General features: G+C 36.6%; 1 protein-coding gene and 1 pseudogene across 1 annotated transcript; one reads left to right on the forward strand and one right to left on the reverse strand.

The window, feature by feature from the left end:
- Nucleotides 1-6192: 6192 nt before the first annotated feature.
- On the reverse strand, nucleotides 6193-6728 carry Mtrfr-ps2 (mitochondrial translation release factor in rescue, pseudogene 2; annotated as a pseudogene).
- Nucleotides 6729-53444: 46716 nt separating this feature from the next.
- LOC102554937 (transmembrane protein 182-like) lies at nucleotides 53445-120404 on the forward strand. Its single transcript, XM_008773359.4, has 5 exons — nucleotides 53445-53694; nucleotides 62560-62680; nucleotides 77011-77109; nucleotides 90677-90814; nucleotides 117244-120404. The coding sequence occupies exons 1-5, from the start codon at nucleotides 53539-53541 to the stop codon at nucleotides 117474-117476; spliced, it is 747 nt and encodes a 248-aa protein (XP_008771581.2). The 5' UTR covers nucleotides 53445-53538; the 3' UTR covers nucleotides 117477-120404.
- Nucleotides 120405-144179: the final 23775 nt, after the last annotated feature.

Genomic DNA, 144179 nt, shown 5'->3' on the forward strand with positions numbered 1-144179 from the left:
AGAAAAGAAACACCTCCCGTCACATAATTGTCAAAACACCAAACGCACAAAATAAAGAAAGAATATTAAAAGCAGTAAGGGAAAAAGGTCAAGTAACATATAAAGGGAGACCTATCAGAATCACACCAGACTTCTCGCCAGAAACTATGAAGGCCAGAAGATCCTGGACTGATGTCATACAGACCCGAAGAGAACACAAATGCCAGCCCAGGTTACTGTATCCTGCAAAACTCTCAATTAAAATAGATGGAGAAACCAAGATATTCCATGACAAAACCAAATTTACACAATATCTTTCTACAAGTCCAGCACTAAAAAGGATAATAAATGGGAAAGCCCAACATAAGGAGGCAAGCTATACCCTAGAAAAAGCAAGAAACTAATCGTCTTGGCAACAAAACAAAGAGAATGAAAGCACACAAACATAACCTCACATCCAAATATGAATAAAACGGGAAGCAATAATCACTATTCCTTAATATCTCTCAACATCAATGGCCTCAACTCCCCAATAAAAAGACATAGATTAACAAACTGGATACGCAACGAGGACCCTGCATTCTGCTGCTTACAGGAAACACACCTCAGAGACAAAGACAGACATTACCTCAGAGTGAAAGGCTGGAAAACAATTTTCCAAGCAAATGGTCAGAAGAAGCAAGCTGGAGTAGCCATTCTAATATCAAATAAAATCAATTTTCAACTAAAATTCATCAAAAAAGATAAGGAAGGACACTTCATATTCATCAAAGGAAAAATCCACCAAGATGAACTCTCAATGCTAAATATCTATGCCCCAAATACAAGGGCACCTACATATGTAAAAGAAACCTTACTAAAGCTCAAAACACACATTGCACCTCACACAATAATAGAGGGAGATTTCAACACCCCACTCTCATCAATGGACAGATCATGGAAACAGAAATTAAACAGAGACGTAGACAGACTAAGAGAAGTCATGAGCCAAATGGACTTAACAGATATTTATAGAACATTCTATCCTAAAGCAAAAGGATATACCTTCTTCTCAGCTCCTCATGGTACTTTCTCCAAAATTGACCATCTAATTGGTCAAAAAACGGGCCTCAACAGGTACAGAAAGATAGAAATAATCCCATGTTTGCTCTCGGACCACCACGTCCTAAAACTGGTCTTCAATAACAATCAAGGAAGAATGCCCACATATACTTGGAAATTGAACAATGCTCTACTCAATGATAAACTGGTCAAGGAAGAAATAAAGAAAGAAATTAAAAACTTTTTAGAATTTAATGAAAATGAAGGTACAACATACCCAAACTTATGGGACACAATGAAAGCTGTGCTAAGAGGAAAACTCATAGCGCTGAGTGCCTGCAGAAAGAAACAGGAAAGAGCATATGTCAGCAGCTTGACAGCACACCTAAAAGCTCTAGAACAAAAAGAAGCAAATACACCCAGGAGGAGTAGAAGGCAGGAAATAATCAAACTCAGAGCTGAAATCAACCAAGTAGAAACAAAAAGGACCATAGAAAGAATCAACAGAACCAAAAGTTGGTTCTTTGAGAAAATCAACAAGATAGATAAACCCTTAGCCAGACTAACGAGAGGACACAGAGAGTGCGTCCAAATTAACAAAATCAGAAATGAAAAGGGAGACATAACAACAGATTCAGAGGAAATTCAAAAAATCATCAGATCTTATTATAAAAACCTATATTCAACAAAACTTGAAAATCTTCAGGAAATGGACAATTTCCTAGACAGATACCAGGTACCGAAGTTAAATCAGGAACAGATAAACCAGTTAAACAACCCCATAACTCCTAAGGAAATAGAAGCAGTCATTAAAGGTCTCCCAACCAAAAAGAGCCCAGGTCCAGACGGGTTTAGTGCAGAATTCTATCAAACCTTCATAGAAGACCTCATACCAATATTATCCAAACTATTCCACAAAATTGAAAGAGATAGATCACTACCCAATACCTTCTACGAGGCCACAATTACTCTTATACCTAAACCACACAAAGACCCAACAAAGAAAGAGAACTTCAGACCAAATTCCCTTATGAATATCGACGCAAAAATACTCAACAAAATTCTGGCAAACCGAATCCAAGAGCACATCAAAACAATCATCCACCATGACCAAGTAGGCTTCATCCCAGGCATGCAGGGATGGTTTAATATACGGAAAACTATCAACGTGATCCATTATATAAACAAACTGAAAGAACAAAACCACATGATCATTTCATTAGACGCTGAGAAAGCATTTGACAAAATTCAACACCCCTTCATGATAAAAGTCCTGGAAAGAATAGGAATTCAAGGCCCATACCTGAACATAGTAAAAGCCATATACAGCAAACCAGTTGCTAACATTAAACTAAATGGAGAGAAACTTGAAGCAATCCCACTAAATTCAGGGACTAGACAAGACTGCCCACTCTCTCCCTACTTATTCAATATAGTTCTTGAAGTTCTAGCCAGAGCAATCAGACAACAAAAGGAGGTCAAGGGGATACAGATCGGAAAAGAAGAAGTCAAAATATCACTACTTGCAGATGATATGATAGTATATTTAAGTGATCCCAAAAGTTCCACCAGAGAACTACTAAAGCTGATAAACAACTTCAGCAAAGTGGCTGGGTATAAAATTAACTCAAATAAATCAATTGCCTTCCTCTATACAAAAGAGAAACAAGCCGAGAAAGAAATTAGGGAAACGACACCCTTCATAATAGGCCCAAATAATATAAAGTACCTCGGTGTGACTTTAACAAAGCAAGTAAAAGATCTGTACAATAAGAACTTCAAGACACTGAAGAAGGAAATTGAAGAAGACCTCAGAAGATGGAAAGATCTCCCATGCTCATGGATTGGAAGGATTAATATAATAAAAATGGCCATTTTACCAAAAGCAATCTACATATTCAATGCAATCCCCATCAAAATACCAATCCAATTCTTCAAAGAGTTAGACAGAACAATTTGCAAATTCATCTGGAATAACAAAAAACCCAGGATAGCTAAAGCTATCCTCAACAATAAAAGGACTTCAGGGGGAATCACTATCCCTGAACTCAAGCAGTATTACAGAGCAATAGTGATAAAAACTGCATGGTATTGGTACAGAGACAGGCAGATAGACCAATGGAATAGAATTGAAGACCCAGAAATGAACCCACTCACCTATGGGCACTTGATTTTTGACAAAGGAGCCAAAACCATCCAATGGAAAAAAGATAGCATTTTCAGCAAATGGTGCTGGTTCAACTGGAGGTTAACATGTAGAAGAATGCAGATCGATCCATGCTTATCACCCTGTACAAAGCTTAAGTCCAAGTGGATCAAGGACCTCCACATCAAACCAGACACACTCAAACTAATAGAAGAAAAACTAGGGAAGCATCTGCAACACATGGGCACTGGAAAAAATTTCCTAAAGAAAACACCAATGACTTACGCTCTAAGATCAAGAATCGACAAATGGGATCTCATAAAACTGCAAAGCTTCTGTAAGGCAAAGGACACTGTGGTTAGGACAAAATGGCAACCAACAGATTGGGAAAAGATCTTTACCAATCCTACAACAGATAGAGGCCTTATATCCAAAATATACAAAGAACTCAAGAAGGTAGACCGCAGGGAAACAAATAACCCTATTAAAAAATGGGGTTCAGATCTAAACAAAGAATTCACAGCTGAGGAATGCCGAATGTCTCAGAAACACCTAAAGAAATGTTCAACATCTTTAGTCATGAGGGAAATGCAAATCAAAACAACCCTGAGATTTCACCTCACACCAGTGAGAATGGCTAAGATCAAAAACTCAGGTGACAGCAGATGCTGGCGAGGATGCGGAGAAAGAGGAACACTCCTCCATTGTTGGTGGGATTGCAGACTGGTACAACCATTCTGGAAATCAGTCTGGAGGATCCTCAGAAAATTGGACATTGAACTGCCTGAGGATCCAGCTATACCTCTCTTGGGCATATACCCAAAAGATGCCCCAACATATAAAAAAGACACGTGCTCCACTATGTTCATTGCAGCCTTATTTATAATAGCCAGAAGCTGGAAAGAACCCAGATGCCCTTCAACAGAGGAATGGATACAGAAAATGTGGTACATCTACACAATGGAATATTACTCAGCTATCAAAAACAACGACTTTATGAAATTCGTAGGCAAATGGTTGGAACTGGAAAACATCATCCTGAGTGAGCTAACCCAATCACAGAAAGACATACATGGTATGCACTCATTGATAAGTGGCTATTAGCTCAAATGCTTGAATTACCCTAGATGCCTAGAACAAATGAAACTCAAGACGGATGATCAAAATGTGAATGCTTCACTCCTTCTTTAAAAGGGGAACAAGAATACCCTTGGCAGGGAAGAGAGAAGCAAAGATTAAAACAGAGACTGAAGGAACACCCATTCAGAGCCTGCCCCACAAGTGGCCCATACATATACAGCCACCCAATTAGACAAGATGGATGAAGCAAAGAAGTGCAGGCCGACAGGAGCCGGATGTAGATCTCTCCTGAGAGACACAGCCAGAATACAGCAAATACAGAGGCGAATGACAGCAGCAAACCACTGAACTGAGAATAGGACCCCCGTTGAAGGAATCAGAGAAAGAACTGGAAGAGCTTGAAGGGGCTCGAAACCCCATATGTACAACAATGCCAAGCAACCAGAGCTTCCAGGGACTAAGCCACTACCTAAAGACTATACATGGACTAACCCTGGACTCTGACCTCATAGGTAGCAATGAATATCCTAGTAAGAGCACCAGTGGAAGGGGAAGCCCTGCTAAGACTGAACCCCCAGTGAACTAGACTGGTGTGGGGAGGGTGGCAATGTGGGGAGGATGGGGAGGGGAACACCCATAAGGAAGGGGAGGGGGGAGGGGGATGTTTGCCCGGATACCGGGAAAGGGAATAACACTCGAAATGTATATAAGAAATACTCAAGTTAATAAAAAAAATAAATAAAATGTAAAAAAAAAAAAAGAAAAGATATCATCTGCTCATCAAAACCTTTTGGAAATCATTGAAGAAAATAAAGGACAATGGAAGTATGAAAAAAAAAATGACACTGTACTACTAGGTCAGAGGTACATGCAATCCTAACATTTTGGGATTTGTCTAAAAGAAAAACAAACAAAACCAGACATATTGCATAAGCCTGTACAATCCTAGAATATGGGAGGGAAGCATGAAGGTCAGAAATTCAAGATCATCCTTGACTCCATAACAAGTTCAAGGCCAGCCCCGGGCACATGAGATTCTGTCTTAAAAACAAAGAAGCGTAAAAGGGGATATTTTTATAACCACTGCCAAAGTCAAGAAAGAACTGTCAGCTGTCCATCAAACAGTGGCAACCCAAACTGGCCACTGCTCTTAATGTAATGGCTTTATGTGTGCCACACAGCATTCTTTACATTTATCTTCGTGTATGTTCATATGTGTACACACAGCACAGTACATGTAGGCGTCAGAGGACAGACAACTCTGAGTCAGGCTCAAGAGCAACTGCCTGATGGTTTTATTCTTGGAAGTGTGTATTACTATTTGCTGTTGCCTACCAATTTAAAAAAAAAAGTGATGGTTGGAGGCTGGAGCGATTGCTCAGTGGTTAAGAGCACTGACTGCTCTTGCAGAGGTCCTGAGTTCAATTCCCAGCAACCACATGGTGGCTCACATCATCTGTAACTGGATCTGATGCCCTCTTCTGCCATGCGGTTGTACATGCAGATAAAAACTTCATTACATCCATCAGCATGATATTTAGTTTTAAAAGGTTCTTACAATTATTTATGTTGTGTATGTGAGTGTATGTTGTCCTGTGGAGCCCAAAAGGTGGCACTGGATCTCTTAGAGCTGCAACTACAAGGAAGTAGGTTGTGAGCAACCCCGTGTAAGTACTAGGAACTGAACCTGAGACTTCTGCAAGTGTAGCAAGCTCTCTTAACTGCTAAACCAACCAACCCTGTGGCTCCGACTTATTTTAAGACAGTCTCACCGCGTAGGAAAGGCTGCCATAGAACTAGCTATGTAGATGAGGTTGTTCGGAACCTTGCAACAATCCTCCTGTCTTATCTCTCCCAAGTGCTCAGATTGCAGGTGTACACCACATTGCCGAGCTCCAGAATGTTCTCTTTAGATGTTTCGGTGCTGTAGCCAGGCGTTGTCACCATTATTCCTGGAAGTCTTTTGGTATGCATCAGCCTTTTCCTCAGTGATGTTTTGACTTGGTTCCCATAGTTCTTTCAATAACGTCTTCTTTTCTAGAGTCTCCTTTGCTCTTTTCTTCTTCTCTCGCTTTCTCCTCTCACCCTCGAGCTTCTCTTTGTGAACAGGGCTGTTTTCACCATTGTAGAAAACATTCACTTTCTCCTGGAGGATTTTCCGAGCTATCTGTTTTGATCCACAGACCATGTTTGGTGGCAATTGACCACAGTGCCAGAGGATACGTGTTTGAGCACTACACAGTTGCTGGTTTTGTTGGTGGCCAGGCCCCCTGGACCATATCCTTTTACGCACTGTTCTTCGAGCTGACTCTCATTCAGGGAAAGCAGAGCAGGGTAGTCCCTTCCTGCCTGCCACCTGCACAGCAGTGGCAACCATTCCTGGGAAGAGCAATGCTGGCTTCTCTTGAAGCCTGAGCCCCCAGTTCCCAGAGCATATCCTGATCAATGGTGCAGGGAGACGGAGCAAAGCCCAGGTGCTCATGTAAGATGTGGCTTGGTGTGGCAGGACCTGTTTCTGCACCAGTCCCCAGCCGGAAGCATTCAGTGAGAAAATAAACTACGGTGGATCGAGGATGTCTGAGTTTTCCAGGTCTGCTTCTAATATTTGTTATAGTCCAAATATATACCCCTTGACTAAACCTCTCTGTTCATATATCCATACTTTACAAAATTACTTAACTTTGCCCCTGTTAGTTATAGATTTCATGGGATAAAGAAACTATTTCAGCCACCTATGGAAGAAGAAAAATTCTTAACTCTTTTACTGTATATTTTATAAGCAAAAAAAGACAATAAAATAAATAAAACCACAAAATGCACAGAACCTATTCTGATTTTCACCACAAGATGGAACCGTTAGAATTTGGATTATAAAGAGAAAGAATAATTTGAAACTGAGTGAAAACTGCACGATTTTCAAATCTACTCAATTAAATATGTCTTAAATAATCACTTATTGCTTATTGTGTAAAGCAGAAAAATGATATCTATATTTTATACATTCAAGGTGCAAGTTAGTTCCTTGTCTTTTCAAGGAAACTTCTTAGAAGAGATTGCCATGATTTTGTATAAGGTAAGCATTCAGTTCTTAAAAAAGGAAAGCATATCTCTAAGTGGTGCTTTATGTTTTATTTTTATAACATAGAAATCTAAAAGAATAAAGCTTATTATTTGTCCTTTTAGCATAAGAATGCACATGAAAGCTAAAACGCTTCCTCTTCTCGAAGCCTTGATAAACACATTATTTTATTACATGATCAAATATTATAACAATTTATTTTACTTTTATGTTTAATATTAGACAAATACTCATTACCTACTACTTGCAATGTGCTTAAAATGACACAAGTAAGGGTTGGAGAAATGTCAAATATGTATCTATGCGTTCTTCCAGAGGATCGGGTTTCATTTCCCAGCTCACTAACATTTGTAACCTCAGGACCAGGGGTTCTCATACCATCCTCTGACCTCCGTGGTTTCCTGAATGCATGTGGTGGAAAAATCAAGCAAGAAGACACATGCAACACAAATTAAATAAACAATAATATGTTTTAAAAAGCATATATACATAACTTTCCACCATTTAACCTCTATTTTCACTGATGTTATTTATCCTGTGATAGTATTTTCTTGTTTTTATTAGCATATTCTAGTGTTTTTAATTTTTAAATTAATATTATGAATCTCTATGGAAAAACTTGAGTATTACATATGTTACCTTGGTGAATGTGTATGTTGTATGTTGCTCAAATTAGAACCAACTTATGATCTCAAATATTTATCTTTCCTGTAGTGAAAATATAGTAAATTACTTTTAGAAATATTAAGAGTTATAGTCAATATATTATGTAATGATAATGAAAGTTATTTTTATTATCCAACAATAACTAAGGACTCATAGTCAGCTTTTCTCAATTGCCCTCCAGTATAGGGTAACCGGTATTCTACATTCAACTTTTATAAGATGAACACGTTTAAATCTCAAATTTTAATGAAATCATGTAGTACTTGTTCATTTCACTAGTCATAATGATCCTTGCTTCAGGTCATGTTCTAACAAATGAGATAATCTCATACTTCTTCCTGGTGAATACAATTTCATTGTGTATCAGTAATGGTTTGTTTGTTTGTTTGTTTGTTTGTTTGTTTGTTTTGTTCTTGGCTGTGTATACCCAACAGTGAAATTGATAGGTCATATAGTAACTTTAAAAACTTTAATTGCCCTGGCAATGGGCAAACAGACATCTTGTGTGTTTGTTTGTTGTTTGTTTGTTGTTCTTTTTATACTAATCATGGGCAGAGCAGATGACAGTCATCATTGTATATCCTAGCTTGATGCCTGGCTTGGTAACCAGAGCTGTCTTATGCCTAAGACTCATAGAAATCAAATCAAATCAAATCAAATCCTGGCAGTACAGTGTAGGAGGAAGAAGGCAGACTGCCATACCACACACAGACTTGCCCTCCAGTACAAGCAGGTCATAGACAGTCTTGTGCCACAATGCCATGCACCATGGATAGAAGATGTTACCATAGGGTCTACCAGTTGCATAGCTAGCCTACAATAGAGATATTATAATGTGCGAATTTGTGATTCTCACATCATACTGGGCAGCAGTAGAGCTGGCTCCGGATGGGTGGGTAGAGGAGATTAGCCCAGAGGAAGTAAGAGCAGGAGCGATTGCCCTGCCTCCTGCTGCTGGTGGCTGCCCTGGCTGGCCTAGCTGGAGCAGTACTGGAGAAATCCCACCCAGGCACACATCCAGGGCTCTGAATTGGCCCACTCCAAACTCTATATCATCTGAGAATGATTAGGGTGTGTAAAAGGGCCAGTCTTGCTGTTCTAAAGCTGCAAGGTCTCCATGAAACAGGGCAGTAACAGGATAACCTGGAGGAGTCCTGATGAGGATCCAATATTGATGGTCACAGAAGCTAGAGATCTTGAACCAGACCAATGAATCATCGCAATGAACATTTGCAGGTGAAGATATGTGGACAGAGGGATATACTTTGGGACACACTGTGAATTGCTACAGCTTCAACAATGAAATGTTTTCTATGCTTTGTGTTATTTTTGTTGTCTGTTTTATTTTGTGAGGGAAGTTTGTAAGGGTGAAGGGGACAGGGAGATGAGGAGAAGTGTGGTATATCATGTGAAACTCACAAAGAATCAATAAAAGTTTTTAAAACCTTAAATGTCTTTATCTCTTCCCTCCCTCCCTCTGCTTGCTCTTTCTTTCTCTTTCCTTCCTTCCTTCCTTCCTTCCTTCTTCCTTTCTTCTTTCTTTCTTTTTCTTTCTTTCTTTTCTTTCTTTCTTTCTTTCTTTCTTTCTTTCTTTCTTTCTTTCTTTCTTCCTTCCTTCCTTCCTTCCTTCCTTCCTTCCTTCCTCCCTCCCTCCCTCCCTCCCTCCCTTTTTCTTTCTTTCTTTCTTTCTTTCTTTCTATCTTTCTTTCTTTCCTGTTTACATCCTGACTATCGTTTCCTTCCTCTCCTCCCAGTTCCTCCCTCTCACCTCCAAACAGGGGGCGCAGGACTGTTCTGGGTCCTCTGCATATACCTTACAGTTGTGTAGCTTGGTCTTCTTATGTAACTGCTACCAGTCCACAGGGCCTGTCTCTGACTCTGTTGCCTGTGCTTGGGGGACTTTTTCCTATGATCAGGTTGCTTCATGTAGAATTAATAGGGAAGTATCTAGTCTTACTGCAACTTGATAAAAATCTTATTTATTTATTTATCTATTTGTTTATTTATCTATTTATAGGAACTCTTGCAATATTTTTCAGAATTTCTGTACTATTTTTTATTCCTGTTACTAATGTATCACTATTTCATTTTTCTCTGTAATCTTGCTAGAACTTGGTATCTTTAGTTATTTCAGTAATGGTCACTTAACATGATAGCACACTGTGATTTGCATCTACCTGATGATAGTGAATGTTGAGTTTTTTTCATATACCTCTTGACCAGTTGTTTTTACCTATTAAATAAGCATTTATTTGTGATTATTACCTGTCGTGGTTTGAATGAGAATTGTCTCTCTATAGGTTCATGAATTTGAACACTTGGCAGTGCAATTTTGGGAAGGTTGTAGAATGTTTAGGAGGTGGATCACTGCTGTATATCATTAGCTATGGGGGAACTTTAGGTATTTAGAACCTCATGCCATTTCCAGGTCACACTCTCTGCTTTGTGTTTGTAATTGAAGTTTTCCCTTCTCAACCCCTGGAATCTACTGCAATGTCTGCATCTTTCCCCCATAACTGCTTCTTGCTGCTATGCTTCCCTGCCTTGATGTACTGACTCTTATCCATCTGGTATAGAAAGCCAAATAAACTCTTCCATAAGTTACATTTTAAATAGTATTCTATCACAGCAACAAGAACGTAGCTAATATATTGCCCTATGGTTACTTCCAGTCATTTCATACACTGATATCTTTAAAATAAATGTTTAGTTTGTTTGTATATTTAATAACAAAAGAGGTCTGGTATTCTTTATGTATAAGTGTCTGAAAATCGCTGACGGAAGACTCCAGACTCAGATAGTATGCAAAACCAAAGAGGATTTATTCTCCGGAAACAAAGAGCATGAGGGAGTCAACCATTCTTTGAAATGTTGACCCCAGATAAAGGCAAGCAGACCTTCTTACAGGGAACCAGGGGAACTCTCTAGAACAATTAGGTAACTAAAATTTCATTGGTGGGTTCTAGGAGGTCACAGGTGACCGTGGTGTACATTTCTATATCATGAGCATTCAATCATGTGATGAAACACAGATGGCCCCCCTTTAGGAGATAAGATATATACCCATTTTTGTGGTTATCTCCAGGCTGCTCTTTGGGAGAGGGTTTTATGATCTTGTTCTGGATTTTATGGTCTGTTCCTAAAGCTGGTGTCTTATGACCTAGTTTCTACTTATTCCTGAAGCTGGTGCCTTACAGCTATTATTGAAAGCAAGCCTGGTTCTCAAAATGGAGACAAATGTGGTCTTTAGAGGGGGACAAATGGTGTTTATGTTGTCCTTTCATATGTATCTTTACTATCAGCACATACCATATATTGGAAAGACATTCATTCCTCCAGATTACTTTCTAAGTGACTTTACTAAAACCAAAACAAAACAAATCAGTTCTTTGTAGACACATGCATTTAGTTCTAAGCTCTATATTCTGTTCTACTGTCCTGAATCTTTGTTCTCTCAGCAGCATACCATTTGATTATACCAACTTTGTAGCGTACTTTGATATAGAGTATTCTATTCTTTTGATTTTTTTTCTTTTTTAAAATTAAGATGACTTTGGCTATTCATGGTTGTTTTGTGATTCTGCATAAGTTTTGGAATGTATTCGCTTTCATTAAATATGGTACACATGCTTTTTAGACAGGAATGACAATTTATGTTTAGATCATATTGCTCAGCGTGGGCATTTTTGACAACATTAATATTTCAACATGTAGACTCAGGAGGTCTTTTCATTATTTTCTATACTTTAATTTTGTTCAATGATATTTTATTTTGTTTTCATTTAGAGGTCCATAATATATATTGGATATCTATTTATCTATTAAAATTTGTGTGGAACACAAGAGACTTCACATAGCCAAAAACAAAAATCTAAGCAGAAATAACATAGGTAAAGTTAATCACATTATCTGACTTCAAATTATACTATACCATTATAAAAAGAGAAGAATTTTGACAAGATATTGGCACAATAATACAAGACACAAAGAAAAATATATCTATGGAACCCAATTTTTGACATCATTTACTTTCAGGATCTCTCTGTTTAGTTTTTTATCTGGATTATGTGTCTATTGGAGAGAATGAGATATTAAGCCACCCATTATTACTGTCTGAGTATCTATATGTGACTTTTATCTATATTAGTGTAGCTTTTAGGAACTTTGGAACTCTTGTGTTTAGTGCATAGATGTTTAGAATAGCAATTCCTTTAGTGGATTTTTTTTCCTTTGATGAATATGTAGTGTCCTTCCCTACCTCTTCTATTAGCTTTGGTTCGAAGTCTCTTTTTTCAGTTATTAAAATGACTGTATGATTTGCTTCTTGGGTCTGTTTCATGAAATATATTTTTCCAATCTTTTACTCTATAGCAATGTCTATTTTCTCTATACAGCAGAAAATCCTGTTTTCAGATCCAATCTGTTAGTATGTGTCTTTTTTATTGGGGAAGTAAAACAATTGATCTTCAGAGTTACCAATGAACGGTGTTTATTGATTTCTGTTATTTTGTTATGGTGGCACAATTCCTGCCCTCCTTTTGATTTGCTTGTCTAAAATTACTTATTTCTTGTGTATTCTTGGGTATAGTTAAACCAATTAGGTTAGAGTTTTCCTTCTAGTATCTTCTGTAGGACTGGACTTTTAGGCAGACAGTGCTTAAATTTGGGTTTATTGTGGAATGTCTTATTCTTTCTATTTTTTTCTGAACTCTGGGTGGGTGGTTCAACTCAGGTATTCTGGCCACAAAACTGCACTCTAAGCTGACTGATTCAAACTGGCTTATCTTTCTTTTCCCTGAAATTATCATTTTGGAAAAACTGCCTCTGAATTCTATGAACTGAACTGCACTGAATGCACTGACTGTACAAACTGAATGGAACTGCAGGAACTCAACTTCAGTGAACCACTCCAAACTGAACTCAACTAAACTTTATTGCATTGCTGGAACTCAACTGAACCGCACTCACTGAATTGCTTTTTCCACCTGACTCACTCTGCTGCTCTTCTAAGTCACCTCTCTTTCTTATCTGTTCTTGTGTGATCTGGGCGTATTATTTTACTCAGTCTGTCTAATCTTTGATTAATTATTTTGTCTGCCTCTCAATTAAATGTCACTTTAAACATGGCTGCTTCCTTCTGTAAACTAACTTTACCTTGTTTGGGATTAAAGTGTGAACTAAGAGTGTGTCTGCATTCCAGCCTAGAGAGATTAAAGGTGTGTGGCATGTCTGAATTCCAACTGATTACTAGAAGGTCTTTGAATGTGATCCTTTGCCAGAGCAGCCATGTTGTTTGTTGCTAGATTAAATTTCCTCTACAAGTTTTCTGCTGTCCTCTCTGGATCTTTAAGAGTATGGTGGTCATTCTTTGCCTAGTAGGGAATCCTTCTGAGATCCTGCCAGTTTTGACCACTAGGTGTGCCGGTAGAAGGGTGTTTCTAGGTGTTAGAGATGACACTAAAGAACTTTGAGGGCCTAGATAGATAGGGTCTGCAGGAAAAAAGAATGGCAATGTGCTACTAGGAACTGAATAGACTCCTGGGAATGGGAGCAGAGAGGAAGGAAAGTTGACAGCAAGTTGTCTGCTACAGAACTGTAAAGAAACTTTCTGGGTTTGAATTAAAGCATAGGAGGGATTGCTTACCTCGTTTCCTGGCCCACACGTCTAGCAGGTTTCCAGGGAGAGTCTGAATTTTGGTGTCTGAGATGTATATATGCTTAGAAATACAATATTTTCTTGATTAGCTGATGCCTTTGGTTAATATGAAGGGCCCTTCTTTGTCTCTCTGATTAGTTTTACCCTAAAATCTATTTTGGCAACTACTAGTATTCCAACACCTTTCTGATTGTGAATCTTAATTTAGTACCTATAACTGAGTTTCTATCTTTTGACTAAATGAGACCATTGTTATTTAAGGTTATTATTGAAAGTTGTATGCAGATTATAGTGAGGGGTTTTTGCTGGTTTGTGTTTTTAGTTGTGCTTTTCATTTCATTTAGTTGTGCATTCATTTTTTTTATAATCTCTTATCTGTGCATATTTTTCTACAGTTTTAAATATTTTTTGCTTATTATAATTTTTAGGCTATTGTGTTATAAATTTTTCTTCTCATTCAACTATGACAGATAGATTTTCTGGGTACAGTCATGTAAGTTGACAGCTGTAGCCTTTTAGAACTTGGAGTATATTGCTCTAGGCTCCACTGGCTCTCAGAAGAATACAATGAGCTGTTATCATAGGTTTTCCTTTATATATGGCTTATGTTTTTCTCTCTTACAGATTTCAATGTTTACTCTTTGTTCTATTTATTTAGTGTTTTAACTATGCTGTCTACAGGGTGTTTCTCTTCTGGTCTTGTCTATTTTTGGTTCTGTATGTTTCTTGTGTTTAGATGGCTTGTCTCTTGTTTGGAAAAGTTTTCTTCTATTATCTTGATACAGGACTGATTTATGCCATTTCCTTGGGTTTTCTTCCTTTTGACCTATAGCTATAATTTGTACCTTGTTTAAACAGTTCTCTTTTTAAAATGTTTTATATTAATTATTTCTTTGGGTTAGATTTTCTAATTTATTTCTGAGTCCTGATATTCTTTCTTCTGTTTGATTAATTTTACTTTCTCTCAAATTTTATAATTTTGATATTGGGTTTTAAAATCTCATCTTTATTTCAGTGTATGTCTTCTTTAATGTGTCTATTTCTTTATTCACCTTTAAAATCCTGGATTTTCTTCACTTTACTCAGCTGCCATTTTTATTTGCTTGTATACCAATCATTGTTATCCTCTTGAAATTCAGTGAAATGTTTTTGTATTTTCATTAAATTTCTTATATTTTTGATAAAGTTTATGATTTTTCTTTGAAATTCTGTCTGAGGTTTCATCTAAGTTTTTCTTGTTAGACATGAGTTCTATAGGACTAGTGGACTTAATTTGAGACATGCTGTTTTAACCATTCTTGTCCTGTTTTTCCATTTGACCTAGCCATGTGGACATTTTCCTTTAGTTGTATATCTGATGTAATCCTCTGACTTTCTTTATCCTGGGACTGTGTAGGAGCTTCACAACTTGAACTAGGCAAAGTAAATGAGGTGGTTGAGTTTTAAACTGGATCAGGCAAATATGGTTCACAAACCATTGGTTTTGAGCTAGACTTTTGGGTTCAGAGATGGTAGTGGGCAAAAAGAGGGATGGAAGAGGAAAATGGTGTTTTACCATGTAGAGGTGGTTCTTGAACAAACCAACATTAAAGGCCATAGATATTATGATCCTAGGCCTGTGTGTATAGAGATTGCCACAGGTAGAAAGAAGGAATGGGAGAAGTGGTAGGAAAAGAAGAAACAACATATCTTACAAATGGGCTTTACAAACAAAGGGTGGTTCTAGACCAAGTCTGAAAGCAGTCTGTGGTTGTGCAAATGTCAAGATATGGTATTTTGGGATCTTACTATAGAGTACCATTCAGTGAGAGACTTCAATCACCAGTACTAATCAACAAGGAAAAAAACGTATTATTACAGCAACATGAATTCTAGAAGAGATAGAAGTACACTTTAAATGGATTAAATTATTCCTAATATATTATCAGTGACTATAAGCTCCAAACAAAGGAAACTATTGTAGAATGTAGTATGGAGCTAAAATTATGTAGAATAAATCCAGATATAACAAATGAACAAGATAAATGAAGGAATTAGAGACAGGTTTAAAAAATATGGGAGAAAGTGGGTTAAAAATGAAAACAAAAACCTAACAAAATGGTGGAGCCTGTTTACCCATCCAGTCTGTTAGTCTATGATTTTTTTAATTGGGGAATTGAGTCCATTGATGCTAAGAGATATTATGGACATTGATTGTTACTTCCTGTTATTTTTGTTGTTAGAAGTGGAATTTTGTTTGTGTGGATCTCTTCTTTTGGGTTTGTTGAAAGAAGATTCATTTCTTGCTTTTACTTGGGTGTAATTTCCCTCCTTTTGTTGGAGTTTTCAATCTATTATCCTTTGTAGGGTTGTGGAAATATATTGTGTAAATTTAGTTTTGTCATGGAATATCTTGGTTTTTCCACCTATGGTAATTGAGAGTTTTGTTGGGTATAGTAGCCTGGGCTGTCATTTTTGTTCTCACGGTTTGTATGACTCTGCCCAAAATCTCCTAGCTTTTTAAGTCTCTGTTGAGAAGTCTGGTGTAATTCTGCTAGGTCTACCTTTATATGTTACTTAACCATTTTCCCTTACTTTTTTTTAATATTCTTTCTTTGTATTGTGCATTTGGTGTTTTGGTTATAATGTGACAGGAGAAATTTCTCTGCTGGTTCAATCTATTTGGGGTTCTCTAGGCTTCTTACATATTGGTGGGCTTCTCTTTCTTTAGGTTAGGGAAGTTTTCTTCTATAATTTTGTTGAAGATATTTATGGCCCTTTGATTTGGGAATCTTTGTTTTCTTCTATAACTATTGTCCTTAGGTTTGGTCTTTTCAGTGTGTCCTGGGGTTCCTGGATGTTTAGGCCTAGGAGCTTTTTTCATTTTTCATTTTCTTTGACTTTTGTGTCAATGTGTTCTATGGTATCATCTGCCCCTGAGATTCTCTCTTCTATTTCTTGTATTCTGTTGGTGATGCTTGCATTATGATTCCCAATCTCTTTCTTAGTTTTTCTGTCTCCAGGCTTGGCTCCCTTTGTGATTTCTTTACTGTTTTTATTTCCATTTCTAGATCCTGGATGGTTTTGTTCAATTGCTTTGTTGTTTAGTTGTTTTCCTTTATTTCTTTAAGGGACTCATGTGTTTCCTCTTTAAGGGTGTCTACCTATTTACCTGTGTTCTCCTGTATTTCTTAATGTCCTCTCATCATGAGATGTTATTTTAAATCAGAATTTTGTTATTCAGGTGTGCTAGGGTATCTAGGACTTGCTGTGATGGGAGAGCAGGGTTCTGATGCTGCAAATAGCCTTGGTTTCTGTAGCTTATTTTCTTGTGCTTGCCTCTTACCATCTTGTTATCTCCGATGTTAGCTGGTCTTCCTCTCTCTGACTTGAGCTTGTCTTTCCTGTGAGCCGGTTGACCTGTGATCATGGATGTTTTCAGCATTCCCGGGGGACAAATTATCACCAGACAGGATTGGGGTACAGAGAGCTGTAGCACAGGCTCAGTTCTGGGGCATAGATCAAAACTGGAAGGATCCTGTCCCCAGCTTCTCCATGGTTCCTGGGTCCTGTGGGCCATGTGTGAACCAGCTATCGGCAGTAGTGGTGGTCTCTCCTCTGAGCTTAAGTGGGTCAGCATTCCTGGGAGACAAGCTATCACTAGGAAGCTATCACTACTGGGGTGTGTAGAGCTAAAATGAAAAGGGAAACACAACAACAGAATCTGATGAAATTAAAAAAAATATTATCAGATCCATATAAGTCCTAAAGAAACAGAAGCAGTTATTAAAAGTCTCCCAACCAAAACAAGCCCAGGACTAGATGGTTTTAGTGCAGAATTCTATCAGAACTTTCAAAGAAGACTTAACACTATTACTTTTCAAACTATTCCACAAAATAGAAATGGAAGGAACACTATCCAATTCTTCCTATGAAGCCACAGTTATACTGATACCTAAACCACATAAAGACCCAACAAAAGAGAACCAATTTCTGCCTCTGGCATTAAAGATGTGGACCACAATGCCTGCCCATAACCTTCTTAAAATTCCTGTTCACTTTTCTTTAATTCCTTTTCATAAGTTGGAGTCTTGCTATACGGTCACCACTCCCTTCATTCTATATAACATCAGGCTTTTCTTTGATCTGTTTACATTTCCAGTGTTTGTTTTTTCATCTAAGTGTACATTTTATATTTTTCCTTGATCATGTTGTTCCCTTTTCATTACAGATCTGCATATGCATATCCACTAATGTCATACAACACAGTCAATGCTAGTCTGTTTGAAAATGTCCTCTCCCAAAGCTGTTAATATATAACTCCATAATTTGGCTTCAGGGACATATTTTTTCATTTGGACCATGGCAGAAAGCAGCCAATGCCTTCACCAAAATACTACTAAAGTGACATCTATGCCACATGTTAATATTCTTTTCCTCTGAAGCTTCTTGAAATGGGCCCCGCACTGTCTTCCATAATACTATCCTTATGGCTCACTAAGTTTCTCTTAAAGTGTTCAATTGCTTTTCTAGGAAAATGTCCCAAAGTGTCAGTATTCTTCCAAACAAAAGCATATTACACATGTATCCCCTTCCTGGTACCAAATTCTGTCTTAGTTAGGGTTTCTATTGTTGTAAAGAGATAGAATGGTTATTGCAACTCTGATAGAAAATTAACTCATGCTGTCTTATAGTTCAGAAGTTCAGTCCATTATTGTAATGGTGGAGAACATTGTGGCATGCAGGCAGACTTGGTGCTAGAGAAGTAGATTAGAATTCTATGCCTAGATTCACAGGTAGCAGGGAGAGATAGTGAGACACTGGGCTGGGCTTGAGCTTTCAAAACCTTAAAGTCTACATCACAAAGGCATACATCCTCCAAATATAACTACTCTGACAAGAACATACCTCTAATAGTGCCATTTTCATTCAAACAACTATTCTGGGGAACTCTGCTTGCCAGAATAAGCCCCGCTGTCATTAATTTGTCAGAATATCTTATTACCTGAGATTCCTTGGATGGATCCCCTGGTATGGCTAATATTGTGTAAAGTTGGGCTGTCCTCTAAGTATTCTTAGAGTGTGGGGAGCAATAACTTTACTGAGATCTGTCCAGGCAAATTATCTGTCACATTCTGAAGATATTTTGATTGTTAATTTTTCTACTTAAGAGGTATGACTGTGAGTCTCAGGTAGCCCACTGGAGATTCAAAGATTTCAGGTTCTACAGCATTCCAGAATCATTCCACAGGTTGATCTTACTTTGATATTGGGATTAATACTATCAAAATACAGAGTGATTCTCAATTGTCCAACTCAGCTGTTGGTGACCAAGGAAGGGCAGCACTGCATTCCCATAAGCATTTTATTACTTGAATATATTCTGTTGTCATCTTAACTTTCTAGTTTGTCTGAGTCATGCCTTCTCACTATCCACAATTGCCTCTCAGTTGTGCTGTCTCTACTGGGGAGCTGTAGCAGATGAAATCTAGGATGTGCCTGGTTGTTCCTTGTTGTATTATCAGGATCACTAAATCACTGATAATTTCTCTCTCATGAAGGCACCTGACCTCTGTCCTAGAACTAATATATAGTAACAAAATGATACTCATTTTTACTGATGACCTATTTAACATGAGAATCATTGTCTTGCCAAAATCTGAAACAGATTTTTTACTCTGATAAGCACTGAAAGGTTGACTTGAAGGTTGGCTTCAAGTCTCTCTCTCTCTCTCTTTTTTCCCTCCATCTTTATTAACTTGGGTATTTCTTATTTACATTTCAATTGTTATTCCCTTTCCAGGTTTCCAGGCCAACATCCCCCTAACCCCTCCCGGTCCCCTTCTGTATGGGTGTTCCCCTCCCCATCCTCCCCCATTACTGCCCTCCCCCTACAATCACCTTCACTGGGGGGTTCAGTCTTGGCAGGACTAAGGGCTTCTCCTTTCTACTGGTGCTCTTACTAGGCTATTCATTGCTACCTATGCAGCTGGAGCCCAGAGTCAGTCCACGTATAGTCTTTGGGTAGTGACTTAGTCCCTGGAAGCTCTGGTTGGTTGGCATTGTTGTTCATATGGGGTCTCGAGCCCCTTCAAGCAATTACAGTCCTTTCTCTGATTCCTTCAACAGGAGTCCCGTTCTCAGTTCAGTGGTTTGCTGCTGGCATTTGCCTATGTATTTGCTGTATTCTGGCTATGTCTCTCAGGAGAGATCTACATCCCGTTCCTGTCACTTCATCCATCTTTTCTAGTTTGCTGGCTGTATATGTATGGGCCACATGTGGGGTTTTTTAAACAAGGCTGCCTGACATGTTTTGAATAAAGATACAGGTTTCTATACCTCCACTGGCGAGCTGCACTATTGGACTTATGTTTTGCTTGGATTCGTTTTTGTGTGTTATTTGTCTCTTTCTCTACAGTTTTTGGTGAAAAAAGTCACTGCTTTTTCTCTTCCTGTGTTTTCAATAGAAATTTTTCCTCCCTTTAGGACCTTCTTTGGATAAAACTGATGCCATTTTTTGTCTACAACTACACAACATTTTAAAGGAGAAAATAATGATGAAACAGGATGAGAAAATAAAGGGGACTCAGAGAAAACAAATACTATAATTATACATGTAAATGAATAATGTTAATATTCATATTAAATGCTGATAGTGTAAGCACTCCAAAGGCACAACTGAGAATAGAAAATAGCAGAACTCAACTCTACATGAAAGAGACATCATCATGAACATAGACAAATTTAAGTAAATAGCAGAAAATGTTGTCCTAGAAGTGTTATATCTGTAGTTGTAGAGTAGATGTTTACTATTAAATAAAATATGTTTCACGACAAAGCATAGTACCAGAAAGAAAAAAGAGTGATGCTTTATATTGACAAATGTGGTTTTATAACAAAATGATAAATGTATCTATTTATAAAATAAGAAAAGCTATTAAAATATTGCAACTCAAAATATTAACACAAGACTCAAGAAGTTATCTCAAAAATATGGACAATATACTTTATTTAAATTTTGAGTAGTAGGCTTCCTTGAAAGTTCCAATGTAACAGAAACTGGCCTCAAAATTCTTAGTCTTTTATGTTAACCAGGTAAGTAATGGGAATGCAGGAACATGTCACCATTTGTAACATGGAAATATCTTTTTTCCATTAGATATTTTTTATTTACATTTCAAATGTTATTCCCTTTTTCCTGGCCATAAGCACCCTATCCCATTCCCCTCCCTTTCTTCTATGAGGGTGTTACCCTTCCTCAAACACCTCCCTTCCCACCCCCTGACATTCCCCTGCACTGGTGGATCAAGCTTTGGCAGGACCAATGGCTTCTCCTCCCTTTGGTGCCCAAAAAGGCCATCCTCTGCTACATATGCAGCTGGAGCCATGGGTCTATCCATGTGTAGTCTTTAGGTAGTGGTTTAGTCCCTGTGAGCTCTGGTTGGTTGGTTTTGTTGTTCTTAGGGGGTTGTAATCCCCTTCAACTCCTTCAATCCTTTCTGAAATTCCTCAAACGGGAACCGTGTTCTTAGGTCAATGGTTTGCTTATAGCATCTGCCTCTGTATTTGTCATGCTCTGGCTGTGCCTCTCTGGAGACAGCTCTATCAGGCTCCTGCCAGCATGCATTTCTTGGTTTCATCAATATCTAGTTTTGGTGGCATTATATAAATGGGCTGTATACCCAGGTGGGGAAGGCTCCGAATGGCCGTTCTTTCAGTCTTGGTTCCAAACTTTGTCTCCATATCTTCTCCTATGAATATTTTTGTTCCCCTGTTTAAAAAGGACTGAAGCATCTGCACTTTGGTTGTCATTCTTGAGCTTCATGTGGTCTGTAGATTGTATCTTGGGTAAATTGAGCTTTTGGGCTAATATCTACTTATCAGTGAGTGCATACTATGTGTATTTTTCTGTGATTGGGTTACCTTACTCCGATGGTATTTTCTAGTTCCAACCATTTGCCTATGAATTTCATGAAGTCATTGTTTTTGATAGCTGAGTAATATTCCATTGTGTAGATGTATCACATTTTCTGTATCTATTTCTCTGTTGAAGGGCATCTCGGTTCTTTCCAGGTTCTGACAATTATAAATAAGTTTGCTATGAACACAGTGGAGCCTGTGTCTTTGTTGTATGTTGTAACATCTTTTGGGTATATGCACAGGAGAGATATAGCTAGGTCCTCAGGTAGTGCAATGTTCAATTTTCTGAGGAACCTCCAGACTGATCTCCAAAGTGGTTGTACCAGTTTGCAATCCCACAAACAATGGAGGAGTGTTCTTATTTCTCTACATCCTTGTTGAATATAGGCTTTTGGAGTAGGATCTGATGACTTTTTGTATTTCCTCAGATTCAGTTGTTATGTCTCCCTTTTCATTTCTGATTTTGTTAATTTGGATACACTCTCAGTGCCCTCTGGTTTTCTCAAAGATCCATCTCCTGGTTTCATTGATTCTTTGCGTAGTCCTTTTTGTTTCTTCTTGGTTAATTTCAGTCCTGAGTTTGATTATTTCCTGCCTTCTACTCCTCTTGGGTGTATTTGCTTCCTTTTGTTCTAGAGCTTTTTGGTGTGCTGTCAAGGTCCTAATGTAAGCTCTCTCCTGTTTCTCTTTGGAGGCATTCAGAGCTATGAGTTTTCATCTTAGCACTGCTTTCATTGTGTCCCATAAGTTTGCGTATGTCGTGCCTTCATTTTCATTAAATCTTTAAAAGTCTTTAATTTCTTTCTTTATTTCTTCCTTGACCAAGTTATCATTGAGTAGAGTGTTGTCCAACTTCTATGTATATATGGGCTTTCTGCCTTAGTTATTGAAGACCAGCCTTAGTTGTGTTTATTTGATAGGATGCATGGTATTATTTCAATCTTGTTGTACCTGTTCAACCTTGTTTTGTGTGCAATTATATGTTCAATTTTGGGGAAGGTACCATGAGGTGCTGAGAAGGGATATTCCTTTGTTTTAGGATGAAATGTTCTATAAATATCTATTAAATCCTTTTGGTTCATAACTTCTGTTAGTTTCACTGAGTTTGTGTTCATTTTCTGGTTCCATGAACTGTCCATTGATGAGAGTGTGGTGTTGAAATCTCCTACTAATATTTTGAGAGGAACAAAGTGTGTTTTGAGCTGTAATAAGGTTTCTTTTATGAATGTAGGTTCCCTTTCATTTGGACCATAAATATTTAGGATTGAGAGTTCATCTTGGTGGATTTTTCATTTGATGAATATGAAGTGTCCTTCCTTATCTTTTTTTGATGACTTTTGGTTGAAATTTGATTTCATTCGATATTAGAATGGCTACTCCAGCTTATTTCTTTGGACCATTTGCTTGGAAAGTTGTTTTCCAGTCTTTTATTCTGGGGTAGTATCTGTCTTTGTCCCTATGGTGTGTTTGCTGTATGCAGCAAGATGCTGAGTCCTTTTTACATATCCAGTCAGTTAGTCTATGTCTTTTTCATGGGGAATTGATTCTACTGATACTAAGAGAAATTAAGGAATAGTGATTGTTGTTTCCTCTTATTTTTGATGTTAGAGGTGGAATGTTGTGTAGCTCTCTTCTCTCGTTGGTTGGCATTATTATTGATATGGGATCTTGAGCCCCTTCAAGCTCTTTCAGTCCTTTCTCTGATTCCTTCAACGGGGGCCTGTTCTCAGTTCAGGAGATTGCTGCTGCTGTTAGCCTATGTTTTTGCTGTATTCTGGGTGTGTCTCTCAGGAGAGATCTACATCCAGTTCCTGTCAGCCTACACTTCTTTGCTTCATCCATCTTATCTAGTTTGGTGGCTATATATGTATGGGCCACATGTGGGTCAGGCTCTGAATGGGTGCTCCTTCTGCCTCTGTTCTAAACTTTGCCTCCCTATTCCCTGCCAAAGGTATTCTTGTTTCCCTTTTAAAGAAGGAGTGAAGCATTCGCATTTTGGCCATCCTTCTTGAGTTTCATGTGTTCTGTGCATCTAGGGTAATTCAAGCATTTGGGCTAATAGCCCCTTTCAATGAGTGCATACCATATGTGTTTTTCTGTGATTGGGTTACCTCACTCAGGATGATATTTTCCAGTTCCATCCATTTCCCTATGAATTTCATAAAGTCATTGTTTTTGATAGCTGAGTAATATTCCATTGTGTAGATGTACCATATTTTCTGTATCCATTCCTCTGTTGAAGGGCATCTGGGTTCTTTCCAGCTTCTGGCTATTATAAATAAGGCTGCTATGAACATAGTGGAGCACGTGTCTTTGATATGTTGGGGCATCTTTTGCGTATATGCACAGGAGAGATATAGCTGGGTCCTCAGGTAGTTCAATGTCCAATTTTCTGAGGAACCTCCAGACTGATTTCCAGAATGGTTGTACCAGTCTGCAATCCCACCAACAGTGGAGGAGTGTTCCTCTTTCTCCACATCCTTGCCAGCCTTTGCTGTCACCTGAATTTTTTGACCTTAACCATCCTGACTGGTGTGAGGTCGAATCTCTTAGTTGTGTTGATTTGCATTTCCCTGATGACTAAGGATGTTGAACATTTCTCTTTTCTTTCTTTCACTGAATATTTTTATTTACATTTTTCAAATGTTATCCACTTTCCTGGTTTCCCCTACAAAAACCGTTATCCCATTGCCCCTCTCCCAGCTTCTATGAAGGTGCTTCCCCACCCACCCACCCACACACTTCCTCCTGCCTCCCCACCCTGACATTACCCTTCACTGGGGCCTCGAGTCTTGAACACTCCACCATTGTAGGTGGGACTGAAAGCTGGTACAACTACTCTGCAAATCAGTCTGGTGGTTCCTCAGAAAATTGGACATAGTAGTACCTTAGGACCCAGTTATACCACTCCTTGGCATATACCTAAAAGATGCTCCAACATATAACAAGGACACATGTTGTACTATGTTCATATCAGCCTTATTTATAACAGCCAGGAGCTGGAAAGAACCCAGATGTCCTTCACAATAGGAATAGATAAAGAATATTAGTACCCAATGGACTTCTAATCAGGTATTAAAAACAATGACTTCATGAAAATTTTAGGCAAATGTATGGAAATAGAAAGTATCATCCTGAGCGTGGTAACCCAATCACAAAATAACACACATCATGTGCACTCACTGAAAAGTGGATATTATCCCAAAAGCTTCGAATACTCAAGATACAATTCAAAGACCATATGAGGCTCAAGAAGAAGCAAGACCAAAATGTGAATGTTCACTCCTTCTTAGAAGAGGGAACAAAATACGCATGGGAATTAGAGGGTGGGAGGGACCTGGGAAGAAGTGAGGAGGAAGAGGTGATGTGGGGGCAAGATCGGGTATGAGAGGAGATAGGTATGATATACAGAGCATCAGGAATTTAAAATAGTTGTGTAGCAATGGGTGATGGGGAACTGGGGATAGCCACCAACAAGTCCCAGATGCCAGGAAAGCAAGAGGCTGTCAGGACCAAGCAGGGATGAGATTAGCTGAAAAGCCCCCAAAAGTGGAGGGAGAACCTGTAGAGACCATATCCAGAGATTAGGCATGACCTCTAGTTGTAGGATGGGACCACTCTCCCTTGTCAAAATTTTAACCCAGAATTGGTCCTGTCTCTTAGAAATACAGGGACAAAGAGTGAAGCAGAGGCTGAAGGAAAGGCCATCCAGAGACTGCTGCACATGGGGATTCATTCCATATACAGCTACTAAACCCAGACACTATTGCTGATGTCAAGAAGTGCTTGCTGATATAAACCTGATATGGATATCTCCTGAGAAGCTCTGCCAAATCCTTAATGACACAGATGAGAATGCTTTCATCTAACCATTGGACTGAACATGGGGACCCCAATGGAGGAGTTAGAGAAAAGACGGAAGGAGCTGAAGGGGTTTGCAAATCCATAGGAAGAACCACAATATCAACAAATCAGATGCCCCCCTCCCATCACAGCTCACAGGGACTAAAGCACCAACTAAAGAGTACACATGGATTATTGTCTGGCATCAATAGGAGGAGAAATCCTTGGTCTTGTGACAGTTTGATACCCCAGTGTAGGGGAATGACTGGGTGGTGAGATGGGAGTAGGTGGTTGGGAAGTTGAGCATCCTCATAGAAACAGGGGAGGGGGTGTGGGAGAAGGGGGACCTGGAAATTTGAAATGTAAATACATAAACTATCCAATAAAAAGGGGGGGAAGAAACAGATTAAAGGAAACTCTTTAATATAGGACTCTTAATACAGGCCTATCGTTTAAGGATGTCTACTACTCATGGACTTCCATACCCTATATACTGGATCCTGGAGCATACTAAAACAAGCAATTTAACTTATCTCATATGTGCAATTTTAAAAAGAATTTAATTCAGAAAAAAAATTTCTTGGTCTCACAAGCCACGGGTTCTTTCCTACCCTCAATTCCAAACTCCTCACTTATAATTTGGGTGGGGAGTTCTCCTGCACACTTGTATACTGAGTCTTGAGGTCCCTCTCTCAGCACAATAAAACTCCATCCCTGCCATTGAGGTTGATTTTAGTTTTTATTCTTTCATTTCCATCTGTTAGTTTAACTCTTATAGATGAAAGTATAGAGATAATTTCAGCCCAATTAGTATATTTATGTTTTTTACTTGTAAAACATTGTAATCTTAAGTCACACAAATACATGTTGAACGCCATAAACAACCCAAAGAGGTTATTGAAATAATAAGATATTGTTTGGGCTAAATCGGTAGTGAAAAAACATGTAAATTTATTCAGCATTTATTTTTATAGTCAGCAAACCAGTATTGCAATGAATTGGTTGTGGAAAGTGTAATTACAATGTACTGTTCCATTCATGGGTGATGAATCGGCAGAATAAGATTCATATATAATTCCTAATGATTTCTAAATATTTATCCTTGTATACAGAGATAAGTGTAGCTTTCAACCTTTATCAAAGAAGCTACCATTTTTTGCATTAGTGGGAATGTAACACAAAAATCTACAACTTGTCAAATGACTTGTCAAATGAGAATAACTGACTTTGGGGAACCTATTCTCAGTTGATACATCTTTAAAGATTATCTCTACACCCAAGTCTCAGGAAATGGTATAGGAGAGAGGGTATAAAGTTTTTAAGCTCCAGAGGACCTGCAGCCTGCTACAAGAAAAATGTCTCTTAGGTATGACACGGATGCAGCACCCAAGAAATCTCAATGCCGTGCTTTCTTAAGCAAGTCCTGTATAATGACCCCATCAGTAAGCATGCTAACATAGATAGGGAAATTTTGTACGGCTCCACTGCTAGAGAGGAAAAGCCATAGGCAGTCACTGACTACTGAGAGCAAGAGAATCCATTTTCTCCAGGGACAAATCCCCCTGATGGTTTATCAAATTCCAAGTAGTCAGCCCTAAACACATGTGCATATGAGAAGTACTAAATAAACTGAGTAGGGCGAGTGTGTGTGTGTGTGTGTGTGTGTGTGTGTGTGTGTGTTTGCATGTTTTTGTGTCAGTTTTGCATGTAAACCATGTTCGTACATCCAAAAGCAATAATTGAGAAAAGGTCATGATTATGAGGCAGACATGGGAGGTGTTTGAATGGGGAAGAGAGGGTTAGAAATATAGTAGTCATGTATGAAATTCTCAAGAGAATAAAATATTTACATAAAAGGATAGAAAGGTGGCAGTGGGGATAAGGGAGTAACTGAAGGGGAAAAAATAGGCATAGATTTGATAGGGACATATTTTATGTACTTATGAAACTCTCAACAATTGAAAAACAATTAATTCCACAATTAATTAGCTGTGTATCTGTGTATACATAATTGCATGTATATGGATATGGAAACCAGAAGTCTATGTTGGCTCTTTTTCAGTATCAATGTCTACATTAGTTTTATTGATATGGTCTTGGTGGATCTCTGAGTTTGAGGCCAGCCTTGTCTATAGAGCAAGTTCCAGGACAGCCAAGGTTATACAGAGAAATCCTGTCTTGGAAAAAATATGTACACATACACACAGACACACACACAGACATGCACGCACACACACACATACACACACAATCTCACAGTGAACCTGGAATTCACCATTTCAGCTTGCCTGTGAGCTCCCTTACATTCCTCCGTCTTTACTCCTAACCCCAAGTACTGAGATCCTCATGCTTGTACAGCAAGTACTTTGTCCCCTGAGCCATCTCCCCAACCCTAATTCTGTCATTTTAAAAAACTTTTATCATTCTCATAGAAGCATGGGGAGGACAGAGGGGTATGGGAGAGGGAGGAAAGGGGCTAACATTTGAAATATAAATACATAAAATATCCAAGAAAAGTAAAATTATTAAAAAAATAAAAACAAAAAACTTTTATCAGTGCTAGAGCTGATCCAAGTCATATGTTTAAAAATTAGCTTTGGATTTAACATCTCACTGCATTTACTAAGTTCTTCACTACTGTCGATACCTAACATTGAGTATTTGTATTCTGATTAATGTTACTTAATTTAAATTAGTAGATTTTTTTTCTAGATATATCACCATAATAAATATAATCAGGTAGGGAAAAAAGTAAAATTGGACACTTGGTATTTGGACTTTAGTTGAATAAATTGATTCTCTTTTAAAAACTATCATTTTATTTGAAAAAAAATTCATGCATGCATATGATGTGTTACAATCATCTTCATCTCTATTGCTTCCCCAACTCTTTCTAGATCCACTTTCCCACTTCTTCCAAAATTGTGTCCTCATTTTTTAAATGTTTCATGGAGTCCAGTTCAAACTCTGCATGTACACAAAGGTTTAGTTCCATCCACTGGAATGCCTTGCATCTACCAGTGGGGTCAACCTTCCATGACCCATACCTTTAAAGGAAACTAAGTTTCTCTTTCCCAGCAACCGTAACCTGTCTGTGGCTCCTCCATTGTGGGGAGGGTTCCTGAACCTCTCCCATCTCTATGTTGGAATGTTCTGATCTCTTACACATGGAAATCCATTCAAGGTTTGTTTTAGCTACACATGTGGGATCTTTTGTCATCAATGTTGTATAACCATTTAGAAACACTCATTTAAATGTTATTCTTAAGTTTGTCTTCAATCAGGAACATTTTTACTTAAATAAAATCTACTTACTCTAACACAAAATGGAATACATAGACTTATTTCCCCCTATTTGTATAGCATTTATTTGCTTTTCTTTTCTTACTGCTGTGGTTAATACTTCCAGCACCACGTTGAATGAGAAAAAGGATACCTTCTTTTGCTTCTGCTGTTAGTGGAAATGACTGAGGATGTTTTAGTATAAAGTTGACTATAGGTTTATTACATAAAGCCGCTTATTATGTTGTGATGTTTCTTTTTTTCAATTTCCAGTTTACTCAGGAATTTTATGGTAAAAGGACGTTGTATTTTGTCAAAAGCCTTTCTTCGTATATTGAGATGATTATATGTTATGTAATGTTTGTTGATTTGTATATGCTGAGACATGCCTACATATCTGGAATGAATTCAAGTTAATTGTGAATGTTCTTTCTGCAAATATTTGGGAGATTTTACATGCACGTTCAACAGGGAAATGAGTTTATAATTTCTTCTTATTCTTTTCTTTGTCTTCAACTTGTAATAGTAGTAGACTCTGTAAATGTTTCACAGTATTCATTTTTGTGCTATTTATGGGACTATTGTGTTTATTCTTTAAGGCACTGATGGATTTGAGCAATGGAACTAAACCTGAACTGTTCTTATTTTGGAGTTTTTTTTAGTAGATTTTCAGTCCCATTGCTTGGTACACATAAGAACTTCTTCAACTCTGTGATTCTCAGAAGTACCTGGTCAAGTGATTTGGTGAAAGTCTCATTATTTAACTTTTCTTTACAAGTCAAAGTTTTAAAATATACTGTATCTGAGCAAGTAAAAGCAAATTTTCAATAAAATATACTTGCTTATGTGTATTTGTACATATGAGTATTGCAGCTAAGTTGGGAACAGTGCCTTTCTTTTCAGTATTTCTAATGATATATAGCAGTTTTGAAATATATACATAAACATATATAGACATATGCATATTAAAAGTAGTGATCTCAAGGTGCTCTTCTCTGAAGTACAATTCACTAAAATTCTGTTGTTCTAGTGATGTTTCATGAACGTTAGTCCTGTGTATAGTGATTTTATTCTTTTTTTATTCTTAATCTATTTTTCTGTGTTTGTTGGCCCATTCTTTTTTTATTGGTTATTTTAATTGTGTACATTTCAAATGTTATCCCTATTCCTGGTTTCCCCTACACAATCCTACTCTCCTGCCCCCCTCATCTTGCTTCTATGAAGGTGTTTACCCACCCACGAATTCCCACCTCACCACCCTGGCATTCCCCTACACTGGGGCATCCAACCTTCACCAGGTCCAAGGGCCTCCCCTACCACTGATGCCAGATAAGGCCATCCTGTGCTACGTATGCAATTTGAGCCATGCGTCCTTCCATGTGTACTCTTTGGTTGGTGGTTTAGTCTCTGGGAACTTTGGGGGGTCTGGTTGGTTGATATTGTTCTTCCTATGAGGTTGCAAACTCCTTCAGCCCTTCCCCTAACTCCTTCATTTGGGATCTCAGTGTTCAGTCCAATGGTTGCCTGCTAGCATCCATGTCCGTATGGGTCAGGCTCTGGTAGAGCCTCTCAGGGGCCCAATCTTTATTTTAACTGAGAAATGCACATATCCAATGGATTTATTGACTTTATTTCTATCAGTTACCTGAATTAGCAGCCACAGGCTAGTATCGTGTATGTCTGTACTATCACTGTCACTTTTTGTTAAAATATACATGTTAAATTATGGTCAGTTGTGTCACTTCATAGTGACTTCCAAATATGGAGGTAAAAATGGGCCTACATTTAATTGGTACATTTCCATTCTTATAACTGACTATTGCTGTACATCATTTGTAATATGGAAAATTAATTGGTCAAGACATTTTGATTGGCAAGATGTTGTACTACAGTGCTTTTTTGAATAAAGGAGACAGTAGAATGTATATTTTATGAACAGGGGTAAATGAAAACAAACTATATTAACTGAAGCATTTGTGTCAAACTATACTAACTGAAGCATTTGTGTCTCAATAGTGAATGTGCAAATAAACTCACATTATGTTGTCTAACTAAAGACAAATTTTCAATAGCTTTGCATCTATATATTTTTCAATGTCTTGTCAATTGCTAACAAATCAGGACTTATCAAAAGTAAGAACTGAGGTATTACACAAACCCATACATATTATTTTTGAAGTATTTGGGAACAAACTTAAAGTCATGTTCTGTGGCCTACAGTCACTTATTCAAGGGAGTAAGGAGAATGTCATTTCCTTTATGTTTGAAAGGAAATTGAATCCTCTCTTATACTGTGACATCTGGAAATAATTCTAGATATTCTTTTTATCTGATTTTTTGTAGTTCTACTGCTTATTCACAAAGAGACAGAGTAGCATGGTCAGTAGACACTGAAGTTTGGTCCATCAGGTGGGTGCCTCTTGGGATTGTTTTTTCTTTAGTACATTGTTTTCAAAACTATCCTTTCTGACTTTACGGCATCTGAGCTGCTCTTCTTTTTCTTATTATAAACTTCATATGGGAGTAATTGATAGTAAATATAATACTCATCATTTCAGTTCTGTTTTAAACAACAAATAATTAAGAGCTAACAAAAAGAAAATAGTGAAATGTCATTTTTTAATCCTCACACTCCTCATAAGGAGGCTCAGGGACTTGCAGTTCTTTGTCAGCTAAGTTTTTCCTGCTTCTACCATTTGGCACATTACCTGAAGAGGATTCTATGCTGGCAATTATTTTAAAATTTAAGAGGTCACCTACAGTGCAAAATGAGGGATAAACTGTTTTAAAGCTTTGCAGGAGAGCTCTATTTGCAGTATTTCAAATAAAAATTTTAGAAGTTTTGTGTTTAGAATGAGAAGATTTCCATCTTCACTTCTATGATGTAAATAATTTAAAGTCCCTGGAGAAATAAATGGAGAGGTAATGTATGGCAGATTCAGGGTGTATTCTTTGTTTCTTTTATATCCTTAAGGGGAGGAGTTATAATCTCACTCCAGAAGCCAGGTCCTCCTTTCTACAATAGCTTATTATCTACATCACATTATGTTGTCAAAGAAAGAATCAATGAGCATCCACAGTATGGTACATGATGGTTTTCTAACATGCAGCCTCCCTTGTTTTCCCGGGAGTATCAGCATAGCAATTAGCAATTTCTGAAGAATAATGTAGTTCAGTTTTTATAAAAGCACTGGTGTTAAAAAGCTCAGCTAAAGCATTTTTTTCCTGGATTGTTACTGACTGGCTATTTAAAGAGCTTCCTTAAGAGCCGTTTTAAATTTTATTTCATGATAAATGTGATAGTTTTCTTTGATCCTAAATTACATTCCAAACATTATTTCTACCAGTACCATTCTAGAGAAGAGGAAGAAGTGTAGATGAGCTTTTAAGAAGTGTACCTTTGAGTGCAGGGGGGCAATTTTATACTGACATAAAGAGTCAGTACAGGCTTTTCTTTGAGATGTAATTTCAAAGAAAAGAATTTCTCCATTATTTATATCCCTGACCAAATTCACAAGTACATGAAGAAAGCGAGTGGATCAAATAAATCTCACATCAAATAGAAGTAAAAACTTTTTATCCTTTATTTTCTTCTAATTAAAGATAGAATAAGTAATTTTGATAATCTTGATTCCTTTCTTTTCTTGCCTCTACTTTCTACATTCTGTTTCTTCTGGTATGAAATACAGTTACCACAAGTGAAAATGTTATATTACTTCTAAGAATGGTAACCATGTGGAATAAGCAAATGAAACAGAATAAAGCCAAAATTATTGGAACCAATTTGGGAATTAAAGCTTCTGGTCAATGGGGTCCCTGTGGGTTGCCCTGATGTTGTTTGTATTTGATGTTAATTAAGCTTCCTCAAGAGGTGCTTCCTGGGAGGAGGAGTGAATCAGGTATTCAGGTGACTTCATCAGAACTTTCTCCCCATTTTAACTTGTAAAATAAAGACTAGAGTCTTTGGGAAGGGGAAGGGAAGGAGTCGCTGAAGAGTTGGGGAGAGGGGGAAAAGGAAGAAAAGTGGAAGAGGAGGTGGAAGGAAGATGGAGCAGAGGCATGTGGCCTGGAGAAACTGCAAGTTATCAGGGATCTCATAGATGGGGATTAGAGTAGTGTAGTGTTAGATCTGCCCAATCTAGGCATGCATCTTGTATTAAAATTAATTCTAATTAAGTAAATATTTAAAATTTTCTATTATATACTATTATCATTTGTAACAAAGCAATTAAGAACAAAGTAAGCCAAATTTGAAAATCATGAGTTTTAATTTACATATGGGTTCCCTATTACTTTTAAGGTATGGACTTATTTTTATTCTAAGTGCATGAGTCTTTGCATTCATTCATGTATATGTACAACACATGTATACTTGGTGACGATGGGGACAAGAAGAGTGTATCAGATCCCCCGGAACTGATGTTATAGAGACATTGTGAGTCACCATGCTGTGGTTGGGACTGAAACTTAGATTCAAAAGTAACAATGGCTCCTAAAGTTTGTCACTTTGTCTTTGTGACCTGTAGTTTTAATACTTTTGTAGTTATATGATAGTTTCATATTAATACCAGGTCATAAATAAAAATACATTACAAAATTTAAGTCTATTAATCAATGTATAAATTTTATTAAAGAAAATAAGAGAACTTTTCCAGTATTTTCATGTAAATCACATTTCCATTAAATGAATTCTGAGGTGATGTTGAAATCAATTGGGGCTTTCAGAATTTTATTAGGTACTAAGGAAAATTGATAGGTCATTAACTAAAACATAGTGTTTTCTTTTATTAGTATTTTATGTTTTGCTACACTTTAGTTGTAGAATATATTAATGGATTTGTAAAATTTTCTACATATTTTTACTTGAAAATGTGACATTGTTCTTCATACAACTGTTACTTGACACATGCAAACACAAGACACTTACACATAATATCCAAAATGTACTAATGTCAAATCTTCAAAACATTTTATTTTTTAAAATATAATTCTCTAAAATTTTTCTCCATGGATCTAAACTCTCAATTGTTAGTGATGATAGGACATAAATAAATAAATGAATAAATAAATGTAGTACGTAAGTAAGTAGGTAAGCATGTTATGATTTTTTTTGTCCTTATTGTAAACTACTATATCTAGGCTAATATCACAAAGCATTTTCTAGTGGCTTTCTGGTTCTAATACAATTTCAAGTAACATTTTTAACTCTACTTATTCATTTGTTTTTGTTAAAGTCCATTGTTGGTGGTCGAAACTCCATGGCTGAGTGGAAAACTGTTAAATGCTTGGGCTTGAGCGTGGATAATGAATTCTTTGCAGAGTTCCAGTCCTTTAAAAATATTTGAAACACACTTTCATGCTGTCATAGTACATTGCATGGTTTTATGGAAATATATTTTAATAGTTTTATTCTGGTAAGCAGTGCACAAAGATTACTCCACAAAGACTCTCTTGCCCTATTTAATGCATTGTTTCTTTCCCTCTTTTCTCATTCTTTGTCTTTCTCTTGTCATTTTAACCTTTGCATATTAAAGCATGCTTTCATAAGACAAATCCAATTCTTCTTAGGCAGGTTAGGATGTCAGTTGTGAGTTGTGAATAACTAAAACCATGACAAGATTCTGATACAAGTTTCACAATACAGACTTTAAAGGTTGTTGCTTCTTAGGGATCCATTAAAATGCTATCTATACTTTTCTCTGTTAGAATTCAATACTACAATATCAGCTTAGTAATATACAAGACAATTATTTTGAGTGTAGTGGTATTTTTACAAATTTTTAGGAAAAGCCACATGAAAGAATTGTTGAAAAGGTATTGAAAAGATGCAATATATATGTATATTGATAATTAAGAAACCCAATACCTTTGTGGACTGAAACTGAAGTAAGGTAAACAGATACTGAACTACTTAAAGTATACATTTTCCAGCTTACACTTTTGAAGTATCATGAAGGAGCTCCTTGTGTCACATAACTCAGACCATATTGAAGAAATCGTGCACAAGGCAATGGAAATTATTTCACTGGCAAAACCCAATTCTGTTCAAGTACCAAGAGAAGATGGAAGAAATCCTTTCTTACAAAATTAAGTGCAGTAATTCTCTGAGAAATGAACTTTTTGCTTCATTACTATGTAGAGTAAATCATTAATCATATCACACCTCCAAATCTTCAAAGATTATAGGTCAATACTCATTTTGTAGTATTAAGTTTGAGGACTCCTCATCATTTATGCTTTCCAATCCTAAGAAAGATGTATGCAGAGGAGCCACATGTAAGCAATTCTACCATGTGATTAAAAAAATATGGGATGAACAAGGCACTATAGCATTTGCCCTTCTTGAATTATGTGTGCTGCTTTCCCAGGGGAATTTCATACGGTGCTTCCAGAAACAAAATCCTTGTAGGAAGCTTGAATTATTTTACAGAGAATATTGAGAACAATTGGGTTGTTTTCTCACTGACCAAAAGTATTTTAGTGTAAATTTGAAAACATGTTTGTTCCAGTGATGGTCTTCTAATATTTCTGAAATAATGAACTATAGGAAGTTATATTAATTAGAAATTACACAAAGGATGAATAGGGAAAAACATGAAAAAACTGAATGTTAAGAAAAATATGAGAGAACTGGGAAAACTTTGGTTTGAGGAATTTGAAATAAAATGTTTCTGTTGAATATCATCCCGAGTGAGGTAAACCAATCACAGAAAAACACACATGGTATGTACTCATTGATAAGTGGCTATTAGCCCAAATGCTTGAATTACCCTAGATGCACAGAACACATGAAACTCAAGAAGGATGACCCAAATGCGAATGCTTCACTCCTTCTTTAAAAGGAGAACAAGAATACCCTTGGCAGGGAATAGGGAGGCAAAGTTTAGAACAGAGGCAGAAGGTACACCCATTCAGAGCCTGCCCCACATGTGGCCCATAAATATACAGCCACCCAATTAGACAAGATGGATGAAGCAAAGAAGTGCAGGCAGACAGGAGCCGGATGTAGATCACTCCTGAGAGACACAGCCAGAATACAGCAAATACAGAGGAGAATGCCAGCAGCAAACCACTGAACTGAGAATAGGACCCCCGTTGAAGGAATCAGAGAAAGGACTGGAAGAGCTTGAAGGGGCTCGAGACCCCATATGAACAACAATGCCAAGCAACCAGAGCTTCCAGGGACTAAGCCACTACCCAAAGACGATACATGAACTGACTGAACCCCCAGTGGAAGTGATTGTTGGGAGAGGGCGGTAATGGGGGGAGGATGGGGAGGGGAACACCCATATATAAAGGGAGGGGGAGGGGTTAGGGGGATGTTGGCCCGGAAACTGGGAAGGGAATAACAATCGAAATGTAAATAAGAAATACTCAAGTTAATAAAGATAAAAAATAAATTAAAAAATTAAAAAAGAAAAAGAAAATGCTAATGAAAATGTCTCTGTCGATCTGTTTTAGGAAAGACAAAATTTTATATTATTTCTGTTTGTTCAGCAATTCTCCACTAGATAGGTCAGTTTATTTGGAAAATCCCAAACTTCTTGACTCTAAGACTGTATGATTCCAAGAAGGGGATCATTATGGTCTCATGGAATTCTGGAAGCAAACATGAACAATTAAACTAACTGCTATTTTCACCGTCTGCTCTCCCATAATCCACATTTAAATTGTATTAGATTCCCCAATATATATGATACTCCATGTAAATATTTCAAACTTCTAATAGAGTTACACATTAGTGGGACATAATTTAGTGAACTATATTGCACTGCCGTGAATGTTTGAAAATCAAAAGGAAATGAGTTAGATCATTTTCAACAAGAGGTAAACAAATAATTTACTTCAGAAATCTATGATATTTTAATAAAACAATCCTTGTGTCTACTTATTCTGAGAAAATAAATGTCAGGATTTTATCTAATAATTTTCTTTAGAACTAGTTTATTGTTGAATTTTTCTTTTCTGACATAGACCTGGGGCCTATATTATTGTATTTATTCATAAATTGTATTTTGTATATTTTTAATCTCCCTTTATCAGAATTTAAATATTTTAACAAATTCATCTTTTACTGGGTGAGACAGAATTGGAAACTTAATTATAAAACTTCATAGTAAGTTCATTTTTGAGAGAAGAGAATGTTCAACTTCTCCTGAGGAACAATATGAATATATGGTAGCAGGAAAATAAGTGTATTTAAAAAGTTGATTTGGAATGTAAGGCCTAGGAGGAAGGGAAGCAAAAGAATCAGAAGAAATGGAAAATTATTAAAATTAATAGAAAAATAACACTATAGAGGTAGTTGAAAATATTAAAATTATGAAGTTTCATGATGCATTAAAAATCTTTGATAAAAAGCTCAAATCACCAGTTCCAATGAGTGCTCAAGTTTTTATCAAGCTTATATATATATAAATAACCTTTATCAGTTGGTACAGTTACCTTATCAAAAGGATGTTAAGCCTGGATTTAGCCTTTAGCTTGCATAGCATGCCAGAATCCACTTACCTATTATTCATATTTATGAAATTGTCAGAGCAGTATATTTAAGGAAGATTTCCAAGGAATGCATTTAAAGTTATCTTAAGTTCTTTAAATTTTCTAAATAATTTACTACTATTTAGCTCTGAGTCTAAAATTTATATTTAGAAAAAAAATGATGTTTACATTTGAATTCATTAAATTTCTATAGGATGAAGGGAAAGCATGCATAATGTCAATTTTTTCTTGTCCTGATAAAATAAATTGAGGATTACATGGCTCAAAATAGCACAAAAGGGATTTCATTTCCTTTGTTTTCTATTGCCAATGGTGAAGACTACAGTTGTACAAAATCACAATTATTTGAATATTCATTGACTATGCCTACAGAGAAAGTGCTACAGTGAAAATAGAGGCATCATTTCTTGATCAGTTCAAACATCTTGTTATAAACTTAATAGGCAACTCAAGTTCCATGGCTGCAGAGGATATTATCTTAAAGGGCACAATAGAGTGCTTATTAGATTAGTCTTAGATGTTTATTTGCCAGGTGATTTTTTTTTACCATGAAGCTCATTCCTTTCCTTTATCAATTTCTCCAAAGATGTTAAAAGCAAAGAAACAGCAAAATTATTTCCATGAACCCAATCACAGTTTTTCACCAAATTACAGCTATGATACAAAAGTTCTTGCAACCAAAAATTAATTTCAATATGAGATTAAAGGTAAGACAATATATAATCATCTTATGACATAGATTCTTTTATAGTTCATGTCATAAAACATAGCCATCCTAATTAATAGTAAGGAAGACAGTTTAATCTCCTACTATGTTTGAATGCCACAAATAATTTGTTCAATGAAATGTGTAAATGGAGTGATAGACTTGTTATGATATACTTGTAATTGCATTCCATCTGCAGTCTAAATTAACAGATTAAATAAATTCCTTTGTCGACAAAGTCAATTTTACTATAATGGATAAGTAGTAAAAATATATTTTAAATATTTATTAAAAAGTCTGCAAAAATGTACAAGAAATTGCATAATGAACTTCTGACAAAATTTAATGAAAAAATACAAATTGAACAGTTAGAATATTCATAAAAATAAAATCAACTTTTTAAGCTAACCTTTAACAATTAGCCACATTTGACACATTAATTTTAACAGTATGTAATCTTTTTTTTCTGTCTTTCTTTCTTTCTTTTTTTTTTTTGGCTTTTGTTTTTAACAAAAGCTTTACTATTTTGCCTATGTCTTTGTCTTGGTAGCCTAGATTCTGGAGATCTGCCCTCCTCAGCCTCTTTAGTACATGGATTATAGGGACATAGTTACATCCCTACTTTAGTTTGTTTTGTATACATGACATCTGAAAATAATGAAAATTTTATCTGTTCATTGTCCATGTTTATCATCCCAATATGCATCATGCTAGGAGGCTGAGGCACTATGTTTGACACACATTTGAGGCCAACTTGACCAAAATAGTGGCCTTGATGTAGGCCAGCATAGGTAATACTGTGAGACACTGTCACAAAACAACCACAACAAAATCCCAACCAAAATGCAATAATATAATTTTATGTTTTTTACTTACTTTACATCCTGCTCACTGCCTCCCCCTCCTGTTCACACATCCCCACAATTCTACCTGCTGTCCTCCCTCCCCTTCTACTCTGAGAGGTTAGAGACCCCTGGGTATAATTTCTCCTACCCTGGCACATTAAGTAACCGCAAGGTTAGGTGCATTATTTCAAAATGAGATCAGCAAGGCAGCCTAGCTGGAAGAACATATCCCACCTACAGACAACACCTTTTGCGATAGCCACTGTTCCATTTTTTCTGGACCCACATGAAGACCAAGCTGCACATATGCTATATATCTGTATAGATCTAGTCCATGTATGCTCTTTGGTTGGTGGTTAAGACTCTGAGGGCTCCAAGGGTCCGTGTGAGTTTACTCTGTCTTCCTATGGAGTTCCTATCTCCTTCAAGATCCACAATCCTTCTCTCAACTCTTCCATAAGAGTCCCCAAGTTCCATCCACTGGCTATGGGTTTCTGATCTATCTGAGTCAGCTGCTGGTTGGAGCCTCTCAGAGGATGTGCTATACTCCTGTTTACAGGTATAACATGATATCATTAATAGTGTCAAGAACTGGTACTTGCCCATGGGATGAGTCTCTAGTTGGCCTGGTTAATACTTGGTTATTCCCTCAGTCTTAGTTCCACCCTTCTTCCCTGCATTTCTTGTAGACAGGATAAATTTGGGGTGGAAAGTATTGGGGATGAGTTGGTGTCTCTATCACTCCACTGGGGTTTATTATGCCTGGCCACAGGAGGTGGCCTCTTCAGACTATGTATCTCCAATGCTGTGAGTCACTGCTAAGGTCACCCAGATATTCTTGGATGCCTCCCTTATCCCAAACCTCTATATTGTTCTGAGGATGTCTCGCCCACTTTCTCATCCCTGTCAGTTGCAGATTTCCATTCATCTTCATGGCTATCTCTCTTGTCCCTCCTCACACCCGATCCTGAACCCTTCATTTTCTGTCCCATTCTTTCTCCCTCCCAGATCCTTCCTTCATTCTTCATCCTAGGACTATTTTATTCCCCCTTCTAAATATGATTCAAACATGGTCCCTTGAGCCTTCCTTTTGTTTAGTTTCTTTGGGTCTATGAAGTATAGCATAGGTATCCTGTGTTTTGTGGCTAATATCAACCTATAAGTGAGTACATACTATGCATGGGTTTTATGTTGGGGGAGATGGGTTACCTCACTCAAGATGATATTCTCAAATTTCATTAATTTGCCTGTAAAATTCATGATGTCTCTTTTAAATAGATGAATAGTATTCCATCTTGTAGATGCACCACATTTTCTTTATTCATCTTTCAGTTGAAGAACATGCATGTTGTTTCCAGTTTATGGCTATTAATATTGTTGTTATTATGAATAAGACTGCTATGAACATAGTTGAACAAGTGTCTTTGTGGGATGGTGGGACATATTTCTGTATATGCTCAGGATTTATATAGCTGGGGCTTGAGGTAAAACCATTCTAGTTTTCTGAGAAACAGCAAAATTGATTTTGAACGTAGTTGTACAAGTTTGCACTTTTACCAGGAATGGAAGAGAGTTCCCCTTACTCCACATCCTTAGGAGCATGTGCTATCATTTGAATCTTTAATCTTAGCCATTTTGATTGGTGTAACATAGAATATCAGAATCTTATTTTGGTTCGCATTTCCCCAATCATTAAGGACTTCAAACATCTAAGTGCTTCTCAGCCATTAGAAATTCCTCTATTGAGAATTATTTGTTTACTTCTGTACCTTGTTTTAAAATTGAGTTATTTGGGTTGTAGGTGTCTAGTCTCTTGAGCTCTTTATACATTTTGGTAATTAGCTCTCTGTAATATGCATGATTGGTGAAGAGCCTTTCTTAATCTGTAGGCTGCCATTTTGTCCTATGACAGTGTCCTTTCTCTGCCTTAGAGAGCTTTTTAATTTCATGATGTCCCATGTATTGATTGTTGATTTTAGAGTCTGAGCTATTGGTGTTCTGTTCATGAAATTCTCTCCTTTACAAAGGTATTCAAGGGTGTTTCCCATTTTCTTACCTATGAGATTTAGTGTATATAGTTTTATGTTGAGTCCCTTGATCTACTTGGACTTGAGTTTTGTGCAGGGTGATGAATGTGGATCTATTTGCATTGTTTTACATGAAAAGATCTAGTTAGACCAACACTATTTGTTGATGATGTTTTCTTTTTTCCATTGTATGGTTTTGGCTTCTTTGTTGAAAATCACATGTTCATAGCTGTGTGGGTTTATTTCTTGGTTTTTGATTCAACTCCATTGATCAACCTGTCCGTCTCTGTATCAATACCATTCAGGTTTTTTTAAATCACTATTGCTCTGTAGTACAGCTTGAGGTCAAGGATGGTGATTCCTAGTACAGCTTGAGGACAGAGATGGTGATTCTTAGTACAGCTTGAGGTCAGGGATGGTGATTCCTCCAGAAGTTCTTTTATTGTTCAAGGTTGTTCTGGTTATCCTGGGTTTTATGCTTTTCCATATGAAGTTGAGAAATGTTCCTTAGAGGTCTATAAAAACTTGTGTTGTAATTTTTTTGGGAATGATATTTAATCTGTAGATTGCCCATTTTCACTATATTAATCCTGTCTATACATAACCATGGGGGATCTTTCCATCTTCTGAAAACTTCTCCAATTTCTTTCTTCAGGGACTTGGATTTCTTGACATACATATTTTTCACTTGCTAGGTTATAGTTACACCAAGATATTCTATATTATTCATGACTGGTATGTCTCTGGGTGTCTTGCAAGCAGCATGTTGGATAGGGTGACTTATTTTATATAATTGAACTATTATGTGTCTATGAAATAAAATATTTTACATACAGTAAAATACTTATAATCCATAATATAAAATAATATCAAATCTGATATTTGGTGCTTTAGGTAGTGTTACTTGGCACTGCATGACATGAGGGCTTTTGCAATGCAAACTGAAAGTGTTTTGGCTTTAGTAAGGTCATATTATACAGTATGAGGATGAGCTCCCAGAATTACCTCATACTCCTCATGCTTCTAGTTTGAATTTGTTTTTACTGGATATTTTATTATTTACATTTCAAATGTTATTCCATTTCCTGGTTCCTGAACATAACCCCACTAACCAAACCCCCTCTCCTTCTTCTCTAAGGATGTTCCCCAACCTAACCAATCTCCCCTTACCACCCACTGACATTCCCCTACACTGGGGGATCCAGCCTTGGCAGGACCAAAGGCTTCTCCTTCCATTGGGTGCCCAACAAGGCCATCCTCTGCTACAAATGCAGCTGGAGCCATGAGTCTGTCCATGTATCGTCTTTGGGTAGTGGTTTAGTCCCTGTGATCTCTGGCCAGTTAGCATTGTTGTTCTTATGGGGTTGCAAGCCCCTCCATCTCTTTCAATACTTTCTCTAATTCCATGAACAGTGATCCTGTTCTCTGTTCAATGGCTTGGTGCTAGCATTTGCCTCTATATTTGACATGCTCTGGTTTTGCCTCTCAGGAGACAGCTATATCAGGCTCCTGTCAGCATGGACCTCTTAACATTATCAATCTTTTCTAGTTTTGGTGGAGATATATATATGGGTTGCATACCCATGTAGGGCAGGCTCTGAATGGCCATTCCGTCAGTCTCTGCCCCAAATTTTGCCTCCATATCCCCTCCTGTGAATATTTTCCCCCTTTAAGAAGAAGCATCTGCACTTTGATCATCTTTCTTCTTGAGCTTCATGTAGTCTCTGGATTGTATCTTGGCTAATTCGAGCTTTTGGACTAATATCCACTTATCAGTGAGTGGATACCATGTGTGTTTTTCTGTGATTGGGTTACCTCACTCAGGATGATATTTTCCAGTTCCATCCATTTCCCTATGAATTTCATAAAGTCATTGTTTTTGATAGCTGAGTAGTATTCCATTGTGTAGATGTACCACATTTCTGTATCCATTCCTCTGTTGAAGGGCATCTGGGTTCTTTCCAGCTTCTGGCTATTATAAATAAGGCTGTGATGAACATAGTGGAGCACGTGTCTTTTTTATATGTTGGGGCATCTTTTGGGTATATGCCCAAGAGAGGTATAGTTGGATCCTCAGGTAGTTCAATGTCCAATTTTCTGAGGAACCTCCAGACTGATTTCCAGAATGGTTGTACCAGTCTGCAATCCCACCAACAATGGAGGAGTGTTCCTCCTTCTCCACATCCTCGCCAGCATCTGCTGTTGCTGGAGTTTTTGATCTTAGCCATTCTTACTGTTATGAGATGGAATCTCAGGGTTGTTTTGATTTGCATTTTCCTGATGACTAAGGATGTTGACCATTTCTTTAGGTACTTCTCAGCCATTTGATATTCTTCGCTGAGAATTATTTGTTTAGCTCAGTACCCCATTTTTAATAGGATTCTTTGACTCTCTAAAGTCTACCTTCATGAATTCTTTGTATATTTAGGATATTCCCCCTCTATCAGATGAAGAATTGGTAAAGATCTTTTCCAAATCTGTTGGTTGCCATTTTGTCCTAATGACAATGTCCTTTGCAGTTTTATAAGGTCCCAATTATCGATTCTTGATCTTAGAGCATAAGCCATTGGTGTTTTGTTCAGGAAAATTTCTCCCGTGCCCTTGTGTTAGAGACTCTTCCCCAAACTTTCTCCTATTAGTTTGAGTGTATCTGGTTTGATATGGATATCCTTGATCCACTTGGACTTAAGCTTTGCACATGGTAGTAGGAATGGATCGATTTGCATTCTTCTACATGCTGACCTCCAGTTGAACCAGCACCATTTGTTGAAAATGCTGTATTTTTTCCATAGGATGTTTTTAGCTCCTTTTTTAAAGATCAAGTGACCATAGGTGTGTGGGTTCATTTCTGGGTCTTCAATTCTATTCCACTGATCTACGTGCCGTTCTCTGTACCAATACCATACATTTTTTTTTAAATCACTATTGCTCTGTAATACTGATTGAGGCCATTGCTGGTGATTCCCCTAGAAGTTCTTATACTGTTGAGTATAGTTTTCACTATCCTGGATTTTTTGTTATTCCAAATTAATTTGCAAATTGCTCTTTCTAACTCTATGAAGAATTTAGTTGGAATTTTGATGGGGATTGCATTAAATCTGTAGATTGCTTTTGGTCAAATGTCCATTTTTACTGTATTAATCCTGCCATTCCATGAGCATGGGAGATCTTTCCATCTTCTGAGATCTTCTTCAATTTCTTTCTTCAGAGACTTGAAATTCAGGTTACACAGATTTTCACTTGCTTGGATAGAGTCAAATCAAGGTATTTCATGTTATTTGGGACTGAAGTGAAGGGTGTCATTTCCCTAGTTTCTTTTATAGCCTGTTTATCCTTTAAGGAGAGGAAGGCTACTGATTTGTTTGAGTTCATTTTATACCCAGCCACTTTGCTGAAGTTATTTATCAGGCTTAGTAGTTCTTCGGTGGAACTTTTGGGGTCACTTAAGTATTCTAAATCATCTGCAAATAGTGATATTTTGACTTCTTCCTTTCCAATTTGTATCCCTGTGACCTCCCTTTGTGACCTGATTGCTCTGGTTAGGACTTCAAATACTATATTGAATAAGTAGGGAGAGAATGGACAGCACTGTATAGTTCCTGATTTTACTGGATAGGGTGAAGTTTCATCCATCCAAGAAGCTCCATCCACTGGCTATAGGTCTCTGATCTGTCTGAGTCAGCTGCTAGTTGGAGCCTCTCAGAGGATGTGCTAGACTCCTGTTTACAGGTATAACATGATATCATTAATAGTGTCAAGAACTGGTACTTGCCCATGGGATGAGTCTCTAGTTGGCCTGGTTAATACTTGGTTATTCCCTCAGTCTCAGTTCCATCCTTCATCCCTGCATTTCCTGTAGACAGGATAAATTTAATTTTATTATCTATTCAAGTTTTGCTCCATTTAGCTTAATGCTGGCTACTGGTTTTCTGTATATTGCTTTTACTATGTTTAGGTATGGGCTTTGAATTCCTGATCTTTCCAAGACTTTTATCATCAAGGAGTGTTGAATTTTGACAAATGCTTTCTCAGCATCTAAAGAAATGATCATGTATTTTTTTCTTTGGATTTGTTTACACTGATGGATTTCTGAATATTGAACCAAATTTGCATCCCAGGGATGAAGCTTACTTGATCATGATGGATGATTTTTTTTTGATGTGTTCTTGGATTCGGTTTGCAAGAATTTTATTGGGTATTTTTGCATCGAAATTCATAAGGAAAATTAGTCTGAAGTTCCCTTTCTTTGTTTGGTCTTTGTGTGGTTTAGGTATAAGAGTAATTGTGGATTCATAGAAGGAATTCAGTAGTGCTCCATCTGTTTTTATTATGTGGAATAGTTTGTACAATATTGGTATGAGGTCTTCTATGAAGATCTGATAGAATTCTGCACTAATCCCATTTAGTCCTGGGCTCATTTTGGTTGGGTGAGTTTTAATGACTGCTTCTATTTCTTTAGGAGTTATGGGATTGTTTAGATGATTTATCTGATCCTGATTGAACTTGGTTACCTGGTATCTGTGTTGAAAATTGTCCATTTCCTACATATTTTCCAGTTTCTTTGAATATAGGATTTGTAGTAGGATCTGATAATTTTTTGAATTTTCTCAGATTCTGTGTTGTGTCTACCTTTTCTTTTTTTTCCATCTTTATTAACTTTGGTATTTCTTATTTAAATTTCGATTGTTATTCCCTTTCTGGTTTCCTTTTCATTTGTGATTTTTTTTTAAATTAGAATACACTCTGCATGTTCTCTAGCTAGTCCAACTAAGGGTTTATCTATCTTGTTGATTTTCTCAAAGATCCATCTCCTTGCTCTGTTGATTCTTTGTGTAGGCCTTTTTGTTTCTACTTGGTTGATTTCAGCCTTGAGTTTGATTATTTCCGGCCTTCTACTCCTCCTGGGTGTATTTATTTCTTTTTGTTCTGGAGCTTTTCAGTGTGCAGTAAACCTGCTGATGTATGCTTTCTCCTGTTTCTTTCTGCAGGCACTCAGAGCTGTGTGTTTTCATCTTAGCACTGCTTTCATTGTGTCCCATTAATCTTTGTATGTTGTGCCTTCATTTTCATTGAATTCTAAAATGTCTTTACTTTCTTTCTTCCTTAACCAAGTTATCATTGAGTAGAGTGTTGTTCAACTTCCATGTGTATTTGGGTTTTCTGTCATTTTTATTCATTTATTATCTTTTTTGCTATCGAAGACCAGCCTCAATCTGTGGTGATCTGATAGGATGCATGGGATTATTTAAATCTTCTTATATCTGTTGAGACCTCTTTTGTGCCCGATTATATGGGCAGTTTTGGAGAAGGTACCATGAAGTTCTGGGAAGAAGGGGTATTCTTTTGCTTTATGATGAAATGTTGTACAGATATCTGTTAAATCCATTTGGTTCATAACTTCTGTCAGTTTCTCTATGTCTGAGTTTAACTTCTTATTCTATGCTCTGTCTCTTGATGAGAGGGGGTGTTAAAATCTCCTACTGTTATTGTGTGAAGTACAATGTGTTTTTTGAGCTTTAGTAAGGTTTCTTTTATGAATGTAGATGCCCTTGCATTTAGAGCATAAATATTTATGATTCTGAGTTCATCTTGGTCAATTTTTCCATTGATGAATATGATATATTATTTTTCCTTATTGTTTTTGATAATGTTTGGTTGAAAGTCGATATTATTCAATATTAGAATGGCAACTCCATTTTGTTTCTTCATACTATTTGCTTTGAAAGTTGTTTGCTAACCTTTTACTCTGAGGTAGTGTCTGTGTTTGTCTCTGAGGTGTGTTTCCAGTATGCAGGAAAATGGTGGGTCCTCTTTACATATCAAGGCTGTTAGTCTATGGTCTTTTATTGGGGAACTGAATCCATTGATGTTAATAGATATTAAGGAATACTGATGTTGTTTCCTGTCATTTTTGTTAGATGTCAAATTATGTTTGTGTATCTATTTTCTTTTGGTTTCATTGCAAGGAGATTACTTTCTTGCTTTTTATATGGGGTAGGTTCCCTTCTTACATTGGAGTTTTCCATCTATTATCCTTTTTAGGGCTGGATTTGTAGATATATATTGTGTAAATTTGGTTTTGTCATGGAATATTTTGGTTTCTCCATCTATGTTAATTGAATGTTTTCCTGGATATTGTAGCCTGGGCTGACATGTGTTCTCTTAGGGTTTGTATGACATCTGCCCAGGTTCTTCCAGCTCCCATAGTCTGTTGAGAAGTCTGGTGTAAATCTGATAGGTCTGCCTTTGCATTTGGTGTTTTGACTATTATGTGATGGGAGGAATTTCTTTTCTGGTACAATCTATTTGAAGTTCTGTAGGCTTTTTGTATGTTTACAGACATCTCTTCTTTAGGTTAGAAAAGGTTTTTTTTCTATAATTTTGTTGAAGATATTTACTGGGCCTTTAATTTGGGAGTCTTCACTCTCTTATATACCTATTATCCTTAGGTTTGGTCTTCTTATTGTGTTTTGGATTTCCTGGATGTTTTGGGCTAGGGCCTTTTTGCATTTTAAATTATCTTTGATGATTGTGCCCATGTTTTCTATAGTATCTTCTGCCCCTGAGATTCTCTCTTAGTATCTCTTGCATTATGCTGTTGGTGCTTGCCTCTCTGATTCCTGCCTGATCTCTTTCATAGGTTTTCTATCTCTGGGATTGTCTCCCTTTGTGTTTCTTTATTATTTCTTTTTTTTTCCGGAGCAGGGGACCGAACCCAGGGCCTTGCGCTTGCTAGGCAAGCGCTCTACCACTGAGCTAAATCCCCAACCCCTTCTTTATTATTTCTATTTCCATTTTTAAATCCTGGATGCTTTTGATCAATTCCTTTGCCTGTTTGGTTGTTTTCCTGTAATTCTTTAAGGAATTTTTATGTTTCCCTTTAAGGGCTTCTATTTGTTTACTTGTGTTGTCCTGTACTTCTTTAAGGGAGTTATTTATGTCCTGCTTAAAGTCTCTCTCTCACAGGGTCTGGGAGCAGAGAGCTGCTGTCAACTTCAGTATTTCTTATATACATTTCGAGTGTTATTCCCTTTCCCGGTTTCCGGGCAAACATCCCCCTCCCCCCTCCCCTTCCTTATGGGTGTCCCCCTCCCAACCCTCCCCCCATTGCCGCCCTCCCCCCATAGTCTAGTTCACTGGGGGTTCAGTCTTAGCAGGAACCAGGGCTTCCCCTTACACTGGTGCTCTTACTAGGATATGCATTGCTACCTATGAGGTCAGAGTCCAGGGTCAGTCCATGTATAGTCTTTAGGTAGTGGCTTAGTCCCTGGAAGCTCTGGTTGCTTGGCATTGTTGTACATTTGGGGTCTCAAGCCCCTTCAAGCTCTTCCAGTTCTTTCTCTGATTCCTTCAACGGGAGTCCTATTCTCAGTTCAGTGGTTTGCTGCTGGCATTCGCCTCTGTATTTGCTGTATTCTGGCTGTGTCTCTTAGGAGAGATCTACATCCGGCTCCTGTCGGTCTGCACTTCTTTGCTTCATCCATCTTGTCTAATTGGGTGGCTGTATATGTATGGGCCACATGTGGGGCAGGCTCTGAATGGGTGTTACTTCAGTCTCTGTTTTAATCTTTGCCTCTCCCTTCCCTGCCAAGGGTATTCTTGTTCCCCTTTTAAAGAAGGAGTGAAGCATTCACATTTTGATCATCCGTCTTGAGTTTCATTTGTTCTAGGAATCTAGGGTAATTCAAGCATTTGGGCTAATAGCCACTTATCAGTGAGTGCATACCATGTATGTCTTTCTGTGATTGGGTTAGCTCACTCAGGATGATATTTTCCAGTTCCAACCATTTGCCTACGAATTTCATAAAGTCGTTGTTTTTGATAGCTGAGTAATATTCCATTGTGGAGATGTACCACATTTTCTGTATCCATTCCTCTGTTAAAGGGCATCTGGGTTCTTTCCAGCTTCTGGCTATCATAAATAAGGCTGCGATGAACATAGTGGAGCACGTGTCTTTTTTATATGTTGCGGCATCTTTTGGGTGTATGCCCAAGAGAGGTATAGCTGGATCCTCAGGCAGTTCAATGTCCAATTTTCTGAGGAACCTCCAGACTGATTTCCAAAATGGTTGTACCAGTCTGCAATCCCACCAACAATGGAGGAGTGTTCCTCTTGCTCCGCATCCTTGCCAGCATCTGCTGTCACCTGAGTTTTTGATCTTAGCCATTCTCACTGGTGTGAGGTGAAATCTCAGGGTTGTTTTGATTTGCATTTCCCTTATGACTAAAGATGTTGAACATTTCTTTAGGTGTTTCTCAGCCATTCGACATTCCTCAGCTGTGAATTCTTTGTTTAGCTCTGAACCCCATTTTTAATAGGGTTATTTGTCTCCCTGCGGTCTAACTTCTTGAGTTCTTTGTATATTTTGGATATAAGGCCTCTATCTGTTGTAGGGTTGGTAAAGATCTTTTCCCGATGTGTTTGTTGCCGATTTGTCCTAACCACAGTGTCCTTTGCTATACAGAAGCTTTGCAGTTTTATGAGATCCCATTTGTCGATTCTTGATCTTAGAGCATAAGCCATTGGTGTTTTGTTCAGGAAATTTTTTCCAGTGCCCATGTGTTCCAGATGCTTCCCTAGTTTTTCTTCTATTAGTTTGAGTGTATCAGGTTTGATGTGGAGGTCCTTGATCCACTTGGACTTAAGCTTTGTACAGGGTGATAAGCATGGATCAATCTGCATTCTTCTACATGTTGACCTCCAGTTGAACCAGCACCATTTGCTGAAAATGCTATCTTTTTTCCATTGGATGGTTTTGGCTCCTTTGTCAAAAATCAAGTGCCCATAGGTGAGTGGGTTCATTTCTGGGTCTTCAATTCTGTTCCCTTGGTCTATCTGTCTGTCTCTGTACCAATACCATGCAGTTTTTATCACTATTGCTCTGTAATACTGCTTGAGTTCAGGGATAGTGATTCCCCCTGAAGTCCTTTTATTGTTGAGGATAGTTTTAGCTATCCTGGGTTTTTTGTTATTCCAGATGAATTTGCAAATTGTTCTGTCTAACTCTTTGAAGAATTGGATTGGTATTTTGATGGGGATTGCATTGAATCTGTAGATTGCTTTTGGTAAAATGGCCATTTTTACTATATTAATCCTGCCAATCTATGAGCATGGGAGATCTTTCCATCTTCTGAGGTCTTCTTCAATTTTTTTCTTCAGAGTCTTGAAGTTCTTATTGTACAGATCTTTTACTTGCTTGGTTAAAGTCACGCCGAGGTACTTTATATTATTTGGGTCTATTACGAAGGGTGTCATTTCCCTAATTTCTTTCTCGGCTTGTTTCTCTTTTGTGTAGAGGAAGGCTACTTATTTATTTGAGTTAATTTTATACCCATCCCCTTTGCTGAAGTTGTTTATCAGCTTTAGTAGTTCTCTGGTGGAACTTTTGGGATCACTTAAATATACTATCATATCATCTGCAAATAGTGATATTTTGACTTCTTCTTTTCCGATCTGTATCCCCTTGACCTCCTTTTGTTGTCTGATTGCTCTGGCTAGAACTTCAAGAACTATATTGAATAAGTAGGGAGAGAGTGGGCAGCCTTGTCTAGTCCCTGATTTTAGTGGGATTGCTTCAAGTTTCTCTCCATTTAGTTTAATGTTAGCAACTGGTTTGCTGTATATGGCTTTTACTATGTTTAGGTATGGGCCTTGAATTCCTATTCTTTCCAGGAATTTTATCATGAAGGGGTGTTGAATTTTTCAAATGCTTTCTCAGCATCTAATGAAATGATCATGTGGTTTTGTTCTTTCAGTTTGTTTATATAATGGATCACATTGATGGTTTTTCGTATATTAAACCATCCCTGCATGCCTGGGATGAAGCCTACATGATCATGGTGGATGATTGTTTTGATGTGCTCTTGGATTCGGTTTGCCAGAATTTTATTGAGTATTTTTGTGTCGATATTCATAAGGGAAATTGGTCTGAAGTTCTCTTTCTTTGTTGGGTCTTTGTGTGGTTTAGGTATAAGAGTAATTGTGGCTTCATAGAAGGAATTCGGGAGTGATCCATCTGTTTCAATTTTGTGGAATAGTTTGGATAATATTGGTATGAGGTCTTCTATGAAGGTTTGATAGAATTCTGCACTAAACCCATCTGGACCTGGGCTCTTTTGGTAGGGAGACCTTTAATGACTGCTTCTATTTCCTTAGGAGTTATGGGGTTGTTTAACTGGTTTATCTGTTCCTGATTTAACTTCGGTACCTGGTATTTGTCTAGGAAATTGTCCATTTCCTGTAGATTTTCAAGTTTTGTTGAATATAGGCTTTTATAGTAAGATCTGATGATGTTTTGAATTTCCTCTGAATCTGTAGTTATGTCTCCCTTTTCATTTCTGATTTTATTAATTTGGACACACTCTCTGGGTCCTCTCATTATTCTGGCTAAGGGTTTATCTATCTTGTTGATTTTCTCAAAGAACCAACTTTTTTGGTTCTGTTGATTCTTTCTATGGTCCTTTTTGTTTCTACTTGGTTGATTTCAGCTCTGAGTTTGATTATTTCCTGCCTTCTACTCCTCCTGGGTGTATTTGCTTCTTTTTGCTCTAGAGCTTTTAGGTGTGTTGTCAAGCTGCTGACATATGCTCTTTCCTGTTTCTTTCTGCAGGCACTCAGCGCTATGAGTTTTCCTCTTAGCACAGCTTTCATTGTGTCCCATAAGTTTGGGTATGTTGTACCTTCATTTTCATTAAATTCTAAAAAGTTTTTAATTTCTTTCTTTATTTCTTCCTTGACTAGGTTATCATTGAGTAGAGCATTTTTCAATTTCCACTTATATGTGGGCATTCTTCCCTTATTGTTATTGAAGACCAGTTTTAGGCCGCAGTCCTCATTTCTAAAGCCTGAGAAACCTCAAATCTCAGGAGAAAATTCCTCACATATTGCCACTTTTTTTTGGTCTTATTTTTATTGCCTGTACTTTGTTACCGATATAATTCGTTTTTTTTTTAATAAAAAGTATTGAGTAACTTGCATGTACCAGTACTTCCTTCCTCGTGTACACATATTCTATTTCCTTACGAATCTACTGCTCTGTTGATTAACTTTGGCCAGAGGCCTCTAAAACCAACTTGAGTATATACTAAGAAATAATGAAAATTATAATGTTCATTACAGTAAATATTTTACAAGACTTGTTAATAAAATTTTGTTTAATGACAATAAGGATATTTTTTTGGCCTGAAAGCATCATTCCTAATTGAAGGTGATTTGAATTTTTTTCTTTGTATACATGGCTTTCCTTACTGCTTTTCAGTTAAAGAAAATGCTTTCAGATGGCCAGCCTGGAAATTCTGTAAAGAAGTTTGCATTCTTTATATTATATGAGGAATTGAAGTTGGGTTGCTGGGGCATTTGGACAGTGCTTGTCTTCCTGGGACAGCTGCACAAGTCCTTCCATCTCCATTCTGCCACCTGTCTAAATCCTTCATATTCCTTGGTTCTCTGCGCTGTCATAACATTCTTTGAACCTCTATATCACATATCTGTGTTCTTTGTCTCTGTCTCTGTCTCTGTTTCTCTCTCTCTCTCCCCTCTCTGTAAATATTCAGAGGTACTAGCTCTTATACAACATTTTGGTCCCCAGAAGTAATCACATGTTACTCAGTGATGATAAATAATTCAATTTGTATCTTTTATCTAGCTAATAATTATTAATATTTTATAATTTATGTTCTGTAACATTTTATTTGATGCATATTTTACAACTTTTTTCTAATCAATAATAGGCATCATAAAGACAGATAAAATATGCTATGCTTCCTTTTATGATAATCAACATTTTCACATAGAAAATTTTCATAAGAAATCATTAAAAAGATTTATCATTTGCTTATCATGTGTCAGGTATTATTTGATTTATACCTTAGCCACAAATTTATGGGAAGCATTTTTTCTATCATCATCTTAATAGTACAGAGACTGAAATTTAGAGGCTTGTTCAAAACTATAATCTAGTAAGTGGAATAAGGGAAATTCAAATTCCAGATAACTGTCCAGATCATTCTTCAAATATAACAACATTCTGGTCACTCACTGGACTATCCCTGTTAATAGAGAGGAGTTCTGATCTCACTAGCTTTCTGTGAACTGTTTTCCAAATATAGTTAGAAGTTGAATAAATAAATAATAATTTGATTTACATATCTTTCTTAATATCTGTATATAGTTTAGTTCTTACACCAAATTATAGGAGAAAATGATAGCTATTAGAGGAGAAATGGTAATTTCTTCTTTTAGCTGTGAAATTTAAGGTTTTCCTTCCATTAGTACAGAGTTGTGGTCATAGACGTACTGCTGAGTCTGAAAAGACAATATGTATATGCTGTGTTTTTTCTATTTATCATGTAGTTATTTGTACACATTTACTACTCAGTGATGTTTATAAGAATTTCCCAGGTAATCATCACAATCTCTGATCTTCTCTTAGGGTAATTACTTGTTTATGAATATCACTAATTTCACTTACATGTAAGATAGACGTTACTAGCTTACTTTCCTCTATTTATTGTTAATTATTTTGTAGAACTGATCTTTCTGTGCACATACTTATGTGTGTGGGAGCAGATTTGTGTTAGATACACCATTGGCTTAATTGAACCAGGTCATCTGCTTTTAATAGCTCTTCTCCCACAGCCTGGTGAAACCTAGACCGACCACAAAAAGATGTTAATCCCAGTCTTAAAATAGTGACTTCTATTGAGACCCACAAGCTGTGCTTTAGCAACTGGTCATTTCAGTGCTGCTTCTGTATGAAATTTTAGCAAAGAATATAGTACTTCTATCATGAAGACTGGAGCCACTGCTCTTGTGGCGGGAATTATTGGTGCTATTGGTGTTATCCTTTTTTTGATAGCATTTGGAACTGAATATTGGTTACTTGCAACAGAGACTTGTGGAAGTTTTGATTCTAACAATGGAACTTTGGATATTGAAGAAGAGGTAACCATAAATCTAATGATGTATTATTTAAAAATTGTGGGACTTTAAGTAGTTATCCATTAGAGCAGAATCATATTTTGAAAAATCTACATATTAGAGTAATTCTTTTGGTTTTAATTTTCTTAAAGTTTATTTTTAAATTTAATAATTTTTGTTGTGAGCAGATTCAGACACTGGAGAAATGAAACTCATGGCAAACTGTGAAGCAAGGAATCTAGGTTGAATGGATATTGCTGCAAGTTTATTCTCATACTAAAACATGTTAATTTGGTTGATTAGTTTATAAAATGTCCTTCTGACTTGCAAATCATTTTACTGTTTAAAAGTAATGTACAGATTTGAGGGAGAAAACAACTCAAAATTTCAGTCCAGTTCATAGATTTAAAAGACATTTCTCCAGACAAGTACTGAGAAGAAAGTATCATTTTTACTTCTAGGCCTGTTTGTCAGTTTCACTGCCCTGTTATTGTAATTATGGCATTCGTGTGTGTGTGTGTGTGTGTGTGTGTGTGTGTGTGTGTGTGTGTGTGTGTGTGTGAGTTTTTATTGGATATTTTTATTTACATTTCAAATGTTATTCCCTTACCTGAGTTCCTGTCCATAAGCCCCCATCTCATTCCCCTTCCCCTCCTTCTATGGGGGTGTTCCCCCTCCCCAACCACTCCACTTACCACCTTCCTGCTGTGACATTCCCCTACACTGGAGGGGGGATTTCAGCCTTGGTGACCAACAAGGCCACCCTCCACTACATATGCAACTGGAGCTATGGATCTGTCCATGTTCACACTTTGGGTAGTGATATAGTCCCTGATAGTTCTGGTTGTTTAGTATTGTTGTTCTTATTGGGTTACAAGCCCCTTCATCTCCTTCAATCCTTTTCCTAATTCCTCCAATGGCGACCCTGTTCTCAGTTCAGTGGTTGGGTGAGAGCATCCACCTCTGTATTTTTCAAGCTCTGACTGTGCCTCTTAGGAGACAGCTATATCAGGCTCTTGTCACCATGCACTTCTTGACTTCATCAATATTGTTTGATTTGGTGTCTGTATGTATATGGGCTGGACCCCCAGGTGGAGAAGGCTTTGAATGGCCATTCATGTGGTCTGTGGAGTGTATTTTGGGATATTTTAACTTTTGGGCTAATATCCACTTATCAATGAGTGAATACCATTTTTTTTTTTGTGATTGGGTTGCTTTACTCAGAATGATATTTTCTAGTTCCATACATTTGCCTATGAATTTCATGAAGTCAACGTTTCTGATAGCTGAGTAGTACTTCATTGCATAAATGTACCACATTTTCTGTATCCATCCCTCTGTTGAAGGACATCTGGGTTCTTTCCAACTTCTGCCAATTATAAATAAGGCTGCTATGAACTTCGTAGAGCATGAGTACTTATTATATGTTTGAGCATCTTTTGGGTATATGCCCAGGAGTGGTATAGCTAGGTACTCAGGTAGTACAATGCACAATTTCCTGAGGAACATCCAGACTGATTTCCAGAGTGGTTTTACTGGCTTGCAATCCCACCAACAATGGAGGGGTGTTCTTCTTTCTCCACATGCTCTCCAGCATCTGTTATTACCTGAGTTTTTGATCTTAGCTATTCTGACTACTGTGAGGTGGAATCTCAGGGTTGTTTTGATTTGTATTTCCCTGATGTCTAAGGATGTTGAACATTTCTTTAGGTACTTTTCAGCCATTGGATATTCCTCTGCTGAGAATTCTTTCTTTAGCTCTGAAACCCATTTTAATAGGATTCTTTAGCTCTCTGGAATCTAATTTCTTGAGTTCTTTGTATATATTGGATATCAGCCCTCTATTGGATGTAGGATTGGTAAAGATCATTTCCCAATCTGTTGGTGGCCATTTTGCCCTAATGACAGGGTCCTTTGCCTTACAGAAGCTTTGCAGTTTTATGAGGTCCCATTTGTAGATTCTTGATATTAGAGCATAAGCCATTGATATTTTGTTCTGGAAATTTTCCACAGTGTTCATGTGTTTGAGGCTCTTCTTTTTTCTATTAGTTTGAGTGTATTTGGTTTTATGTGGAGGTTTTTGATCCACTTGGACTCTAGCTTTGTACAAGGCAATAAGAATGCACAATAAGAATGGATCAATTTGCATTCTTCTACATGCTGACTTCCAGTTGAACCAGCACCATTTGCTGAAAATGTCTTTTTTTTCCACTGGATGGTTTTATCTCCTTTGTCAAAGGCAAAGTGACCATAGGTGTATGGGTTCATTTCTAGGTCTTCAATTCTATTAGATTGATCTACCTGCCTATCTCTGTACCAATACCATACAGTTTTTAATCACTATTGCTCTGTAATACATCTTAATGTCAGGAATGATGATTTTCCCCAGAAGTTCTTTTGTTGTTGAGGTTCCTTTTTAGGATCCTGGGGTTGGTTTTTTTTTTTTTTGTTATTCCAGATGAATTTAAAAATTGTTCTTTCTAACTCTATGAAGAATTGAGTTGGAATTTTAATGAGGGTTGTATTGAATCTGCAGATTGCTTTTGGCAAAATGGCCATTTTTTACTACATTAATCCTGCCAATCCATGAGCATGGAAGCTCTTTCCATCTTCTGAGATCTTCTTCAATTTCTTTCTTCAGAGACTTAAGTTCTTGCCTTACAGATATTTCATAGGCTTGGTTAGAGTCACACTAAGGTATTATATGTTATTTGTGACTATTGTGAAGGGTATCATTTCCCTAATTTCTTTCTCAGCCTTTTATCCATTGAGTAGAGGAAGGCTACTGATTTCTTTGAGTTAATTTTATACCGACCACTTTGCTGAAGTTGTTTATCAGGTTGAGGAGTTCTCTGGTGGAACTTTTGGGGTCACTTAAGTATATTATCATATCATCTGCAAATAGTAATATTTTGACGTATTCCTTTCCAATTTGTATCCCCTTGTCCTTCTTTTGTTGTCTGATTAGGACTTCAAGTACTATATTGAATAAGTAGGAAGAGAATGGGCAGCTTTGTCTAGTCCCTGATTTTAGTGGGAGTGCTTCAAGTTTCTCTCGATTTAGCTCAATGTTGGCTACTGGTTTGCTGTATATTTCTTTTACTATATTTAGGTATGGGCCTCAAATTCCTGATCTTTCCAGGACTTTTATCGTGAAGGGGTGATGAGTTTTGTCAAATGCTTTTTCTCAGCATCTAATGAGATGATCATGTAGTTTATTTTTCTTTGAGTTTTTTATATATTGGATTATGTTGATGGAATTCCATATATTGAACCAATCCTGCATCACTGGGATGAAACCTACTTGATCATGATTGATGATCGTTTTGATGTCTTCATGGATTTGTTTTGGGAGAATTTTATTGAGTATTTTTGCATCAATGTACATAGGGGAAATTGGTCTGAAGTTCTCCGTCTTTGTTGTGTCTTCGTGTGGTTGAGGTATAAGAGTAATTGTGGCTTCATAGAAGGAACTGGGTAGTATTTGTTCAGTTTCTCTTTTGTAGAATTGTGTGGACAGAATTGTTAGTAGGTCTTCTATGAAGATATGATAGAATTATGCTCTCAACCCATCTGGTCCTGGGCTGTTTTTGGTTGGGAAACTTTTAATAACTGCTTCTATTATTTTAGGAGTTAGGGGACAATTTAGATGGATTATCTGATCGTGATTTAACTTTTTGGTACCTGGTATCTGTATCAAAAATTGTCCATTTCATCTAGATTTTCCAGTTTTCTCAAATATAGGTTTTGTAGTAGGATCTTGATGATTTTTGAATTTCCTCAGATTCCATAGTTATGTCTCGATTTTCGTTTCTGATTTTGTTAATTTGGATAATCTTTCTGTGCCTTTGGTTAGTCTGGCTAAGGGTTAATCAATCTTGTTTATTTTCTCAAAGAACCAGCTACTGGCTTTCTTGATTCTTTGTATAGTCCTTTTCATTTCTACTTGGTTTATTTCAGCCCTGAGTTTGATTATTTCCTGCCTTCTACTCCTCTTGGATTTATTTTTGCATTCTATATTATCTTTGATGGTTGTGTCAATGTTTTCTTTGGTTTCTTCTGCCCCTGAGGTTCTCTGCTTTATCTCTTGTGTTCTGATGGTGATGCTTACCTCTATCATTCCTGATCTCTTTCCTAGGGTTTCTATCTCCAGGGTTGTCTCCATTTGTGTTTCTTTATGGTTTTGTTCAATTCCTTCACCTCTTTGGTTTTGTTTTTTTCTGTAATTCTTTAAGGGATTTTTGTGTTTCCTCTTAAAGAGCTTCTAATTGTTTACCAGAGTTGTCCTTTATTTCTTTAAAGGAGTTAATTATGTCCTTCTTAATATCCTCTATTATCATCATAAGATGTGATTTTAAATCCAAATCTTGCTTTTCTGGTAAGTTGGGATATCTAGTATTTGCTTAGTTGGGAGAACTGGGTTCTGATGATGCCAATTATTCTCGTTTTCTGTTGCTTAGGTTCCTGTGCTTACCTCTTGCCATCAGGTTTCTCTGGTGTTAGCTTGTCTTGCTGTCTCTGACAGTAGCTTGACCCTCTTTTAAGCTTGTGTGTGAGCACTCCTATAGACCTGTTTTCTTTCAGCTGGATATGGGTACAGAGAGCTGTGGGACTGCGTCAGCTCTGGATGCAGGCAGAAACTGAAAAGGTCCTCTTCTTGACTGCTCCTGGGTTTGTGTGTCTTGAGGCCTCCAGGCTAGTAGCTTGGAGCAGAAGTGTTGGTCTTATCTCTGTTCTCAAGTGTGTCAGCATTCTGGAGACTGTCTTTCATCTCTCAGAGCAGGAAGAATCTGAAAATATCCAGCCCCTGACAGCCCCTTCCCAGAGGGCACAGAGAACTCTATGTGGGTTTTTCTTGGGCCAGGAATGTGACCACAGGTAATTGTCTCCTCTGAGCCCTCAGGATTGTCTGCACTTCTGAGATTCCAGCTCTCTACCCAACAGGATTTTGGTACCATAAGTGTGATAATCTATGAAAGACGATTTTATTGAGGAGTTTATATTGGAAGCAAAAGCTTTGATCCAACTTCAATTTTAGCAAATTCAAATGCAATCATATTATAAAACAATGATCATCATCCACTGTGAAACAGGTGTTATTGTTCTTGGATTGTCTTCATATTGAAAATGCATTTACTCTTTGAAATAATTCTCCTGCAAAGAAAAAAATCTATTGCTTACTTGGGAAAAAAATCAAAAGCAACCAAACAAACAAAGAAACAAGAATAAAACCCAAAAGTGAGTACAACTCATTATGAAGTGTTGTGGATAAGCAATGTGTTAATACAGGACCTGGTTATTAAAAATAAATCAGTTTAAAGTCTATTGCTACAATTCTTTGTTTTTCTATGGTTTTCTTCTTTAAAGATCTTCCATTTCTGGTGTTTCTACTTAGCACACACTCATCACAATCCCATCTATCATTATTAAAGGCTTTTAAAATTAATGCTACAGCAGACTTACTGATTTATCAGTGTGTATTACTTTTAGGATGAAATCACCTCTAAGGCTATTTTCTTTCTAAAAAGATCCTGCAGTACAGTTTTATTTGCTTGTTTCTTGCTTCATGAAATATAGTCTCACAGTACAGCCTAGGATAATATCAAATTTGTGGTCCTCTTTCTTCTATCTCCTTAAGTACTCTGATTACAAGTGTAAAGTTCTATGACTGACCCTTGCAAATACATTTATTTTTTATTAGATATTTTATGTATTTATATTTCAAACGTTAACTCCTTTCCCCCCTCTCCCATACCCCCTACCCCTGCTTCTTTGAAGACAATCTAATTCTCACCCACCCGCTCCCACGTCAATACACTGACATACCCCTACACAGGTGAAATGAGCCTTCAGAGGACCAAGGGCTTCTTCTCCTATTGATACCAGACAATGCCATCCTGTGCTACATATACAGCTGGAGCCATGGGTCCTTCTATGTGTATTCTTTGGTTAATGGTTTTGTCCCTGGGAGCTCTGGGTTGTCTGGTTTGTTGATATTTTTGTGCTTCCTATGGTGTTGCAAACCCCTGAAATAATGAATTATTTAAATTGAGAGAAATTTTTGGAGGAACATTCTTCTGGTTTCTCTTACTGAATATTATCTACACTTCAATATAATTCCTTTAAACTGTGGCTAGATAGAAATTGCTTAGATCCCTCAGAAAACAATAATGACAGCCATGAACAACTTTTCTAGATACCCAGTAGAATGCTTTAACTGGTTATCATATTTGAAATCAACTAGTTCAACTAGTATTATCACTTATCTTACTATTTTTTAATCACATTGTTTTTGTATTGTTTTGTATTGTTTTGTTTTGTTTACAAAATCCATTTGGTATTTACAGCATATAGTACATGGCCTACAATGTAGCTAGATATGAGTATTAGTTATTAAATGGATTTTACCGTAGAAGATATTGGTATTTCAAGGGCAAAGGACATATCCAAACTCATAGAACTTGAACATGAGAAAGAACCAAAGCTCAGAACTTCTTTCATAGTTTAGTGCTCCATTCATCATTTCTTCATTATTGTATTACTTTGGGATATATTTAGTATTGTTCATGTGTATGAACAAAGCAAAAATCCGATCTAGACTGAATGGTCCATAAACAAGAACTAATTACTAGTCAGGCTGTATTATTTAATGTTTTTCCTATCTTTAAAATAGTGTATTTGTAAGTTATCAAAAGTATACATACTTAACAATCAGAAAGAAAATGAGTTTGTAATTTCTCAGCATATACTGCATCATGATTCTTTTAAACTCATGGGAAAATTACTAACAAATACTGACAAAAAGACACCATCAAGGGGTTTAATTAATATATTAGTAAGCTCATGTTTAAATGAATATAAAGAGAGCCTTTATGAATAATACTGTTGCTTATTACTCTGGACATTATCTGTAACATTTACATATTGAGAGTAATATTTATAATATTGTTGTACTGCCTACAAATAAAAATTGATGAAAATAATGAATTAAAAATAGTAAATTATTAGAACATAGTAGATTCATTTATGATATCTGATACAGAATTACATAGGATTAAAAAACTGTATTTTAGCTATGTGGAGCAAGCAAAGAATAATATAAAAGTATGATATTGCATATATTTTTATTTTGTCTTCATAATATACTATAATATTTTAAATAAGCATAAATTAAGACATATACAGAGGAACAATGTTGATTTATAGTTAATATTTTATCTCATGTTCCTTGACTATTTCTGCTTAGATGCTTTTCTTATGTTACACAACTTATTCGAGGCTTGCATTCATATCAATGTATTTCTATTATAATGTAATCACCTTTATCTCTTCAATTCTTTATGACTCTTCCCATGTTCCCACCAAAAACTTTATGTCCTTTATTTCTAATTGACCCACCAAGTTCAAATTTTGTTGCCCATGTATGCATGTATGTAAGTATATACACTGAAACATGATCAACATATCAGAGACCATACCCCTAAAGGAAACTAACCCTTCCCACCACTAACAGTCATCAATTTTCAATAGCTCCTTAGCTAGGGGGAGGGTGTGACACCTAATTTACCCATACCTTTCTGTAACAGAATGTTGACTAGCTTAAACCTATACCAGGAAACCACATGGGTGTTTTAGTGCACTGTCCTTGTCATGTCTGGAAGACATGGCTCCATTCCAATACTTCTCTATGTATTGTCTTTACAATCTTTTTGATCCCTCTTCCACAATGTTCACTAAGTCTTGTGGGGTAGGGTGTGATATAGATGTCTCATTTATAGCTAAGCACTCCGAAAACACTTATCCTCTTCCCTTTGACCAGTTGCGAGTCTCTGTGTTAGTAACAATCCAGTATATAGACACGTTTTTGATGAAGATTGAGAATTAAACTAATTTATTAAGTTGGAGATAGAGTATTATTTAAAGATAAGTTTTTGATACTATGTTCCTTAAGTAAAGAATAGTAGTGAGTTCATATCTAAGATGTATGAGATGCCCAAGCATGGGTGCTTGGCCAGATTTATAGTATCAGGCAATCATTTCCTTCTGTGGAGTAGGCCTTAAATTCAATCAGAGAGTAGTTGATTACTTGCACAATATGCCACTAGTGTATTCATGGGAATATATCTCCAGTCCAGTTGTTATGACCATGTACGGTTGATACAGCTGGTTAAGTTCTTTCTCCCATATATCGTTTATGTGACTTTCTGGTACTCTGAAAGCTAGTCAACAGGGAGGGAGCTTTCAGGTAAGAGCGAGTCACCAATTTTTATATATATATATATATATATATATATATATATATATATATATATATACATACACAATGTGTGTGTGTGTGTGTGTATGTGCATCCATGTACAAGCACACATGTGGCTAGAGGACATTTATACAATATTTGTATCCACATGGCTTTTTCAAATACCCTTAGTGTTAGTTATCCCTCTTCCACATCTTACTTGCCCTGTCATGCACCCGTCACAAACCTTCATCATTTAATATTTTGAAAAGTTTGAGAGACATGTATGAATATCACTCACTAACATCTCACAAAACTTTAAAAATACTATTTTCCTGTTTTCTCATTAAAGAAATATAAATAATTACTATTGAAATTAAATATCTACTAACTACCAGAGAAGATATTACTGCTATGCTCATTCAAATTAATGCAACTAACCATTTCAAAATGAATTAGAATATTCAAGTGAAGATGCTCTCTAGTTGTACATATTAGAAATAAACACCAGATTAAACAAAATGCCAGAAGATGATTTGTAAAGTGTATTCTTGAACTTGCCATAAGTGGTATTCCAGTTTTTTGTAGAAATTTTATAAAACCAAGTAATGAATTGGACCATAATTTAAAATTTTACATATTTTGTTTAATAGTATGATGAAGACACAAGAGACTATGAAGAAATGTCAGTTATTTACCATCATGAAGGCTTTTTCTGGAGATGCTGGTTTTTTGGAGATGATCCACAAACATCAGTTTGGAGATACTGGCTTAGTGAGTATGAAATATTTTGTGATGTGTTTATTAATAGTATATCCTTGTCTCAGAATCAGAAATAATCTCTTACACAGAAATTGAAAGAAATATCTTACACTGAATGTATGTGCGTGTGTATGTGTGTGTGTGTGTGTGTGTGTGTGTGTGTGTGTGTGTGTGTGTGTAATAAACCCCTCAAATTTGTAAAGTGATTTTTTTTAATCACATGTATGGTTTTCCCTGAAAGACAGCTGGATTTCATTTATGGCCTTGGATTTTAACCCATAACTTTATGCATGCTAAGCAAATGTTTACTAACTAAATTCTAATATATTAAACCAAAAAGTAAGAGTGCAGTTTATTTATAACTAGACTGAAAAATCATCCATGCTGAATGTTGGTTGTGGCTTTCCATGCAAATCTAACTTGCTAAGTCAGAACATACGAATCTAAATTTTGGAGTCTTCATTTTAATACAAGATTAATTATTTTAAGTCATATTATTTCAAAATACTAACTAGGATTTTAATTGCCTGCTGAAATAATATGATACTTCAGAAACAGAGATTGTCATTGTGGATTTGGAATTTTCTGTTGCTATGGTAAAGTTACAAAACGATTGTTAACTTATCATCATGACTGTTAACAAATTTTACCAACATTAATTTGATATGTAACACCATGATAAGGAATACATATTAAAGCATTGGATTTTCTTTTCTATTTGTCTACATATTCTTTCTCTCTATTAAGCTACAAACCAAAAGAATGATAGTTAATGAGTTTAGATTTGAGGTTAATTATAAAGCTGAAATATGGCCAGGCATCATATATTTAACATATTATTTATAGCACAACATGACTCTTAACTCATTAAACAATGATAATTATATGTATACCTGATAGCATACTTTTTTGAAAACACCTGATTACTTTCATAATGCTAGATATGTGTATATTCTACAACTTGATGTAGAAGCATACTTAAGAGACTCTTTCTCAAATGAACAAAGTAATTTTAACCTCAATATAATAAAATCCTGTTTCAAGATTCATCACAATTGAGATTAGTCCCTAGATGTGAACTCGATCCGGTAAGAATATATATATATATATATATATATATATATATATATATATATATATATATATATTCCTAACCCAAACACTAAACATATATGTATATATATATACACACATATATATGTATATGTATATGTGTGTGTATGTGTAGTCCTAATCCTAACACTAAACATATATATATATATATATATATATATGTATATATTTATATGAGATCAAGATATAAATGTGTTTAGAAATAAAAGAGAAATTACTACTTGGAAGAAAATATGACAAAACTATAGTTATTGAGAATGAGAAGTCTTTTGAATATTAAATAAAGAAGGAGGGCTGGAGAGATGGCTCAGCGGTTAAGAGCACCCGACTACTCATCCAGAGGTCCTGAGTTCAATTCCCAGCAACCACATGGTGGCTCACAGCCATCTGTAAAGAGATCTGATGCCCTCTTCTGGTGTGTCTGAAGAAAGCTACAGTGTACTTATATATAATAAATAAATAAATGTTAAAAAAAATAAAGAAGGAAATAAATAAGAATGGTGTAGATCAGTGCATGTAAAGATGTCTGTGTATGAGAATATGCTTTTCAAATATGAAGACTTGAATTCAAATCCTCATACCGGTGTTAAAAACTAGGCATGGTCATGAATACGTATGACTCAAGCTTTGTGGAGTACAAAGAGAAGAGGATTGCCAGGTTAATCCTTAAGAAATGAATTCGTAATAAGGACAGACTGTGATAACTTGGCACTTCTTCCACTACAGCTGACTGATCAGAGTATGGAACTTCGATGATGATATTGATGTCTGTCCTTGAAAACTCCATTAATAGAATGAGGGTGATATTCGGGTCCTTTGTCCAATGTTCTTATAGAACAGTTCATGTTTCTTGGTCAAGAATAAAGTTAGCAGGAGAGATGCACACTGTACAATTAAAGAGAAGTTCATAAACTAAGTATTAGAAATAGATGTTAGAGAATTTCATAGCACGGTTGTGCTCTAAAACATAGAGATATTTTAGCAAACCAATTTGAAAGAGGCTGACAATTTCCTAGAATAAACAAATTAACAATCAAGAAGTTTAAGAAAAAAATCTAGGGAAAGAGCTCACCTGTGAGTACAGTTAATTTTGAAGATCAAGAGAACTTTATGTAGATATTTCCCTATACCAAATCAGAAGTAAATGGAAGAAAAAGCAGCAGAGATTTGAACACATTTCTTTTTTTTCTTTCAACATTTGTTTAATGTCTGCAATGTAATGAGTAATGTGTCAGCAATTTTTACCCGGTGTCCGGGCCAACATCCCACTGACCCCTCCCCCTCCCTTTTATATGGGTGTTCCCCTCCCAATCCTCCCCCCATTACTGCCCTCCCCTCAACAATCACGTTCACTGGCGGTTCAGTCTTGGCAGGACCAAGGGCTTCCCCTTCCACTGGTGCTCTTACTAGGCTATTCGGTTGGAGCCCAGGGTCAGTCCATGTATAGTCTTTGGGTAGTGGCTTAGTCCCTGGAAGCTCTGGTTGGTTGGCATTGTTGTTCATATGGGGTCTCAAGCCTCTTCAAGCTCTTTCAGTCCTTTCTCTAATTCCTTCAACAGGCTTCCCGATTTCAGTTCAGTGGTTTAATGCTGGCATTCGCCTATGTATTTGCTGTATTCTCTCTGTCTCTCAGGAGAGATCTACATCTGGTTCCTGTCAGCCTGCACTTCTTTGCTTCATCCATCTTATCTAGTTTGGTGGCTGTATATGTATGGGCCACATGTGGGGCAGGCTCTGAATGGGTGTTCCTCCTGCATCTGTTCTAAACTTTGCCTCCCTATTCCCTCCCAAGGGTATTTTTGTTCCCCTTTTAAAGAAGAAGTGAAGCATTCGCATTTTGGTCATCCTTCTTGAGTTTCATGTGTTCTGTGCATCCAGGGTAATTGGAGCATTTGGGCTAATATCCACTTATCAATGAGTGCATACCATGTGTGTTTTTCTGTGATTGGGTTACCTCACTCAGGATGATATTTTCCAGTTCCAACCATTTGTCTATGAATTTCATAAAGTCATTGTTTTTGATAGCTGAATAGTATTCCATTGGGTAGATTTACCACATTTTCTGTATCCGTTCCTCTGTTGAAGGGCATCTGGGTTCTTTCCACCTTCTGCCTATTATACATAAGGCTGCTATGAACATAGTGGAGAATGTGTCTTTGTTTTATGTTGGGGCATCTTTTGGGTATATGCCCAAGAGAGGTATTGCTGGGTCTTCAGGTAGTTGAACACATTTCTAACACAGACTCCTCAACACAGAGGAGGAAGTGTCACTTGGAAATGGACTTAAATCCAATATATGACCAAATAATGATTAGACAATCTTTTCCAATCCTAGGAATTAAAGTTTGAAAATAAGTATAGTAATATCAGAATTACTAGAATACCATACACATTCCTCTGATTACCACATTAGGAGTGACCTAAAAGGAGTCACTAAACTACTTGTGTCTGTGTGGGTGTGCAGTTAAAATAAATCATTTTTTGAAACTATGATAACAGTTTCTAAGCAACCTATGCACATAAAATTAGAGGATGAAATTTAATTGACCAAATGATTTAATAAACTTTGGACCAATGGTTTATGTTGATACAAGAGAAATCCTTAAGTAACAAAGTTGAATGAAAGAAAAAAGGTAGACAGAAGCAAATCAGGTTCTTAAGCCATCAAATAAACTACAATAGGGGGGATATATTCATGGAATTAGTTCAATTAAATAACATCAATCCCTATGATGGTTGATGTAATTGAATAATAATCTAAAAATAATCTAAAATTATTTACTCCCAATAAATAGCAATATATACAAAGAAGCAACAAGAAAATGCAACTTTTTCTGATATAAAAGGATTTGACTCTGCCAAGAGAGTGAACTCATACAATGAACTCAAAGCATCTAAATATGAGATAATGAAATGAATAGATGCTTCTAAATATACCATTCTTAAAATAATTCATTTGAAGAATTAAAGCAAGAAGACAACCATAAAAATTAAACCAAATTAAATTAGAAGCAAATTAAGAATTACAGCAAAGGTATGAATTATCTTTCAAAATGAAAATTTCTTGGTTAATTTTCAGTATTAAAATGAAAATTTCTTGCCTGTACTCTTGAGTGTTTCTCTTTGTTTGAGAAAATACATTTATATCTATCTGTCTATCTATAGATACAAATATAGGTATAGGTATTGTTACGGGGCATCCCTTACTTACCTGTGGAGTTTCTCTTCTAATTTTTGTTAATAAATATTTCTGGGAAGATACTGATTAGACAACCCACATACAAAGGTAGAAATAGCAGATTGACCAAAAGAAAGAAGGGGAAGAGTCAAATTAACAAACTTAGTGATGAAATGGTTGCCATTCCAACTTGCTCCAAGAAAATCTAGAGCATCATCAGAGAATAGTTTGAAAACTTATACTCCAAAAAATCCCTAGCAAAACCTGTATTGAATTGATAATTTTATAATTGCACATAATCTGCCAAAATTAAATCAGAATATATAAATAACTTAAACAAATTTATTACAAACCAGGCAACCACTGCTGTAATTGAAAGTCTTCCCATAAAGAAAAGTTCAGGACCAGATGGATTCATCACTTACTTCTATAAAATGTCCTAGGAAGATTTAATACCAATACTTCTCATTTTGTTCCATAAAATAGAAGGGGAAAGGCATGGTGACATATTTTATTAGTATATGTCTTACATTCAAATATACCCAAGATTTTACTATAACTTACAGGTGCATTGATAAAACACTTTGAAGCTATTTAAGGCCTTAAGACTCATATTGTGTTGTGTACTCAGCATTTTTGGTGATTTTCTCCTTTAGAAGGACAAACCTCACTTGCTTTAGCTTTTCCATGTAATCTGATTTTACAACATAATCTGATCCATAAGCTTAAAATTTAAGATATGTATACTTTCAGAGCCCTGACTTGAGCAATACATGTATTTATATATGTTTGTTATGATAATCATTTGCAGAAAATAACAAACAAGGTAAAAGTGAATATGCCACAAATATTGGTGATGAAAGGAGCATATAGATACTTCTTGCTAAGTATATGTTTGCAGTGCTGAGTGCTTTGGAGATGATGTTGGTTGGAGTAAATAACTTAATTCCTTTATTCAGTTAAAGTTTTCTATAGAGAATGTCCCATTCCTTCCACATGCAGTGTTTTCTGTGCTGATTGCAAAAGAGCAAAGCTCTACTAGACAGCCAGATTCACAGGTATATATCAGACTTGCATACACAACACACAAACACATAGTAAGAGGGAGAGTCATACATGTATATATAAAGACAAGGCACAAATAAGAGGAGCAGATCAGATCCCCACATTGGACAGACTACAGACAAGCTATAAACCACAAATGGAAGACAGATAGCACAGCAAAGAAAGTGGAGTTTTCAAACTTGGGCTCGCCTCTTGATGAAATTAATTCAAGGGAATGTTATTTGGTCCGTTGCTATTCACTGTAATGCTAAGTATAGGCCAACAAGACCTGGTTACCCCAGATATAAGAGTCTTCACATCGACCCACGTGACACTACGACCTTGCTACCAAGTTATTTCTGATTGATAAATGAAGATGCTGACAACCAATAGTTTGGAAGAAGAGACATAGATAGGGTTTTGGTTTGCCAGGCTTGGGGTCAGAAGAGAACCATGAAGGATAGAATAAGGTGAAGGGAGGAGGAAGCTCCCATGGGTTAGGTGAGTCATGAAATAATGGCCATGTGGGTTGACTAATTGGAATTAAGAGCAACCTAGAAGAAACATGGTAAATTATATAATAGGATCATTGACTGGGAAATAGACATAATAGCATGGAAGACATGTCACATCCAGCCTGAATAATCTCAGTCCTGTGTCCTTGTATGTGGTGTCTTTAATAGGGACTTACCTTCACCTTCTAAGTTACAACTAACAAAAACTTTATGTCTACATGCAAAATAATGAAATTAGACTTGTACTCAGTGTCCTGCACAATTGGATCCAAGAGAATCAAAGACTTCAATTTGAAGCCTGAAATACTAAAATGGCTAGAAGAAAACATAGGCAGTAAGCTATAAGGTATAGATATAGGAAAGGACAGCAATTGACATTTGAGACCCCATGTATCTAAAAGACTTCTGCACAGCTAAGGAAACAATCATTCAGTGGAAGAAGGAACTCATGTAATTCGAGATAATGTTTATTAGCTATACATTTGTTTAATTAAACATAGAAAGGATTAATATCTAGAATATGGAAATAATCAAATAAACAAAGAGTCAAGGAAACAAATGACTCAATTAAGAACTGGAATAGAAATCTAAATAGAGAGTTCTCAACAGAAGAAATAAAACTGGCTTAAAAATTCCTCAAAAATTGTTGGTCATCCTTAACAATTAGAGAAACTAAGTTAGAACAAATTCCTAATACCACAACATGAATAAATTCTAAGAAAATTGTTAAATGAAAGGTATTTATGAAATTAATATATATATATACATATAATAAGTTCCATGTATATAAAATATCAAGTAAATAGATGTAGAGACAGAAACTGATTGTTCAACAATGAAAAGCAAGTTTTCTGGGAGTAAAAGCATGTGCTGTCACTGCTGGCTATTAGTCTGTCTTTATTATTGATGCTGAAATAAAGCATTTAAGTGAGAGAATTTATGATATATGACTTATATTTTAGTAAAATAAAATACTACTTGTAATCTCCATATTATATAATTTAAATTGTTTTGCTTTATGGTCACCAATCTCACATCTGACAGAGGGCTAGCTAATATCTCAAAAAACTAGACATCAAGAAGCCAAATAACTCAATTAAAAATGTGGTACAGAGAATTCTCAACTGAGGAATCAAAAATGACTGAGAAATACTTAAAGAACTGTTCAACATCTTTAGCATTCAGAGAAATGCAAATTAAAGCTACTTTGAGATTTCATTTTACATCTGACAGAATGACTAAGATTAAAAAAAAAAAAAAAGAAAACACAAGTGACAGCTCATGCCCATGCCAGTGAAAATGTGGATCAAGTGGGAAGGCTAACTTGTACAGCCACTTTGGAAATCAGCATGTAGGTATCTCAGAAAACTGTGAATCAATCTACCTAAAGACCCAGCTGTATCATTCCTAGGCATATACCCAAAAGTTGCTCTATCCTACCAGGACACTTTCTCCACTATATTCAAAGCAGCTTGATTCATTAGAGCCAGAAAGTAGAAACAGCATAGATGTCCTTCAATTGGAGAATTTATAAAGAAAATGCCATACATTTACACAATGGACTATTACTCAGCTGTTCAAAATAAGGACAACATGAAATTTTCAGGCAAATGTATTGAACTATAAAATAATCATATTGAGTGAGGTAACCCAGACCCAGAAAGACACTCATGGTATGTGCTCACATATAAGTTGATAATAGCTCTAAAGTTAAGAATAATCATGCTGCAACTGACACACCCAGAGAAGATAAGTAATAAGGAGGGCTAAATGAGAGATGCATGAATTTCTCTGGGAAGAGGAAATAGAATAGACACAGTAGATAGATGGGTGTGCCTGTTTGTGTGGTGGGTATGTAGGTGAGTATGGGAACAGGAGAGGGTGGGTATAGGAACAGGAGAGATCATGTGGGTAGAGGATGGAGAGAGAAAGAATACTAGAAAAGACAACAGAAATTGGGGGACCATCTCTTGGACAAGCTAGAAACCAAGTACAATAGAAACTCCCAGGAATCTACAATGATAACCCTAGTTAAGACTCATGGCAATGGGGAATATGGGGCCTGAACTGTCCGTCTCCTATAACCAGGCAAGATTTCTGGTAGAAGATTTGGGATATCAGTCTAGTCACAAAATCTTTGACCTACAATTTGTTCTGCCTACCTGTTGTGCTAGGATAAAGGTAGCTTAGATAAAGAGTGGCCAAGAAATGATGGGCCTAGGTTGAGAACCATGACATGAGATCAAGAGCCCACTCCTGACACTGCCTGAAGGCCTGGGACCCAGAGAAAGAATATCCCAGAGACCTAGGATAGAAAATTATTCCTAATGATATTCTACTGTACTAATAGATTGATGGATAGCCCAATTGTCATCAGAGAAGCTTCTCCAAGCAACTGATGGAAACAGACACTGAGACCCACAGGGCTTCAAGAATCCTACTGAAGAGGGAAGGAAGAATTGGAGAAGCTAGAGGGGTTAAGACTACCACAAGATTAGTATATTTGAGGTGGGTGGGTGGCAGCATCCCTCAACTGGGCACATGCCTGTCCACTGGATATGGTCTCTACAGGTTCTATCTCCCCTTAGTTGGGTATTTTGGATAAAGTTCTCCCTGTTGGGTCCTGAGAATCTCTTGGGTCCCTGGCATCTGAGACTTTCTAATGGCTACCCCCAGTTCTCCATCCCCCACTGTTACACACCTACTTTCAAATTCCCATAGGAAGAAAAACAATATCAATCAACCAGACACCCCAATGCTCCCAGCAACTAAACCACCAGAGTACACAGAGGGTACCCATGGTTCCAGCTGGATATGTAGCAGAGGATTGCCTTATCTGGCATCACTCGGAGGGAGGGGAATCCCTTGGTTCCTGTGGAGGCTTGATGACCCCAGGATAGGGCCGCTGAGGCAGGAGTGGGTAGGCAGGTGGGGGAGCAACCTCATAGAGGTACAGGTGATGGAGGAGGTAAAATTGGGAAGAGGGATAACATTTGAAATATAAATAAATAAAATAACGAATAAGAAAAGAACACCACAAGAAAATCTACAGAATCAACCCACAGGAGCTCAAAGGGGTTTAAAGAGACTGAACTGATAACTCGGGAGCCTGCATAGGGCTGTCCTAGGTTCTCTAAATATGTAATAGTTGTGTAGCTTATTCTTCCTGTGGGACTCCTAAGAGTTGGAGCAGGGGCTGCCTCTGACTCTTTTGTTTGCTTTAGGGACTCCTTCCTCCTACTGGGTTACTCCATCTAGCCGCAGTTGGAGGGGAGGTGCCTAGCCCTACTCAACTTGATATGCCATGGTTGATTAATATACATGGGAGGCCTGCAATTTTCTTAAGAAAGATGTAGTAGTAGTGGATGAGAGGCAGGAAGAGGGGAGGTGGAGGGAAGGGACTAGGTAGAGAGGAGGAGGGGAAACTGAAGCCAAGTTGTAAAGAAAGAAAGGAAAGGAAAGGGATATACAAAAGCATTAACGATCATCTTAATCTTCTTTTTTGGTTTTGATTCTGAAGTAGTGGCTCATAACAGTTTGCATTTGTTTCTTTTAGTTTATAGATTCTTGAAAGAAATGCCCACAAAAAAGTCTTGCCATTATTGTCTGTGTTTCTTTATTGAGTTGTAAGCGTTCAATGCATACTCTGGACAGTTCGACCTTATTTGATATATGATTTATAAGTAATTTATCCAAATTGAATGCTCTTTACTGATTTGATAGTTCATTTTTAATAAATTTAAATATATTAATTTTCTCTAATCCAATTTATCTGCACTAGTACACCATTCTGTTGCACATCTAGTAACAGTCAGCAGATACAATACTGCTATATTTGCCTACTACAGCCTGCATATACTGCCTACTTTTAAAAAAATTTACTCTGTGTTATGTGTGCATGTGTATCTGTGTGTGGATATCCACGGAAGCCAGAAAAAAATATCAGAGGCCACTGAAGCTAAAGTTGCAAAGGGTTTGGGGGAGGGACAGGCAACGGATACAAACACTGAGAACTTACTAGGATCTTGTAGAAAAACAGCAAGCAGCTTCTCGACAAACACTTTAGCTCCTATTGTGTTCTTTATAAGAATGTTGATCGGGGGAGGGGTTCTTCCATGAAATAAACTGATGGTACACACACACACACACACACACACACACACACACACACACACATTGAATTGTTGGTGTAATATAGATTTTATCTTTTTAAAATGAGATTATAACATAATTACATCATTTCTTTTTTCCTTTTTTTCTAACCCTCCCATGTACCCACTACTCCCATATTCTCTTTCAAATTTCTAGCATCACTTTTTACTTTGTTATACAAATGTGTGTGTGTGTGTGTGTGTGTGTGCGCGTGCGCGTGTGTAATCCTTATACATAAGTACAACCTCTTCTGTTCATATGTTACTTGCATATTTATGTTTTTTAGGACAGACCATTTGGTATTAGATATAAAATTGGCGTGCTCCTTCCTGAGGAAGGCTGTTTGTCCAGCTCTTACCATTCTTTAGTTGCCTGTAGTTCTTTGTTTAGGGTGGAGGTTTTTCTGAGCTTTCTTTCTTTCTTACTAACTTGCCTATTGGTGCCTTCTTTTTTCTGGTTATGCTTAAGTAACTATCTTAGTAAGATTTCATAGGTATAGCTTCTGACTTTTCAAAGAGGCCCAGTCTAACAGTAAATCCCTGGTCCTCTAGTTTCTACAATCTTTCTGCCTCCTCTTCCATAATTATTTGAGCAGTATGTGTGAGAGTTGTTTTATGGGTGATTCAGTTGGAACTACCCTCCATGACTCTTCATTTTGATTAGTTGTAATTTTCTGCATTGATCTGCATATATCACAAATATAATTCTCACGATAAGAAGTGAAGACTTATTGTTGGATATAAGGGCAAATATTTAGAATGTAGGTTAGAACAATGCTGGCTTAGTAAATTCGTGATAGTAGATTTTTCTCTAAGATCCATGACCTTACTAGCTCTAGGAAGCTGGTTGAGTTTCCAGTATTCAGCATGGTTTACCTCCAGTGGAGCATGTCTTAAGTCCAATTAGATAGCTGTTGGTTATCACCACTGTCTGCACACTACAACTCAACCTGAAGGGTTGTATGCCATGCTGGCCATTGTTTTCATATGGTTCATGGGTAGGACTGTTGGCTGTTTCCCTCATTTGTTAGCTTCTGGTGTCCAGTCCTCAGGTAGGAAAAGGCTTTCAGATCAGATGTAGCTTGAATCCTTTGGGCCTGCTGACCAATATGCATGCTGTCTTTAAAAATATTGATATCTTCCACCTCTGGATTGAGGGTATATTCAAAGTCAATAACAATAGTCTGTAGTGTTTTTACAGTCTATTGAACAACCCTGACCAACCACACAAAACAAGTTTCTCAGCATGAGTGTATTTCTATACAGTTTGTTTATTGAGGTAGACTGTTTCTAATTACCATTATCTCAATTATCTACTTGCTAAAGTCCATAAACTTACCATTTACCATTTTTAGCTAACAACCAACATTGTTTCACTTTTGTTTGGTTTAATTTTATTTCTTATCAGATATTTTATTTGTCATCACATCATCATATGCTTGCTTATTCTTATTAAATGAATATAAATTTATTTGATACTCACTAATTACTCCCTTTTTATTTTTTTTTCTTTTTTCGGAGCTGGGGACTGAACCCAGGGCCTTGCGCTTGCTAGGCAAGCGCTCTACCACTGAGCTAAATCCCCAACCTCTCCCTTTTTATTTTTATTCCCCATGGTAGACTGCATTTTATCAGAGGTTGTGAACTTTATATTTTTTGATACATAACCAAGATTGATATAGTTGACATATAATACCTATAAATCAAAACTAATGAGGACAAAGTATACTAAATGGAGTTGGAATAGACTTGTCAAAGGACAGACACTAAAATTTCTTGTTTTTAACAACATACATTTTTAAACCATAGATAAATCTTAATTTTCTCTTGATACAAATTATAAAAGCATTTGATGTAGCAAATTAATTTAATATTCAAGAAGCAGTAATAATCAATTCAATTGGAATTCTTTGGTAATTTTAAGTGGAGACAAATGTCTACTTATTATAAAGTATTACTGCTAACTAGAAAACATTTCAAGATAAGTGGTCACTCCATTAACATATCTAAATTCTCAGTACATCATTAATCATGACAAGACACTGGTATTAGCACTGATATAATGACACTTCCATTAAAATACCATGGTTTTTCATGGACTTCTAGAATCAGAGAGCATTACGATTTGAGAAGCCCATAGACATTATCTGGTACAACTTCCTATTTGATAGATGTATGACCCCCCTCAACAATATGTCGACAAGTAGCCATCAAATCTATTCTCCAATACTCCCATAAAAGTAGCTTATATTCTTTCAGCACACAATAGAATAGCTAAAAGTTAATATTACAGACATAGTTTTGCTGAACAGAAATCAATCTTACTGACACTTCTGACCGTGCTCTCTCATTCTGTGTTTCACAGCCACACAAGTAAGTTACTTGTCAAGTAAGTCACTAATCAGTGTTATCATCCACCTCTTCTCATTCTGATCCCTACCGTGTATTCTTATTCTTAAATATCTTAATTTCATTCCATTGTTTGTAACAATATAATTCTCATTCTGCTGTTGATTGAGACTTTATTTGGGGGGGTGATGGTGAGTGAACTGTAATTTATGCCTATCTTTCAAATCTCTCAAATACCAAAGTATACCATATATGACTTCCAGCTTTTTTGAGGGGCAGCAGCTGTATTCTTGTTCTGTTTGTGCAACTTCAAATGACATTAATTATTTAGTTATCTTAATGAAAATGTTTATATAGTCCATGGTCAATTCCATAAGTTATCTTACTATTGAATTGTTAGATTTGCCCATGTGTTTTTCTCATTCTGTGTGGTACACCTGCCATTATTTTTCTGCACTTAAGTGCTTCTTTATTTAATTTTTTTAATCTTGGGAATTTCAATAAAGATCGATATATTTTAGATTAGATTTTTTTAACAAGGCTAATAACAGATGAACAGGTACTGCACAGATTCTGCACCAGCCCTTTTGACTATGTATTAGAGTTTCTAGCTTAGTCTTTTTATGGAATGCTGGGGTGTGCTAAAGAGTGGGTCTCTGATTCTTCTGTGATATTTGGGACTCTTTCCTTCTGTTCACAACTTACTTCAAAAAAATTAACTGAAATCACTTATATCCATCCATATTACATTTAATTATGCTAGGTCCAATGAACTGTGGTCTTTTCATGCCATGAGTCTTCCATCTTGTTTATGGACTATGCTCATCATCCAAGCGGTTAACTCACTTCAACAGGATTTGACCTGTGTCTAGTACATTATGGTTTTTAAAGGATTCTCATACTCTTTTTAATTTGCCTTGTTTCTCAGTTGGATAGTGATATGAGAATGTTGTTTTTACAATGTATGAGCAAAACGGGAACCATGTTTTATTTTCAGTAATGTACTTTTAAAATATAATTTATTAATTCTTTGAAAATTTCAATACTATATTGTGATCATTTCCACCCCCACTCTTCCCCTAACTCCTTCTAGATTCACATCTCAACTTTCCATCTCCTCCTAGCTTTGTGACTTCTTTGTTTCTTTAATAATTTACTGAGTCAAATTGTACTACCAATATACTAATGAATGTGGAGTCATCCACTGGAATATAGTCAAGCTAGACATGTTTACTGTCCTCATAAACTCAAAGCAGCTGTGGTTGCCTGAACAAAACCTTAACAATGTAACTTTTGAGAGTAAATAGCTTTTTACTTCTCTATTGCATTCCTTTAAAAATCAATCTTGCTGTTTTTTTCTCACTTGCCATGTTTATACCCAAGTTCCTAACAAGAATGTTCTTCCTCCTATTACACTTGAAAGATGAGTCAATGCTCTTCTTTTGAGGTCAAAATCAAATTTTTCAGCCTCCAGAATTTCTTGTTTTAAATTAAAATTTCCTCTTAGCTTAATTGCATAAAATCCACGGTACATTTTATGTTTCTTGCAGAAGATTCAGTTAATTATGGTGTCTTGGTTGTGTGTTTCTATCTGTGTTTAAATTATAGTTTCTTAAAGCTAAAGGTTTAAGAACCACTGTAACATTTACCATGGGCTTTTAAAATATATGGTGGATGCCAGGTAACCATTTTGACTTAAATTCAAAGCTTATAATATGTCACTGGTGACAGTGCTCTAAGGAACACTGAAAAAGTTTTAAGATATTTGAACTCCAATTTCTACTGTTTGTGAGTGATCCTGGCTATGCATGTTATATTCGATTCTCTACCGTAGTGGAATTATCTACAAATAAGAGAATTTATATTAATTACTATATTTCATCAAGTATGTATAAAAATTTCGTGATGTGTAGATGACCAGAATTTAATTTGAAAGATCTTAGAATTAAAAATAAGATTTCCTTCTTTTTTTCTTTTTTTCTTTTTCTCCAGTGAATCAGCCTCATCCGAAGCGCTGTATTCCTGGATATCTCTTTCCAATGCAAATTGCTGTTGGACCTTTCCCACACCCATCATTTGACGCAACTGCAAGTGAGTTTTGAAACATATCCCAATGTATTGATGTGTGCACTTAATAAGAACTTTCTCAGGATTAATTAAATCAATGTTGTATGCTAAATTATATGTTAAGTTGGTTATTTCTGTTTATGTTTCTCAGATAGTTCTTACTTGGCAATTTCTATTTATATATCTTATTTGTTTTAAGTGAAGAGAAAATAAAGGGTATAGACATTTATGGTCTTCTAGGTACTCCATATAAACTTCAGTGAAAGTGTTCTTTCTCTAATGAATTAATGTATTAGATATTACTAGTTCCATTTTATTGATTATGAAACTGATGCTTATATTTGGAAACAGTAGAACCATAGTATTCAGAATTTTAAAAATATAAAACATACAATATTATTCATTTTCTGTAATAACTGAAAGTAATGTCTCTGTAAAAACTAGTATCTTCTGTACTAAAAATCAAATTGTTTCTAGTTTTTTACATTGAACACAGGTTGAATCCATTAAATATCACCATATAAAGTCTGATTCTCTCTCTGTCTCCCCTAATGCCTTCTCCTGCTAATCATCATATCTTGATACTTTTTATAACAATAAATCTAGTCAGTGAAGTCCTTATCTGTATGGGTATAGGAACATCCAGTGAAGCATAAGAAACTTAACAGCACTCATGCCCTCAAATAAAAATGATTCTCCCATTCCTGGACGCTATTAATGTCTAATAGATCCTCAATATAGGGGATGACCTATAAAGCACCCCTTAAATTTATGCTGGGATTTTTGCTGGCTTGATCTTGTGTACATAAAGATAGTTTGTGTGGATTTATGAGTGTGGTAACAATGTCATACTCAGGAGATAGCATTTTATGGCACTTCTCTCTGTCCTCCAGCTCTTACTTTCTCTCTGCTTCTTGTTCCTTGATGTTCATTCTCTGATCATTTGTGGTGAAGAGGTTAATACCAAAATCCCAGTCAGGGCTGAACACTATGTCTCTTAGTCTCAGAACTTTTAACAGTTATATAACTCTACATTGACTGTAGCTCAAAGGAAAAAAAAAGAAGCCACTTTGACCAAGGTTGAGAATGGTCTATTTTTATGAGTATAAACAAAGATTTAGAAGGAAATTTGACAGCATTATTATTTAGCAAAATTACTATAGCAGGTTCTATCATAAGTCCTATGACCTCCCTAAGTATAAGCTTTTGATTAGTTTTATAGCACCATTAACAAATACAAATTGCCTCCTGTTGAGCAGGCTCCAAAACCAAATAGAAGAAGTTGGTCATTGGCATATATGCCCCTATTGTATCCGTGAGCATTTTCAGTTTGTCAGGTCAGTGTGGTGGCATACAAAGTGCAGCAGTAGGTAAGACTACTAATGTTTGGAGCAGAGACTGAAGGAAAGGCCATCCGGAGACCTCCCAGCCTCAGAATCCATCCCATATGCAGCCACCAAACTCAGACACTATATTGCTGATCCCAAGAAGTGCTTGCTGACAAGAGCCTGGAATGTTTGTACCCTGAGAGGCCTTACCAGAACCTTACTAATACAGATGCAGATGCTCACAGGGAACCATTGGACTGAGAAAAGGGACCCCAATGAAAGAGTTAGGGGAAGGACTGAAGGAGTTGAAGGGGTTTACAACTCCATAGGAAGAACAACAATATCAACCAGAAACCTGAAAGTTGCCAGAGACTAAACCACCAACCAATGAGTACACATGGAGGGACCTATGGCTCCAGTTGCATATGTAGCAGAGGATGGCCCTATCTGGGATCAATGGGAAGGGAGGCCTTTGGCCCTGTGAAGGCTCATTTCCCCAGTGTAGGGGAATGCTAGGACAGTGAGGTGGGAGTGGGTGAATGGGTGGGGGGGCACCTTCATATAAACAGGGGAAGGGATGGGATAGGGGGTTGTGGAGAGGATCCTTGGAAATTGGATAACATTTGACATGCAGAGCATGTCAAATATAGAGGCGAATGCTACCGGCAAACCACTGAACTGAGAAAGGGACCCCTGTTGGAGGAATTAGAGAAAGGACTGAAAGAGCTGAAGAGGCTTGCAATTCCATTAGAACATCAATGCCAACCAACCAGAGCTTCCAGGGAATAAACCACTACACAAAGACTACATGGACTGACCCTTGGCTCCAACTGAATATGTAGCAGAGGATGGCCTTGTTGGATACCAGTGGAAAGAGAAGTCCCTGGTCCTGCCAAGGTTGGACCCCCAGTGAAAGGGAATGTTAGGTGGGGCAGTAAGCGGGGTGGATGGGGAGGGGAACACCCTTATAGAAGAAGGTGAGGGGAGGGGATGGGGGAAAATGAACAGGAAACTGGGAAAGGGAATAACATTTGAAATGTAAATAAAGAAATATCCAATAAAAATAAATAAAACATCCAAAACAACAATAACAACCCCAAACAATCATTGTCTTCCCTGCCTGTACCTACATAGCCCTTTGCAGCAGCATGAAAGCTAACACCACCACCACCCCCAATCTACATATTATAGCTTGTCAGTATCTGGGCTTCCCAACCATCACAACCTAGGGCCAACTGTAATGCTGGAGGTTAGGCAATTTAACCTCAGTGTCTATGACTTGTGGTTGTTCCATTTCCAACCAGAGTTTTAAATAATAGGTGTTGTCTCAGGATGTTAGCCAGGCTATTGCTCTCTGGGTTGTACAGAGTAATAAATTGAAGTTCCCCTTCTATGGATGACCTGTCTACCTGTGGAACTATTGTATTGCTGAAATCCTCAATATTTACATTTGAGCCGTGTGAGGGCCATGAGCTTGTCCTAAGGGTAGGACTACCATTGTGTTTTTACCAGGATAGCCTGGCTTTACCTTTTGAACAAGACTTCTGTTTTGTACGCGCGCGCGCGCACACACACACACACACACACACACACACACACACACACACACACACACAAATGTGATCTGTGGTTGGAGCTGTTTTGGAATTGGCTTATTCCTTTGTTCTGCAATGTCCATCTTTAGGGAAACTTTCCAGCTATTATTTTTCTTTATTTGTAATTGTTTGGTGGTCATCTATGTGGGGGTCTTCTTCCTTCCTTCCTTCCTTCCTTCCTTCCTTCCTTCCTTCCTTCCTTCCTTCCTTTTATTATTTCATTCTTCCTTTTACTCACCTTATATCTTGATTGTAGTTTCCCTTTTCTGGTCCCCCTCCCACAGTTTCTCCTCTATACCCCTCATCTAATTCTCCTCTGAGAGATTGGAGACCCTCTAGGTATCTCCACACCACACCATGGCACATCAAGTCTCTACAGGGCTAGATACCTAGTCTCCTAGTGAGGCCAGGCAAGACTGCTGAGTTAGGGGAATGGATTCCATAGACAGGCAACAGCTTTAGGGATAGTCCCACTTCAGTTGTTTGGGACCCATAAGACCAAGGTGTACATCTGATAATATATGCAAGGGGACTATGTCCAGCCTGTTTATGTTCTTTGGTTGATGATTCAGTCTCTGAAAGCTCCCTAGGCTCCAGGTGAGTTGACTCTGTTGGTCTTCCTATGGAGTTTCTATCCCCTTCGGGGCCTGCAATTGTTTCTCCAACTGTTCCATAAAAGTCCTCAAGCTCCATCCAAAGTTTGTCCATGGTTCTCTTCTTCTGAGTCAATACTGTTTGAGTCAGCCTCTGAGAGGAGGCTGCTCTCATGTTAGGCTCTTGAATCTTCAAGCAGGGATTGGTGCTTGCCAATGAGGTGAGTCTCTAGTTGGGCTGGTTACTGCTTTGACATTCGTTCAGTTCCTGCTCCAACCCCTGTCTAACTACCTCCAACTACCTGATTTGTTAGACAGCATAAATTTTAGGTCAAAAGTTTTATGGGTGGGTCGTTGTCTCTATAGCTCCAACAAGGTTCCTGCCTGACTACTGGAGATGACCTCTTCAGGTTCCATATCCACATTTAGCTATGTATCTTAGCTAAGGTCATTCATTCTCTTTGAGTCCTGGGAGCCTCCCCTACGCCAGGTCTACAAAGCATTCAAGAGATGCCCTCCTACCCTCAACTCTCACCAGCTTTAGATTTCCATTAATTTTCATGGTCCTCTGTCCAACTCTCCTGTCTCTCCTCACACCTGATCCTGAAACCTCCCTTATTCCCCTATCTCACCCAGTTCCCTACCCTCATCAGTCTCCTACCACTATTTTTATTCCCACTTCTAAGTGAGATTCAACCTTCCTTCTTGTTTAGCTTCTTTGTGTCCATGGAGTTTAGTATAGGTAGCTTATGTTTTAAGGCTAATATCCAATTATAAGTGAGTATGCCTTGCATGTCCTTTTGAGTCTAGGTTGCTTCACTCTGGATGATATTCTCAACTTCCATCCATTTGCATACAAAATTCGTGATGTCATTGTTTTTTGTGTTTTTTTTTCTTTTCTTTTATTGGATATTTTCTTTATTTACATTTAAAATGTTATCCAATTTCCTGGTTTCGCCTCTTGAAAACCCCATCCCATCCCCTCCCCCTGATTTATGGGGCTGATCTCCTAACCACTAACCCACTCCCTCCTGCCTCTCTGCCCTGGCATTACCCTACAACTGCTGTATTGAACCTTCACAGGATCAAGGACCTCTCCTCCCATTGGTGCCCAACAAGGCCATTCTCTGCTACATATGCTGCTGGAGCCATGGGTCACCCCATATATACTCTTTAGTTGGTAGTTTAGTCCCTGGGATCTCTCGGGTGTCTGGTTGATTGATATTGTTGTTCTTCCTATGGTTGCAAACCCCTTCAGCTCCTTCAATCCTTTAACTACTCCATTGGGGATCCTGTTCTCAGTCCAATGGTTGGCTGTGAGCTTTGCTTCTGTATTTGTCAGACTTTGGCAGAGCTCTCAGGAAACAGCTATGTCAGGCTTCTGTCAGCATGGACTTCTTAGCACTCACAGTAGTGTCTGTGTTTAGTGACTGTACATGGGATGGATCCTGTGATGGTTTGCATATGCTTGGCCCAGGAAGTGGCGCTATTAGAAGGTATGGCTTTTTTGGAGCAAGAGTGTCACTGTGGGGCTGGGCTTAGAGAACCTCCTCCTAGCTGCCTGAGGATGCTCAGTCTGTTCCTGGCTTCCTTTGGATTAAGATGTAGAACTCTCAGCTCCTCTCAGCTCCATCCTGCCTAGATGTTGCCATGTTCCCACCTTGATGATAATGGACTGAGCCTCTAAACCTGTAAGCCAGCCTCAATTAAATGTCATTTATAAAACTTGGATTGGTCATGGTGTCTGTTCAAAGCAATAAAATGTGAACTAAGATAGAAATTGGTACCAGGGAGTGGGGTATTGCTATGATAGGCCTGACCATGTTTTTGTTTGGAAGAATGTGGATTTTGTGACTTGAGATTTGGAAAGCAGTGGAATATTTTAAATGGGGCCTAATGGGTTATCTTAGTAGAAATGTGGAAACCTTTGTTACTTAGAGATCTACATCTTCATCCAAAGGAAGCCAGGAACAGACTGAGCATCCTCAGGCAGGTAGGAGGAGGGTCTCCAAGTCCAACCCCACAGTGACACTCTTGCTCCAACAAGGCCACACCTTCTAATAGCCCCACTCCTTGGGCCAAGCCTATGCAAACCATCACAGATCCCCAGGTGCGGCAGTCTCTGGATAGCTTCCTTCGGTCTCTGCTCCACACTTTGTCTCAGTATTTCTTCTGTAAGTATTTTCCCCTTCTAAGAAGGACTGTAGTATCCATACTTTATTCTTTAATGTTGAATAATATTCTGTTTTGTAGATGTACTACATTTTCTTTATTCATGCTTCAGTTGAGAAATATTTAGGTTGTTTCCAGTTTCTGGCTATTACGAATAAACTGCTACGAACATAGTTGAGCAAGAGTCCCTTTGGTACAATGATACAGTTTTTGGGTATTTGCCCAGGAGTAGTATAGCTGCATCTTGAGGTAGAAGTATTCTCAGTTTTCTGAGAAAGTGCCAAGTTTATTTCCAAAGTGGTTGTACAAGTTTGCACTCTGTGTAGCAATGGAGGAGTGTTCACTTTTTTCCACATATTCACCAACCTGTGAAATCTATCACTTGAGTTTTTTATCTTAGTCATTCTGACAGGTGTAACATGAAATCTAAGAGTCGTTTTGATTTACGTTTCTCTGATCACTAAGGGGTTTGAACATTTCTTTAAGTGTTTCTTGGCCTTTTGAGATGCCTCTCTGTTTAGCTCCATACCCCATTTTTCACTTGGGTTATTCGGGTTGTTAATGTCTAACTTCTTGGGTTCTTTGTAAATTTTAGATATTAGCCTTCTGTCAAATGGAGGGTTGGTCAAGCTCTTTTTCTAATCTGCATGCTGACATTTTGTCCTATTGACAGTGTCTTTTGCTTTACAAAACTTCTGTTTCATGAAGTCCCATTTATCAATTGTTGATGTTAGAGACTAAGACATTTATGTTCTGTTCAGGAAGTTTTCTTCTGTACCAGAGAGTTCAAGGCTATTTCCCACTTTCTGTTCTATTAGATTTAGCATATCTGGAATTATATTGAAGTCTTATTCCACTTGACTTGACTTTTGTTTATGGTGATAATTATGGATCTATTTGCATTCTTCTTCATGTACACATCCAGTCCAATTAGACCAGCACCACTTGAAGATGCTTTCTTTTTGCCATTGTATGGTTTTGCCTTCTTTGTCAAAAATCAAGTGTCCCTAGATGTGTGGATTCATTTCAGGGTCTTTGACTTGATTGCACTGATCAACCAGTCTGTTCCTATGCCAATGCCATGCAGTTTTAACTTATTACTCTGTAGTACAGCTTGAGGTCAGAAGTGTTGATACCTCCAGAAGTTCTTTTATTGTTCATGATGGTTTTGGATATCTTTTTTTCCATACAAATTTGAGAATTATTCTGTCAGTGTCTGTGAAGAATAGTGTTGGAATTTCATGGGAATTGCATTGAATTTGTAAATTGCTTTTGGTAAGTTGACCAGTTTTACTAAGTTAATCCTATTGATCCATGAGCATGGGAGATCTTTCCATCTTCCGATAACTTCCTCAACTGTAGGAAGTCTCTGGTAGAATTTTTGTGGTCTTTGTGTATACTATCATATTATCCACAAATAGCAATACTTTGACTGCTTCCTTTCCAAATTTTATCTCCCTCATCTCCTTTATTTTTCTTTAGCTAGAACTTCAAGTACTTTATTGAAGATATATAGAGTGGACAGCCTTTTCTTATCCCTGATTTTAATGGAACTATTTTAAGGTTTTCTTCATTTAATTTGATGTTAGCTATGTATTACATTTGTTATGCATTTGTTATGTCTATATATGTGACTTTTATCCCTGATCTCTACAAACTTTTAACATGAAGGGATGTTGGATTTTGTCCAAGGCTTATCCAGAAACGAGTGAGATGTTGATGTTTTTTCTTTCAGTTTATTTTTATGGTGGGTTTCACTGATGAATTTTCATATATTAAACCATCCTTGAATCCCCTGGAATGAAGCCTACTTGATAGAGGTGGATGATGGTTTTGAAGTGTTCCTAGACTAGGTTTGTAAGTATTTTTGTAATAACATTCATAAGAGGAATTGGTCTGAAATTCTCTTTTTTGAGTCTTTTTGTGGTTTAGCCATCAGGGTGACTGTGACTTTATAGAATGAGTTTGGCAGTATTTCTTCTGTTTCAATTTTATGGAATATTTTCAGAATTATTGTTATTAGCTCCTCTTTGAGCATCTGGCAGAATATTGCACTACAATCATTTGGGCCTGCTTTTTTCCCCTGTTGGGAGATATTTAATGACTGCTTTTTATTTCCTTAGGGACTCTAGGGTGGTTTAAATAGTTTATCTGATCCTGATTTAACTTTAGTAAGTGTTATCTTCCTAGAAAATCATCCATTTCATTTAGATTTTCCAATTTTTGTGGATACAGACTATTGAAGTAAAAACTAGTGATTCTTTGAATTTTCTCATTGTTGTTTTATCTCACTCTTCATGTCTTATTTTGTTTATTTGGATATTCTTTCTCTGCCTTTTGTTTTGTTTGACTAAGTGTCTATCTTGTTAATTTTTTCAAAGAAACAGCTTTTGTTTTGTTGATTCTCTGTATTGTTTTCTTTGTTTCTAACTGATTGCTTTTAACCCTGATTTTGATTATTTCCCATCTTCTATCCTCTTCTGTGTTTGCTGCTGCATCTTCTTCTTCTTCTTCTTCTTCTTCTTCTTCTTCTTCTTCTTCTTCTTCTTCTTCTTCTTCTTCTTCTTCTTCTTTTTCTTCATCTTCTTTTTCTTCTTCTTCTTCTTCTTCTTCTTCTTCTTCTTCTTTTTCTTCATCTTCTTTTTCTTCTTCTTCTTCTTCTTCTTCTTTTTCTTCTTCTTCTTCTTCTTCTTCTTCTTTCTTCTTCTTCTTCTTCTTCTTCTTCTTCTTCTTCTTCTTCTTCTTCTTCTTCTTCTTCTTCTTCTTCTTCTTCTTCTTCTTCTTCTTCTTCTTCTTCTTCAGAGCTTTAAGGTGTATTTCTAAATTGCTGCTATGAGAACTTTCTAATTTTTTTTATGAAGTACTTAGTGCTATGAACTTTTCTCTTTGAAGTGCTTTTATAGTGTCGCACAAATTTGGGTATGTGGTGTCTTCATTTTTATTGAATTATAGAAAGTCTTTAATTTTCTTTCTTTCTTCCTATTTTTTTCTTCTATACCCTAATGTTCACTGAGCTGTTCAGTTTCTAAGAGTATGTAGGATCTTTGGTATTTCTGTTGTTTTTTGAATTCTAACTTTAAACCATGGTGGTCTGATAAGATACAGGATATTTCAGTTTTCTTGTATTTGTTGAGACTTCCTTTGTGACTGACTATATGGTCAATTTTGGAAAAGGATCCATGAGGTGCTGAGGTCCATTCTTTTGTGTTTGGGTGAGAAGTTTCATACCTATTCAGTATGGTTCACTGTTTGGTCCACTTGATTCATTTCATTACTTAGTTTCATTATTTCTCTGTTCAGTTTGTGTCTAAATGGCTTGTCAATTGGTGAGAGTAAGGTATTGAAATCTCCCACTATTAATTTGTGGGGTTTGATTGCAATGTTACTGTTTCAAATGTGAGTGCCCTTGTGTTTGGGGCACAGATATTCAGAACTGAGATACCTTGTCTCTTTTGATTAATTTTGGTTGAAAATCTATTTTATTAGATATTAAGGTAGCTATTCAAGCTTGATTCTTGTGTCCGTTTACTTCAAAAACTTTTTTTCTAGCCCTTTACTCTGAGGTTAATGTCAACCTTTATTACTGAGGTATATTTCTTGTATGCAGCACAATAATGGATCTTGTCTTTGGATTCTATTCTGTTAGCCTATGTCTTTTTATTAGAAAATTTAGTCCATTGATGTTGAGAGATATTAATGACCAGTGATTGTTACTTCTGATTATTTTGATGTTGTTGTTGTTGTTGTTGTTGTTGTTGTTGTTGGTGGTGGTGGTGGTGGTGGTGGTGGTGTGTGTGTGTGTGTGCGCGCGCACATGCGCACATCCCTTGTTTTTGCTGGTATGGAATTACTTTTTTCCTGTTTTTTTTTTTTTCAATGTAGTTGTTCTCATTGGGTTGGAGTTTTCCTACCAATATTTTCTTTAGAGCTGGATTTGGGGTGGATATTGTTTGGATTTGAATTTGTCTTTAAACATCTTATTTTCTCCATCTATGATGTTTGAGAGTTTTGCTCCGTATAGTAGTCTAGGTTGGTACCTCTAGTTGTTTTAGAGGCTACAAGATATCTCTCCAGGTCATTCTAGCTTTTAGAGTTTCTGTTAAGAAGTAGGATGTAATTTTCATAGGTCTAATTTTTTATGTTATCTAGCCTTTTCTCCCATGAAATTTAGTATTCTTTCTTTGTTCTATATATTTTGTATTTTGATTATTATGTGCTGGGAGTATTTTCTTTTCTGGTCCAGTCTAATTGGTGTTCTATAAGGTTCTTGTATTTTATGAACATCCCTTTCTTACAGTTGGGAAAGTTTTCTCCTACAATATTGTTGAAAATATTTTCTGGGCCTTGGTGCTGGGACTTTTCAACTTCTTCTATACCTATTATCCTTAGATTAGGTCTTTTCATGGTATCCAATATTTCCTGTGTATTGTTTTTTAGGAATTTTTAGATTTAACATTTTCTTTGACTGCTGTATCAATTTCTTCTATTGTAACTTCTACACCTGAGATTCTGTTCTTTATCTCTTGCATTCTGTTGGTGATGTTTGCAGTTGTTGTTTCTGTTCCCTTCCCTAGGCTTTCCATCTCCAGAATTCTCTCAGTTTGTGTTTTCTTCATTGCTTCAATTTCCATTTTCAGGTCTTGAACAGTTTGTTTCCTTTACTTATTTAATTATGTTTTCTTGTATTTGTTTAAGTGATTTGCTTCTTTAAAAGCCTCTACCTGTTTGATTGTAATTTCCTCTATTTCTTTAAGGGATTTATTTATTTCCTAAAGGTCTCTGTCATATTTATATGTTTGGACTTAAAGTCATTTTCTTGTATACCAGTTGTATTAGGATATCCAGAGCTTGCTATAGTAGAGTAGGTGTGCTTTGATGGTATCATATTTTCCTGGCTTTTGTTGGTTGTGTTCTTTTGATGGCCTTTAGTCCCTGGATGTTCCTGTTGTAGGAGTTATTGGGAGGGGCCTAACCTCGATGATTCTGGTGTGGAATGCCTCTGATCAATATTCTTGTCTTGTATGATCAGTAGTTCTGATGAATGTGGGCTGAGGAGTGGTGTTTTTCCAGAGGACTCAGAAAGCAGGAAAGATCAATGTGGGAAGGGACTCTAACCTGTGTGCTTCCAGATCAGCTAGTCTAATCAAGGTGTTAGGTAGGAAATAGGATAATGGAACTCTGCAGGGGGGATAGCAGGTGGCTTATCACAAGCAGCTAGGGGTGTCCCACAGGACTCAGCCTGACCTTCTTCCTTTATAATAGAGCCTATAGTTTAAAAGATTTACATTTATTTATTTATTTATTTATTTATTTATTTACTTAGATATGTGCCAAAACACATATGATATTAGAAGACAACTTGTCTCTTCTACTTCCTCAATGTAGGTTTCAGAGATTAAGCTTATGTCATTGGGCCTAACAATGTTCATGATATTTCATATACTGATTCTTCTTAATCGCATTACACAGAGAAATCTTCTAGAATCAGGTCTTATTCACAATTCTCTTAGTTAGTGTGATTATTATATGTCACCACATATCATTCCTTTTGCCTGATATATTTTACTCTTTTACTTGGATAGAGATCATATTTTATTTGAGTGCACATGTGTGCATGCGTATACATACAGACACACACACACACACACACACACACACACACACCCTCAAGATGCATATCTCTCTATCTCTCTATCTCTCTATCTCTCTATCTCTCTATCTCTCTATCTATCTATCTATCTATGTTAGTTACTAATACTTATAAGAAAAAAGTACTATCTGAAAAATATTTAGGTTCTAGAAAGATGGGCTAGGGTGGTTACTGTGCTTCAAGGTGCATAGTGCTTTTTTAGAGCATCTGAATTTGGTTCTCAGCACCTGTACAGGATGGCTTACAACCTCTTATAACTTCAGTAATATGGGTATTTGATGCCCGTGGCCTTATCCTCTTCTGTCACCTCCATTAATGTGCTTATACCACTTGACCAAGATAGATAATTAAGACACTTATATAAGAGTTGTTGGTAAAGCAGGGAATGAATCTGCTCATAAGAGATTGTCTGTCATTCTCAAAGAATTATTAAGAATATATATTTTTAAAAATTCTAAAATCAAAACATACATTTTAATATTCAGCTAAAAATTAGACAACTCACTGAATGATATTCTGGAAAATTATGCTTCATGTGTCTTTTATTTCCTTAAAGATACGGTTGAATTGAAATAAATTATTCAATTACATTTACAATTCAGATGCTCATTTTCAAACATCCTTTTTACTGTGCATAATGGGCTATTTTTCTCTTTGAGTGTATGTGGGTTCCCACAGAAATGGTAAGATAGACTATATTCTGAGTTCCACAGTCCTTTGCTTTGTAATATCAGAAAACTAAAATATAGATCATTTATACTTTATTTTCTATCTATTTCTTCTAGATGAAGAATGCAGCATATTTAATCTTTCATGAAATTGAAGATTATGTTACAATACCATACTTCTTTATAGTTGAATTTTAGAAATTCCTAAAACCTATGGTACATTTAGGCTTATATTGAGCAACAGAGGATGTGTGATTATAAATTTTGTTTTGGATCTTCTATTAGGGGAACACCTCTATTCATGTATCCTTGGACAACCCCCCTTTATTTAGTGAAAGTAGTCCTCTTTGAGGAAATGTGCATGTTGGGAAGAATACTCATGGAGCAATGACAGAGGAAGGGAACCCCTGTCTACCCAGTCAAATCAGCTAAATCAAAAGAGAAGATATGATTATAAAAACTGTTCAAGCCTTTAATCTCAGCCCTCATGAGGCAGAACCAGGAGGAGAAACTCTGTGAGTCTGAGTCCAGTATGGTCTACAGAGCGAGTTCCAGGACAGCCAGTGATTCACAGAGAAACCCTGTATCAAAATAGCAAACCAAACAACAACCATAAGAACAAACCCATGATCTGTTTGTTCATCCTACATAATGATGCATTACATATATTTATTTTTACTTTAAGGATGTACTTACATGAAATACTTGTGACAATAATTTCATATGTTCACACATCCCTCTTATATAAGAACTCAGCCTTTCAGAAAGTCTAGAGGAAGAGAGAGAACAATACACTTCAGCAGAAGAGTGAGTTGTTAGCATTAACATCACAAATTTACATTAAACAGACATTAATAGATGCTGGTAACATTTTGGGGAAGAGAAAAGTAGGAACAAGATGTGTTCAAATGATGAGTCAAATTCCAGATGTCCTGAGTTAAAATCTCAGCAACCACATGGTGGCTCACAACCATCTATAATGAGATTCCATGGTCTCTTCTCGTGTGTCAGAAGATAGCTGAAGTGTACTTATATATAATAAATGAATCTTTTAAAATGTTGGATTTTAATCATTCAATTTGAAGTCTTGGTTTACATTATGAATTTTATAAAATAGTTGCCCCCAGAAACATTAGATCTAGAAACATGATACAAATAGGAAACTCTTTGCATATCCTTTTAGAACTAAAACTGAATGCATGCATATGACTCAATGTAGTAAATATATTTTGAATTATACTATGGGCCAGGACACTCTGTTGACAGTGGAAAATACTAAAGTATAATCTTACATTACTGGTACATAAAAAAGGCAACTATGATAGGACTTTTGTAAGATGGGTCAAATGATGATTCTTCAGAGGTGTCAGTAACCTAAAATATAGAAATAACAAAAGACATTTAATGAGAAAGGTCTTCTGTGGTGTGTTTGGAAAGATAAATAGGAAATGATAGGTGACAAATTAAGAATAACTATTATGCTAGAAATTAAAACAAACGATGCTTGTATTAATGAAAGGTTTATGTCAGGTGTTATTCCTCATTTTTCATAATATGCTCTGACACAGTATTTTTCCCTCACTAGTGTACAGAGGCTTTTGGACAATCTTCATTATATTAGGTGCTGCTTCTGGTCTGTCAGGGGGATTTCTGCTGGTATACGGAGTGCCCTTTGCCAGTGCTGGGTGTTATAAAGTTGGAGGTGGCTTCCTGATGATATCAGGTAAGTTGTTGCTTCACTTTATGGACATAAACTACAACTACATTGTCATGTGCATAAGTGTATTTTCCATAAAATCTTTACATGAAGATAAACTGAATCAATAAGAAATTGTGATTAAATTAGTCATGGTTAATGAAGCATATTTTTCCAATGTTAACTTTTCATAAAAATTATTTTCTTATTCTACATATAGAAAATTTATTCTTGGTTGTATTACAGAAAGATCATATTTAACAATTTATGTGCATTTTCAAATATGTTGATTGCTGTTATTTTCTCCTCTAAGTACATGAGAGATATGTAAAAATGCATAGGGTTGGGGGAGACTTGAATGTGATAAAGTGTTAATAAATTTGAGAAACTAATATGCAATCACTATGTCAGTTTTGTAGGTCCATGTGGCAAGAATAAAATGAAATATAATGTTCATGTCTTTAGACAAAGGATGAAAAAATTTTGTTTAGTTTGTAGAGTTTGTGTTTTTCCTAACATCATTAAAACCATAATGCTTTAATAAGGGACACCATTATACTAGCCTAAAAGAAATGTCATACTTCTTGAGCTACATACAAAGTTAACAACATGAAGGCATTTCTATTGGATAGATAAATATAAAGGCCCAGAGAGAATACATAGCAGGGTATAGTAAAGAGAAGTTGTGAAAAAAGCCATGGTAATATGTGCAGTTGTATAATCTATATGTATATATTCACATATATGTACATTTGTATATTTGTTATAGAATACCTAAATATAACCAAGTAATATATTCATTAACTTTATGCATGGATATCATTTTTCTTCAAGCCACTTAATATATATTGTCTCATCATTTTTTCAAAGTCTTATACATCAATTGTCCACTTGATACATACATGAAATTGCAGATGTCACCTTAGAAATACAGAGGAAATCTTGAAAAATTCCTTGGAGACAGGCTTTTAAGTCCTCAAAACCAGAAAACAACAAAGAAATACATTTGTCTAACTGGAGAAGCTTTCTGGGAAATGAAATAGGAATAGAGACATAAGTAATCATGAAGGCAAGAAACAGGTTTGGAAGGTGTAAAGATAAGAAGCTCTCTTTATTAAAACAAGCCAGTTAAAAATTCTAGCAAGTTTCAGTGGCATAGGTCTTTAATCTCATCACTTGTGAACCAGAGGCAGCCAAGTCAGCCTGGCCTACCAACATAGTAAATTCCAGGACAGCCTCAGCTCCGTAATGGAACCATGTCTTAAAATAAACCATCAATTGATCCATCAATCCATCAATCAACCAAATACACTTTTTGGCATAGAACAGGGAGTACATGCTTGGCTGAGGAACTATGGACCACCAATGACTGCTAGAGCAATGAGAAAGCTAGTGCTTCCTCATCTGACAACAGTCCACCAAATAACCCCACAGGTATAAACATATGAACAATACAGATTGTACACAATGGGTTGAAATATAAAACAACAATAAAAAAGAAGGAAGGGAGATAGTTTAGGGAGAAGAGCCAGGTGGAGATTGAGGGAAGGAGGGAAGGCAGGGAGAATATAATTAAGACGCATTGTATATATCTATGAAATTTTGAAGGAATACATTTTTATAAAGGAAATTTAAAATACAAAGAAGTAGGAGGGGTGTGAAAATAAAGAATATATTTACCACAATCTAGTTTATAATATATGCACAAGTGTATATATTCTGTATGCAATGACTTATGATTACTTCGAGAATAATAGATAAAATAATAAATGAAAGTATTTTATGTGAAATAATTTTAATAGTTTAGTAAGCATTTGTAAGAAACAAATCCATATCCAATTGAGTGAATTTGAGAGAGAAATCAGTTTAAAATCTTGAATATAGAAAGCTGTGGTGCCCAGAGTCCAGCTTGTAAGTGCAGAAGTAGAAATAACTCAAGTGCTGAATGTCATCGACAGTTACTGGCTCTGAGGTAAAAATGAGTATGGGACACATGAAGAAACTGGAGATTATATTCTCCTACAAATAAACTAAGGTGAACACAGTATATAAAATCTTCACATATCTAATTTTATCTTGTTCATATGCCTATTTTGGAACTCATACCATTATGATATTGCTTCCCTAAAGAAGCCAGATTTTTAAACAAATATAGTGTCTGTTTTCCCCCCACCTCATAAACAGAACATTAGCTTTAAAGAGACTCAAAATTTCAAAGCATAGGGAAAGTACACTTACAGTAATACTGGCAGCCACATGGCATATGTATCTCACATGTTATCTCTCATGTTAATGTGTAATTGTTTCCTCTCTTGATATTATCATGATTTATATAACATGTTGCTGACAGTGAGCAGGGCACGTTTTTTTGGACAAATGGACAAGTCAAAGCTATCTAATTTCTTTTTCATTTATGGACTTTATTAATTTTACATCATAATTACAGTTCCCCTCTTCTCAATCTCCCCTCACACAGCTCCTCCTCTATTCCCTTCTCCCTTTCTCCTCCTAGAAAGAGGAGGTCTCCCATTGCTACCAAGCCATCCTGACACATTAACTCACTATGGAACTGCACATATCCTCTAACACTGAGGGCAGATCAGGAAGTCCAGTTAGCAGAACAAAATCACCAAACAGGCAACAGAGTCAGGGTAAGCACCCACTCCAGTGGATATGGGACCTACATATATGGGATATATGTGGGATATGTATGGGATATGTATGGGATATATAGGGACATAGATATCCTTAGATCCAGCCTGTGAATGCTTTGTAACTGATAGCTCAGTCTCTTTGAGCCCCCAAGAGTCCAGGTTAATTGATTCTGTTGATCTTCTTGTAGAGTTCCTACCCGATCCGGGTTCCATGATCCTTCCTGCAATCCATTCACAATACTTTACAAGCTCCATCTAATGTTTGCCTGTGTGTCTCTGCATCTATTTCAGTCAGCTGCTGGGTAGAGTCTCTCAGAGATCAGATATACTAGAGTTTTGTCAGCAACTGTCAACAGGGTGCTGAGGGTACCTGGAAGAGAATGGGGGACAAGAGACGCAAAGAAGGACGCCAAGACAAGAGTCTGATCAAAGCAACAATTTTATTTTTTCCCAAGGCTGAATTTATACCATAAAAACAGAGAGAGGTGGGAAGTGGGAAATATTTATGCAGGCCAAGAACACAGTTCCTGTGGTCAGACAATCGACTGACATCAACAGGATGTCAGAAAAGTCACAGGTTGGTCATATCTATTAGTCAGGAGGATGTTGGTTTTTCAGAAAGGTTACAGGTCATCACATTGGGCATCTTGACCTCAGATGTATTTCTCAACAAGGTCACAACTTTATCATATCATTATTCATCTTGACCACCAGATTTGTATTAGTCTTCTGGAGCTGGCTGGTGATTTTCCATGAACCCAGTCATACTTAACTCTAACCATAATATTAACATCAATAATGGAGGGTTTCAAGGGCATTGCTCTCAACAAGCAAGCCTAACCGAGTATAATTAATACTGTCAGGGATTGGTTCTTGCCCATGAAGTGGGTCTCATGTTGAGCTGCTTATTGTTTGGCCATTACCTCAGTCCTGCTCCATCCTTGTCCCTGTATTTCTTGTAGGCAGGGCAAATTTTGGGTCAAAGTTTTGTGGGTGTTTTGGTATTCTCATCCCTCCATTGGGAATCCTGTCAGACTACAGGAGATGGCAACTTCTGTCTCGGTATCTCCCACTCTGAGGGAGCTAGAGTCACTCTCATAGACACCCTGAAACCTTCCCCCATCCCAAATCTCTTGATACACCTCACCAATTTCTGTTCACTCTACTGGCCCTCTCCCTCCTGCTCTTCTTTCATCTGATACCCATTCCCCTCCCTATCCCCTCTCCCACCAATTTCCTTCCCTCTATCCATTACAGTGACTATTTTATTCCTCACTGAGTGAGATTCAAGCATCCCCTCTTGGGCATTCCTTGATATTTAGTTTCTTAGGGTTAGTGAATTGTAGCATGGGTATTTTGTACTTATGATTAATGTCCAATTATAAGTCACTGCATATCACATGTGTCCTTCTGGCTCAAGGTTACTTCACTCGGGATGATATCTTTAGTTCCCTCCATATGCCTATGGATTTCATGATGTCTTTTTTAAAAATATCTCAACAGCATTATTCTGTAGATGTACCACCTTTTCTTTATCCATTCTTCAGTTGAGGGACATCTGGGTTGTTTGAAGTTTCTGGCTATTATGAAGAAAGCTGCTATGAACATAGTGGAGCATGTGTCCTCATGGGATAGTGGAACACTTTTTGGGTATATGCTCAGGAGTGGTATAAAAATGTCTTGGGGTAGAAATATTCCCACTTCTGTCAGAAAGTGCCAAATTGAACTTCTGAGTAGTTGTACAAGTTTGTACTCCCACCAGCAATAGAGAAGTGTTTGAACTGGCCACTTTTTAATGTCTTCCTACAGCACAAATAATTATATGTGAACATTTTCTTCATTCTATGGAATATTTTCTCAAGCTATTATTGCTTATATAGAAAAGACAAAAAACTATTTCTTCTTTTTGGTAGGGGTGTTTAAATATTTGGGATGAACATGTAGAGGTATTATTAAGATAAATTTCTATAGTTACCTTACAGTATTGTTGAAATTTAGGTTTCTACTTCTATACTCCTAACTTTGCCACATATATTTGTTTATTTTAAGCCAATAGAGAAGCTGTTTTCTTGTGTAATTATTATTTGTTATTTTCATTCCTGTTCCACCACCTCCAAAAGGACTATGGCTATATATTTTCAAGTAGACACTGTTTACCTTGACTCAAATTCCTAATGTGAAATCATTGTATGGGATTATTGCCATTGGTTAAATATGATACTATTCATCTAAGTTGGAGGTTTCTGTGTAACGTCTCTAAAAATTAGCTGACATGATTCAAAATCATAGCTTAGATAAGTGCCTGGAATTTTCTACTATTTTGAGTATATGTATCTTGCTTTTGATAAAAATGCTTCATAGTTTCTTCATAATTATTGTCTACCAGATTATTTTGCATTTCTTTTTAAATGATTTTGACACAAGGTCAAAACTTCTAACATAAATTAAATAAGCAATACATCAGTCAAGTTAAACGTAATATCTTCAGTTTGATTAATGTGTTGAAAATTTTACTTAAACCACAGATTTATAGATACAAAGATTTATAGATAGAAAAAGGGGTAGTTTAGTGGGTCAATTCTTCAGAAAAAAAATGAAATATAGGAGCTTAGACTCTAAAAAACCAAATAACCCTATTGAAATTGGGGCACAGAGATAAACAGAGAATTCTCAATAGAGCAGTTTCAGATGGCCAAGAAGCACTTAAAGAAATGTTCAATAGTCTTAGCCATCAGGTAAATGAAAATCAAAATAATCCTGAAATTCCACCTTACACCTATCAGATTGGGTGTGATCAAAAATTTAACTGACAGCACATGTTTGTGAAGATGTAGAGAAAGGGGAAGAGGTGGTTTTTTTTTCTGTGTCCTTGTTATGTCATTTGGAGTAACTTATTCCCAGTTATATTCCATTTACCTGATAATTTCATTTTCTCGTTAAAGCTGGATAAAATTCCATGTGCCACATTTTTATTATCCATTCATTCATTTATAATCATTTGTACTGATTTCCCTTACTTGTTATTGTAAATAGGCTATCAGTTAACATGGACAAGCAACTATCTCTGTTGTAGGATATAAATGTCCTTTGGATACAAGCTCAAGAGTGATGTAGCTACTTCCTATAATAGTTCTATTTCTATACTTTTCAGGAAAATCTAACACTGATTCCCATAGTGGCTGTACCAGTTCACACTCTCATTAACTCTGAACAAAATTTCCTCTTCCCTATGTTTGTACTAGCATTTGATGTCATTTCACTTTTTGAGGATATCCATTCTGACTGGGGCAGGAGTGAATCTCAAGGCACTTTTAATCTGAATTTAAATCATGTCAGGCATAGACATTTTTATTTCTTAAAAAAAAAACCTCTCCCATTAGAGGTCCTCGGTCCTGTGAAGGCTCGATGCCCCAGTGTAGGGTAATGCCAGGATCGGGAGGCAGGAGTGTGTCGGTAGGTATGAGAGTACCCTCATAGAAGGAGGGTGAGGGAGGATGGGATAGGAGTTTGCCAGAAGGGAAACCAGGAAAGGGGATAACATTTGAAATGTAAATAAATAAAATATCTATTAAAAACCCATTCCTCTTAAATGTGATTCCATTCTACAGTGTGCTTTTTTTCAATTGATTGCTTTTTTTTCAATTGTTTTTTGATCATAAAGTTTGTTCTGCTTATGTTGAATAGAATTCTCTATGTTTGTCCATTGTGATCATGTGTTATCTATAGTTATGTTATCTGCAGTATCCATACTGATTTTACCCAAGGGAGTTCAATTATTGAAAAATTTCCTTAATGGTACTGGATTTTCAGTTGTGGTATTGATGAAATCATCACCTTTTGTTTTTCTTGATTTTTGAAGAACAATTTATTGTACTTATGGTTTCTTGTATTTATCGTTGTCATTTCTTTTCACTTTGAAAATATCCTGACACTTTATGTAATATGTAGATATTTTTATAGAATAATATATTTTATTTGGAACATGTTGCTTTTGTTCCTGGAGTATCTAAAATTCTCACTTTGTCTTTGGCTATTTGCCTACATTAATTTTGTTTTATATGCCTATATAAACATATACATAGTGAAATAATTGTTGTAATTATGAAAATTAACATACATAGCTTCCACATTGATGTCTTTTCTCCCTGTTGTTTGAGTACTTTGTATCCACTCTCTTAAATATCTAGAATAAAGTACAATATTATAAAATGAAGTTATATGTTGTACACCATATGTTATTCACTCTATCTTACTAAAGATGTTGTAACCTCTTGGTATTGTATTTAAATGGACATTTAAATGTGGTATGAAAGATACCAACCATACACTCAAAGAGACAGGTGAAATTTTCATTTTCACAGAGGCTGAAAATGAAAAGTTAATGCTCTGAAGGGATCTAGAACCACTACAAAGTTCTTGAAGTTTTTATAAACCAGATAACAGGTGGCATTTGAGACCCATAATCACCAAAGTATTTCCCATTATAGTTAAAAATGTTACAGAAACAGGAGCTACAGAAATAAGAATTCTACAGGTACATGTTGGCAGGTAGTAATAAAAGCATAGAAGCTTTTTATTTAATTGGATATTTCTTTATTTACTGTTCAAATATTATTCCCTTTCCCAGTTTCCTGGCCATAAATCCCCTATCCTCTTCCCTCCCCTTCTTCTATAAGAGTCCTCCCCTCCCCATCCACCCCCTTTACTGCTCCCCTTGACATTCCCTTTCACTGGGGGTCCAATCATGGCAGGACCAAGGGCTTCTCCTTCTATTGGTGCCCAACAAGGTCATCCTCTGCTACCTATGCAGTTGGAGCCCAGGTCAGTCCATGTATAGTCTTTGGGTAGTGGTTTAGTCCCTGGGAGCTCTGGTTGGTTGACATTGTTGTTCTTATGGGGTTGCAAGCCCCTTCAGCTCTTTCAATCCTTTCTCTAATTCCTCCAGTGACGGTCCCGTTCTCAGTTCAGATTTTGCTGCTAGCATTTGCCTCTGTATTAGACATGCTGTGGCTGTCTTAGGAGACATCTATATCTGGTGCATAGAAGCTTTTTAATTGATAATAAAACCATGTACATTTAAGAGTTAGCAATACAAACACTGTTAAATGGCAATAAAGAAATCCTTTTGTGGCAGCATGCATGATCTACAGTATAACTCCTGAGTAACGAGCTGAGACAATTTTTCCTCCATGCAGCCTCTGGCATATGTTTGAGTTTTAAAGATAAGGGTTAATGACTTTATCAAGCACAAAAATAAGTACACTTAGGTAAAATTCTAATTGTCTACTTCACACAATCTTATAGTTCTGGGCTAGAATTTCAATTAAGTTATTATAACAGAGTAGCAATTTCACTTTGTTAGGTGCCTGTAGAAGAGTACTATGCATATATATATATATGTATATATATATATGTATGATATCTTATCTATTATAAAAAATTATGAAGTGGATATGATGTTTAATACATATATAAATTGTTTAATCCATCAAAACCGCAATTCATATAATCAGAATAATTACAGCAGGTATCATCTCAAGCATTTGTCAAGTTTTTTGTGATGAGACACTTAAAATTCTATCTTGTAATTCTTGATACATTATGTTTGCTATGTTCATTGTATATTGCAATCAACTAATAAAACATATTATTTCTTTCTAGTATAACTATAACTTTTGTACTTAAGTCCTTCAATCCTTTAACAATCCACAATTTCTCATTAAGTAATTCTCTACTAGGTAGCTAACACATTCTAGATACTGGATGCTGTTGAGATTATACATATTTGTCTTTTTTAAAAGTTCCATCTCTCTCCTTTATTATTTTGTTTTATATGTACAATGTTTTACATGCATGACAATCTGTCCAACACATATATGTATGAAGCATAATAAAGAGGTCAGTAAATGACACCAGATCTCCTGGAACAGTAGTTATAGATGGTTGAGGACTACCATGTGGGTGCTAGAAATCAAACCCAGGTTCTCTGAAGGAACATCCAGTGCTGATAACTGCTGAACCATATCTCAGACCCTTGTCTTTCATTTTCTTACTAATTTAATTTAACACAATATTTTTGAGATTATTTCATGTTTTTGTAAATGACAGAATTTAGGCTTGATGCCTATAATTTCCACTTTTGGAAGGTATGATATATGTCTGTAATCCTAACTCTTTGGAGATATAGTCTGAAGGTTTATGATCAGTTTAGCTACATAATGAGTTTGAAGCTAACCTGGACTACTTTAGACCCTATCTCAAAGGAATAAATAAATAAATAAATAAATAAATAAATAAGGAAGGAAGGAAAGAAAGACAGAAAGAAAGAAAGGAAGAAAGAAAGCTAATTAATGCCAATGACAGAATTTCATCTTGTTTTATAGTTTATTTTGGCACATTTTCTATGGTACATTTTATATAATATAATTCTACATAAACACACACACATGCACAAATACATGCACATACAGTATATACTAAAATTTCATCATCCATCATTCCATTACCAACAACATTATTCATAGACCCAGAAAAACAAGTATATCTAAATTTTATGGGTCTAATTGCACATGTAATGCCTACAAGAATTGCAGGGATAAAGATCAAGCAGAGACAGAAGGAATGGCCAACCAATGACCTGCCCATATTGAAATCCAATCCCTGACATTATTAAGGATACTATATTATGCTTGCAGAAGGAACCTAGCATAACTGTCTTCAGAAAAGCTCTATCCAGCACCCAATGGAAAGAGAGACAGAGATCCACAGCTAAACATTGGATGGATCTCAGAGAGTCTTATGGTAGAGTTGGGGAGAAAGATTGCCAAACCTTAAGAGGACAGGTACTGCACAGGAAGACCAAAAAAGTCAACTAACTTGGACCCTCTAGGGTTCCCAGAGATGGAACTTCCAACCAAAAAGTGAGCACTGACTGGACTTAGGCCTCTTGCATATATGTAGCAGATGTGCACCTTGATCTTCATGCAGATCTCCCAACAACTGGAACCGGGGCTGTCCCTGAATCTGTTTCCTGCCTGTAGATCATGTTCCCCTAATTGGGATGCCTTGTCTGGCCTCAGTGGGAGAGGATGCACCTAGTCCTGCAGTGATTTGATACACTACTGGGGCAGCAATGATGCCCAGAGTGGGGCTCTACTTCTCAGAGGAGAAATAAAAATGTTAAAAAAATAAAAGTAAGTGAGAGACTATTTTTCAAATGAAATTAAATAAATGTATTATAATTAAGTAAGATAGCCATCACCAATTTTAGGGATCTTTAAGTGAAAATCAAAGTAAATTATCTTATACCAGTAAGGATAGCTATTATCAAAAAACAAAGAGATCACAAGATGCGAATAAAAGGGGAACATTCATGCCCTTTTGTGAGAAATGTAAATTAGTACAAGAAGTTCAGAAAACAGTATGGAGAGTTCTCAGAAATGTAAAAGTGTAACAACCATGTAGACAGCAGTTCCACTGCTGGGATTTGATGGTCCATTATTTTTGTTGATTAGAGTAAGAAACACTTAACTGATTATTAAGGTACAGCTTTAGTTGGGTTTATTAGGTCATTATCTGAGAGAATTAATTGAAAGAGCAAGATCTGCCTTGTGTATAGGCAGCCCCATGATGTGAGCTGGGGTTTCAAATGAATAAAGTGTGGGGAGGAGATAAAAAGGAAGTTGAATGACAGAGTTCCCTATCTCTGCTTCCAGGTTTACATCAATGGTAACCAGCAGCCTCATGCTTCTGCCTCTATACTTTTCCCACCATGACAGAATGAACTCATAGAACCTGAACCAAAATAAAGGTTTTACTTAAAACATACTTCCTTGTTAATTATTTGAACCAAACCATGAGAAAATTCCTAATAGGTGGCTATAAATTCAAAATAGATTGAATATATTAAGGGGATAACTACTGTCTCAATATTATTCATAGCAGTCAAAGCATGGAAGAAACCTAAGTATTTGACCTGCTGAATAGATTTTTTTTTTGTTTTTGTTTGTTTTGTTTTTGTTTTCCGGAGCTGGGGACCAAACCCAGGGCCTTGTGCTTGCTAGGCAAGCGCTTAACCACTGAGCTAAATCCCCAACCCAGATTTTTTTAAAAATGTGGTATATATACAAAATGAGAACCTGTTCAGTCATCAAAATTATACAATCCTATCAAATGCAACATGAATAGAACTAAAGGCTATTATTAAGGAAACAATCCAGGTAGAGAATGACAGCTATGTAATGTTGATGGCAGGTAGAATCTGAAGAGTTTCTTATAGAAGCACACTTGCTCTCTTATTCATAATTTTGTTTTTCATGTCAGTGAGTTGTAGTTAGCCATTACCCAGATACATTAAGTAGAAAATGCTAATGAAACAAACTCATTGGCTTTTAACTTATGCAGTACAGTTGTATTAACTATTGTTCTCTAGAGGAACAGATGTTAGTCCTATGAGGTGAATATTTTATTGGGTAGTGCTATCTACAGTTAGGGTGGTGCTTTTGCTTTTAATTTGTTTTACCTACCTTATTGGTAAGTTCCAAGATTTTCATGCAATTTTAAACTCTTTACCAGCTTTCAAGAATACTAGGTACTTCTATATTTTTGAACTTTTGAAACAGATCAGAGAGAACACTGCTTAATCAGAAACTTCTAAAATTCTTGATCCAATAGAAACTGTATTTTTAACTACCTGTACAGACATTTATTTTCTGTCACCTATTCTCAAATGTGAACAGTAATATTTATCTTTCAAAGTAGTGAGGTAACAAAGAGTTTAATATGTCTTGCTTCTGAGATGATTGTGAGTAAACAGACAAAAATTATCCCAGTTCTGTTCATGTAGTGTGTACCTGAAGATTACCAGGATACTTTATACACTAGCTGTGTGGTTTGTTCTTTTTTCCAATCATGCTAAGCAAGAATAAAATTCCCATGTAGAAGAAAAGGAAAATGTTCTTTAATTCACTATTGAATTCAAGCCATGAATATGTTTTGTACCACATTTATGAATAGCAGACTTGGGGATTTTTATATAATGCTTGGAAAAGTATTGGTTATAAATTAGATTTTTAAAAAAATATATAAACATTAATCAAATAAGTAGAATAATATGTTCTGATAAATGCATAGTTTGTGTTGTTTCAAAACCAGGTTAAAACATCTGTCTTCTCAGAAAGAGTATGGATTTGGATAGGAGGTAGGGAATATCTTGGAGGAGTTGAGGGAGGAGAAAACAATATAATATAGTATATTAAAATCTATTTTCAATAAAAAATTGAAAAATTAAATAAAATATTTGTCTTTTCAATATTGCATGATTAAGGCATATGTTACCATCTTGTAACAATCAAAATACTGTGCTACTGAAATAAATGTAGATACAAGGTAACAAAAAGACAATGTCAAAGTAAACTTGCATACCTAATCAATTATTTTTGTATTGCTTTGTTTGTTTGTCTTTATGACAGTCTTACTTTGCTGCTCCAACTGTTCCAGAACTCACTATGTAGATCTGCCTGCCTCTGCCTCCCAAGTGCTGGAATTAAAGGCATATGCCACCCTGCCCAGCTATCCAATCAATTTTTAGCAAAGCTGATTGTCTAGAGAAAAGACAGTTTTCCCAACAGAATAGGACAAACTGGATATCAATATACATAAGAACAAAACTGTACTACTTTCTATCTGAAGTCACAAAATACAGTTCAAAATGGATTAAATATTTCCATGCATTAGCTAAAGCTACTAGAAGAATGTATAACAAAACTGTTTCTAGAGGATAGAATCAACAATAAATTTTTCGAAAAACTTAGGAGACAAAGCAAAAGTAGACAAATGTAGTTAATAGAGTGAGAAGCTAATCTACAGAATGAAATAAAACACTTGCAAACTACACATCTGAGTAGTTGATAACTTGAATATATAATGACTTCCAAAACATTATTTTAAAGGGAGACAAATGGTCAGTAAAACTCACCTCCTGCAGCAATACACTGGGAGTATGCTGGAGAGCCTACTTCAGTCATTCAACATTTTGTAACATTTCCATGGTTCATAATAGGTAATGTAAATATGTTGTGGAAGCATAAGCACCTTGGATGCTTCTCTTCTATCTCATCCTCTGTGGAAGACCCCCATGTGTGCTTCTATGTGACATTAATTATTGTTGAACCTCTTCAGAATTCATACCTAAACTACCTCGCTAACTTTTGCCTACCAAGGACCAGCCTCAGTTTAGAGAGAGGTTCTGAAGAGAAGGGCATCTGGGAGCAGCAAAAACAAATGATTCAAAATCAAATGGAGAGTCCAAGATGACAGTCTATGCTCTGCTGGAGACAACTTTCCAACCTGCTTTCTCTCTGTTCTGTTTTCTTTCTTTCTCTGTGATCTGTTTTCTGAAGAGCTCCAAACAGCACCTTCTTTATGTTCTGCTTGAGACAGTTCTCTAAGCAGTTCTTTCATTTTATTCTAAAATTCTCTGGATCTTTCATCTCTTGAAGATCATAAGCCTAGTCTTATTTTACATCAAGTTTAGATGAATCCAGTCATTTAATACATTTCCTTTTGATTATCCTAAGAATCATTATCAGGAGACCCCAGCCCCTTCATTCTTAGGAGACAAAAAAAAATACACATTTCCTTTTAACATTGCAAAAGAATTTAGAGATCTACCTGCCTCTGTTAAGTACAGATGCTAAATTAGCTACATAGGACCCTATCCTGAAATTACCATTTCTACCACAATTGGGCCTAAACTTGTGTCCAAGCTGACCTCCAACTCAAGAATATGCCTGTACTTGTATCTGCCTGTCTTTGTATCTTTCTGACAAGTTGGCTTATAATGTATCAGCCTCTATTTCTTTAGATTCATGAATCCCCATCTTTACTTTTTGCATAGTTGAGAAATTATATTTTTTGAACTAATATTTTTAGAGTTATTTTCCACAGCCTTAAGGGTTGTTTTGAAGGTTCCAGAGTTTACCATTCTGTTCAGATAGACACACACTTGCCTCTTGCACTCATGCTGCTTCTAATTATCATGGAATTGTTAACAATAACAGAGCGGACATACCCAGAGGAATGTGAAAATAGGTACATTACTATATAAACAAGCCTCATGCCCATGGCAGCCATCTATACTAGTGGAGGCTCACATCTGCTGGCCTTGTCTCAGGGACAGAAATGAGTCATTCTGTCCCTATCAAGAGCACGCTCACACTGCCTTTGTCTTACTATTGATGCTGATATATTGCTTTTTATTTTCTTCTTATTCAGTACTAGTATCCTTAGATTGGTGTTTCATGAAAACCTATGCTTATAGCCACTGTCAGTTAGCCATTTCTGTTGAATCCTTTGTCTGGATGCATTGTACAGGACCAACAATTGTTCAATACCTTCCATGTTGGGTCTTTGTGTCTTAGGCTCTAACCTAAACAGAATTGTGTCAGCTCATCTTCTACTTAGTATTAGGTATTGGAATTATCTCTACTTCATGAAACTCATACTCAGAGACTTGCCTTTACTTGTAGCAGTTTTATCTGTGTATGAGGAAGAATGTTTAAAAACTATTTGACTGCCATCTTTATTGTGTTGGGAGAAATTCTAATCCACTGGACAAAATACAGAAATTAGCTTTATTTATCTTATTCAATGACAGTTTTACTCATTCTTTCATTAACACAGCTTACTGAGTGACCTCTGCATTCATCTTGTTTTCAAGTACACTGGAATATTTTTGAGAATATATTATATATATATATATATATATACATATATATATATATGTATATATATATATATGCATGCCTGTCTCTGTTTAACACACACACACACACACACACACACACACACACACACACACATATATATATTGCTTTTCTGCACATGCCATGGAAATGGACACGAAAGCATTATCAGATCATAATTGGAGATGAATCAAAAAATAGGTAACAGCATATGTTGTGTTTTATAAAAAAATATGGAAGGAAGAAATATATTTGGTGGGTGTGTAGTCAGGATGCTGAGGTATCCATTCCTCCTAAGGGACCAGATTCAGGACGTAATATAGAATAGAGTTTATTCAGGACATGAGTAGGGGAGTTGAGAGGGTAGTAGAGACAGAGAAATGCAGAGAGAGAGAGAGAGAGAGAGAGAGAGAGAGAGAGAGAGAGAGAGAGCAAGTGAGCAGAGGATTAGAGGACGACCATGAACATGTGGAAAGAGAAGTGGGGAAGGGGGTGAGAGGACAGAGAAAGAGCAAGAAGGCAAGAGAGCAAGAGAGAGGAGGAGACAAACAGTCCCTTTTATAGTGCATCAGGCATACCTGGTTGTTGCTAGGTAATTGTGGGGCGGGGCTTAGACAAAAATGCTAACAGCGTGGGATAGAAACATGTATGTATTAACCAAAAATATGTGACTCACTTGAACACTGCCAGAAACATAAGTGGTGTTGGTCAGACATAAAGTTGTAAATGAGTATACCTCCTTGCAGATGGGCAAAGCTCATAAGCTAAAATTCAAATAAAAGAGAACATTGCAGATTATCAAAAGCATCTATGTTTTATTTTATAAAATAATTAAAAGCAAGAATTGATTATAGGTATAGATCATGACAATAGAAAATGAAACAATGAGTGGTGAGGTAGGGAGGAAGGACTCAGGAAAGGGAGGTAATAGAACACTTGTCATGGGAGTAGAAAGCAATCAACTTGGATTCAAAGGGCTAAAGGGGGCAAAAGGACAGGGGAGAGAATGAAGGATGATAATAAAGAAAAATATATTGAAGAATGCCGTACAAAGCTATTAGAGGGGTGGTTCAGTGATGATGGGCACTAGCTACTCTTGCAGATGACCTGGGTTCAATTCTCAGCATGCATGTGGCACTCATAACCAGCTGTAACTCTAGTTCCAGGGTACGTGGGCACCAGGCATGCAAGTGGTATACAAACATAGATACAGGAAATATACCAATAAACCCATCCACAAAATTTGTTAAAATTGGAAGATCCTAGCTTGAGTCTCAGGATGGTGCGCCCCAGGAAACACCGATCCCGGACGAGCCCCCAAATGAAAGATCCCCGAAGAGAGACCCTTTCTAAAGTCGCGGGAAATCGCGGACCCCAGACACAGAGAGACCATTTTGGATGTAATAAGCAAAGGCGAGGTTTATTACGGAGATCTATTACGGGGATCTCCGGGTCGACACGAATCCTGTGCAGGAGACAGAGGTGTTGACCCTGAAACTCAAAAGTCAGGGGTTTATATAGGGAAGGCTAGGGGGGTTGGCACTGTTACACACAATTGGCTAATTTCTGGCATGGCTATAAGTGATTGGCTCATTCAAACATGGCAGTGAGATTACAGCACAGCAGAAGAGTACATGCTGACTGGGGCGGTCAGGATTTTAGAAGCTAGGGGCGTATCAGGGTTTGAAGGACATCTAGTTAAGGTGTGACTCTGAGTAAACTGGGGGAGGTGCCCTTCTGTATCTTTATGGCCTGTCAGTCTTGGCTGTAGGGCAGGCCCCGCCCTGCCTGGACAGTGTTTAGAAACTTACTCTTTTAATTTTATATTTTAAACCTTAAATCTGTATAATTTTCTTTTCAAAATGAAACGTAATTCTGTGTAAGCTAATCAAAATAAATTTAAAAGCAATTCAAATTGAAAGAGGTTTGCATTGATATGTTCACAAATACTTTTAAAATCTCTGTTCTTTGGAATAATATATTTGGGGATTTTAGCCATTAAAGCAAAAAATTAAAAACAAAAACAAAAACAAAAAACAGAATTGTGAAGCATTTACTGTAAGGTGAGACTTGAAATATTATATTCTTTAAGCTAGTTATGGCATATGTCCATCTTTAAATATTGTTTTTTCTATATAACTGCAATTTTGGGAAAGTTACTAGTTCTCTCTATGCTTTATTTTCTATGTCTCTAAAGTAAAATGATTTTTTCCTATATAACAGTATCAGTATGAGTATAAAACCCTTGATGGGCACAGATATCTAGGATGCTGACTCATAAATCACTATTAAAGGAGTGACACAAGCTGACAGCACGACCAGTTTGAAATTTGTAGTTCAGGAAACTAGGCCTAGATCTCTCTTTCCCAGATGCTGCTCCTCAGACCTGGGCAAGTCCAGGCAAGACTGTTAGTGATAAAACCACAGGCTGTGGGCAGCCAATCAGAAACTGCCCTGCTATCCAGAAGCTGCCCTGACACCTTGTTGCTTGAGGCAAGGGCAATGAGTCAGCAACAGTTTGCAGGAAGGGCAATGAGTCAGCAACAGTTTGCAGGAATCCTTAGCAACAGTTTCCAGACCCCAAGCCTTCAACAAAGGTTCTGGAATGCCCCGAGAGCCCTAGACAATCCCAACGACTCCCACACCCCTAGAGATTGAGCCAATCATTCAAGATAAAGATCATCTGCCCCTCCCTGGAATCTGTTAATGTGCTTTAAATTGGGCCTGCAATCTTACCTGGCTGTCTATGTCTCTGTAAACAATAGACAACCAGCATTTTGGACTTCTGTAGAATAAAATGCCCTTTGTTTTTGCATACTATTTGAGTCTCAGGTATCATTCTTTGGCAAACCATGGACCATTACATTATAGTGTATTAGTTTAACATTGTGGTGGTAAAATACCATGACCAGAAGTAATTTATAGAAGAAATTATTTTGGCTTATGATATCTGAAATATAAGAGTTCATAATGGAGGAGGAGGCATAGGCATAGACAGAGGGACAGAAAGCTGATGAAAAAACATCTTTGATTACCTGCAGGAGGAGAGAGTAAGCTACAAGTGGGCTTAAGGCTATATTCTCTAAAAGCCCATCTCTATTAAAGTATTTCTTCTGTCAAAACTATACAAAAAAAGTTCCCCCTAAAAGTTCCACCACAATACCACTGGCTGAGGACTCAAAGAGCCTATAAAGAATATTCTCATTCAAATCACCACAGTTAGCAAATATAAGAACATACATAATCAGGAAGGGAGGAAAAGCTGGCTTTTAGGTTTCAGATGTAAGTTACTGAATGATAGTCACCTATGGGAACACAGATATGTTTATATTATGATTAAGTACACTGGAAATGTGGATTTGACTTTAGAGAAAAGTTGATATCTATATCTATATCTATATACATATGAATAATCATTTGTGGAGTATAAATTAATAGATAAGATTTTTTTTCAAGGAAGACAGATATGTGAACAAAACATTAATTTAACCCATTCAGTTCAGTAGGGATGGTTGAAGTTTGGTAAGAGAAGCTCTAGTAAATTTTCCTGAAGGCTACCTAGAATCTATTGGAGGGAAATGATTTATTATTCAAACTTTATCATAAACTTAATCACAGTTGCGGACTACAATCTCAATCTGCTTGCATGTCTGGGCTCCTACATCCTGCGTATTGACAGACTTGTAAAAAATCCCTGAAATATTGTCATTGTCATTTTAAATTACCTATGTTTAAGATATATAACATAAGGTATTGACATGCAGAGAGTGAAATGATTACTGATTTCAAATAACTTACCATCTCCATTACCCCCACTGAAGGGTCAGTAGCTTCTTCAGGGCTACATCATGAAGAAAACTGAATGTCTACTGGCCAGCTCTCCTCAATTATCAGTAGCTTCTCACTTAGAAATGTAACTATGAGACCTTTTCCCATCCATGCTGAGATTTTGACTGGCTTGATCTTCTGCATGCAGACAAAGATACTGTGATTTCGTGTGTTTAGAGTCCCTGTTGCTTCTAGCACATAATGGTTTTCTGCAGATATCCACTACTTTTAGCTATTGCAATATTTCTGCTCACTCTTCCTCAGTGATTCATAAATCTTGGTGGGTGGGAAGTGTATGATATAGATGTTCATTTATAGCTGAGTGTTCCACAGCCTTGTATTCTCTGACTATTGACTGGCTCTTGGTTTCTGCATTAATCATCTCCTGAAAAAAATAAAAGTTCTCTGATGAGCTTTGAGAGGTTCTCTAGTGTATGGGTATGAAGATCAGAATTTAGGGACAGTTTATTACTATGTCTATTTAGTGGAACAATAGATAGAACCATATTCTCCCACAGGACCTCTTGTAGACCCAGGGAATTGACAGTCTTATATAATAAAATTTATTATAAAAAGAAATTGAAGAAGATATCAGAGAGTGGAAAGACTTCTCATGCTCACAGATTGGTAGAATTAGTACTGTGAAAATGGCCATCCAATCAAAATAATTCTACAGATTTATTATAATTCACATCAAAATTCCAAGGTAATTCTTCACAGAAATTAAAAAGTAATATCAAAATTCACTCACAAAGACAAGATCCAGGACAGTCAAAACATCCCTGAACAATATAAATACCTCTAGACTTGATAGTGGAGAGGGCACTGAAGAAGGTTTGGAAGGAAGGGAGAGATACCTTGGAAGGGCAGGAGAGAGAAATAAGGTTAGGAAAAGTGACATGATTCTATTTCAATTAAAACATATTTAAGAAAATAAATAAAATACTGTTGAAGGTATCACCATCCCTGATTTCATGTTATACCACAGAGCTACAGTAATGAAAACAGCATGGTATGGGCATAAGCACTTTTTTATTCACATTAGGGTATATACTAAGGTACTTTCTGTCCAAGTTGTTCTGAAAAAGCTCCAATAAAAATGGGAGTGTTGGTATGTCCAGGATATACTAAGTGCATTGGCTTTTAAAATATACTCATAATAGTAATTCCTGGGCCATAATTCTATTTTAATATTTTATAGATTCCATAGTTTTCTAAATAATGGACCCATTAATTTTCATTCCAAACAATAGTATATACATGCTTCCTTCCCTGTACTCATTTAGCATTTTAATGTACTCTCTTTTTCAGATAGTTTCACTCAGTTTTGTATTTGCACAATTGATGGTGCTAGCCTGATCAGCAGTGACATAGAACTTATTGGTCATTCACGTGTTTGCTTTCCATAAACATTTTTCTGACAACCTGGAAAACTTCAGATATTTCGGCCTTTGTAAAAACTGATTTATTTATATTTTTATAGCAAATGGAGCATTCAATTAAAAGAAAAATCAACCTATACATTGTGTAAACTATTTGCACATGATATGCATATATATGTATACACACACGTACACATACACATATATGAGTGTGTGTATATATATATGTATATATATATATATATATATATTCAACTTATAAAAAATGAACTTTACCAGGATTTGTTCTGTGCTCAGAGAAACTCATTTCTATTACTATTAGATATTTTTAAATAATTTAATAATTTTTAAATGATATTAAATTTTATTTCCTAGAGCTTCTTATCTCAAACATGGGTTTAACAAGTATCTTTATTTTCTGTGGCATATTGTTTGGTTCCTTCTACAATATAACTCCCTTCATTGCTGCAGTAAAGATTCAAACTGATAATATACTAGTTATGTGTTATCAAATAAATTACTACAGCCTTAAAGATGCTTAAATTAAGTCTATTTAAAGTCCTAAACTATAAACATAGATATATATTCATACATAACCAATTTATACATATCTATCTTGTAATGAATCAATCATTTCTTTGTGGAAAAATATTCAAAGTCCTTTACAGTTTTATAGAGCATAATCACTATTAATAGACTTTATACATGGAAACACTAGTAATTGTTACTCTGATATAAATATTATTTAGTACATACAGCTCAATAATTTTGACATTTCTTCTTGTGAACTACTTTTCTTATTTCCTGTAAGCACCACAACTTTTGAATTCTGTCAATTTTATCACCTTCAGTGCTATCAGAGCCCTCTGTATTAGGTCTCATAGATCTGCAAACTATGGGCTGATTATAGCTGCCATATTGCTTGAATTTCAGTGCTTTCTTCCAGTGTTTTTCATAATTGAAAATCTTTTTTTAAAGTTTTATTTATTTAATATATATGAGTACACTGTAGCTGTGTTCAGACACACCAGAAGAGGGCATCAGATCTCATTACAGATGGTTGTGAGCCACCATGTGGTTGCTGGGATTCGAACTCAGGACCTCTGGAAGAGCAGTCAGTGCTCTTAACCACTGAGCCATCTCTCCAGCCCCCTGAAAATCTTTTTATTATATGACATTTCCATTTTATTTTAGGGCCCACACTCAGCTATATCAACTACTATTGTGTTCTTGCCATGTGTTATCCCTCCATGAGCATGCCAACATATGGCTGAATCTGTAGATGAAACTTTGATGTTCCTGCAAGTCAGTTTTAAGCACTCATGTGTCTAGGTTAGTCCTTTGGAAAAAACTTAGTCAACTGATTGTATATCTTAATTACATTTTAAAAAATCACCTCATTTAATAGCCTGGAAAGTACTTTCCCTGGTGTGTTAGTTTTATGGTTTTAAAAGTAGCATAGCAAATTAACACAAATGTACCTGTTAAAATGAATATTACATTTTAATGGGTGGAGAATCAGTATAAGTTTAGTTAGGTATTCTGAAAGGGGTTAGAATATATTTATTTCTTCAAGGAACTGAAGGAACAGCAATTCTATATATTCCATTGCTAACTAGCTGGGGGTGATAAAGAGTTTCGTTTATTCTTCATTGGTGTGCCTCTTTGGGGGCCTTTTCCTTTTAAAAGGGCAAATGAATTACATTGTCCTGTGCTTAGCAGTCACCTAACCTTTTCCTGAAATATATCTTCTCAGAATATATATATATATATATATATATGTATATACACACACACACACACATATATATATATATATATATATATATATATATATATATATATATCCCCTGCCATTAACAATCTGAACCATTTGAAGAAAAGACCACAACAAATGATGATGATGATGGTAGTGATGATGGTGATGGTGATGGTGATAACATGGACAAGGAATCTTCGCTGTTCCTAAAATATTCATCCTTCTCACATTTGATAAGTATGATCTTATCAAAATTGGAGGAAATATTTTGATTTCTTACCATGTCTTTGGATTCACTCAAGAACTGACAATTTCCATATAATATAGATGAATGTATAATGCAACAATTGAATTTCTTCTTGAAATACTGTTTAAACACTGGAGAAAAAGATTTTTTTCCCTAAATTCCCAAACTATTTTATTAGTATGTATTTGTCATGTGCCCCAAAGGATTACTCTTTCTTTTATGTATATTCAGGTTAGTATAGCATGTTAATAAAACATAAATTAATATCAAGAAGAATGTTTAATGAGGTTCACTTGCCATCCCATTAATTTAATTTAAAGTTACACAAGCAATAAAGGTTTAATTACATTCTTATAGATGTATTGTATTTCCTGAAGAATATGTGGCTATTAATTTATGAACACAGCAATTTGTCTAAGTTTGATTAATTGGTACTTTAAGGACAAAACTGTATATTAAATGTAAATTGCTTATTTGTTACATTTAACTTAAACCAACAGGCCATGATATAATTAACATATATGTTTTAAGGAAGATAGCATTTAATACTTTAGTTTCTGGACTTTAATATATATATATATATATATATATATATATGCTTTCTTCTGACTATAGTCTAAAAATAACAGTATTATTTTTATTAGAGAATTTTTGTTAAATGAACAATGATTATGGTGGTGAAAATTAATAAGAAGTTTCCTGCTTTGTCCAAATTTAGTATTTTACATTCATACATACATATGTATCTTATTAAAATTGTGTGTTTGTTAAATAGAATTATTAAATTAACAAATCCAATGCTTTATCAAAAGTATGATTTTGTAGCATAAAAACCTACAAATTACCCTTTATAACTTTGAAATAGATTAAAATTGGTAATGATGACTACTTGATCAACCTAATGATGTAGACATAGTAGAAACTCAAGATATACAAAATGGAAAAACATAAAGTGGAAACCGGGTTTTCTATTTTGTTAATATGATGTGTGTATATATGTGTACAGTGTGCCTGCTCTTATGTTTGTGTGTGTAAGTGCAGATACACATTTACCATAGTGCATGTATAGATGTCAGAGAGCAAACTTGGGGCTGGTTCTCACCTTCCACCCTGTTTGTGACAGTCTCTTTTTTTGTTTGCAATTTTAGTTTACATCACACACCTTACATCAGTCCATTTCTGCTATCCATCTCTCATTTTGTTATAGGATCAATGGGATTACAGTTGCATACTCTTGCACCCAGTTTTATATAGGTTCTGGAGATTCAAACTCAAGCCATCAAACTTCACCACAAGCCCAAGCATTACCCATGAAGTTACCTCCTCAAACATGAGAGATCTTTTTTGAGTGCATCTAGCAGATGGCATATGAAAAGGAAGGTCTGCTTGATACACACACACACACACACACACACACACACACACACACACACACACACACACAGACAAAACAAATAAAAATCACAAAAAGCCTACTCATCTGTCTAACAAGGTTTTACATGGAATTACAGATGTTGTAGGTAACTTAGTGACTCTGGTTTATCACTAGTCTTTTACAAAATTTGGGCCCGGAGCTGATTTACAGATACAACTTGCAAAGGATTTTTATCGCAAATTATCTTCTCTACTCCACAATTAAAGGATGCAAATTCCTGGAATTCTATTGTTAGGTTGCAGGCTTTGAATTTATAAAAACAACTGCTGGTCTGTGTACTGGATGCTATTCACAGAGATCTGCAGGGGTTTTAGTCTGGCTGGAACATCCAAATGAAGGGGTGAGCGGCTGCTGGAGACACTGTTACATGGAAGGCAGGCTGGAGGCACAACCAAGGAGAGGGATGTGCAACCTCCCCAGCTGCCCCAGCCACTGGTGATCCTGACACCTCAGCTACTTTGAAATCAGCTTAAAGAGGCAAGACATTACTCTGTGCAGAGCTGGCAGGGGGCTTGGGTAGCAAGTGAGGTGTAGCAGCCAGGAACAGAGATCAGGATCACCAGGCAGGGGATAGAAAGTGACCAGCACAATGGGCCCTGGCAGCTTCCAGTTGTAAAAACTTCAGGAGAGAGTCCTCTTCCTCAAGTGTCATACTTCTTACGTGACAGAGCTCTCAGACGATCCATGATGAGTAACTCTCACACCTTTATTTCTTCTGGACAGGATCTTTCATACATTTTGTGGTGGGTTGGGGTCTGACAGCAGATATTTCCTATTGGCTTGGACTGAGATGTTAGGGATGCCTCACCTGCATGTGGAGGGGCTCGGAGCACTGCCCCTATGCGTCTGATTGTCATGACCTTCTCCATGAGGTGCTATGGTCACATGTCAGGGTCATGGTTGGAAGCAGATAAAGATCCTACCATCCTCTGGTATGTATGAGGTTCTGAGGCTTTCAATCCACTCAACCTTACCAATTTTCCTGGCACAGTCCACTTGCCTACAACTTCTCTTTTTTCTTTTTTATAAAAGAGAGTTGTCATCAGAATAGCAGTCTCCTATGTTAGGAACAGTTTGATATTGATTAGTAGTGATCTTTACAATGCCACTCATCTGCTGCTTTAGAAATTGGATGAGACAAGGTGCCCAAAAAAAGCAAGATTTAATTTCTAGTACTGGGCCAAGGAGGCAAAGAAGCCAAACTAAGGTTAGAGTACCAAGGGTTGGGGTATTGGGAACATAACATGCCCAGAGTTTCCTCTAGAGCTTTTGGAGCATTGGACATCTTGTTCTACCAGCCAAGATTCATTGACATAGAAGCGACATTCCTCCCCCCAGCAAATCCCTCCCTGTTAAGCAGTCAGTAAGTCCAGGGCCCCCAGGTTTTGGAGAACAACTGCTGCTGAGGAGGTTATCTGGCATTGAAAGGACTCAGGAATGTCTGCAGTATACTTTCTCTTGTAGTTGTTTTATGGTTTAACAAAGGATCTTGACAGCCAGGGGAGCAAATTTCCTCTCAGAAAAAGGAGGCTTGTTTTTTGGCTATTTTTATTCTGTGGGATTTTAGTAGAGTACATATCTCCCTGACCTTCAGGGATATTTTTATGCACAGAGGAGTTTTGCATCACAGAAAAGAAATGAAATATCTTATTCAATGGGAGCATTCCCTTGGCATATTGGATTTGGTGGATGCGGTGCTCAACTTCCCATAGTATCAGTTACATTGTGTCCACTCTTCTGGCCACACATTAGGCTTCAGTCAGTTGCTGGTCTGTCTACTGGATGCTATCTACAGAGACTCTGTGGGGGCTTTGGCCCAGCAGGAACAACCAAGCTAAGGGAAGGTGGGAGTTGGTTCAAGGCTCTCTTATGCATCTACTGTTACAAACAGACACTACTACATGGAAGGCAGGCTGGAGGCACAAGCAAGGAGAAGGAAGTGCAACTTCCACCGATGCTCGCTGCTCTAGCAACTGCTACTCCTGACACTGCAGCTGCTTGGAAGTCAGCTCAAAGAGGCAAGACACTGGAAGAGGGCTTGTCAAGCAAGCAAGTACAGCAGCCAGGAACCTAGGTCAGGGCCACTGGGCAGGAAGGGACCACCACAGTGGGTCCTGGTAGCTTCCAGCTGTGAAAGCTTCAGGAGAGAGTATCCTTCCCCAAGAAGTGATATACTTCTTATGTGACAGAAGTTCTCAGACGATCCATGATGCACTAACTCTCACACTTTCATTCCTTGTGGATAAGATCTTCCATACATTTTTGGGGTGGTTTGGGACTTGACAACAGATGCTTTCTATTGGCTTGGTCTGAGATGTTAGGTTTTGCCTCATCTGCATGTGGAGGGGCTTGGGCACTGCCCCTATTTGACTGATTGTCATGATCCTCTCTATGGACTGGTATGGTCATGAGACAGGGGTCCGGTTGGAAGCAGATGAAACTCTTATCATCCACTGGTATGCATGAGGTTTTGGGGCTTCCAACCTACTGAACTTCACCAAGTTTCCTGCATGGTCCACAGCCCACAGACAACTGGTATAGTATCACCTTAATTTCAATTAAATTGATTTGGAGGGCTATGTGTCTATTAATAAATACAATGGTTAGCACTTTATTTAAATTCTTGTAATTTTTATAAAAATAATTACCATAACCATAAAATCAATAGTAATTCAGTCACTGACAATTTTTAAGTAAATGCAATGTGTAAGACACTTACACTATATAAAGTACAGATATGTACAATCATTTGGAAATTTGTGGTATCTCAACTGAAAATAATAACAAAATATTATAGTACCTATATCTGAGTATGATATAGGTTCATGTAAATATAATTTCTTTGGGCATTCAAAAGAAGTTTTACTCGTGACCTCATTTTAATTGCATTATAGAATAAGAATTTGTTAAAAGTATATCAGTAACATGACTGCATAAATATGATCTGAACAAAAAGAAAAATAGACATGCTCGGGTGGATGGGGGAAAGACCATCTTAAACAAAGAACTACAGGTAGCTAGGGAATGGTGAGAGTTGAGAGAAATAGTCTTTCCTGGGGAAATGCACATGGATTGGATTGGTTATCCAATACCAAATAGCCCTGAAAATATTCATAAAATGAACGTAGGAACGAATCATATATATATATATATATATAATCTATTTTTATGGTATGGAAAACAGTTCAATTTGAAACAGTAATGGAGTATAAAACATTGCTGTACAAAGGTAAGTATAGACTTTATGTTTTAAATTTCAAGGAAATAAATAACATGTTATGTGTTTCTTGTATGTAAAACAAACCTTAATAGGGAAGTATTTGTCAATTTTGTTTATGGTATGGGTAATAAATTTAAGACGCTATAATGTATACTGCACAAATATATATCTTTCTTTTCTTTCACAGGGGCTCTGTTCAGTCTGATCCTCAGTCTGTTTGTACTGTGGAAGGAATATGCTGTTGATTTTCCAAAATATATATCTATAGAAAGGAGCAACATGTGTGTTCCTGAAAATGTCCTCATTGACGTAAAATATGGATGGTCTTTCACATTTGCTGCTTTTGGAACTCCCTTTGTGTGTATGTCAGGAATTATGTTTCATTTCATTGGTCGGCACCTTGAGAAGCTTCAGAAATGAACAAGATAAAATCCCTAAAATGCACAGTGAAACCTGGTCATATTTATGAAGGATACTTGAACAAAGCAAATTTGAGACTTGGATATGAGCCAAGCAATGGAGGATCATTTATTATCAATACACATGTATAACCTGGTGTAGCCAAATGGATTCCATTTGCAAAGAGGTGCTATAAAGTAAAAAGTAAGAGAAGCCATTTCTAAGAACTTGAGGGAGGAGGAATTTGCTGTCTAGATGTGAAGATAAAATGGTTGTCTCTGGGTTTTGAAATACATCACAAATATTTACAAGAGTGAGGATGATCTCAAATTCTCTGGTGCTATTATGTAATTTGCAGCCTTTCAACATTAACCAATTTATAGTCGGAATTTTCTTTTTATCGGGAGTTAAGTTTGAATCATCTGATTTAGTTGAAAAAACCAATTAATCACAGCTAATGGACAAGAGTACCAATGACTAATTTTCCTCTAAAAGCTTGGGTGTTTGAAGGGGGAGTACCAAATTTCCCCCTCTTGTCTTTGAACAGGTATATTCAACAACAGTTAATGCAGGTACGTTTCAGTCAGATGACTAGAAACAGCTACACCTGAAAAGTCAACTGTTTTATAGTCTTATGTTCCACATCACATATCCTTCAAACACAAAGAAATTTCACATGAGCAGGAGATTTATGAAAATATTGCACAATGCACACTGTTCCACTTGAGTAAATACAAAAGGTCATGTTGCCAATCTGAACAAAAAGGCTTCTCGTGGCTAGGGGATTAACTGTACCATAGAATGTGAATTCTTCACTGCAGGATGATTGGAAAGGTTGCAGTTTTTTAATTATTTAAATCACATCTATGTATTATTTAACTATTTTTATTCATTTTTATATTTTTGGCTGTGAGCCTAGCCTTTAACGGCTGAGCCATTTCTCCAGCCCTTTATTCGTTTTTAAAAGGCTCATCAGAATTAATAAGTAGAATTCCAACCAAATGAAATGCTGATGGGAAAGGCCTATGTTAGCTTTTAATTCATAGCAGAACCTAAAACAAATGCAGACTCATATTCAACTCACTGATAAAATAAAAGATAACAGGATTTTTTTGGGGGAGATTTTATATTCTGTAATTTGTCGGTGAATTTTAATAGGAATTTGTAGGGTAGTTTTCAGTAATAAAAATGTATCATTTGTATGGATTCATTTTCTACTGGTATATGTTCTTAGTTACTCAACTTCAAATACTATTAAAATTCGTTCTCCCATTTAAAAGTTTCAGTAATTGCTAATGATTCTTCTCTGCTGCAGCTGTCAGTAAGCATTCAGCTATTATGACATATTTATGTACATGTTTTAGTTTCATACCAAGTATTATAAATTTAAATTTAGTTTGTCCTAAATGTTACCTTTCTGTGTATTTCATTCGATTTCTAGATTTAAATTTTTACCAATAAAGTAAATTTTGAACCATGAACCATTATATCAGTTGCTACTTCCCTTGCATGTATATCTTTCACATTTAAAAGAATCCTGAGCTGGGTTTCTAGAGATAGAATGTTTGAAGTAAAAAAAATGTTGGAAATTACCATTTGGTAATGACCTTTGAGCATATATAGAATTCACATGTACTGAGAGGCAAAGCATAGAGATTCAGCTACCAGAAGTGAAGTTTTACCTTTAACATTTAGAAAACTACTTGGTTTCCAGGACAGGCCTAAGTGGGAAGTCATTTTTCACGGAATTGGCAGTCTTCTGTTAAGATGGATATTACTAGGACAGAAAATGAGGATGCTTGCAGTCTTGAGCTATTACCTATAAATAGAATAAACATATTTTAGAGGAACTGAAGGGAAAGAGTGGTTCATACTTACTTTACCATATTTTTAGGCTAGAGACATGAGAAATTAACCTCAGATTATAAGTAGTTTCTCTCTTAATAACTTAATTTATAAGACAGAGTCAGTATATGTGAAACCCATGTCAAATGACTTATCCCATGTAATCATTGCATAACATCAGGATTATTTCAAGTCCCAAATGAATATGGGAATTTTTTTTGTACTAAGAAAGTTATTGGGACAGAATGAAATTTGGGAATGAGGGTGAACAGTATATTCCCTATTAATATTAATTAATGAGAATGTGTATTCCTACTTATTTTAAGGCTGTGAAATGTGAAAGTAATGAAGAAAGAAATTATAGTGTATGTACATGTATGAGAAGGCACATATAGAAACACATAATTCAAAATAATATTCAGTTGGCTTGTTCACTCATATTTGAATGAAATGGCACATTTTTTGTTTATCTTGTAATAGTGACACTATCAATGAATACACATCATCACTTTTCAATTTTACAGTGTCTCATGTGACCATTTCCTCAGTCTCAGTAGCTTTACAATGTGATAATTTGTTTTTACAGAGCTCTGCTTGTTTATTTATGTATAGACACAGTCATGCATATACATATTTATAAACCAAGGGATATGCATCAAGACAGTGATTTGTATCAATAATTATTGTGGTGACAATATTTTTTTCTTTTATAATTTATAAAATAAAAATGAAAATTTTATCACAATGTTTTACTTGTCTACTATTTCTTTGCATGTAATATTAATATTACAGATAAATGTGGAGCATGGACACAAACCTATTTCCTCCTGTAATAATGGTTTCTATCCTATAATATATAATGCCATGGAGAAACACCATTGTGGTAGCTGGTACCTGGTGGGTTTATCTGAAGAACTGGGGAAGAAAAGAGTTTAAGATATAATGAAATGGCTGGAAAGAGCAGATCTGTCAAATTTGTAAAGCTTTTTCAAGTTTCCAAGAGTATGAACAATGTGTAGCAATAAACGTGTTTTTAAAAGCATTTTTAAAATAAAGCATATGTTCTGGTATGCAAAGAAAATGGTTTTGGAGTAAATATTTCTAGACTAGCAACATTTCATTTGATGAATCTGCTCCCTTAGATGAGTCAGTACTGTGGTACAGTATAGAAAAAGTTTTAAAAGTTAAAAGACTTTAAATAGAAAATGCATAGTTCCTATTGGTAAATGTGCTCATTAAGGTCACAATAGCATAAATATAATTGCCTTGTAGTTATCAAATTCATAGATTATACAAGTCAACAATAACATCCTGGTGTCACATTAAGGAAAATTTTAACTATTGGGATTGAGTCTAATTTGAATATACTATTTCATGTTCCCTGTCTTCTGTCTTGTATATGTCTGTTGTATCAGTCTGAATTTCTGCCTGCATGAAGGCTGTCCTTGGTTCTGTCCCTGTATTTGTCCCTGTGGAACTGTGTGTATGTCTATTCCAAATAATAGCTTTGTATTTATTCAACAGAAAAGTCATAACATAGGCCAAAGATTTTTACTTTATAAAAACTTTAACAGTTTTGATAGGGACTAAATCATTGGCTCCAACTGATCCGAATTGAAGCAGACAACTCATAGTACTTAAAATATCATTATTATCAACCAATATCTATAAATGTTGCATTCAAACTTCCAGGTGGATTTTAGAAAATTGGTTTTAAACTTCATATTTGCTGCTTACAACATATGATATATTTGCATTCTTCCAGGTCAAGGTATGGAAGAGCAAAAAAATTAAGGTTGTAGCTGTGCATTAGCTTAGGTTATAAAAGCTGATTAAACAGGAAATGCAAGGCAAGTAAGGTTGGTTATTATACTGTTCTCTTAAAATCTATTTATTCTTCTCTCACACAGTGCATCTCAACCACAGCTTTCCCTCCTTTCACAGATATCCCCACCTTCCCTCTTCCCCAGACCCATGGCCTTCCCATCTCTCCCAGAAAAGAGCAGGCCTCCCAGGGACAAGTTAAGAGTAGGACAAATCACAAACCTTCACATCAAGGATGGGGAAGGCAATGCAATATGAGAAAAAGGGTCCAAAGTGCAGGCAAAATAGTCAGAGACACTCCACTCCCACTGTCAGGAGCCTATGGAGAATTCTCTGTTTAGATCTGAACTTCTTTATTTTTATTTGGATTTTTTGTTTGTTAGTGTCTAGTTATTTTAGTAAGTTATATCTTTTGGATATTAGTCTTCTCTTAGATGAGTAGTAGGTGAAAAGTTTTTCTCATTCTGTAGGTTGCCTTTTGTCCTATGGATGATGTCCTTTGCCTTATGGAAGCTTTTCAGTTTCCGGAAGTTTCATGTTTTAATTATTAATCTTAGTGCCTGTGATACTGAAGTTCTTCTGCTCAGGAAGTTGTCTCTTTTGCTAATTCATCCAAGTCTATTCCCTACACTTTCTTCTTTTAGGTTCAGTGTATCTGGTTTTATGTTGAAGTATTTGATCTGCTTGGATGTGAGTTTTGTGCAGAATGATTAATAAGTATGTATTTTGATTCTTCTGCATGCAGCAATCCAGTTTTACAAGTACCATTTGTAGAATATGGTTTATTTTTTCTAATGTGAATTTCTGGCTTCTTTATCAAAACTCAAATCTTCACATGTGTGTGAATTTATGCCTTGATCTTCAATTTGATTTTATTGATCAACTTGTTTGCCTTTGCCAATGTCATGTGGCTTTTATGACTATACCTGTGTAATGCAGCTTGAAATCAAGAATATAAATATCCTTGGAAATTCTCTTAATATTCAAGATCATTTTATCTACGCTGTGTTATTTTCAAGGTCTGTAATTAATTGTATTAAAATTTTGATTAAGACTGTGCAAAATCTCTAGATTTCTTTTGGTAGGATTGACATTTTTCTATTAATCCCATTGATATATGGGAAAACTTTTATTCTGATATGTTCTTCAAATTTTTCTTTAAAGACATGAAATTTTTGTCATACGGAATCCTTTGCTCATTTGGTTAGAGCTACCCCAATATATTCTATATTATTTGAGGCTATTGTGAAGGGTGTTTTTCCCTGAGTTCTTTTAACATTTGTATAGAGGAAGGCTACTAATTTTTTGAGTGAATTTTGTATTTAGCTAATCCACTGTACATATTTATATACTGTAGAAATTCCCTGGTACATTTTTTGAGGGGTGGGTGTTGCTTATGTATTCTATCATGTCATCTGCAAATAAAATATTTTGACTTCTTCCTTTCAATTTATTTATTTATTTATTTATTTATTTATTTATTTATTTATTTATTTACTTACTTACTTACTTACTTATTCAATTTATATTCCAATTATGCCCCCAGTCCTTCCTTTCCTCCAAGTCCTATGCTTATAAATCCCTCCCTTCATTACTTCCCTGCCTTCAGAGTACCAGAAGATACCCTTGGGTATCACCCCACCCTGTGATATCGAGTTGCCATAGGCTTACCAGCATCCTCTCACACTGAGGCCCAACTAAGTAGTATTGTTAGGGGAAGAGGATCCATTGGCAGGCAACTGAGTCAGAGAGAGCCTCTGCTCTAATTGTTAGGGGCACACATGAAGATCAAACTGTATTATCTTCTACAAATGTGTAGGAGGGCTAGGTCCATCTGTTGTATTCTCTTTGGTTGGTGGTTCAGTCTCTGTGAGCACCTATGATCCCAGGTTACTTGACTCTGCATGTTCTTGTGGTGTCCTTGATCACTCAGCTAGCTCATTTTTGTCTTCTACTTTTCCACAAGCCTCCCAGGTCTGCCTGATGTTTAGCTGTCAGTCTTTACATCTGTTTCTTTAGGAAACAATTATACTAGACTCCTGACTGCAAGCATAGCAGAATATCATCAATAGTATCAGAGATTGGCTATTTTAGATGGGATGTATCTAAAGTTGGGCTAGTCATTGGCTGGTCATTCCCTAAATCTCTTCTCCATTTATCTATGTGCATCTTGCAGGCAGGACAAATTTGGAGTTGATATTTATGGGTAGGTTGATATTTCCCACCCTCCACTGGAAGTCCCACCTGGCTCAAGAGGTGGATATTTCAGTCTCTATATCCTCTGCTGGTAGGAGTCTTTGAGAGTGTACCCCAGAGACTGGCCAGAACCTACCCCATCACATCTCCATTTAGTCCAAAAGATACCACCCCCCTTTAATTGCTCTTCTCATTCCCAACCCTCTCCCACAGTCCCTGTCATGGTTTGCATACGTTTGGTTCAAGTTTTTGAATGCTTGGCCTAAAGGGAATGACACTGTTAAGAGGCGTGTCTTTGTTAGAATAGATATGATCTTGGAGGAAATGTGTCACTGTTGGGGGTGAGCTTTGAGGTCCTATGCTCAAGCTCCATTCAATTTGGAAAAGAGTCTTTCCTGGTTGCTTTTGGAAGAAGATGAAGAACTCTTTTCACCATCAACATGTCTGACTGCTACTGTCATGATGATAATGTATTGAACCTCTGAAGCTGTAAGCCAGCTCCAACTAAATGTTTCCCTTTGTAAGAGCTGCCTTGTCTTGATATCTCTGCATAGTAGTAAAACCCTAGGACACCCCCTTTCTCCACAAGTGATCCACATTCCTGTTCTACTCCTCACTCATTCTCCCACACATTTCCATTTCTCCATCCACCTCTGATGGCTATATTGCTCTCCCGTCTGAGTGAGAAGCATACATCCTACCTTAAGACCTCCTTATTACTTAGTGTCTTTGGGTCTATAAATTGTAGTATGGTTAGTCTATATGTTATGGCAAGTGTTCACTTATAAGTGAGTAGATACCAGGTGTGTGCAATTCTGCATTTGGGTTACCTTACTCAGGATGATATTTTATAGTTTCATCCATTTCATTTGCCTTCAAATTTCATGATGTTGTTGTAAAACATGAAGAGTGTTACATTGTGTAGATATACCAAATTTTCTTATCCATTCTTCAGTTGAGGGACATCTAGGTTGTTTCCAGTTTCTGACTATTACAAATAAAAGCTGCTATAAAATAAGTTGAACCAGTGTCTCTGTGTCATGGTAAGGCGTCTTTTGGGTATATGCCCAGGTATGGCTGGGTCTTATGGTAGAACAATTCCAAATTTTCTGAGAAATCACCAATCGCGTTTCCAACTTGATTTTCAACAGTTTCTATTTCCACTAATAATGGAAGAGTGTTCCCCTTACTCTACATTGTCATCAGCATGTGCTATTACTTGAGTTTCCAATCTTAGACATTCTGATGGAATCTCAGAGTCATTTTGATTTGCATTTTCCTGATAATAGATGTTGAATAGTTCTTTCAATGTTTCTCAGTCATTAGAGATTCCTCTGTTGAGAGTTCTTTGTGTAGCTTTTACTCGATTTTAATTGGGTTATAGGAAGAAATCTAATTTCTTGAGTTTTTTTAAAAATATATTTTGGATGTAGTCTTCTGTCAGATGTAGGGTTGGTGAAGATTATTCCAATTCTGTAGGCTGCCATTTTGTCCTATTGATAATTTGTCTAGCCTCCCCTTGATTTCCTTAAGTTGTCTTATTACTATAGGTGGAATTTCAAGAACTTTATTGAATAGATATGGAGAAAATGGATAGCCTTGTCTTGTTACTGATTTTAGTTCAATTGCTATGAGTTTCTATTCATAACTTGATGTTGGCTGTAAATTTTCTTTAAACAGGTTCCTGATCTCTCCAAGACTAATGAGGTGATCATGCATTTTTTCAAGTTTCTTTATATTAGTGAATTACATTGACTGATTTCCATATGTTAAATCATCTCTATATATCTGGGATGAAATCTAATTGTTATAGCGGTTGATCTTTTTGATGTGTTCTTGGATTCATTTTGTGAGTGTTTTATTGAGGAGTTTTGCATCTATGTTGCAAGGGAAGTGATCTGTAGTTCTCTTTCATTGTTTGTGCGGTTTGAGTATCAGTGTGACTGTGGTCTCACAAAATTAATTGGACAATATTCCTTCTTTTTCTATTTTATGGAATAATTTTAGCAGTATTAGTCTTAATTCTTCTTTGAAAGTTTGACTCTGTGCTAAAACCTTTTGGTCCTGGGCTTTTATTTTTTATTTATTTACTTTATTTTATTTTTTTGGTTGGCTGCTAAGTGACTACTACCAGTAAGGTTTACGGATTTTGATGTTTTTGTCTTTCTTAGTGGTGTCTCTTTTTATTTGAGGGGTCTTTACAGGATTGCTCTCAAGACAGTTTTGAAAAAATGTTTTTATCTTTCCTTTGTCTGAGTGTATTTTCACCTACCCATTGTTTCTAATTCTGCTACATATAGTATCATTGATTAGAATATGTTGTTTTATTTATGGTAGATGTGACACCAAATTTCAGCTCAAGAGTCTGAAGTTAATTACTTTGCCCTATCTTTTGTGAGTAAATTCTCTTTTTTATACTATGGTTTTGATATTGGAGCAGAATTAATTGGCAGTAACTTTTTCCTTCTAGCCTCCTTCAATATATTTCCCTTCCTATTCTAAAAACCTGTGATATATATTATATATATTTCAAATTTGAATGTATGATTCAAAAACATATATGAATTCATACACACACACACACACAGGATGATATCATTATGCAGGTGAAGGCAGGTATAAGATAGAATGAAGCCTGTCATTGGACAAGAAGGGAGGATGGGCAGGAGAAAAGTTTTAGACAGGGGAGGAGACTGGGGGCGAGCAGAGAGGCAGCAGAGAAAACATGGAAGCAGATGTTAAGATTCCTCTTTGGCCATTTACAGGTTGTTATGAATATTCTTAAAGGATGGATGTGTACAGGACTTTTTATGTCTAGATGAACAAATTATATATTATCAATTGGATCAGAGGTTACTGTGTTATGTGTTCTTTCATGTGGCGATTTAAGTTTAAGAAAGTATGTGGTGGCCTCATGCACTAGCCTGTCACCAAATTGGGATGTGTATGTTTGGCATGGTGGCAACCTGCCTTGGGATCTAGACGGGTATAGAGATTGTTACCAGACTCAAAGAGTGGCCAATGGCAGTATGATGTGGGATGGAACAAAGCGAGTGAGATACTTTGGTGACTGAGATGAAGATATACACCAGATATCGTGGGGCGCTACAGTGCTGGATCTAGTGCGTGATAAAAATCAGCCAATTTTTATAATTTTACAGCAATACACACACACACACACACACACACACACACACACACACACACACACACACTTATATATCCATGCTTTGTGTTAGCTCTTCTGGAAAGCTGGTTGGTGGATAAATACCTTCTCATATTTTCTGCACTTGAGCAAATGCTGAAAAGAGATCTAATTCAGTCAATTTCATACTTTGCCACTCCTAATGATAATTTCATATTCTTTCATTTTATAATTTTAACTTATTTTGTTTTAAGTCAGATTTCTATTGGCAACTGATGATTGTCATATTTCATACATTTGTTTTCCATATAAGAAAAAAAAGAAACCTAAGGTCCAGAGTCTTGTTGCAGGTAAATACAATATCATAATGGTTTTCAGTAGTCTTACATTTAAGTGAAATAACTATTAATTTAACAGTTATCTCTATAAAATTATATATTGGTAGTATATATTTTAATAGAATATTTTTATTAACTCTGAGAATTTTATACACATATACAATGTATTTTGATATTATTTACCCCCACTCATCCTAACTCTTCAAAGATTCATTTCTCTTTCAAAGTTCATGTTCTCCTATTTTTAAAATAATCCACAGAGTCCAAATTTGTGCTTCCCGTATACCTCTGGGTGGGCAGCACCCACCATTTAATGGTCAACATGACAAGAAACACACCCTTAAAAATTGGCTCACCTTTCCTCAGAAGTCATCATTTGTCAATGATCCCTCTCCACCTTTACATTTGAATATTGACTGACTTAATCCTGTACAGGTCTTAGGAAGCACTAAAGTCCTGAGTACAATGGTACTATTATGTCTGAAAGACATCGTCTTGATTTGGTCTTTATCATTCTGTGTCTCTTACACATTTTACAATGGTTCCTGGGATGTTTGGTCATTCCCTTTGTTTCCTTTCCTTCTTTGTCCCTGTACATCTTGTAGACAGAGCACGTTTTGAATCAAAGGTTGTATGGGTGGGTTATTGCCTTTATCTTGCCACTGGGAGTCCTGTTTGGCTACAGGCAGTGGTCACTTCAGGTCTCATATCCTCAACTTGTAGGAGTCTCAGCTAGAGTCACCCTTATAAACTCCAAAACATACCCCTTCCTAGGTTTCTGGTCTGTCCTAGAGATGCAGTCTCTTGCCCACCACTGATTTCTGTTCTTTCTCCCCTGTTCTCCCTATACTTGATTTCTCCATCCCTTTTCCCATTCCTCTTCCCATCCCCTCTCCCACCAAGTTCCCTCTCTCCTTACACTTTTAATATCTATTTTATTTCCCCTTCTGAAAGAGATTCAAGCATCCTCCTTATGTCCTCCTTGTTATTTGGCACCTTTAGGTCTCTTGATGGAAGCATGGCTATCCTGCACTTTATGGCTAATATCCACTTATAAGTGAGTACATACTATGCCTGTCCTTTTAGGACTGGCTTACCTCACTCAGGATGATATTTTCTAGTTCTACTCATTTGCCTACAAAATTCTTGATATCTTTGTTTAATATTGTGTAGTTGTACCATATGTTGTTTATCTATTTTTTTGATTGAGGGACACCTTGGCTGTTTCCAGTTTCTAGCTATTAAGAATAAAGCCACTGCAAACGTGTCCTTGTGGGATTTTTAGAGCATTATTTGGGTGTATGCCCAGGAGTGGTATACTTCTCATTAGTGAAGATCATATTCCCCTTTGAGAACTTTGGGGGATAGAAAATCAGATATTATTTGCGAAAAACACTTTAAAATGATAATGAGTTCTACATGTCTATTTTCTTACCAAAGAATAAGTGCATTCTATATTTACAAGTACCACCCTATGAAGGCTCCTAAAATCTCACACATGATATACTTGTTACTCAAAAGCACAGAAAACCTGATTTAGTGATATTATGAATTATACTTCTATTTAAAGATATTTATTTAAGTATTTATAAATGATATCCCAGGGTGTTGCTTATATTGTATTGACGGTTCAACTGGTAATTCTTTTCTATGGTTTCACTTTTGATGATATTTTTGTTTTTAATTATCTAGTCAATGTAGATATGAATACTTATGCTCAAATACAATAATAGTATAAGAGCATAGAAAGTTAAGATTTGCAATGACATGCCTCTCATTCATACTTAGAAACAAATGGAGCACAAACAATATGAATTCCAAGGTAAAACAGGTCCAAAACACAGGGGAAGTAGTCAAAATCTAATAGTTTTTCTGATAGCTGATATGGCTGGTTATTAGATTATGAAGTTTTGACTATAGAAGTTAATTCTTTCTTGACCAGTGACAGTTCATTTTCTTTATTTTTTTTTTTTTTTGGTTCTTTTTTTCGGAGCTGGGGACCGAACCCAGGGCCTTGCGCTTCCTAGGTAAGCGCTCTACCACTGAGCTAAATCCCCAGCCCCTTTCTTTATTTTAAATTTATTCTAGTATTGTCCAAGTGCTAGGAAATATTCAACTTATGCAGTTCTGTCACAGAGAAGTGACATTCTTAGTTTTTTTAATTTACCTGGTTATAACCAAGAACATTCAGAACTTATCTTTTTAGAAAAATAAGTATTTGAAGTAAAATTCTAGAAAATGATCAGTGAGATGTAATACTTTCTAACTGAAGCCAATCTGGAGTCAGCGTGTCTCCCACATTTTCAGCACATTCTTAATTCTAAGAGTATCATCTGTTTCATCTGTTCAGCTGGTAGATGAGCACAGAAACAAGATCATAGTATTGTGTGATTTGGTTTTGTGAATCTCATTGGAAATTAACACAATTTCTGCAAATATATTTTTCCCATGAACCAAGGCGTATGATTACAACTGAACAACTGACTTCAAGGAGAGCTGTGAATTGTATTTCAATTATGTGTCTACGTATAGAAGGGAAGCATCTGGTGAATAGCTCAAGTTCTGCTTCACTTACTTTCTCAAGAATATTCAAATATCCCCTGGGGATTCTTTCAACACTGAGCACCGTGCTTTATTATACAGATTTTGGTGTTGTTTTTATTTCCTAACGCATTCTGCATAAATAAAGAGGCCATATAACTTATTGCTCACACTAGAACACTTTTAGTTATGGTGTGTGCTATTAAGATGGAGCAAATGGCACAAGCAAACACTGTTTTGGAGGAACTTGGACATGTGTCTACCCAATATATTAATAGATAATTGTCATTTGAGATGAAACGATGGATATTTGTTCATGCTAGCTACATTGTGGTTTTTGCAGGGCTCAGCATTCAGTGACTCAATAAACACCTGTAGCTCTGAGTGTAGTATGAAACATTATGCAAGTATAATTATCTCACTTAAAGATAATCTCCCTTCCTTTTTTATTGTTATTCATGTAGTAATGAGTAAAAAAAAAAAAAAGACTAGTTTCAGGAGTTGTTGTCTTTTAGCTAGTTGATACCGGCTCAGCCAGTTTTCCAGAATGTTCTGTAAACAGTTAATGACTAATGTAAGATGTTCTGTGTTCCTTCAAAATTGAAAAGTGATTGTGCCAGTTTCAATAAAATTTTAAAGGTACACAACAAATGATACATATAATTTCTCATTTTTCTAGTATAAGGATATAGTAACTTGGAGATTCTGCTTAGTTATAAAAGTCACTGACTTGAGCTTTGTGCAAAGGTAATAAATATAGGTCTTTTTATTTTTCTGCATACAGACCACCAACTAGAATAGCACTGTTTATTGAAGATGGTTTCTGTTTTACACTGTATGGTTTTGGCTTCTTTGTCAAAGATCAAGTCTCCATAGGTGGATGGGTTTATTTCTGGGTCTTCAGTTCTATTTTATTGATTGTCCTGTCTGTTCCTGTACAAATTCCTTCTGGTTTTTATCACTATTGCTCTGTAGTACAGCTTGAGGTCAGAAATCACAATTTCCCTAGAAGTTCTTTTATTGTTTGAATTGTTTTTGCTATCCTGGGTATTTTGTTTTTCCATATGAAATTGAGACTTGCTTTTTTCATACCTGTGAAGAACCATGTTGGAATCTTGATGAGACTGTGCTGAATCTGTAGATTGCTTTTTGTAAGATAGCCAGTTTTACTATGTTAAGCCTACCAGTTTCATGAGCATGTGGGATCTTTCCATCTTCTGAGATCTTCTTCAGTTTCCTTCTTCAGAGACTTGAAGTTCTTGTCATATAGTTCTTTCACTTGCTTGCTAAAAGTTACACCAATATATTTTATGACTCATGGCTATTGTGAAGGTTATTGTTTCCATAATTTCTTTCTCAGCCTATTTATCATTTGTATAAAGGAAGGTTACTGATTTGTTTGAGTTAATTTTATATCCAGCAACTTTGCTGAAGCTGTTTATCAAATGCAGAAGTTCTCTGGTAGATTTTAGGGGTTGCTTATATACAGTGTTATATCGTCCATAAAGAGTGATATCTTGACTTCTACTTTTCTAATTTGTGTTCTCTTGATCTCCTTTGCAGGCAAATGGATGGAACTAGAAAGTATCATGCTGAGTGAGGTAACATAGACTCAAAGGAGTGTACATGGTATGTACTCACTAATAAGTGGATATTAATGAAAACTACAGAATATCTAGGATACACCCCACAGAATTTAAGAACTTTAACAAGCATAAATGACAAGTGAGGATGCTTCAACCCCACTTAATAGGTAGGAAGAAAATAACGATGGGAGACAGAGGAAGGGAGAAATTGGGTAGGAGAGGTGAGGAAGAGGGGGAAAGGAAAATAGCATCTGGTGGGGGGTGGTGCAGGAAAGAAGCCCAAAGGGCCAGCAGAATGAATGAAAATATGCAGCCTCAGGAGATGGGAGGTAGGGAGACCCTCTAGAAAATACCAGAAACTTGAGCAGTGAGAGACTCTCAAGATTCAATGGGAATGATTATAGAAGTGCCCAACAATGGGCAAAGAGAACTCACAGAGTCGATCTCCAGTAGATAAACAAGGTCTCAAGAGCGGATATAATGTCAGTCAAAATTTCTGACTCAGAAGTCTTCCGGTCTACAAGAATTGCAGGTATAAATATGGAAAAGAGACTGAGGGAAAGGCAGTCTAGTGATTGGCCCAACTTGGAATCCACTTCATAAGGAGATACAAAGGCTTGACACTATTTCTGGTGCTATGATATGCTTACAGACAGGAGCCTAGCATGTCTGTCCTTTGAGAGGTGCAACCAGCAGCTGACTGAGACATAAGCAGGTACTTCCATGCAACCATTGGATTGATGTTGGGGACTCCTATGGTTGAATTAAGGAAAGGATGGAAGAAGCAGAAAAGGGGGTGACCTCATAGGAAGAGCATCAGTCTCAACTAACCCAGACCCCTGGGGACTCCCAGATCCTTATCCACTAACCAGACAGCATACAGGAGCTGGTCTAAGGACCTTGAAACACACATATAGCAGAGGACTTTGTAATCTGGCCTCAGTGGGAGAAGATTCATTGAATCCTAGAGGGACTTGAGGCCCCAGGAAAAGTGGAGACCTGGTAGTGGTGGAGTATCAGGGACCGGGATGAGGAGGAAGAATAGGATGATGAGCTGTGGAAGGGATGGCAGAGGGTGGGGCAATGGCTGAATTGTAAATAAAAATAAATAAATAAAATTGCTTTATAGAAAAAAAGGTCACTGACTTAATTCCACATGCCTAAGTGACCACAAAGCCTATTTCATGTACTTTGTCATCTCTCTCTCTTCATATTAGGAATGGTTTGAAATAATATTTAGATAAGTTAATATGAGTTCTAGAGAAGTATATAGTAAGATATATGTACACATTTTTATATGATATGTATCGCTAGGAAAACTTATTTCTTCTTTCCCTTCTTAAGCATAAACCTGTCATGCCAAACATATATGCTTTGGCTGACATAGAAATGAAACTATTTCCTGGAACCTGACATTTGTAGAAAATCTATCAAATTATACAAGAGAAGCTTTGCTCTCTGAAGTGGGTTTTATCATGTAATGACTCCGATAAGGTAGATGATATTTTATTAAATTATAGATTCCTTCTGGCACATTAAAAAGTATGCCTGTCACAGTTAAGATTAGCATTTGGTGAAGCAAAGAATGATCTGTCTGGTCTTATCAATAATGAGTTTTTCTCTACAGCTCAGTGCACAGTCTTCCTATTTCAGGACTTGATTGAAAAACATGTATAATAAACTCAACTTGATGTACAGTTTTAGCAATTAAAATGAATGTGTGTTTGTACATTGCATATCCTTATTTCAAAGCTCATTTCTCAAAGGCCTGTGATATCAATAAGAATGAGGATGGGCCATGATAGGATGAGAAGGCAGTAACCTGTTCAGTTATCAGTAGGGTTTCTGAGAAGTACTTTTTATAGAGTTTCACTAGATAGTCTTAATATCTATCTTCTTTCAGGGAAAACATTGATTTTCAATAAAACTGTCATGTGTACAGTTTGTTTCTAATGTTTATTTCATGCCTTTTAGTGGTTCATTTTATTGCTCTGGCTACTAAATCTGATTCAAAACTCCATTGTTAGGACATATTTTCCCATTTTGAGTTGAAGCGCTTCCTTTAAATGGCCCATTTCAAGAGTTCTTTCATCTCTACTAGAAGATAGGAGCAACTTTTATATGGTTTTATATATACATGTATTTGTTATTGTTTTAAAATATTATTCTTTGAAATAGTCATAATGTAAACAATGTACTTAATCATCTTATCTCCCTCCTTCAATCTTCCCTTTCTCCACTGTCAAGCACTTTTCCAGCTTCAAGTCCTTTAAAAGAAATAACCTACTGCATTCAAACAGTGCTGCTAATATGTGTGTCACTGAGGGGTTACTCAATAGAGTATAGAAAACCTGTCAATGTACACTCCTCAGAGAAGAATAACTTTCCATTTCCAGAGTACCATCAAATACCAATAGCTCTTCAGCTAGGTAGGGCTAGAGCATAAGAAGCCCTCTTTGCAATGGAAAATCCATAAGGGAGCTCATCCTTGTGAAAGACTAATTCTCCCCAAGGCAGCATTAGTTGTTTGGATTCTTTGTCTAAAGATGAAATGCCATAACAATTCTTGTCTCCAATGCTACCATTATCTGGGTATAATGGTACTGTTAAGTACTGTTTCACATAGAGACAGTTACATAGAAGATTTCTGATACATTTTTCATCTCCCTTTTCCATAATGTTCACTGAACTGTAGATGCAGGTGCTGTGATATAGATGTATTCTAACCATTGAGGCTGGTCTTTGCATAATCCATTGATCTCTGCATTACATTTTGTTTTTGTTTTCTGCAAGGGTCTCCATTTGCTGTAAATGAAGGCTTTTTAATGAGGTGTGATATCTACACTTCTATGTATAAAGATTTAGAATATAGTAAAAAATTATGCTGTTCTAGCAAAGTGTCATTAGGAGTTTCTCTTGTAATGGTCATGACTTCACTAGCTCCAGGAAGCTAGTTAGTTTTCCAGTACCAGCCATTTCATTCCTATTCAGTGGCATTAAGTCAATTAAACATCTGTTCATTACCCCAAATAAATGAGTGCCATATTATACACACACACACACACACACACACACACACACACACAAACATATATATATATATATATATATATATATATATATATATATATATATATATATATATATATCCATGCTGCATATATACTGCAACTGGTTAGTACTGTTTAATTGCTTCCCTCCCTTGGCAGCATTCAGAATACTTTCTGGAACCATGGGACCTAGAACACAGGAAAGAGATTTCTAGCCCAGATCCGGCTTTAATTATCTGATTCATGTGTCCTAAGTGTGTGTGGTCTTCAACAATAAGGACGAACCCTCAAATCTTAAGAAATAGCCAAATGCTACATAAATCATCACATGGTTTGATAATAACTATCCTGTCCATTCATTCAAAAAGAGTTTTCCTGTTCCTGGTACCTGTTTACTACTGTTTATATTAGTCTATGGTTCTTGTCAAGAGTTGGCAAGTGTCATAAGTTTCTATATTTACATTGTGTAGAATCTCTCTCTCTCTCTCTCTCTCTCTCTCTCTCTCTCTCTCTCACGCACGCACGCACGCACACACACACACACACATATATATATATATATACATATATATATATATATATATATGCATGTTCATATGTTGTAATGCTTTTGGTGGCCAACTTGGCTATATCTGAATTAAGGAATTAAGTAAAACCCCAAAATAAAAGACACACCTGTGAGGGGTTTTTTCTAATTTTGAAATAGAAAGATCTACTTTTAATCTGGATCTATGCGGTAGGAAGATATACCTTTAATCCAGATCATTTGAGGTGGGAAAAGCCAACACTAATATGGACAACACATTCTGCTGGAGAGAAACATGAAAGAAGGAGGCTTTTGCTCTTTGCCTGCTTATTCTTGCCTCGTTATCAAGTACATTCCTTCATGATATTCCAAACCTCATGGACTGTTGGACTTTCTGTTCATAGCCAGCCATTATTGGGTTAGCTGTTTTGCAGCCTAGAAATCATTTTAATAATTCAGCATTTTGTCTATGAAAAGAGATGTATTCTATAAATTATCTTACTTGAGTGAACCCTTCCCAATATATATGTATTGTATAGAATTTAAATAAATATAAAATAATATGATTCCCTGAGGCTCTATCAAAAACTTTGGTGGTATTTTTCCTTTGTTCCTCCTCCTTCTTCTGCTTTGACCTCCCTCCCACATCCCAGCTGAAGACTCCTCCCAGGATATTTTTTACTACTTTATATCATCTGTATTTTGCTATTCCCTTCTCAAAGCCCTCCTACCCTTTGGTCCCTTTATATTTTCCTGAATTTTGTGGTTACTCCATGTTGCATATTCATGTTTAAAAATTTGGGGCTGGGAACCATTGATGAAAGAGAATGTGTAGTGTTTTATCTTGCTTATTCTGAGTTATCTCACCAAATATAACATTTTCTAGGTCCATGCATTTGCCTGAAAATTTTATTTTTCCTGATAGCAGAAGAGTACTGCATTGTGCCTATTTATAACACTTTCATTATTTTTTCACCTATTGAATGACATTTAGGCTGTTTCCATATCCTGGGAATTGTGAATTCACCAGGTATGAACATTATTGCTCAAGTATCTGGTGAGAAAGATATCAAGTCCTTTGGGAATATTACCAGGAATGGAATAGCTGGATGATGTGATAGATTTACTTAGTTTTTCTGAAAACTTTTCATATTGATTTTCAGAGTGTCTGAACCAATCTGCATCCCTGCCAAAACATACTGAGGGTATCTCTTTATAGAATCCCAGCACCTCTTGTCAGTTACATTCTTTTCTACTCCCCATTCCATCGTATTTTCTACATCATGGAGAATAGAGTCAATGTAAATGTTTTATCTTGTTGCGCACTCATAGTTAGTAATTCTCAGTAGTTTGGATGTGTAGGAGTCTGTGTAATAACAACTACCCATTGAAACAAGAAGCTTCTCCAAGTAAAGCTGAGAGTGACAGTAGCACAAATCTATGGAAGAAACACAAATATTTAGAATGCCACTTGGCAACTCTAACTGTAACTGACACCAAATCATTCCCCTCTTATCCTGTGACTTACTTAACCATGTCATTTGACTATGTGTAGAATACTAGGCCTAAATCCTTCCTGTGGAACAGGCTTCAAATACAATCAAAAACTACATTTGATACTATAGTGAGTCTGAAATGAACATTCTTATCTTTTCTGAATATTTTGTTTTGAAGTTTAGTTTGGCAGCTATTAGAATACCTATGCCTGCTACTTTATTAGTTTCATTTGTGTGGAATAACTTTCCCCATTCTTTTACCACTAGGATGATATCTATCCTTGGTAGAAATTTAAGTGTCTTGGAGGCAAGAAAAAGATTGATCTTATCTTCTAATCCAACAAACTAGTCTGTTTCTATTTATTAGGAAATTGAGACTGTTAGTGTTGCAAGTTATTATTGAATAATAATGTGTATTGATTTCTGTCATTTTCCTGTTTCTCTAGTATTTACTCAGGTGTCTTTTGATTAGTTATCCTGTAATTGTTTATCTCTGGTAACCTCTTAGATGTGTTTTTCTTTCTGTTCAGACTGAAGTATCCCTTCTGGTGTCCCCTTTATTACTGTATTACTGTTCGTATGTAGCTCAAATATGTTTTTGTCATAAAAAGATTTTTATTTGTTCTTCAATTTTAATAGTTTAACTGAGTATAATAGTCTATGGTCTTAAATTGAGGTCCTTGGGGTACATCTTTCCAGTTCCTTCTGTATTTGAAAGTTCCTTTGAGTCATCAAGTTATTTTTGTTTTATTATTATTCTTTAATCTTTTTTTACAGTCCAGATTTATCCTCCTCCAGTCTACCCCCAGACAGTTCCTTGTCCTACTCCTCCCTGTACCCTCTGTCCATAAGTGGATGTCCTCACCCTACCCCACCTCACAAGATCCTTTCCCTCCCTGGGGCCTCAAGTCTCTCAAGAACTAGGTGCTCCTCCTCTCGTTGAAGCCAGACAAGTTCTCAGTGTATATATGTTGGGGGCCTCATATCAGCTGGTATATGCTGCCTAGTTGGTGGGTAAGTATGTGAGAGATTTTTGGGGTCTAGGTTAGTCGAGACTGCTGGTTTTCCTGCGAGGTAGCCTTCCTCCTCAGCTTCTTCCAGTCTTTCCCTAGTTCAACCACTGGGGTCCTGACTTCTGTTCATTGGTTGGGTGTAAGATTGGGTGCAAAGTATCTGCATCTGCCTCTTTCAGCCGATTGTTCAGCCTCTCGGAGGGAAGCCATGCTAAGATCCTGTCTGTAAGCATATCATAGCATCAGTAATAGGGTTAGGCCTTACAGCCTCCCCTTGAGCTGGTTCCCTATTTGGGCCAGTCACTGAACCTCCTTTTCCTCAATATCTTCTCCATTTTTGTCCCTGCAGTTCTTTTAGACAGGGACAATCCTGAGTCAGAGTTTTTGACTCTTGGATAGCAACCCCATTCCTCTACTTGATTCCCTGTATTTCCAGTGGAAGTGGAATCTACAGGTTCCCTCTTCTCACTGTTGTACATTTCATCTAAGGTACCTCTCTCTGAGTCCTGAAAAATCTACATTTTAAAGGGCATTAAAATCAGCAATAGAGAAAAGTCCCTTATAAAGGCAGGGCTGAGTTATAAAGACAAGGCTGAAAATATAAATCTGATGATTCCTGAACTGCGAGGTGTTGCCTCCAAATCCTATTATATAACCCTGAATGAGCTCTTTAAAATTCATTTTTTATTAATTGTTGTTATATGCATATATACATACATATATAATATTTCTAGAGATAGCATACTTAGTATCAGGTTAACTGTGAGGATAAATTTAAAGCTGTCTGTGTACAAGTATCATTTATTCACCTGAAGTATCTGCAGTTTTGGAGGTTTACTGTTAAATATGGTCACCCTTTCTAGATCTTCTGAACTCTGGCTGACTGGTTCAACACTCTCTACAAACTGACCAATTCAATCTGGTTTCTCTCAGCTTCTAGGTGAATTGCTCTGATTGATGTCAAACTCTAGCAATCAGTTCTAATTGTCTGGTTCCTTCTCATTCTCTGGGTCATTCTGTCTTCAGGTGGATCTGACTTGTTCTGTTTGCAAAACTGCCTCTGAATCCTTGAACAGAACTGCCACAAACTCTACTGCACTGTCTTTCAAATTACAACTCAATGAAACTGACTGCCTAGAACTCAGAGAGCTGCATTCCTCTGCTTCCTAAGTGGGGTTTGTAACACCACACTTTTACCTATGCTTTTCTTTGCCAGAAACTTGCTCTACACAAGGCTGACCTTGAATTCAGAAAGCTGCTTGAACTCTGTCTCCTGGGATTAAAGGTTTGTCTGTATTCTATCCAGCTGGATCACACAGACTGAAAAGGTTTTTGGGTGTTATCCATTGCCAGAGAAGCCATGTTGCGAGGTGAAAATGCTGCATTAGAGACTCTTGGAAGGTGCAGTACTGTAACATGGAACTGTTTTTATTGGATTTTTTATTTACGTTTCAAATGTTATTCCCTTTTCCTGTTTCCCATCCAAAACCCCCATCCCATCCCCCTCCCCTTTCTTCTATGAGGATGTTCTCCCTCCCAAAACACTCCCCATCCCACCTCCTCACCCTTATATTCCCCAACACTGGGGGATCCAGCCTTGGTAGGACCAAGGGCTTCTCCTCCCATTGCTGGCCAACTAGGCAGATCACCTGCTATATACGAAGCTGGAGCCATGGGTCTGTCCATGTGTACTCTTTGGGTAGTGGTTTAGTACCTGGGAGCTCTGGTTAGTTGGTATTGTTGTTCTTCTGGGGTTGCAAGCCCCTTCGGGTCATTCAATCCTCTCTCTAACTCCACCAACAGGGACCATGTTCTAAGTTCAATGGTTTGCTGGTAGCATTTGCCTCTGTATTTGTCACACTCTGGCTGAATCTCTCAAAAGACAGCTATAACAAACTCCTGTCAGCATGCACTTCTTGGCTTCATCAGTATTGTCTAGGTTTGGTGGCTGTATATATTTGGGCTGGATGCCCAGGTGGTGCAGGCTCTGAGTGTCCATTCCTTCAATCTCTGCTCCAAACTTTGCTCCATATCTCCTCCTATGAATATTTTTGCTCCACCATTTAAGAGGGATGGAAACATCTGCACTTTGGTCCTCCTTCTTCTTGAGCTTCATGTAGTCTGTGGATTGTATCTTGGGTAATTCGAGCTTTCAGATTAATATCCACCTATCAGTGAGTGCATACCATGTATGTCTTTCTGTGATTGGGTTAGCTCACTCAGGATGATATTTTCTAGTTCCATCCATTTGCCTACGAATTTCATGAAGCCGTTGTTTTTGATAGCTGAGTACTACTCCATTGTGTAATGTAGCACATTTTCTGTATTCATTTCTCTGTTGAAGGGCATCTGGGTTCTTTCCACCTTCTGGCTGTTATAAATAAGGCTGATATGAACATAGTGGAGCATGTGTCTTTGTCGTATGTTGGAGCATCTTTTGGATATATGTGAAGGAGTGGTATAGCTGGGTCCTCAGGTAGCACAATGTCCAAATTTCTGCGGAACCTCCAGACTGATTTCCAAAGTGGATGTACCAGCTTGCATTCCCAACCACAATGGAGGAGTGTTCCTCTTTCTACACATCCTCTCCAGCATCTGTTGTCAACTGAGTTTCTGATCTTGGCCATTCTGACTGGTGTGAGGTGGAATCTCAGGATTGTTTTGATTTGCATTTCCCTTATGATTAAAGATGTTGAACATTTCTTTAGGTGCTTCTCAGTCATTCAGCATTCCTCAGTTGTGAATTCTTTGTTTAGCTCTGAACCCCATTTTTTCCATCTTTATTAACTTGGGAATTTCTTATTTATATTTTGATTGTTATTCCCTTTCCTGGTTTCTGGGCCAACATCCCCCAACCCCTCCCCTCCCCTTCTATATGGGTATTCCCTTCCCTATCCTCCCCCATTACCGACCTCCCACCCTCCCCCAAACAAACACTTTCACTGGGGTTTCAGTCTTGGCAGGACCAAGGGCTTCCCCTTCCACTGGTGCTCTTACTATGCTATTCATTGCTACCTTGTAGTTAAAGCCCAGGGTCAGTCCATGTATAGTCTTTGGGTAGTGGCTTAGTCCCTGGAAGCTCTGGTTGGTTGGCATTGTTGTTCATATGGGGTCTCAAGTCCCTTCAAGTTCTTTCAGTCCTTTCTAAGATTCCTTCAATGAGGGTCCCTTTCTCAGTTCAGTGGTTTGCTGCTGGCATTCGCCTATGTATTTGCTGTATTCTGGCTGTGTCTCTCGGGAGAGATCTACATCCTGTTCCTGTCAACCTGCACTTCTTTGCTTCATCCATCTTATCTAGTTTGGTGGCTGTATGTGTATGGGCCACATGTGGGGCAGGCTCTGAATGGGTGTACCTTCTGCCTCTGCCCTAAACTTTGCCTCCCTATTCCCTCTCAAGGGTATTCTTGTTCCCCCCTAAACTTTGCCTCCCTATTCCCTCTCAAGGCTATTACTGTTCCCCTTTTAAAGAGGAGTGAAGCATTTGCATTTTGGTCATCCTTCTTGAGTTTCATGTGTTCTGTGCATCTAGAATAATTGGAGCATTTGGGCTAATATCCACTTATCAATGAGTGCATACCATGTGTGTTTTTCTGTGACTGGGTTATCTCACTCAGGTTATTTTCCAGTTCCATCCATTTGCCTATGAATTTCATAAAGTCATTGTTTTTGATAGCTGAGTAGTATTCCATTGTATATGTACCATATTTTCGTTATCCATTCCTCTGTTGAAGGGAATCTGGGTTCTTTCCAGTCTCTGGCTATTATGAATAAGGCTGCTATGAACATAGTGGAGCATGTGTCTTTGTTATATGTTGGGGCATCTTTTGGGTATATGCCCAAGAGAGGTGTAGCTGGGTCCTCAGGTAGTTCAATGTCCAATTTTCTGAGGAACCTCCGGACTGATTTCCAGAATAGTTGTACCAGTCTGCAATCCCAGCAACAATGGAGGAGTTGAACCCCATTTTTTAAATAGGGTTGTTTGTCTCTCTACAGTCTAACTTCTTGAATTCTTTGTATATTTTGGATATAAGCCCTCTATCAGTTGTAGGAGTGGTAAAGCTCTTTTCCCAACCTGCGGATTGTCCTTTTGTCCTAATGACAGTGTCCTTTGCCTTACAGAAGCTTTGTAGTTTTATGAGATCCCTTTTGTCAATTCTTGATCTTAGAGCAAAAGCCATTGGTGTTTTGTTCAGGAAATTTTCTCCAGTGCCCATGTGTTCGAGATTCTTCCCCATTTTTTTCTTCTATAAGTTTGAGTGTATCTTGTTTGATATGGAGATCCTTGATCCACTTGGACTTAAGTTTTCTACAGGGTCATAAACATGGTTCGATTTGCATTTTTCTACATGCTGACCTACAGTTGAACCGCACCATTTGCTGAAAATGCTATCTTTTTTCTATTGGATGGTTTTGGCTCCTTTGTCAAAAATCAAGTGACCATAGGTGTGTGGGTTCATTTCTGGGTCTTCAATTCTATTCCACTGGTCTATCTGCCTGTCTCTGTACCAGTACTATACAGTTGTTATCACTATTGCTCTGTAATACTGCTTGAGTTCAGGGAAAGTGATTTCCCCAGATGTACTTTTATTGTTGAGCCTAGTTTTAGCTACCCTGGGCTTTTCATTATTCCAGATGAATTTGCAAATTGTTCTGACTAAAGCTATGAAAAATTAGATTGGAATGTTGATGGGAATTGCATTGAATCTGTAGATCACTTTGGTAAAATGGCCATTTTTACTATATTAATCCTGCCAATCGATGAGCATGGGAGATCTTTCCATCTCTTGAGATCTTCTTCAATTTCTTTCTTCAGAGGCTTGAAGTTCTTATTGTACAGATCTTTTACTTGCTTGGTTAAAGTCACACCGAGGTATTTTATATTATTTGGGACTATTATGAAGGGTGTCGTTTCCCTAATTTCTCTCTCGGCTTGTTTCTCTTTTGTGTAGAGGAAGGCTACTGATTTATTTGAGTTAGTTTTATACCCAGCCACTTTGCTGAAAGTGTTTATCAGGTTTAGTAGTTCTCTGGTGTAACTTTTGGGATCGCTTATATATACTGTCATATCATATTGTTGTCATTACAAATTTCTGATTTTCTGATTTGATTACACCTGTGAGTTAAGATACAAATAGCCAAGTCATGGCTCTGAGTTTGTGAGAGTACTTTCAAGATAAAATTCAGGATATGGAGACAACAGTTCAGATTACCTTACATAGATAGATGGTTTTCAAAAACATCAGATATCCACAAAATTTGAGATTTAAAGTTATTTATCTTTTGTTGAGACATATCTGCTCCTAACCATTCCCCTTTGGCAGATTTAATGAAGAATTTGAACATCTCTACCACCAGGTGAGGCAATACTTTGTGGCTAGCCAGCCACTGGACAAAACTGCCTGTTTCATCTGCAGACTAATACTGTACAGAAAAGGACAAAATATACAGAATAGTTGACTGATAAACCCTGCCAAGACAGGGTGATCAGCCCTTCAAAATCTGCATTTCAAGAGTCTGTCAGTTGATTTTGGGCCAGAAGGCTGAAGACTTGCGCTTAGATGTTGCTAACAGGGGACTGTGCTAGTGGAGATTTGTCTCTACAACCTCTCAGTTCTTAGAAGCCGTGTTAGGCTTCCTATGTGTATAGATATTTGGTCATTCCCAGATTTCTGACAGGGTTGAAGACATTATAGACTCATAGCCTATCAGGCTGTTTAACTCTAAATATACATATCTTATTGGATAGTTATCAGATAGTATACAAACTAGCCAAGATATAATACAGACTTTAAGCCTTTCTTAAGCTGGAATGGATAACTAAATGTTCTGTTTAACTGATGTAGTGTTGGACTGGGTGTTGGATATATTTTATGCTCTTAATTACAAAATGATAGTAGTTGTGCTCAGCTAATATTTGAGAGAAAAGTTTTTTTTAATTAGACAAAAAAGGTGAAATGTAGGATGATGTTACAGGTGAGGCAGGCGCAAGATAGAAGGAGGCCTATCATTGGATGAGAAGGAAGGATGGGTGGGAGAGAAGTTTGAAGGAGGAGGAGGAGACTAGGACAGAAACGTAGAGACAGAGGAGAGGGTGAGAAGCCATGGCAGGTGATGTTAAGAATCTGCTCTGTGTATTTATAGGTTGTTATTAATGTTCCTAAGGGATGGATGGTACCAGGCTTTGTACGGTTAAGTGGGCAATTATATCTTATCAATTGGATCTCAAAAAAAAAGAAATGTAAATAAGAAATACCCAATATAATAAAGATGGAGAAAAAAAAGAAATACAACTGAGGGTTCGGAGGAAAATGAAAGAAAAAAAAAGAGACCATTCCTTCTTTATATTAATCTAGATTCATCAGGATAGAGGGAAACATGGTAAGAATAATGGATCCTATAATCGTGGGTCCACTCTCATATTTCTCTGGTGATAAGATTAGTTTCTTGGTAAGAGGCAATATTGTGTGGGATACTGTGAGTGTGGATAAAGCATTCTGTAATCCAAGGCTGGTAGTTTTTGCAGAATCCTGACATACAGGAAAGGCAAATCCATAACCATAATAAGTATCTACTCCAATAAAGACAAAGGAGAAAGTGCTTCATTACAGTTAACCTGCTACCAGGTTGCTTTCTGTTCACCTCGATGAATGGTATCATATCCAGGGTTCAGTGTTAGCCTCTGTTATAGTCACACCAGGCAATCAGAATCAGCTGTAGCTAGGTCAGCCTTTGTGAGTGTCAGTCAGGTCATATTAGAGAGCTCATATATAAACTGCCTCTACCCATATAGCCACTTTGTTCTCAGGTCCATCTCAATTCTTATCAAAAAGCAATTGGTTACTTCCATAATAGTTATTCCATTTTTGTACAAGTGGACATATCATCTATGGTGACTCAGTAGTTAGCATGTGGGGCTCATAGATAAGTGTGTTAATGATTACAGGAAACCTTATGGGACTATGAAACTAGCAAGCAAGGACAATGTTTCCAGTTCAGTTTCTGTGTGACCTGCCTATTATCAAGAGTGGTTTACTAAAGTCACCCACTAACATCATTTTAGGGTCTGTATGTGAATTTAGATGTAGGAGTAGATGTATTCCTTTTATGAACTTACGTTTACCTTTTTGTTTGGTGCATAAATGCTTAGAATTGTAATATCTTTTT

This window comes from Rattus norvegicus, chromosome X (genome assembly GCF_036323735.1).
Source record: "Rattus norvegicus strain BN/NHsdMcwi chromosome X, GRCr8, whole genome shotgun sequence".
Classification (NCBI taxonomy): Eukaryota; Metazoa; Chordata; class Mammalia; order Rodentia; family Muridae; genus Rattus; species Rattus norvegicus.

Excerpts from the sequence above, each read along its gene's own strand:
- LOC102554937 (XM_008773359.4), top strand. The coding sequence starts at position 53,539 with ATGAAGACTGGAGCCACTGCTCTTGTGGCGGGAATTATTGGTGCTATT. Across the intron at positions 62,681-77,010 it reads AGTTTGGAGATACTGGCTTA|TGAATCAGCCTCATCCGAAG; the intron begins GTGAGTATGAAA and ends CTTTTTCTCCAG. Across the intron at positions 90,815-117,243 it reads TGGCTTCCTGATGATATCAG|GGGCTCTGTTCAGTCTGATC; the intron begins GTAAGTTGTTGC and ends TTTCTTTCACAG.